This window comes from Corvus kubaryi, unplaced genomic scaffold (assembly GCF_017639235.1).
Source record: "Corvus kubaryi isolate FWS band 111438036 unplaced genomic scaffold, C.kubaryi_AGA036_p1.0 split1-65, whole genome shotgun sequence".
NCBI classification, from domain to species: Eukaryota; Metazoa; Chordata; class Aves; order Passeriformes; family Corvidae; genus Corvus; species Corvus kubaryi.
Window position 1 is genome coordinate 975,624 of NW_024582080.1, and position 124,527 is coordinate 1,100,150.

The window sequence follows — 124,527 nt, forward strand, 5'->3', positions numbered from 1 at the left end:
CCTCAACAGAGGGGCATAGCTGCTCAAATAGGACAGGTAACTTCCTCTCTACTCAACTAGGTCAAAAAGTCCTAAGCACAATCACTCCCTCCTATACTCTGCCAGATACAGCTCTTCACCAAAAGAAAGAAATCCACATTTGACTCTCAGTAGTCCATCAGATGAAAGCTAGCATTTATCCCAAGAGCAAATCTCCTGGAAAAACCTAGACCTGGGTAAGAAATTCCTGAATATCCAAGAAGGAAAAAGGTCCTAAATAAATGTGGTTCAGTAACCTACCCACTTAAATTCTGCACCTGAATTTTCTAAGTCTTTCTGTTTCCATACAATGGAGCTTTTAATGTCTAACTTTTCACCATAGTTTGAAAAGGAAGGCTACAAAATTATTTCCAACCATCAGCAAGCAGAAGCACAAACTCAAAGTATGCTTCTGGTAAACAATTTGATTACAACCAGGGCTGGCTGATTATTCAGCTTTATCTATCACAAGCCAACTGTTAGCTAGGAGACCACTAAAGACAGTTCAGAAATACCTCTGTTCACAAAGCCAAAACAAACATCAGTGTTTTCTAAAAGTGATGAGGACAATAAATATTGCTTTGTTGGTGTCTACAACCACTGTTATAAATGTCACTTCAAGGCAAAAAATAATATGAAAACATAGCTTTAATTCATGATGGGAAAATCACAGTTCAACTAAGTGGCTGATTTCAACAAATAAAGATTTGCAACGTATAAAATGATCAGTTGCAAGAATACTAAGGTAAATGTAACTGTAAGGCATTTTTCACTGCTTGCATTTTAGTTTTTTGATTTGAGCTTGACAAGTAATATTTTAACAAGTTTGTACCTTATATTTTTTTCCATTTTAATAAAGTAAAATAAATTAATTTGAGTTCTAAACCCTGTATTCCATCTTTGTGTGTATGTATTTTGCTTTTCCTGCTGGCAAATGAACATATCAGACAAACAAATGCCATACAATTAGGTTGCTCTGTCATATATGCTCCAGTGAATGTTTTTGAAGTCTAAATCATGGCACTAAAATTAAAAATTTTTGACCCATTAATTTTTCTTAAAGAGTTTGGTTTGGTTTAGTACTTGAACATCTTAAGTGTACATTTCCATACCTGTTCTTGTTATTCAACACCAGTTCTAAAAGTAATCCCATTGAAATCAAGGGAATTTCTTCCAGAAATGAAATTAATCAGTAGAAGGGAAATGGCAGATTCCAACTAACCTCTGAATTTAAGAAACTGCAATTTTCCTCAAATTCCTGATTCTGTGTTGGAGTCACTTCTGTAATGCAGAGTTGAATGGTTGAATTTTGTTGCCTCTGATGGAATTAGTATTTTTATCCGTTTAATCCTCCCTTTCTTTTTGGTACCATCATTCTAAAGTTTCAGTTGGTTCAATCCTATCATAAAAATATTTACTTCATCATCCATGTCCTGAAAAGCAGGTAAAGAAGACAGTGAGCTGTGGATTTGTGTCCATCAGCATTTTGAGAAAAGCATGGTAAAATATATCATACTACACTTATTCTATAACAAGTGTCAAAAAACAATTCTAGACATGATAAACATTTTATTATATGCCATTGCTGAATGTGTTTTGAGTTCTACTAATTCACCAAATTATGTAAAACCACAGCTGATCATATCAATTACATCTCAGATTCCCTTTTCCCCACAAACACATATTTTACCATTGAAGTTAATCATGCCTAGCATTAAACTGCTGTCAGCAAACCATTATTTTGATAAAACATTCTGATAATAAAGTTGGATTTTTACAGTTCAAAACCTTTCACACAAATCAGAAACCAGGAAAAGGTTTATATTGATTGGCAGCCTCTTTGAAAGCAATCTGGACAAATAAAAGACTGTTATGCAGCTCAGGTGAAGACACAGTATGCCTGATGACGCAGAGGAATCAGTAACTCAATTTTGTGATAATAAAATTTTCTGCAATTTTTTTGCCAACATATCAAAATTAAACCTCATTCACCTTGCTATCATCTATAGCAAGTTTACTTTAAGGGAGTTATATTCATACATTAGTTATTTGTTTTAGAAAATAAGCACCGGCTGTATTTCTTTAATTGTTGTGTATTACACTGATGCTGCTTGTCTGGTAGAAGGCAGCCATGCTACTGAACTCATGGCTTTTGTAGTCCACAGTCCATCCAAACTGCTGTCCTTGTGGCTTGTGAGACTATGGAAAACACCACTAGTGTTTTCAAGTGAAGTTTAGATGACAAACCTTTTTGTAAAGAAACTGTAAAGTTTAACTGCGGGTCTGCTGATCTACATTTGGCAACCACTGCCCTTACAGGCTGAGGAAGCTGTGACAGCAACGGAGCTGCCACTACTGAGAGAGGTCACCATTCTCCCTCCTGGCAGAGGTGTTACAGGTGATTACAAAATCAGCTGAAGTGTGAAAATGGGACATTCACTACGGAGGAACATGTTGTGTCTGAGAAACTTGCTGAACTCTCCAACTTAAGCCACATTATTTTAACTTTAGAACTTGAGGTTTTCCCCATTTAACTATTGAATGCTTCACAGAATAGTTTGGTTTTGAAGGGATCTTTAAAGTTCTAGTCCACTCTCCTGCAATGAGCGGGGACATCTTCAACTATATCAGGCCTATTAGAGCTGCATCCAACCTAGCCTTAAATGTTTCCAGGGATGGGGCATCTTGCAAGGATGGAGAGAATTGGAGGATTGGATCAAGTGATGTAGGTTTTAAAACTAGCATGAGTTGCTCACTTCTGGTCCCAGCACCAGATTGCTACATGTTTTGCTGGATAAATACAACTCATTGCAAACCTGAAATAATGACTGTTGTAACACCAATTCTTCACAGTTGTCTGGAGACAGTAACTTGGTTTGACTGAAAAAATGAGAGCCAAAGAAGGGGGGTACTGCTATACAGTCATGACTGTATCTTAAGGGGGTACTCTGCAATACATTTTTGTATTTGTCTCCTCACCTCTCCTCGGTGGGATTTAGCTACAATATCAATTTCATTAATGTTCATCATTAGCACTTGGATGTGTATCTGGTATATTACTGTAAAGAAATTCTGTCCTGAATGAGTCCTTCTGAGAAGCTCTGCAGTGGATGAAAGCAAGAGCATTTGGTCAATCATCTAGAAGTACCTGAGAATCATATAGGCAACTTAGATTTGTAAATAATTCCAATCTAGTTTAGTTTTGGTTTAGAAAAATCTGTTTACTCACAAGCCCCTAAAGAGAGACACAGAGGTCCCCAAAGCCTTCTGCCCACTTTTAATATTATTCATAATGATTTCTAGGTGACTTTAACTGGGTTTCCAGCAGAAAATGGAATTTCATATACACTTATTTATACACTTATGAGCTAAAAAGGAAGGAAGCAGGTGAAGGACTGTGTCATGCAGTGAAAACTTACACACACAAGGACCAGCGTTTGGATGGGGAGAAGAGCCCTAAACACTCTCATCTATCCTCTGTCCCAGCTCTATATCTGCACCCATGCACCCAAAACACTGCACAGATTTCTTGATTTCACCAGTAAGGGAAGTGCAGGGGAAGCACGCCTGGGAAGCCAGGAGGAGGAATGAAGGACAATCTCTCCCAGGACTCTCAGGAGTGGGGCATGTACAATCAGCACTGCATCATCAGTTCAAAACCCTACAGTCTGACACAAAGCCAGGATCTGTGGCTGCTTACAGTGGTGCCCATGGCCACTGCTGCCACTGCTGTTCTTGGCCCCACTGCCACCAGTGAGTGGTGCCTGACAAAAGGAACTGTGGAAACGCTTTGCTGTATTCCACCGCAACTGCTGGCCAGTTCCGGAAAGCCGTACTGAAACTGAAATGAGGTAGGAAAATCACTGATCTCCCAACAGCTGCAACTGGCAAAAATCTCCAGTTTATGCCCCTGAATGGTACGACCCAGTAATGTTGTGCAGTGGCATTTGCTCAGCCCTGACTCATAGACAGAAGAATGCCACTGAATGAATCACCAGCAGCATTTTCCGCAGTATCTAACGAGGTAGCTCATCCAAATATTGATCAGTCCCAAGTCTCTCTAGTTTTTGAGATCTGAGATACCATAGTCTATCATGCTATTCACCAGTAAAATTCTGCATTTGGGAAAGGGGGCCTAGAGTGAGAAACCAGGAGATGACCAAACATGGGTTGGTGCATCCTTGGTTGATAGGAGATACCTTCTGCCCACTGTGAAGCTGTAAAAGCTATATGAGCACTGCTGAAATGCAAGAGAAATAGGAACTTAGTAAGTAACTAACAGAGAGCTTTAAGGCAAATTAACAAAACCACTTTATAAAACATCTCATTCTGTTTGGTCCACTGCTGCAGAAGGTCATGAAGCCAAACACTGTGGTAAAATAATTTTGATCCATAATGGCTGAAAGGACAAACATTAAGCAAAGGATAATCACAAATTAGCATTCAGAACACCAGCTGAACATTGCAGGTGCTGAGGGAAGATAGTTGCTCCCTGCATAAGTTCCTAGAAAAGCACGTTTCTCCCCTTTCCTCTCAGATGTTGGACACTACGTACTTCAGCAGCAGGCAGTGCCCACAGTTCTGTTCTGCTCAGCCTCAGTCCTTTGACTTTCACTGTGGTAATGGCTGTATAGGAAAGAGGCAGCCCTTCCTACCTGTCACTCTACCCAGCAAGAGCCCAGTCTGGGCAAGCAGGCTGATTTGATTTGAGTTGCATGTTACAGGAATTACTACTGCAGTAACCACCCAAAACAGTGGAGGAGAAGCCTTACAAGAAGCAGTGCAAATGCATCAGTGAGGTGGCTTTGGTGCCCAGTATCTCCACACAACACACCTCTCCTGTCCCAAGTGACTACTGTAACTGATGGAACCCAAAGTCATGGACTACATGAACTCAAAGGACATGTTATGGACATTTTGTAAGGGTGATCCATTGACTAATGGAATAACATCTGTGTGTTACATCAAATAATGGGAAGAAGAGTGGTGGTTAGTGCAGTTGTATTGAATAACGCGGGGCCTGGGCATAGTGTAAATGGTAGGGAACAAGGAGTGCAACATATGCGGCGTGTGGCTGGGGTAAATTTCTTCACAGTGGCTATGCGAAGGGCTGTGTTTTGGGTTTGCGCTGAAAACAGAGCTGATAATGTAGGGATGGTTTTGTTATTTCTAAGCAGGGCTTACACAACCAAGCCCTGACCCCAGACCCCAGCAGAAAGCTAAGGTCAAGGCCCCGGTCCGGCCGAAGCCCGACCCCACTGACCCCACTGACCCCACTGACCCCACTGACCGCTTCCCGCTCTCCCGCACGCCCCGCCCCCTCCGACCCGACCACGCCCCCGAAGGCCCCGCCCCACGGAAGCCACGCCCACCTGCCATGACCACGCCCCTCCCTCCGGCCGGCGCCCCCGCCCGCCCGCACGGGAGGACTTCGCGCAGGCGCACTGCGCGCTGGTGCCAACTGCCCCCTCGCGGCCCCCCTAGCCCTCCCCAAAGATGGCGGCCGCGCGCCGCTGGGCGAGGCAGTGGTCAGCGCTGAGGCGGTGGGGCGGGGGCGGCGGCGGGAGCGGGGGGCAGTGACAGGTGCGGGGAGGGCAGAGAGGCGGCGGAGCGGCGGCAGCAGGAGCGCAGGTACCTCGAGTGGGCGGGCAAAGGGGTGGGGGAAGCGCCGCCCCTGCCCGAGCTGCGCCATCGGGAACTCCCCCCCGGCGCTCCCCGCCCCGGCGCCGCTGCCCGCTGGCGGCGGAGCGCGGACTGTTAGCCGGGAGAGCCGCGGGGCCATGGCGGTGAGTAGGCGCTGATGGTGAACCGCCGCCTTCCCCTCCGCGGGGCGGCGAGAGGGGTGCGAGGGAACCGGGGCAGCGCCGCTACCTGCCCCCGGTGCCTGAGGAGCGGCGCTCCCCGCCGGGAAGAACCGGGAGCCGGCGCCTCCGACGGAGCCCCGCGAAAGAAACTTTGTGTCTCCCTCCCCTCCGTCGCTCGGAGGTGCCTCTGCCGGCCGGGGCGCGGGGATCCGCCCGCTGTCAGCGCCGGGCTGCGGCGCGGCGGCCGCGGGAGGAGGCGGTGGTTGAGCCGGAGAAAGAAGCAGATGCGGAGCGCGACCAGAACAGCTGAGCCGGCTGTGACAGGCGGGGAGGAGAAGGCAGTGGTGGTGTTCGACACCTCTTTCTCGTTGTTGTTGTTGTTATTGTTGTTGCTCTCCGCCTAAGCCGTAAAGGTTCCCTCGTAACGCCCAGCTAAAGGGATTGAGCTTCTCTATGTAGGTAAAATAATCTTCCCGAAAACACGGTAATCATCTTGCCGACTGCTAGCAGAGGTATTATTCTTTCAGCCAGATTTACTCCCGATTCCCCCCTCCCAGAGTATCGCCCAACCTAAACAGAAACTTTTCGTTGCTTACAGGCAACTTACAAAGTGAAACCAACTAAAAGCAAAAATGAAACTTTTCAGCTGATTTTTATTGTGCGAAGTAAAGAAAATAAGCAGTAGAAACAAGGGAAAATACATTTGGTAGGAGCAAATGTTATAAATGGCACCTCAAGATGTGTTAGTCATTTGTTTAACCCTATCAAAGGCAATTTATTAGCCACCTTGGATGTCAAGTGTTACTCTAGAACATTTCGTGTTATGAAGTAATTTCTGAGAAATGTTATTTGTTTTTAGAATTTAAGTCTGCATTTGATCAAATACATACCTGTTTAGAAATGCCTTAAATTTTCAAGGAGACTTAAAATCTCTAAATTTTTGCTGCTGAGTACTTGGCAGCTTCTGTCTCAGAAGCTGTAGGACCCAGTCCTGCTAAGCTTTCTGCTTAAAAGAAGCTATTTTGTTGTTATGGCAATGGGAAACTTTATGCTTTACACAGCATAGAAATTTAACTGATGTGAATCTGCATCCATAATGTGTTTATTTTCTGTGTTGTGAAATAGCATGAGTCACAGCAAATCAGTGGTCCTTAAAATTCAGAGGATGATCGGTTACATTTTTTCTGCCTCTTTTTCATTTCTTAAGGAAATGGTCTCAAAGAATTACGAAATTTAATCACATGATGAATGGGGAAGTAGCAGGCTGCCAGGTAGGGAGAAAGCTGTACACACATGTGAAAGTCAGGAATATCTGAGGATCTCTAGCACTCAGTGTTGGCAAATTGGATAGAGTTCTTGACAGCCAGTGTCTCTACTAAGCATGAGGGAGCAGGAAGGGTGCTGGTCAAGTTTGAAAACACAGCATCTAGTCTAGATTCACTCTCTGTACATAAGTCATCTTGACACACATGTGTTGAATCTGGGAGTTGTTTTGGCAAACTACACCAGAATGATTTTTCTGGTGACTTTGAGGGGAAAAATTGATGTGCTGTATCAATTCCATTGGGGCGCTGGACACTGATTTTTGGCAGATGAAGCACTGGTTAAGAGAGACACAGATCCTTGTCGTCAGAAAGGCCAGGACTCAGTGATCTGTTGCTTAGGTCACTTGGTCAGGAGGTGAGCAATCTCCTTTGAGCAGAGTCACAGGCTGATTACTGTAGATGATGATAATATTAAAGCAGAATTAGATGAGTGTCTCAGGGGTTTTTTTCAGGGCAAATGGAGCTCTTCTGAGGTTTTTTGCTGTATGACAAGCTCTAGATGTATGAGTTATATGAGGCTCAGGTCATTACACCCAGCACTAAAGTTACCTGATTTCAGTCCATTAAGGACATTTCTGCCTTTTTCAAGTTGGAGTTTCTACTAGTTTGTGAACTTAAAACTCAAAAGCTTTAGATTTTTATAGGCAATGATGTAATGGAGCTGCAGAAACTTGAATTATGATTTGGACTAATAACTCATTTGCTTTGGGCTGTGAGTCCTGTGGATCTTGGGATGCTTTTCTTTGTTATTCTTTGCCTTGTGGCCATTTAATTTTACTTGAATTTGGACCTCCATCGGCTAATTCAGTGTTAAGCTGATCATTTTGGCTCAAGATCTCAAAGAGATCTTTTATAATTATTCTTGCTGCTTTAACTGTTTAACTGAACATGTTTCTGCAGTGTTCTGTCTTAGGACTTAAGGAAAACTCTTAAAGCCTGACTTTAGGAGAGGTTCAATTTTTCATCCTTGTCAGTACTTTCTCATAAATAGCTTTAACATCTAAATGCTTTTAGACGATGCCACAATTTACCCTGCTGGCAGGTCATTTCTGAAATAGCGTATGCTGTTGTACACATGTTGGTCCCTAGAAATATTGAATGCTGGGAAGGTGTTAAGTGCTGGTGTTCTGATTGTCTGTTCATGCCTCTGTCAGTGACAAATCCCGTAACCCAGCCCTGGCCCCCTTTTTGGGTGGATCTGGCAAATATTTAGTCTTGTTCATTCCCAGACAGACAGATACTAGAGGAGACAGTTTTTGTGAGGATGCAGGCCTACTTCCTAGATAGTGTTGTCTGCATCCATCGATGTTCCTTGTCAGTGCCTTCTGAAACCTCAGGAATTCTTATCTTCCTGTAGCAACTTTGTATCTTTTTTTGACCTCCAGCATCTAATTGTCGTGGGGTTTTCTAGTTCAGTCTCTGCCAAAATGTCTACAGATAATGTCATGTTCCATCAGTGCGTTTCAGTTATCTAGAATATGAATTGGATTCTCTCTGTCATAGGTGTCAATAACACTTCTATATTTTATCATGGATTTCTTTGAGACTGTTGGCTTGGGGAAATTCCCAGGCAATTTGTAGTAAAATTCAACTTCACTGCAATTTAGAGTGCATGAGTTGAATTGAGAGCCATTGTTTTTCCTGTAGGACCAAATCTCAGTAGAAATGGATTTGCCTTAGATGGTCAAGTCTTTAGCTTAACTAAGAGATACTGTCTGTATCTCAGGAAAGCGATAATAGTTTGGAATGAGTACACTGCTGCTTTTTCTGTTCAGCAAACATGAACAATGTTTATTTTGCTCATGGGGCCTATGTTTCCTGAGCTACAGAAATGACTGGCTTTTTGCTTGTTCTTTGCCATATACAGTAAACCTTGAGCTTCCTTAATGCTGATGTTCACTTGATGTCAATAGAAAAACACTAGCAGCCTTTTTCTTAATCTTGGCTATTCATGAAGTTTAATGGTTGTGTTTATGTCTAGTAGTATTTTGGATTGTCATCCTGAGGTCCGTATTTTGTAGGGCTGATGAGGCAGCAGGATGTTTAGGAAATGTCTGTAACACTTAATACTATTACATGTTTCTTTCAGGTTGTCATCTTTAATTGTTCCCATTAATTTACATTCGGTTTCAGATAGAACAAATATTTTCGAAGTCATTTTGTTTGCCCCCCAGAAATCTGGTCCCATTCCAGCTGCTGTCACACTCTTGAGCCTGTAACCACTGAAAATCTGCAGACTTTTTGTTAACCTGTCAGAGATGACTTTAATGAAATGTAAATTAAGATAGAATTTGTTATGCTCTTTTGTCAATAATTAAATAGAAATTTTCTATTTAAAGCTGTTCCTTTCATGGTGGACTCTTGATGTACTCTCTTGTTAGGTTATGCACCTTTTCTTGGTTGTGTTGATGATCTGTTTTGGTTACAACACATGCTGCAGAAACTGTTGCTCTTCACTTTGATGGCTCAGTTGTGTAGAGGACTGTGTTATTGCTCTTCTTGGATGTATTGATTTAGAAGGCTTTTGTAGTCAGAATTGCAGTACCTCAGGAACAGAGTATCCTTTTATTTTCTAAATTCTGTATTAAAACTTTAGCACCATGCTCATTAGTGATGATTTCACAGCACATTTCAAAGTGAGTTAGACTGGACATGCTTAGCGCTCTTTGTTCATGGCTCCAAGTAAACTTTCACTGTTTATATCTAGGCAAGCACATTTGTTGGCTTCAATCTCACTAGACCTACCAATGTATCTATCAGTTTGCTTAACAGAATTTATATTTTTGTCTCCCTTTAAGTTTTTACTTTTTCAGGATATGTGGACCTTCTGCTCACGCTGCTCTGCAGTCAAAACATCACTTATGTTAACATTGGTACCCTCTCTTTCAGTTTAGTACCTTGGGTGTCAAACACCATCCCAACAGCAGTTTGCAGAACAGGAGCACTGAATATGCCTATACTGTACCTCCTCCCAACTTTGCTGCCAGAGTTGTTCCAAAGCATTTAGGACAGATGAAAAGATATGCTGCAAAATTCTGCTTTTAAAGACAGTGGAAAAATATTGTACCTTATTATATATTTAATTACTTGGGGCATAGCAAGTTGTCAAAGATGAAATTATCTGCAAGTTTGCAATCCCAGTTTGACCAGAAGAGGTAGTTTTTATTAGCCATTAATAAGAGGAGCACAGCACTTTCTAAGATGTAATAAATGTCTTTAACAAGGTCCAAAAGTATTTGTACTTTGACAGGTATGGATAGATAGTAACTTTATTCTGTAACTGGGAGTGAAAAGGAATACGCAGGGCACGAATGTTAACTTTACCTTCTGCATAACAGTTCTTTTTGAATTTGCTTTGGGTTTTTTGTACCTTGGTTGAATTTAAATCTGTGAAGCTCAGCTCTTATTTGCTTTTGATTTTGAATAGCTTGAAGTGAAAATGCACTTAGCAAACCTAGAGCTTTACTGTTACCGGCAGTAAAAAGTAAAAAAACTCTGTAGTTTACAAGTGTAAATACTCCCTTGTAAATGGGATAGAGTTTCCCCAGTGTATAGACCCAGTGTCTGTGGTATACAGGATCCTACAAGTATGGGCTGCTGCCCAGCTGTTGTCTCATTTGCCCTTGCTAACATAGTATACTCTATACCATATTTTACTCCTTTGATTATAAAATAAATCCTTCTTTTCTAACTTCCAGTTTTTAAACTGCAGGGTTTTGTTTTTCATAGTTTGTTGTCCTTTTAACTGGAAGAACTGTATCTACTAGATGACTTCACAGAAGGAAATTGAGACAACAGAATGGCAAGTGGACTAATTTTACTCTGTGGTAGAGGAACACATTTTAGGTAGAGATAGCAAATCAGGTAGTAATGAGCTGAAAAAAGTGTGCATGGAGCTGGAAACTTATTTGTAAGCAAAAGGATAAGAAGGTTCAGCACAAACTTTGGTGACCTGCAATGCCTTGGCAATGAGAGGGGGCCATGACTATAACTATGCATTAATATTTCAAAATACATATTGGTAGGCTGTTAGGGGACTTTCTACAGTAAGAATAAATGTCATAAAACACAAGAGTTACCACACCTCTGAAAATCTTGTAGAGTCTATTAAATGTAAATGGGGAAGATGACACTGTAAGACAAGTGTTTACCCGTTTAGTCTAGTATGAAAGTGGATTGAAGATGTTGAAATGGAGTACTAAGAAGTTAGGACTAAAAGAAGCTGTGGAAGTGAGTAGTGACTGTTGGCAATGTTAAGTCTTAGATGCAGCTGAAATTTATATTGTTTTAATTTGTTCAGGTTTGCTAATAACTTGTCTGCCCCCATTTAAGAATATTAGTATATATGCACATTCCACTCAGTGGTGGCATTTCAATGGTGAGGATAAGTTACCATAAATCAAGCAATAGATCTTGAAAGTACCCCAGTACATTTAAGTATGTACATCATGGCAATACAGCTCAAAAAAAATCAGTTTCTGACTTTGTGACTGTATTGTTGTTATAACAAATAGATAGCTTTTCAGTGTTGCAACTTCATACGGAAAACAGGAAGCTGAGAGCAGCTTTGTCCTCTTGACTTGATTGGGCAATCAAACTAGTTGGTCCCACAGTGCTTTGATTAACTAAAATTTTTCTAGGAGGGTGGTGTAGAACTTGGGAGAAGGGAGAATATCATTTGAGAAACCCACTCTCGTTTTGCTGGTCTTCACCTTCAGTAGCTGCAGACACTCCTCCACTGGAGAGCTCTTGCATGAGGAGCTCGTTCAGACTTCACGAGTTGCATTCAGGTTGAGATGCTGATTGACTGTTCTGCTTTTTTTTATTTTTTCTATGGGGTACAAGTAACTGCTTCAGTACCATTGTGGCTGAGTTCTAATGCACTATTAGGAAAGTGAAGCACCTAGCAGGGTGCCTCTTGACCTTTCTTACTATCATAGTCTGTAACTTCATGAATGTGGTGCATTGAGACTGGCAGAAGCAGTTCCTCTTGAAGCACTTCCTCTCTGTTTATTCCTACACGTGGCATCCGTTTGTTTATTTGCAAAAATGAAATTGACCAGGAAACTTCTGTGTTAAAACTGACAAATTCTTATATGACTAATTTTAAATTGCATCTGTTTGTTGACCACTTGCTGGCAGTGGTGGAAGTGGGATCTGCTAGAATGATTTAGCAGAACTGATTTAGAGCAGTTTAAATTCTTGATAATAGAATTCGCGTCAAATGTGTTTGTTAGGCCTCAAAAGACCTTCTTTTTTGGTGAATTTTTACTCTTGGGAAGTAGTTTTCATATGTCTGTCTTGATTTGTCATGTTCTGTTCTGTTGTCCTGTTCCTTATGGAAGCAGAGATCTGCAGCTTTTCCAAAAGAATCAGTGGAGAGAAATTTTAAAGTCTTAGATTTGTAGCCTCATTGATCCTACGTCACCTTACATTTGGATAGCGCAGTTTTCATTTTTCAGAATGGGCAGGAAAAAGCTGTTTCATACGAGTTTTTTAGGAGCTGCTCATTCTGCTTGAGTCATGCACTCTTTGTAGCTCCAATACCAGCAGCTGTCTCTGCAATAAATTTATCTCACTGACCAGGTGCAGGCATTAATAAAAATATATCCATGTTTTTAGTTTGCGCTAAAGGTATCATGTGAAAAATTGTTTTGGAAATTTGTACTTGCTACTCATAACCTCTGAGAAAAGGGAGTCAATAACAAATGAGGAAGTAGCTTGATTCTTGGCATTGAATTTGCTTGTTTTCTCAAAAACTAAGCATGTTATTAAACAGAAATGAAGGCAAGAGTAATAGTTAAGTGGGAAAGGCCAAGTTGGTTTTGAAGCCATGTGATTTTCAGAAAACAAACTGAAGGAAATCCAGTCCTGGCAGAAGCTTAGAAGAATCTAGTTTGGCTGGTATAAAAGTAAAACTAGGAGGGTTTAAGGAAATTCTTGAGAGTTACAAAAGTGTAAAACAAAACGTAGTTTAGATCAACGTAGCATAAATAAAGAATTGTGTTGTAGATCTTTTACAAGTGGTGCAAAAAATACACTATGCAGTTCATTCTCCTCATTTCTTCTTGAGGATGATTCCTGTGAGTATCTAAATGGAAGTTGTTCTCCAAGACAAAGCAGGTCACAGTATTGCAGCCTGTGTGTGTCAGTGCATTGGATTAAGGTACCTGCTAAAGACTTGGCATAGGTTTGCACCCGACTGTTGACAGTTTGCTCATTGATTGTAAAATGCACACTATCAAATTAGTTCCAAATAAAATTAACAGATTAATTCCAATTTGTGTTAGGTTTGCACTTACCACTTACTAAAAGCTACAGAACCAGTTTAGACTTCTTTGAAGGTATAAGAGGGAGGGGTAAATAGGTGGGAAGTACTGAATTCTTCATAGGCAACAGCTTCAAGTTATATGTACTTCATCCAGATAAGGTTTGTGGATGTTTTTTTATAATACAATAATAACAACAACATTTAAAACCAGAATGTGGTGTTTTGAAGTAGTCTTGGTTGCACTGGTCTTGCTGTGTACAGTCAAGCGTTCAGCACTTGTACTGGGCAAGCTGAGGTACTAAATGTCCATGAACATATTGTGCCTTTATGGATGACTGGTTTATCACTGTCTAGTTTTTCCTCTATGCAGTCTTCACCTTCAAAAGTTTAGTTTCCTGCATCAGCTACTATTAAAAACTTAGCCTCTTTGGCTCAGATTCAAAAACTGCTGGCTCATAAATACAAATGCATTAAACTTGAACAGCTGGGGTATTTCCAATTATCTACTATGCATTCTCATATAGGTTATAGTACCCATGGCATGAATGCATGAACTGCATTTGAAACTGCTCCTAAATCATTGTGCTTTAGAGTCTGGAGTATGAAGGTAACCTGAAATAAGTATTAATTTACTGTAGCGCACTAAACTCCTGCAGTGCTAAGGCTTGCTGTTGTAGGGCTTGGCCATTCTCGCTCTGAGTAGAGCGGGTGGTGATGATTGGGCATGAGTTAGATCTGGTAACTGTTTGGCTGTTGACATGCAACTTGAATTTGCTCAGCAGTCAGTATTTACTTCATAAGAGTACTGCATTAATTTTACACTTTTTAGTGTTCACCTTCTGGTGGTAACATAGTTTGAACAGAGTTGTGTATTGTGTTTCTCAGACTTTGAGAATTACGTTGAGTGAGTGTCTGTGACAACGCTTGAAGTATTTCCATAGTCATGGTAGATGTTGTAGATTCTTCTTTTTTGATAGGAACTTCCAGTGCTTATTAAAACCTTTTGCGTATCTTCACTCTTAAGTGACTGTCAGACTTTGTTGATTTAGTTCATGAAACGATACTATTTTTATAATTTTCCTGTATTGCCTATCTGTGACTTTAGTATTATGACCAGCACTGAAGGGAATAGTCATTTCATTTTCAACGTACTTAAAAGGAGATTGACAAATTAGTGAAGGAGAAATGTTCCACAGAACACCTTTCTTCTAACAAAAAATAACCCTTCTCTGTTCCGTTGAAAAATATTTTATCAAGTGTCCCAGGAAAATATTTCTAAAACAGGAAAAATACTTTATCAGGAGCAAAGTGTATATTTTAAATAAATTGCATATTAATTGAAATAATTAGTTCAGAACTGAAAAAGAAAAGCTGATTTACTGTAATTGCCACATCTGAAACTCTTTGACTGGAAAATGTGGTAAATGTACAGGGAGGGGGAGAAATTAAAATCCTTCTGCTCAGTTCTGATTCTTAAAAACAAACACAAAACTCTTCAGCATGCTTCATGACTTTAATAGCTCAGCTACAACCTTATGGATCTCTGGGTAATTATATTCTAATACATTTCTACACCAGCTGCATCACTCTATCTGAGCTTTTTCCAGTAGTGCATTAAGTGATATTACTAACATCTGTTGTATATTGTTCTTTCAACTTCACCCTTGGGCTGCGTTGGAATACTAAAGAATTTTCCTCATTTTAGCATATTTGTACATCTTGGGCACTTCTATTTGTCCACTCTTGTCTCGTAAGTTCTGAACTGGATGGCTGATTTGACAGATTGGAAGGAATTAGTAATTTTTACAAGTATCTCCTGCCTGACAACTTCAGACATTTTAAGGACTGTAGAATATAATAAAGAATAAATTTATCTCACAGTAGGCACCAAAGAATGGACATGGTGTGTGTTTACTTATAAATGTCTCAATCACAGGAAAAGTTTAAATAGTAGCTTGCATCTTCTTGAAAAGAAGAGTCAGATGTGAGGCTCCAATCTATATAAAATAGGGCTTTTTTGCTTCAGCCATTTGAAAGATGTTTGTTTTTCAAGTGCATCTGCTGTCTTCATGTTGGAGAAGGCAGAATCAAAGCATTTCATGCATTAGGATTGGGTGATGCAAAACCTAAGAAGTGTTGTCCCCTGTTCAGAGAAGCTTTCCTTTCTTACTGGAAGTTATCTGGACTGGAGGATGGGGCTTGCCTGTGGTTCCTGGGGGAACATAGCTGCATGAAGACCCAGGTGAATAAGGAATGCATACCTGCTCTGCTGTGCTGAACCCACTGGGAAAACACAGCTTACGGCAACCTTGAATTGGCAGCTGTAATATGATACTGGTTGAAGCATGTATGAAACTGCAGTACTGACAAAGAAATCATAGAAAAGCCCTGGTTTTTTTTACTTCTTGTGTAAGAGCAATATGCAGTTTGGAAACATTTAATATTGATTTCATTAAGCCCGTTTCTTACATTGCACCCTTCTATGTCAAATGCTTTTGTTTTGTCCCTGCTTAAACTTCTGTCCTTGTGTTGTATAGAATCAAGGCTCTTGTGAACAGCTGTCTGGAGTAATAAAAGTTTGTGTCTGTTGTTCACTAGATTTGACAGAATAAGGATGTGAAAGAGTATTAAGTTGCTGTAAGCATTGTGATGATAAGTAGGTAGGTAGAGAAGCAGTACTCTGTAAATTATAAACCCAAAGAGAAAAATAATGCAAGTTTCTCCTTCAGTAGGCACCAGCAGTACCACTGTGGAGTGTGGCCTTGTAAATCCTCTACTTGTGGGAAAATCAATTAATTATATTTTGTATCAAACTCAGTAACCAGAAGCAGTGAATCTCTAGGAAAGGAGTGGTCCATATGTTTTTCTTGTACACAGCACTGTTATTAGCTATCACTACATTTGTCGTAGTAGTGCCTACATCCCAGCTGAACTGGAAAGCCTGTTTGTGTAGGATGTTTAATGCAGAAATGTAACTTTTTAATTTGTAAGTATCCTCTAATGCAGCCTTCCTCTTCTTCTTAGGAGAAAGGCCAGATTATAAAGCAGTTCTGTTGTGGAGAGAATTATGGGTATGTCTTCCAAAGTTTGAGTCTTAAGTGTCCAAGTTTGAGTTTTGATTACCATTGTCATTGCTGCTTTGAAGTTTTAATTGAGAATCTGACAGCTTTTAAGAGCTTGGAGGCAAACTATGGTCCCCTCTCTGGGTTCTGATCTACTGTAAACCATTTAACTTCGGCATTATGTGTTGTATTTTGTTTGACAGATATTCTGAAATTCATAAGAGAATTCTGCTTGACAGGGCCTTTGGAGATTGCCTTCTTCAGCCCTTTGTTAGGACCTTGCCATGGTCAGGTTTTGATTTTCTAGAGCACTGGTCTCCAAATGTTTTGATCATGCACTCCGTAAGTAAAGATGTTTGACTGTGCACCTCCAATGTATGTAATCTTTTTAATTATATGCATATGCTACTCTCTTAATTTATGTATACTCTAAAGCATACTCAAAAATTTAAAAAAAGGATAAGATAGAGATGAAAACCACTATTTAAAAGGGGGCTTTTTTCAGTAACAAAAAATATTTTCTTCTCACATGCCAAGAGTTTGACTTGTGCTGGGGTGTGTTTACCCCTCTTTGGAGACTACTGATCTACAGGATTAAGAATTTTGCAGCCTCTCAGGGCAATGTATGCCAGTGCTACATCACTCTCATTGTCAAGATACCATTTTTTTATCTTTATGAACAGACAGAATTTCCAGTGGTGCAGTGCATGCCCATCACAGAATCATAGAATATGCTGAGTTGGAAGGCACCTGTCATGATCATGGAGTCCAACTCTTGGCGCTGCCCAGGACACCCCAGGAGTCATGCCTTGTGTCTGGGAGCGTTGTCCAAACACTTGTACTTTTGCAACACACAACAGGAAGAGTTTGCTTTAAGGCTCTCAACAAGCATCCTTCAGGTAGTGGTATCCAGCTAGCAGGTGACCCCTGGCTACTCTAGTGCTCTTAGCTTCTCCTTGTCTTTCATGGGCCTAAGCCCAGGAACAATCTTTGCAGCATCTCTCTTATACTGGGAGGAGGAGGTGGCTGAGAAGAGAAAAATGAACGCGGTATTCCAGATTCCACCTTATTACCACTGAGTAGCAGGGAATAATTGCCTCCCTCAGCCCATTGGCTGTACTTCTCTGCTAATACGGCCCCATATGCCTTCCTTGCTACGGGACACATGCTGCTGACTCATGTTGTTTTACCTTGGAGATCCAGCTGATATAATGCTGATGTGTTTTTCAGAGACTATCCTTAAGATCAGCTGCTAGTCTCTTGGAGAGGGAAGTGCTGATCCTTTGCATGTGCAGAGGAAATGTACTGAATGCACTGCCCAATGATCTCAGCCTTACAACACTCCTTAACCCTTAGTGAACAACTGACTTGAGTAAAAAGCAGCGTTCTGTTGTGCTTTACAGCCTGAGGGTAATGCCACAGAAACATTAAAGGATCAAATCTGAAGGCATTTAAGGATTGACTCAGTTAAATTGTCATTACAGTTCAGGAAGACAAACTTGCTTACTGGAGTGTGGGTTGGAACACAGTTCTTGAGCTTTAACATCATTTAGCCTTTTGCCTTGTTAGTGTAATTCATTCCTTAAAGGTTCCTCAGGCATAAGCCCTGGAGTCTGAACAAATCACATCCAGTAAGTTTAGATACCCTCACTTTGTTTCAGCTTTAAAAGGCTTCAGAAAACTCTTTCAAGGTACTTTCAAATTCCTATGATAATAGGGAAAATTAATAGCAGTTCAGGTGGGGGTAGTGGGCAATAGGTTGTTTATAGTGTAAGTCTTGTACAAAGCTTTAACCTACACAATTTGGTTGTAATCTCAAGAGACCCTATACTTTCTTTGCATTGTAGAACAAACTCAGTGGAGATGCAGTGTAGACTGAGTTTGCAGTCTTGAATTCACTCTGAATGTCTGCTGCTAGTTCAGTATATGCAGTAGCAAGACAAGAAATTAAATAGCTGTTCATGCACAGTTGCTGCTGTGCATGAAGCAGTATAGATTTCTAAATAACCATGCATTTAACGCTCCACCAGTAGCAAATTACTTCTCGGCTGCTTCTGTGCTTAGCAACTGAGAATTACCTATCTAGTCAACTAATGTGTCCTCTTCCTTATCTGGTCCCTTCTAATATGTCCACAAGAATGGTGCAGTGAGTAGGCCTTAAATAAATCCTTTGGTTGATCCCATATGTTATTTTACCCCTTCTGAAGGCTGCTGCATCAAAGTTTTCAATGGTGCAGGAAATCTGACAATAGGCTAGTGAATTGTTTGTAGTGGTTCTGCAGTCTGAACCTTTACCTGTTGTCCAGATGCAAGTTGTTTTTCTTGTGCCCTTTTCATTACCTCACTAAGTCCTGAGTATATCCAGAAGCTAGATGGAGTTGGAGGACAGTTACATCATCTGAAGCAGTTTTATGAGGATTAAGACTGAAATTACTGTGTGCACATACTTTGCTTTCAGTATTTTCAGTATAAAACAATATGTTCAAGAAGTTGTTGCTCACACTTGGAACAGTTAGCAGCAATTTTTAGTCAGAAAACTGGAGACAAAGCTTGTGAAGTTACTCCAGTAGAGATGGTAGGTATTTCCAGCCAGAGGCAAGACAAACATCTTCCTCTCCATGTTGCTAAGAGAGGTAGACCTGTTGATATAACTGGTAAAACCTTTTGGCAAGCTTGTGTTTGACTGTCCACTTTTATTATTCTGTCCTTGTCAGAATCAACCCTTCACAGGATTGAGTTCATTCTCTTTAGTTTTAGAAGGAGTAGCTTTACCTTTATGCATTAATACTTATTGCTATGCCTAACTTTTTTAGCTATTCATGCTATTTTAGTTTAGTGAAATGACTCAGTCTCTTATCACTCTCATGACTTGTCATTTCCAGACTTCCTTTTGACTTCATTTTTTTATTTTTCCTGAGAGCCAAGTTAAATAATGTTCTGTAATGAGAAGTCAAGAACTGAGACCTTCCCTTCCTATTGGAAACTCACATGGCTCAACAACTCTGTATTTACTGTTAATATTTAAGTACTTTCCATCCAGTATTAATCCATGTAATATCTGTTCTGTTTTTCTATTGAAGAGAAATGCTCTCTAATGCCAAATAAGATTTTAAGATTGTTTTTCCAGTCCACTTATTAGTACCTTTTCCAGCAATATCCATCACCAGAAGGTTTATATGAAGTTAATTGGACAAGGTTTTTTCAATCAATCTTAATTGTATTTTAGTTCTTTACAAATAACATCCAGTGTTGACCATTTTTATTTGGCCTCAGATTGTTGTTTGCTAACAGGACTAGATTGTCCCTTTTACAACACAGTATTTAATGCCAAACTTCTAGTTTTCTTCCAGACCTCTGAGACTTTCCTAGGACTCAAGTTATTTGCAAGTCTTTTTCAAAGGTCTAGGTAGATATCTTCAAGAGGTCTTGAATGCAAGCTACTGGGATCTGTTGATCTAAAGGTTCTGGCTGCACAGGAGGTCCTTGCATTGACTATGATATAGTTTATTTCCAAGATATGTTTATTGAGCACTTCTGCTTATCTTGATGCCAACCTTTTGTCCATTTTAGCTGACTTCTCCTCCTGCCGTACATTCTCTCTTTTCAAATTGGTATCTTCCTTTGTCCTCATAGCAAAAAAAAAAAGGCACCTGCAATGGCTGAACATACCACATCTTACTGTGTGACCATATTATGTGCACTGACTTTTACGGATTGCTGCCCCTCGACTACTGATGGGGAAAAGGCTTTTGATGAACGTGTAGTATAGACCCACATTGGTGTGAAGTTTAAACCTTTAGTCTTCGAGACTAGTTCAGTGACATTGCAGAGAAATCTAATATTGTGTTGTCAAGAAAACTTTTTTTTTTCCCTAGATTGATTACACAGTCTGACAGGTAGCACTTTTATTATTGTTGTAGAGGGTGTCAGGAACATTCTACATAGTACCTCCTGTCAGGTTTATTGACAAGCAGAATAAATTGTCTCCAGAATAAATCAAATGCTTGAATCCAGACATGGAACTTAGCTGTGTCCCAGTTAAGGCACTAGAGGCTGGGTGCCAAAGGTGGACTACCAACCTAAGCACTTTGGTGTCTGTGGGCACCTAATTTTTGTACAAATCAAATCATTAAACACCCGTGCAAGAGAATGGAAAGCTGCCTGGTGGAGGAGAACCTGGGAGTGCTGGTCAACAGTAGCTGAACATGAGCCAGTGTATGCCCAGGTGTCCAAGAAGGCTGACGGCATCCTGGCCTGTATCAGCAATAGTGTGGTCAGCAGGACCGGGGCAAGGATTGTCCCTCTTTACTTGGCACTGGTGAGGCCACACCTCAAACCTGTGTCCAGTTCTCGGTCCCTCGCTACATGGACATTGATGTGCTGGAGCGTGTCCAGAGAAGGGCAACAGAGCTGGGGAAGGGTCTGGAGCACAAGTCTGGTGAGGGGCATCTGAGGGAGCTGGGAGTGTTTAGCCTGGAGGAAAGGAGGCTCGGGGGTGCCCTACTGCTCTCTACAACTGCCTGAAAGGAGGGTGCAGCCAGGTGGGAGTCAATCTCTTCTCCCAGGTAACAAGTGATAGGACAAGAGGAAATGTTCTCAAGTTGCCCCAGGAGAAGTTTAGATTGGATGGTAGGAAAAAATTCTTCACCAAAAGGGTTGTTAAGCACTGGCACAAGCTGTCCAGGGAAGTGGTAGAGTCACCGTCCCTGGAGATATTTAAGAGATACGTAGACGTGGTGCTTAGAGACATGCTTTAGTGCTGGGTTAATGGTTGGACTTGATAATCTTAAAGGTCTTTTTCAACCTAAATGATTCTAGGAATGAATGAACCTGAGACCAGGTGTTAGACATGTTCAGAGCTACCTCTGTCTTGGAAGACCTGAACAGGTCTGACATTTGTATTTGGGTCAGTTTAGGTTATGTTTAATTCTCACTGCTGTTCAATTTGATAGACGTGTTTTGATTTATGCCTAATAAATAGTGATCACACTGAGTGCATCATAAGTTATGAATTCAGTCAAAAGTGTGTGATAAAGGTGATTAGTGCTTTCTGATACAAGAGGCTAGTCATTAGCATGGTGGCTTGGAAATAATGAGCTGCACTCACCTTAAACCTGGGGAAGTTCAAGCCAGCTTAGTTCAGGAGTATGTTGCATTATTGCTTGGAGTATTGAAATTACCTTTCTCTCTGTGACACTTAGATAATAGCACAGAACATTTGGAGCTGTAAGACCAAGAAATGGCACAACTTCAAGCCTGGTTGTAGCTGTTGTGGGAGGAGGGATGCCTTGGTTCTAACCTCTGCTTTCAGGCTGTGCATTCATTTTGCATTAAACAGTCATTGGGAAATATCCTGGGGAGCTTACCATCAAACTTGCTGGCTTGAGAGATGATCTAAGTAACTTTCGTTAGCCCTCTGCCCACCTACAGAAGTGGTGGAAACTGACTGTAGCCTGGAGAATTTGTTTCATGATGAGGAAAGCTTTTAAAGTAAGGCAGGAATAAAAAACCCTGTCCTTATTGCTTTAGAGACCAACTAGTCTGGCTAAGCAGGTATAAATGACTTGGCATAGGCAGTGATGAATTCTTAAGTAATCACAGATAGGTTTGAGTGTTTTAACCTAGAGAGATTTTTCTATTTCCCCAACTTAAACCTTTGCAGTTTATACCATGAAAGGAAATGAATCATCTAAAATAATGTTAGAATGCTTTTTTTTTTTTTTAAGTTCTCAGTTTTACAGTAGGACAACCAGCAGTATGGGAACAGTTAAGCTGTCCTGTATATGTGTAGCTATACAAGAGGCCTGTAGTACTTTGTTAATGCGTGAGTCCTGTTGTACTGAGAGCCCTGAACTACAGATTTCAACCTCCAGCAGAGCTACAGCATCTGCCTTAGAGGGACAAGTGAGTAAAACCAGTCCATTGGGTGGGGTGAAGTTTTAGAGGATGCCTCTGAGTAGTAAGCTGTACCAGTTAACTAAGTATCTCTAGAGCTTGGTACTGAAGTCATTGTCATGAAGCTGACTTTATCATCCTTCCATTTTATCGGGTATTTTTTCATTTAAAGTTAATGCTGTAACTAGTAAATACCTCTGTTTATGAGCAGACAGTATATCTGAACCAGAAGTTTGGAAGTCCTTGTAGGGAGTTTCATTAGCCAGATGATATGAAGGCAAAACTTGTAAAAGCCTGTAACACTACTGTCTATCAGACTGTATAACTCCAAAATGGTATTTACTTTTTTTCACCAGGCTACTCTAAGTACTGGCTAAGAGAGGCAGGTCTGCTTTAGAAATACTGTACAAGCTTCTTCTCAGCCTGATCTTTATGTCTATGTTTGATGTAAAGCACTGTTTTCAGATACAAAATGTGATTAACTTGTGGGAATTCTGAATGTGCCATTCACCCTTAGTGAATTCTTTCCATCTTTCTGTTCCTCTGAAGTTCAGCCGCTAGGGGGGGTGTAAACCGCCCTCTGTATATAGTTAAGGCTTGTACTATCTGGCGAAATACGTCTTCAGGCTTGTGTGATTGCTAGGTTGTTGTGGAAATGTACTTTCTTAGGGTGTCTAATTTCATAATCTTCTTTTGTTGTTGCTATTTCTAAAGTGAGGCAGGTTTTAAGGATAATTATTCTGAAATATTTATATAGTTTAACCATCTGAGTAACTTTTCTTTGCAGGTGATCTTGTGAATTAGTGTACCATCAATGATGGCAGAACATCCACCGTTACTGGATACCACTTCAATTATAAGTAGTGAAATCCCTCTTCTGACTTCCCCTATTGTTAGTGGGGATGGAGCACAACAGGTAAGGAAACTTCAGTATATATTTTTTTTTCCTTCCAACAGCATCACTGACATGTTGACAGTGTAAAAGATAGTAATCCTTCATCTGGAATATATTTGTGCAGCTTTGGGCATACACATATATTAGAGATTGAGGTGAAGGCAGAACTGGTGCAGAGATGAGATTTGTAAGAAATATGAAGCAGGAGACCTGTGTTGTGAAAGAACTTTGTGGGAGAATGGGACCAAACAGCTGCCGAGTTGTCAAGCCATGATTGTGTCTTAGTTTGGAAGTTATATATTTATATTACTGGATGATCTTATTAAGGTGAATAAACCTTTCCCTATGGTAGAATATAGTAGCTCAGGCACAACATGTGCTAATAACTGTGATCTCCAGACTGATAGTTGCTTACAACTGGGTAGCTTGAATGGTGGGACTTGCTTGTGTATGGTAGTGTCTGCCTGGACACTTCTAGAATTTGTATTTCTCAAAGGCCGTGCAACCATCTAGTGCATCAGCTGCTCCACTCAGATTTGTGTCACTTGTTCATGATGCACTTTGTCCCATCATCCAGGTCTTTAAAGAAGATTGTAGTCCTTGTCTGCCCCAGTGTCAGCCACTGCAGTAGGTGACCAGAGGATGGCCTCCTGCTAGGAGGAGTGCTCCTTTGCACTGCTGATCACAGCACTTCAAGACTGGCACTTGGTCCAGTTTTCAGTCTACCTTGGTGCCTATGCTCTGTGCTTCATCAGTTTCTGTGTTATTCAAAGGAGTGTCAAAAGCCTTGCTAAAGTCATGATAAACATTAGCTATGCTCTCCCCTCATTCACCAAGCTAGTAATTTCACTGTAGAATACCATCCAGGTTTGTCTGGCATGATTTACCCTTTGTGAATCCATACTGACGACCCCAAATCACCTTTTTGTCTTTAATGCATTTGAAAATGCCTTATAGGAAGCTTTGTTCACTCATCTTCCCAGATCTGAAGGTGATCTTGACCAGCTTCTAGCTCCCTGGATCCTCCTTCTTGCCCTTTTTTGAAGACTGCACTGACATTTGCTTTCTTCTAGTCCTTGGGAACTTCCCCTTTTTACCATGACCTTTCAAACATAGTTGAAACCGAGTTACTTGTTCTGCCCTCCATAAAAATAAGACTGCCAGGCTGTACTGTCAAGCTTACACTGTAATCATGCAAGATTTTGAGTCAGGTATGAGTTTAAATGCTCTTTTAGATATACGTTTTCTTAAAACTTTGTCTCTTTCTCCTGCCAAATAAGATTAAAACTGGAAAACAAGCAAAGTATTTCTTCAAAGAAATGAATCTGGGGGGGGGGTTGTGTTAATCTTCATATGGAAAAACAACATATATGCTGTTACTATCCTTTTTTATTAAAAACAAAAGGCAGCTCATTACAACTACTGTCTAAAGTGGAACTGGTAGTAATCACATGTATTTTTAAAAAGAGAATTTTCATTGGTCATCAATAAGGCAAGTAATTTTCTTTCCCCATTTCATGATAACTGGTGGTTATATACCACAGTGTTGTCTCCTGTTCCGTGTTTCACAATGTCGAGTGAAAGTTGCAACTTTAATTCTCTGTCCTTCCTTCACATCTGGTACAAGATTCATGAAGAGTCAGCGAGTGAATTTGTTCAGTGGCAGGAAACTTTAATGGAAACCCTTTTTGCATCTGGTGATTTAAAAGCCATCAGTAGGTAGAAAATACTTTGTGTGTCTGAAATATGGGAAGTGCAGAATTGCAGGGACTGTGTTCTCTGTCAAGGTTGCCCAGTTAAGACTTGGGCCTCAAAAAGGTCAGGCAGTTGCTTATTTATTTATGACAGTCTTAAAATCATTTATGTTTGTTTTATTTGGTACTCATGAAAGAGGTAGATACTGCACTTGAAAATATGATGTATTCAAGTACAAAACACTGTAGCGTTGCACCTTTTTCATATTTTTTTGAAAAATATTTTAAACTTGAATATTAGTTCATTGTATTCCTTTATTTTCCCTTGTAACTTAGAAACTATAAAAAGGGAGAAGACTTCTATCTTTGTGATGGAGTTACTAATTTTTCCGTAATTAGTATAGAGTAGTACTGTAGACTGTAGCTTTTTACTTAGCTACAGTACACACATTTTGTAGGGATTACTTCCTTGATATATGAAAAGTACTTCTCCAGTTCCTTTCGTAACAGAATTGGTGTTGGATTGCATAAACTTTAACTTAACCTGTAGAGCTGACAAAATTTGTGTTCCTGCAATCAAAATTCAGAGCGGTTTTGTACACGTAAAGAAATGGATATTTTCTTCTATATTCATGGTGTGTAAGTTGATCTGTAGCTGAACTAATTAGTTTTAGTCAGTCCTGACTGAAAAGTTATTGAAAACCAGTAGAAAATTCATTATTTAACTATTTTGCTTCTATGTTGGTATTTTTTAGACTAGCTAACTGTATACTAAACTTGCAAGTTTTTGTTCAGATGTAAAACATCTGAGAATTTTAAAAAGCAATTTACCCCTTCTTGCATTTTACCAGAATTAACTCTTGTATTTATGGTGACTTAGATTGTTTATACTGCATAACTGAGTTACCAGATGGATACAGACTATTCAATACTTTTCTGGAACAGTTCATATCTTCAAGATAATCTGTTTCAAATACTTGAAGTTCTGCTAGCAGTGTAAATGTGAAATAGCAGTACAAATATTTGAACATGTTAAGAGGAAAGGTCATATGCTTCAAATAGCGGAAGTGTCTGATCAGGTTAAAGCTGTAACTTTCCACCATGTTTTAAAACAAAACAATCCACAAAGTTAGAGGAATGTGTGAGTGTTCAGTCAGAAAACATGGGGAACTTAAACTGTGTGGATATTTTTATGTCACTCAGGGCTGTTGTGGAAGATTGCCTAGTTCTGTGTCCCACAGAAAAAGGGATTAGTTTCATAGGTGAAACCAGTGAAGAGAAAAAGCAAAGACCAAGCCTGCTGGCTGCTCCTCTGTTAAGCACAGAAGTATTGCTTTTACACCTTCCTGTCACTGTGCTCAGCATGAGGGTATAATGTACTTCTTATGTCTTGATGGTAAAGTTGTAGATTGAGAATGGAGTAGGTCTATAGTAGTTGATAGAAACCAAGTGAAACTGGGAACGCATGGTATAAGGACAGAAGTGCTTGAGGGCTTTTCACATAAGGTTAACTAGTGCAGTGATGCTTTAGTGATTATTGCTGAGGCTGGACAGGAAGGATGTGCTTGATAATGTGAGTCCTGATTTGGTGGAAGGAGAGGAAAAGAGGAGGCAAGAGTTCAAAGTACTTTAACGCACTGATGTTAAATTGTTTTGGGAAGTTGCTACAGCACCCAGTGCTTTTCCAAAACAAATTAGTATATTGCTGACACAAGTATGGAGCAGCCCTGGAGTTCTAGACCCTCACAGCACCTTCCCACTAAAGGTAGCAGTTGCAAAGTGAGACATTCCTAGATCACCTATGTGTCCTTTATTACCAGAAAACATAAGTAGCCCAGTACCCGTCAACCATTTCCTTTTCTCTGGGGAATGGGACATAGTGTTTGACCTTTAGCTGACTTTATTTCTTGGCAAGGTATAGGGTTAAAGTAACACTTCTAGCTTGGGAGGATGGTTGGTTATCCTCCAAATTTCATTGAGAAGTTTAGATGCTTGGTGGGTTTTCCAGAAATCCCACTCTGTGTGTATATATGTGTAGTGTGTGTGTATATTGTATGTGGGTTTAAATAGATATTTAACATCAAATCTACAAATTAATATTCCTAAAACCAATTTCTTCTTTAAATATTTAAACCTGTGATATAAAAGCTGTTATTATTAACCTGTTGTCATAGGAGGGTATCTTCAGTCAGCAGAGTAATAGATGGCTATAAAACAAATGAAGTAATCCCCTTTTACGGCTTTCAGATTGTTTACATATGTGGCTTACAGCAGAAATACAATGGTGAATATGGTGTTGGAAAATAAAAATCTAGACTGGATTGCTAAATTAGTTTCCTCAGTTTTTGTTCTGGCACTTCTGCTTCTGAAAACCATATGGTACATTATCAAGTTCCAGCTTGCTTTGGTTTTGCCTTGCTGCTGAAAATCAAGCTTAGAACTGCAATATGTTTCATGATCTTTTCCTCTACAAGAAAAAAAAAATCTGTGTTAGAAGTTGTTTAACAACATACAGTGTTATAACTGTTCTCACTTTCCATATTGTGCTGTTTTCCTTTCTTTTATCTGTGCTTTGATTTCACAGAACACAGAGTATGTGCATGGCTGCTTCTGTCCTTTTTGGCTGATTTTTTTTTTGCCTTTTTTTTTTTTTTTTTTTTTTTTGTATATTTCCCCTTTGGCTCTATTGAATTAGCAGATACATCTAACTTCTCATTTTGGAGGTTCATTGAAGTTTGTTTTAGTTGACAATTATTCTTCCATTCTTCAGTGACTTCATAGCATTGAAGCACAGCACAAGTGTGTTCACTGGAACCATTGGAACTCTCAGGCATGCAATGCTTCAGTGCCAGCTTATGGAAGCTCATTACCAAGCTGTATTTTTCCCCAGGATTGATTAGCACTTTTGTGTTGCAACCATCACTGGAAAATACATAATCAAATTTATATGAGACAGTCCGTATACAAAAACATCTTTTCCGTGGAAGTTTTAAACTGGTTGTTGGCTATGATTTTTTTAAAAAATAGCATCAGAAAGAAAAGCTAAAAATATGTGAGTTTTGCTGACTCAGGGTTGGTAGATCCTTCCTCTATCTCATTTAATAATATTTTTTTCTTAGGAAGGGTGAAGTTTTTTCTTAGTTAAGCGTAAATTGGGGTTTTTTTGCTTTAGAGGTCAGAATTTTTTCTAATTTATTTAAACTGTGTCCTTGATAGCAGATGCATTGAAAACTTGCTTTAAATTTCATAGAAGAAGCCATCATCCTCAGCAGAAAGTGAGGATTCAAAATTCTTTGATGTATAGTAATGTATGAATACTATGCTGCTTTTAGTGAGCAGAAAGCAGCTCCAGATTTATTTCACAATTTATACTACCATTCAGATATGTTTATTTTAATATTTTCTGTTTGAAAATAAATGTAGGAACAAGAGTGAAGGCTGTGTAGTTCATAGCCTTTTCTACTTCTATTTGGTATGAAAATTCATGGAGTGAAGCATCCTCATAAAACTTTTCAGTAATCCTCCTTTCTCTCTAAAATATCTGTTTTCATGTGCATGATATGAATCCTAGATTAATTTGGTCTCTGATACAGTAGATTCCTCCCAAGATACTTGAGGCGTTCAACCCCTGTTGAATTAATCTGTTCAGAAACTGACATTTGGGAGAATTTGATGACACATGAAAACTGAATTTCAAGTCAGTTAGTCACTGTAGGTTGCTAATACAGTCAATGGGGAGAAATAAGCATGTCCAGAAGATGATCCCTTTCATGGTGTACGAAGGTGACTAAAGATCTGTACTTTTTTTCTCTCTCTCTTTTTTTATAAGGTGAGTAGCTGCAAATTGCCTGGACCTATAAGTATTGAGGTAGCTCAGTTCTCCTGTGTAGTCTGTTGCAAATGGGTCTGGTTCCTGAGTCTGTGTGCTCATCTATTAATAACGTTTGGAAGGGTATAGTTATGCCTAAGCAGTGTCCTGGACTCAGGCATGTCCCCATCTCTCTCCCCTTCTCTGTGCCAGGGGATGCTTAATGCTGAGTAAGCCATGACCTGAATGCCAGACTCCCAAGACCTACAAAGTGCTTAGCTGTGTTTCCTCAAAAGACAGTTATTGTAGTCTCTCTGTAAGTTGTGACAAAAATGTAACTACTTTGCAAAGTCATATTTTTAGTTACAGAAACTCCTCTCTTAAAATACGTGAGAATTATACACTTGGCAAATAAGTTATCTGAGGTACATACTCTGCTAGCTGAAAACTGTTTTTCCCTGGGAAGCGTTTCTTTACTGAGAGGGTGGTCAAATGCTGGAACAGGATTTCTGGAGTTGTGGCCAAAGTCCCAAACCTGTCAGCATTTTAAGAGGCATTTGGACAATGCCCTTAACAACAACTTGGTCAGCCCTCAATTAGTCAGGCAGTTGGACTAGATGATCATCATAGGTCCCTTCCAACTAAAATAGTCTGTCATATTCTATTCCCTGCAGACTGAGACTTTGCCATACTTGAGTAAAGTCCATTAACCCTTTGCATGTTAATTATAGAATTATACACTTTATAGAGCAGGCAGAATGACATTCTCCACAAACAGATAGACTATAGTTTACACACTATAGTAAAAAATAGCCCTTGGCTTTATTTTTTCTCCCATTCTCTTTAAGTAGAGGAGAAAATACATAGGAAAGGATTGGGATTGTAGAGATTTCTTCCACCAAGCCCCTGGTCCATTACTGATTAAGTCTTTCCAATCTGATCTAGTTGAGATGTATCTTTTAATTTCTCTTCGGGCTCAAGTTTGTGTTGTCACAGTGTTTTGATATACAATGATGCCCAGATTTACACAAAACTGGTACTTTTTCAGGGTAAAAAAGGCTACTTTAGAAGTGATGCTGAAATTTTTAACATTTGATTTTTTTTTTTAATTAAATGCTCTTTTGAGTAACTAGAAAACACTGTTCTTCCTTTGGCATTTCCTTTTATGCACTATTTAGGGTAAAAAGGTTAAACACATCTATCAGTCTTAAATATTATGGGCTTTTAACTTGCTATATCAGCAAACAGGAATCTGAGCTGTCAGAAGCAACGTTGGGAAATATAAAATTCTCTTCTAGGCCATAATACATTTGGACTGTTGCAAACTGGGAGATTGATCAGGGAGGATGCCTGCTGAGGGGACTAGCCCCTGTGAAGTACTAGCTGGAACCTTAGCTAGCCCTTGCTACCCGTTTGCTGTGCAGTGTGAGCTGTTTCTCATCCACTTTTGCTTAGCAAAACTGGATGAGAAACTGAATTTCTGCAGACTTCAAACAACAAATCATGAAATGAGAGTGATCTGATTGAAGTCTTCCAGTTTTTTTTTTAGAGGTTGATATGTCTAACCACTGGCCATGACCAGATGCCTCAGAAAGTTCCAGAGTTCAGTGACTGCCCCTAGCACTGCTTCCTTCTAATTCCATGTAAACATGGATTAGCTTTAAACTTTGAAGCCCAAATGTTTGTCTGTTGCATTATCCAGATTCCTTGAAACACTGCTGTTATCATTATGTTTATACTTTAGCTGATTTAAAGATACAGTAGTGGTATTATTTTAAGTAGCAAATTTTCTGTGCACTATCTGCCAGCCACAGACTGTGTCAATGCTAATGAAGCAGATTGGGTTTGCTGTAAATTAAGCAAATAAAACTTTACTTAGGCAAGCTGTGAGAACTGAGAATGCAAAAGAGAGGAGACAAACGAAGAAGCAGGTAGATCAAGATTGTAAGTATTTCTTAATACTAAAGAATGAGACAGACTTGTGGAATGTACACTGATGGGCACTGTTATCTGCGGACTCTAACAAGCCTTGAACATTTATCAGTGACATTCAATGCAGATTTCAACATTTAACTTTTACTGGTTCTTCTCAGAAAGCTTTGTATTTTTACAAAACAAGGCTAGAAATCATCTTCGCCTGCACTTTTTCTCAGTGGTCAGCTGTTTCAGCTGATCATCTTCCTCATGAAGAGAAGGGGGAGAAACACAAGTACAGTAAAAATTTTTAAAACTTTTCATAAATAAATTTGTTTTCTAGGGAAAAAATCACCAGTTCTTGGATCTTCCCAAGCTGCCTTTCTACAAAAAGCAATGAAAGTTTATTGAGATCTATGGTTTTTGAATGCCAGTGCCGATGAACAATCTCATCATCTTTCCAATCTCCTTGTTTCCAGTTGCTTCTAGGGATATTCTGTCGTCTTAGCACAATCAGTGATGCTGACTTGTAGCAATGGTTAAAAGAGGAAATGTTTGCTGATTTTATTATCTGTCAGCTGTCTTTTAGAAAAATGATGCAGAGTTGCTTGGTCTGTCCTCTGAAAATACAGGCCTTAGGAGCATGTCACTGAAAAGAAGGCTTCTTTTGCTCACTTTTTCCAAACATTCAGCTACTGTCCATGTAAGCTGAAATAGTTTGTATTATATTTGTTTTTTTCAAAATCCCAAGTATGTAAATTGCTATTGCAACATATTATGTAACAATTAATTCTGTATGGATTTCCTTTCTGGTCCTGAAACACAAGATTTGTTAATGACCTTTACTACCCATATCTTAACTATTCTTCATGAAGAAAGTTTTGAACTCCATATCTAGAGCAGTTAGATCCTCATAGTCAGTACTAGCAGATGCTAGAGTAGGGAATTCTGTAGTCATTGGAAACCTGTAAACTGGAATTTGCTCAAATAAATGTGGTGGAAAATAGAAGATGTAGAACTTTGGTGTTTAAGAGTGTTGCATCATGTTATTTGGACAAAGATCGAAGTCTATAGGATGCTTCTATAAATAATGATGAGAAGCCTGTTTTTGTCTATCGTTGATACTAAAACCAGAAGATAATTTGAGGAAAAAAAGAAAATTCTAACATTTCTTTTCTTATATAGATAACAGAAATGTTGTGTGCTGAGTCTGCTATGAATTGGTGCAGTACGAAGCTTAACATAAAGTTTTCAAAACTCTTTATTGGTTAGTAGCCAATGTGCATGTGAAAAGAGGAAGCTTTTCTTAAGTTTAAAAGATGATGGGAGACAGAAAGATCTTTTGAAAGATGATTTTAAGAAAGAAGTACTTGGAAGTAGCACTTCATGACCATGAAATTCATAAGCCGTTGGCAATTTAAAACAATTTAAGGTACTGTTTTAATTTAGCCTTTAGTACCGATGTCAGGTGTTCCTATTTAATAATCATATACTCTCTGTAATACCTGTTACATAGATCTTTTGTATTTTTCCATTTAAAATGTTTTTTTAAGTTATAGTGGACTTGATTATGGAAAAGAGTAGTTCATAGCCTCATTAGCCTTGTTATGATATAAGCAGCAGATTTTGAACACACCATCAATGGAAAAACAATTTGTGCTGTGTTCGTAACTGACATCACCTTAGCTCAACCACAGATGTGATTCCATCTGGCAGTTTCTGTGCTGCTAATGAGTAACAACACTCAAGTCTTGCTGTATTCTTTGATCAGAAGCATGTAGGAACTTAAAAATACTGTTGGACTAGTCCTACAAATGGGAACTCTGGAATAGGTGAGGTGACAAATCCACAAATCACAGTAAGTCCATGTGGGAGCCACGGTAGTGTTAGTATCTTGAGTCTGCATCTAGTTTTCCTTGTTCACTGGACCACACTCTGTGGAGCCAACATAGATGTAATGATTTTCCTTGTAACAAAAAAATCTTGTAACAAAAGATGGGTGGGAAACCATCTGCTTTGAAACCAAAAGTAGGTGTTTTTAATAATAAAATTATACTGGATATGAATAACTGATTCTTTTTGCCTAGAAAGTTTTTACTTGGTAAATAATTTCATGCTGATCAAATGTTACAAATATGACTTGAAGTTAAAAGAGTGGAAAGTTACTTTTTTTTGTTGTAAGTAGGCTGTAGCTTTGAGTCCTTTTACATAAAAGTGTGTGTGTGTTTGTACACTTAGTTATTACCTTTGAAGACATTAGATGTTAGTAATGTCAGAATTTTTTATTATCTTAGACAACATTTCATCTGTAATCTCATGTTGTTGCATTCTGAATACCTAAACAATTTCAAAGCAGTTTCCTGTGTCTTGTCTGCGTATGGATTAGAACTTAAACCAGTGATGCATAAGTGGTATTTGAAGAGGGATGTGTGTTTTGCCCTGTGTAACTGTCTTTCTTCAGATGAGGGTGTGCCAGTGGTCCCCAGCTGTTGTTGGGATTAAAAACCACAGATGTGAGATTGCCAGAAAACAATACTGGATGTTTTCAGGTGAGCTCTGGAGACTGTAACAGAGGGAAGCCATCTTTGTCATCTATCTGAAATGTCTTTAATATTAATATTTAATGAAAGGTATTTCTGTCTACAGTATTATTTAGGGCAGACATATGTAAATTATAAAGTGAAGTTCAGAAACATACTTCTTTCTTTTCATGTGTCTTAGTAAATGCATGATATAAAGTAGCACCGTATTTGAGAGAGTGCATTAGAATCCAGCTGATTGTTTCTTTGCTGTTTCTTTTTATTCTTTTCCAAAGTATTTTTTCCCCTCCCTTCTTTCTGTCTTACTTGCAAAATGAAGGCATAAATTGGATCCCAGATTATAAAGTCAGAAGTTGGTTCACTCTGAGTTAGTATATGCTATCTGGGAGTCAGGAGGCTAAATTAAAAATGCAGTTATAAAACGGCATATATTTGGAAGCTTTGTTCTCTTAAACCCGAACCTTCTGTTGACTGACGTTAGATGATCCAGAAGCAGATGCTGCAGCAGCTATTTGTTGATTTAGTTGCTATGGTGACATGATACATTCATGTACAGCAGGAAGCTCACTGTACGTTGGCTAATTTGATAGGAAGGAAGGCTTGAGGTAGGTATTGCTGACTATATTGTTAATTGATCCTACCTTTCACATCCTGCCTCCACATGCTTGGTGGATGCACAGCTATAGAGGAAGGTAAAGGGAGATCTTCCTGCGTGGCGTTCAGGTTAAGGTGCCTTGTTAACCGGGGGGGGGGGGGGGGGGGGCGCAGTGTTCAACACATCACCGAAGATTGCCTCAGTATTAAGTGAATGGAACAGATTGGAGCTGCCGGAGTGGTGACTGTTGAATCTTCCTTCATCCTTTGTCACTGTGGTAGCACCAGTTGAATGAGAGAAATAAAAGGATGCGAGCAACAGTAAGTCAAAGCGCTAAGGCTTTTGAAATGGGTTATGAGATAAAGCATGTCACTAATTAACATCTTGATTGGAGCTATTAGTGGAGAAAAATGTAATTGTTCTGAGTACGTGCCCTAATGACAGAGCATAAATGTGGCTCTGCCTGGAAGTTGTGTGGTATTATATTCGCCCTTTTCTAGAAATACACCCTTTTATAATCTTGTTGCAGACAGACTGTTAAAGATACAGTGTACATCTTTCAAAGAGCTTGGCTGTACCACCTTCTTAACAGGTTCAGTGTTCTAAAATTTTCTGAAGTCAGAATGGCCAAGATTATTAGCTACGATGTTTTCCTAAATTTGAAAAATACTCAAAAATTAATCTACCTTTGTCCTTTTGGGTAAAAATCTTCTCACGAGTACTGCTGAGCTAATTTCAGTTGCAGTATTTTTTGACAAACCACTGCTGTCTTTTTCTTTTTTTTCATGTTGATGTGTATTAGTAGTGCATTTAGAAATACGATATTGGTGAAGTCTTTCCATTATTTGTGATTGTTGACAATCTTTTGCTACTGACTCAGCACCTATAACTATATAATGCTAAATATAGATGTTTTAAGACTAATAATAAACAAAACCAAAAAAAAATCCCAAGCCTGAAACTCTTCTCTTCCCTAGTAAAACATCTCAGAAAATAGTATTGTTTCTGCTAGTGTAGAAATGGTTTGTGATTTGATTGTCTTCAAATTACAGTTTTAAAGATCCAAGCAAATATTTTGGAACACTTTACCCTCTTGCTTTTTAGGAAGTTTGTTTGTAGGAAAAAAACCCAAAACTCCCCATAACCCCAAAAAACACACACATCCCCCAAAACCATTCCAGAATGAGGGGAAAACAGAACTCTGCTTCTAGTAATATTGTTTTGCTCCAACTTGTAATCTTCCTTGTTGTACAGGAACAGTCTCTTACTATATAGTTACATTTAAGTGTGCTTTAACCACAGTTGTAATGTAACATACTCTTATTTCTTCATGCTAAATATTTAATATTAGCAATGACTAAAATTAATGTAGCATGTTCTAGCTTCCTTCCCCCCTACACTTTCTCCTTCACGTCTTACTTCCCCACATTTTTTGGTGTTTTAATATGTATGCCAGGCTAGGAATCAGCTTTGTTGCTGAAGGATTGCTTTTTTGTTTGTTTGTTATGATATGTTTAGTGGTAGATCTATTAGCATTCTGGTTATATATGTATTCAGAGGCTTTTAACTTGGTTGGAAAATTTGTCCCAGATTTCACGCATTCTGGAAAAATTTGTAAATTTACAAAGCATAACTATCTTCTTTTAGAGGAAGAAACCAAGTAACCCATTCAGTTCCTTTCCCCTTCAGAGTGAGCTGGTGGGTGGCTGGGGAGAGAAAATGATTCAAAATCCCCATTTACACTGAAATTCAGTCTGGTTCCTTTGGTTTTCTTGCCTTTATGGCTGTGGACAGTGCTAACCTATGGAGAGAACAGAGTGCCAGTTCTCATGTGGGCTTATCCCACAACTTCACACATGACACAAATGTTTAATGTAGTTTGGTTTCTTAGCCTCAGTCCAGATTTAAAAACTTAACCTTTTTTCTTTTCCCCTTCAGGAGACTGATAGTCCTGGGTACTGAAGGATGGCTTTGAGAGCCGAGATATTTTGGAGACAGAACCAGCTTGATGATTTATTTTTCTTTATTGCAAATACAAAAATCTTTCTCCCATATCTGAGTAACTCTAAAATTATAGTTTCAGTCTTTCAGCTAGCACTTAGCTGTTTTGGAATAAACCTGTAAATATTAGGAAAGTTAAAATTTTTATATTTATATACTGGTTTATATTTAGTAGCTAACAACTTCTACAGACAGAGAAGCTTTTGGGTATGAAAACATTTATTTGGACAACACAGTTTGTTACGTGCTAGAAGAGATTTTAAAATGTGGCTGTGAATACCAAACTTGTAAACAAAGTTTTGTTGTATCTGACTTGGTTCTCTTGATGTTTGTGCTGGCTTAGAAGAATCAGAAAGTGTTTCAGTCAGTCCTGTCCTGTTAGAAATACAGATGTTATTTAGCTGTAAAATGTGTGATACTTAAGATCATCATGATGTGGTAAGGGTAAGTTAAACTCTCTTCCATAAACCTTGTTCAAATCTGATCTGCAAAATATTCCCCAAATTAGGAAGATCCTCATAACTTTATAGAGCAGTGTGAAGGAGAAGGTAAACAAATGTCTTAATTCTGGATTTGTTTTCTTTTGTGTCTGTGTGAAAGAATATCTAGTATACTTCTAAACACAGTCGTTTGTTGTTTGGGTGTTGGGTTGTTTTGTTGTGGGGGGTTTTTTTTGGTTTTGGTGGTTTGGGTTTTTTTTACTTTGAACTGAATTTAAATTTTTAGAACCTAAACAATAAATTAAAAGTATTAGTAGTGTTTTGAATGTGTAGGGTTTTTATCAAATAAAATCTCTTTTGCCTCTTTGGTCCACTTCATGTATGTAATTGATAGAAATGGCAAAATAATTTTGAGGTATTAGTTTTTGACTGGCTGTATTGTGCGTGCTTATCTGGGGAGGAAGCTTTGCTCTTTAGCCTTCTAAATCTTATTTGAGACCTCCTTTTGCACATGTATAGTGGTGAGCAAAAGAAAAATGTGTCAAACTTGCTGTGAGATCTTTTGGAGTTAGCTTTTAGGGCTCTTTGTTTTATTTTATTATTTACTTAGCAGATGGGCTATTTTTTTCCCTCCATGGGGACAGAAATAGTTTCGACTTCTAATTGTATTTATAGTTTCTGCTGTGGAAAGATGTTGCCTTAAAACAGTGAAGATATTAACTCTTAGGGATTAGTCCCAATCTCTTTTTGTTTTCCTTCTCTGCAAGTCTCACTTCATCTAGGGTCCTTTTCAGGATGAATCCAATTTTGATATTAGTATTTTACAATTATGTCCATAGGTATATGTTTCCATCTTTCTTACTAACCACCTGACAGAGATCAGTTATTAATTGTGCAAGGCTATTTATAGTTTGTCACATTTTTTTCCACTGAAAGTACCAGGGAAGCTTTTTTCCTTCATGTTGCAATGTAAATACACATTCGTGATGGTGCCACAAGTCTAATGCTGCCTTTCTTTTCTGTCAGGTAGCTGAAATTATTTTGAAACCTGTCAATCTCCTGGTACATCACTACTTCTGTTAGGAGGATGGACGTTCAAGTAGAGAAGCTTGTAGAAGTGCGTATCTTAAAGAATGAAGGGTTGGTTTTAATTGTTATTTCAGTGGAGTTAATGGGATTTTTGGCCTTAAAGAGTGTGCAAACAAACATATCCAAAACAAGATTAGCTAACTCTGTGTTTTAAATTCCATTCTGCCCTCACTGTGCTCCGATGAAGAAATAGGTTAACTGTGTATTCATCTGGCACAAGCAAAATCTTAGGTTGCTTATGAAAGTATTCTGTATACCTAAAGACAAAGACTAGTAAGATACAAATCAGCTATATCTTGTATTGTTGCTGTCTTGCTTTTGAAAGACACTGCCGTGACCATATTGGCAGAGTGAAATACCTCTAAGGATCTTATTTTGACTTCTGCAGCGTCTGCTTCTTGCTGATAAAAATTACTTCTAGACCTTTATGGAGATAAGTGTTAACGTTTGGTCTTAAGTTTTTCCTTTCTTTGGAGCAGCCTGCTGCGTCAATGTGGCTGCAGCTCTGCCTTGCACAGCTCTCCCTTCCACCTTTTGTTGCTTGCATTCTTAGTCTTACAGGGTTTTTTTATGACTCCAGCCATTTTTATCTAATTCACTTTCTTCGTGTTAGAAATAAGCTGAAGACTTGGAAAAAACATTAAACTCCATTCCTGGTTCAGTCTGCAGAAACATCCTCTATTCTCTCTTGCAGATAGTGGAGAGTTTTACTGAATAAAAATAGGTAACATTGAGCATTCTCCTCTTTGAACATTTGTACTTCCATTGATTCTTTATATGCAAGGTCGAAATACTTTCCATCCTACTCACACTGAAGTAGTAATAAATCCTATATGAGATCTTAAGATACAATAATTAAAAAATAATTGTATCTGTTAATGGTAGTATGTCCAAGTCAGTGTTGCATGTCTCTGTAGGATGTGATTATGCTACTTGAGTTGCAATAAAATTATATTTAATTTTCAATTCTTTAGGGAGAGAAATATTACAGAATAGTTTTATATAAGAATTGTATTCTAAAAAATGTATTTGCCACATCTGACCAGCTCTAATTGTGATTTAAGGTGAAGAATAGATTTTCAAAACCACTCAAGAGTGTGTCCCTTATTTAGTCCTTCAAGAAGGCAAAATATTATAGTGCTTCCTCAGGATACTGTTAGTAATTGTTTATATATTAGTAATTTAAATGTGCTCCAAGTGTTAGTGGAAGCTGAGGCTAAGTGTCATGAAACGAGTCAGTTTTAGTAAAATTTTTTTGCAAACTGCCTGGTAAGAGTGATCTCAGGAACAGTTTTCAGTTCTGTATGGACCTATGTTATGCTCAGGACTACTACAGTATATTCATTATTGCAGGTGACTGTTCCAGCACCTGGGAATGTTCCTGAGTACTGCTCACTTCGCTAATATAGATGTTGCCTTAGGTATCACTGATGTGGTCAAGGCAATGGAGCAGTTCTCGCAGGATTGATCAGAAATATTGAGACCCTTCAGTTTGCAGACTGGGTACAAGGAGATGGGAATTGTCAAGACTTAAAAAATATTGAAGGAGGTGGATGAAATTTATTCAGAACTGTTTTTCAGCAAATCCCATAGCAGAGAAGCTAGGCAACATGTAACAAGTAGGAGATGGTTTTAAAATGTCTAAAAAGAAAATTTCAGGAACTTACTGCCATAGGAGGTTGTGGAGGCAGTTCAAATTGTAAGTGAACTCAAAGAGTTTAGGCAAATTTATGGACAATAAGAGAGGTGGACTGCAGGAAGTGGCCTGGCTCTCATACTCTCCTTAAGCAGCATCTCAATTGATACATTAGAGTCAAAGTGCTTGGCTAGATGGACTGCTGACCCAGACCATCAGGACATTTCCTATGTTCTTACTTGGCTTCAGCTACTGCCTGGGTTCAAACAGCCGTTTCAGGAAATACATACTGAGCTTTCTAATATATGGCATTATTAGTTTTGTTAGGAGGCTTTTTGTTAGGAGGTCTTTGCCAATCTGGGCAATTAAATTAAACTACTACAAAGCTTAGTATGTTGCTCATTTGGTTTGGATTTATTTTCTGAAATAGCCTATATAGAACAAATTAAGTACCATTGAAAAGTGTGAATTTTTGCTTTTGAACCAGGCAGTCTGACAACTGATGTTTCAGGTATTTCAAACTTCAGCCATTCAGTGGCCACTTTGTTTTGTTTATGCAAGAGCTGCTTTTAGCATAAGTCTGTGTCTGCACTCTTATATTGTCAACTTGTATGCTAATCTCTGGAAAGAGATTTTGTATTGTTTTTCATCAAGAACTGTATTGAGGTCATGTGGATCATCATTAAACAACTGTTTAAAGGAAACAATTTATAGTCACTGTGGAAATGACATAGAACTAGTTCACCTAATACTCCTATTTCTTAATGTCAATGCCTTAACATGTTTTGAGACAAAAATACATTGAGTCAAAATTCCGTTAGCATTCAGAAATTACACTTCTAGATTTTATTAGGTTCCATTATAGTTGGTTGTGCTTTAAAAGTGTTTGTATAATTCTAGAACTTGTACCTAGGTTTCAGTATCCTAAATTCACGTCACTTTGTTAAGATTGTGAAGTCCTCAATTAGTGTTTTGTTGACTTAGTAAGAGAAATAGCCTTTGAAAAGTGCCCATGTTAAAGGTGCCTCCCACTCAGACTGACACATCACAAATGAGGGGTTTTTTCAGTATCATACTTACCTTGGAGCAGGCAAAGGAAATCTGGATAGAATCCATGTCAGCCTTTGGGTAGCAGAACTTTAGGTGCTGTGAGTAAAGCAACAGAATTTGTCACAAAAAGATTGAGGCACAGGAAGAGAGGCTGAACCATCAGATTTTTCCAAAGCTTTTCTTTTGATTAAAATAGTTAATTTGAACTAAATTCAAATTAGTTCAAGCCAATTTGAAGCTTTGCCCAGAAGAAGAAGGAGGTCAAGATCTAGAATATTCAGTGTGAAAGACTCAAAGACTCAGGCCCTGGTTTTCAGAAGTACTAATGTCAAGGTGCATGAAGTAACATGTTGGGTGATGGGGTGTGCAAGCCTGCACAAAGGTACCTCGAATAAGATGAAAGAGCTATAAATACTGAGCAACCCGCAGATATATTTTTCGTTGTTTTTTTTTTACCTAAAACATGATGCTGTGTAAAATCCATGTTACATTTTCCTTTAGAGAAATTTTCTTGCATCCTTGCTTATGTGCTGCAGACTTTCATTAGCTAAGGGGGAATTCCTGTGAGAGACTGTCAGTCTTTTGTACTATCTCTTCTGACCAGAAAGGTACTGATCTCTCTCTGTACATAGCTTTAATTTTTCTTATTTCAAATCATATCTACTGAGGTGCAAAGTGTCCGAAATGCTCTTTTCAAAGCTGTGAACACGCCATGGGATTCAACTGTGATAAGGTTGGTCCAGAAACCACTGTTGGTCATACACTGCCCCAACACAAAGACTGTTGAAACCAGCAGTTCTTGAAACTTCTGAAATTTCTTCAGCCCTGATTCAGAATCCCTTTTGGCACACTTGGCGACATACACAGCCTACCTTGTAATAGCTGTAAAATACAAATGTGAATGCATAACATAAAAGCAAGGCTGAAAGTGGAAGTCAGTGAAATACAGTCAGGCATCAGGTTGGCTAATTGTCCATTGTCAAAAGACACTCTATTTCCTGTTTCTGGGAACTGAGATCTAATTAAACTGCATTAAGTTGGTGAGTCTCCCTGCCCTTTGGATTGGCACTCAGATGTCATCAGAGATGTGAAAATCTGATGGCATCCTGAGTGTCAGAATGGTGCTGGACTCCATCAGTTGGCCTGTTGCTGCTGCTGAACAGTTCCCATCTCACTGTGTTGCACCATGGCTGCCATGCTGAGCCTTTACTTTCTCAGAGCAGTTGTGAAGTGAGCAACAAAGGTGCTCACACCAGGACAAGCTGCTGTAACACAAAACCAGGAGGCACAGGGCCCACATGCTGCAGCTGGGCAGGTGCATGTATTCCCATGCTCAAATCCTCTCTGCCAGCTGGAGCCTCAGGTTTGGGTGGCCTGCAGCAAGAGGCCTGGGGGAGGAAAGCCAGCACATTCCAAAGACAACATCATTACCCGGATTACCAACCTCAGGCACTCACACAGAATAAATAGGAACAACTGGGAATACCAGTCAACTTACATTCCCTGTCACTTAAAAGCAGGAATCAAGGGCCAGCCAGCACCCAAAAGCTTTTCTGCTTTTCACAATTTGTGTGATGGAGACCAAGAATATTGAGCTGAAAATGGTACAGATTGCCATGTCAGCTGTAGCCAGAATGGCTCCTCCCAGGAGTTTGGGCATCTAAATCAACCGAAAGAGATGGGCAAATGTAGCTATCCAGCCCACACATAACAGATGGAGAGACATTCTCATGTTACCATGAAGCTTTTAGGTACTTTTATTCCAGTCTAAATTTCGAGCTAAAACTTTCAGTTGTAACAGAGGAAAGAGTACATCAATGAAATATGTCTTCAAAAAGTTATGCCTGCTTGGGGAGTCTGGAAAAGAAATTGTAAGAACTCATCTATTCTTATTTCTCTCCTTCATCACATTCTGAAGGTGATGATAGCCAGTTGTTAAAATGCGACCTTCAAACACTTCAATATAAACTCTGGCAATACAATATTTTCTGAAGACCTTTAAGTCTTCTTTGAAGTTCATTAATAAAATAATCTTGTTTAGATAATATTATGAATGCTAACTCTTAGTGAATTTTACTTTGAGCCACACCTCAGAAGATCTGGAAAATTTATTAGCTTGATAAAATGCAAATAGTGATACAGTTCATTGTTTTTTCTCAAACAGCCTAAAGCTTCTAGAAAAACCACATGAAACAAGATACAGTATTTTTAAAGTGCTTGCTCAAACCTGAGCCACTCAGTGTTGAATCACACAGCCCGAGCTTGAAAATGCAAATGCCTATCGTATCTCATCAGTATGTTAGTGTAGAACTTGCTGTCTTTTCATTAATTTGTGAAGCTGCTCCACCAGAAAGGGAGGAATTCATATGATTTCTGCCGTTTCCTTATCCTTTCCTTTCTGTCTGGTATTGCTAGAATGAGGAACAATCAAGTTTCCTGTTCTGGGGCTTTTGGTTGGTTGGTTGTGTTTTTGTAAACATGAAAGATTTTATTTTCTTTTAGCAATTTAACAAAGTAAGTTTTTGGCCATAATGCTGAAAAGTTGTGTTCATAAAGATTTCTTGCCCTCTGATTTTTAGAGGGAGGAGGACATAGGCTCTACGTAGATGTGTGCAAGCAAGACTGAAAAAAGTTGTGTCCAGAAAGGAAATTAAAAAATACACCTGCTCTTTTTTGGGTTTTTTTTTCTCCTTTGTTCTTAATTTTAGCCAGGTTTTTCATGTTTACAAACTTTTTTCCCTCACAGAAGGGCAGGTTTCTAATAAGAACACAGAAATCTAAAATGGTAACAGGCTTCTGCTTTGGTACAGACTTTGTCTGTTTATTTTGGCTGATGTGTGCTTTGCTATCATTTCTGCCTCGCTTGGGTTTACAGAATTAGGATAACCAGCTTTCCACAAATAAAATTATACATACTGTTTCGCGCTGGGCATCTGGTGCACTTACTTTGTCATGACTTGAATAATTTTTTATCATTAATGAATAATAACAAATATGCTTGGGTCATGTAAAGAGGGACATGACACAATATTTCCCGTATGTTGAAAACTGTTTGTCAAGTGGTTGATGTCAAACACTGGGAATTCTAGGCTTCCTTCTGAAAGTTTAGGTAATGGTTTGATTAATGTTGAAGTTAATGCAATTTGTTGAAATAATTTAAGCTGTACAAATAGCTTTTTAATTATACCAAGCAGTTGAGAAAATAAAATTTGTACAGGTACTGTTTTACTTAGTTGTTATTCTCTCCTTAATTCTTTGAAAAATGTTTGTTTAAAAATATCTGTGCTTGTTCTTGCTCTTATCCCTTTCTCTGTGGGATGAAGACAGCAAAAAGTGTGAAGTGAAAAATAATGTATTTACTAACCAGAAAAAAAAATTGGCTTTTCCCAGTAAAACTTTTTTTTTTTTTTTTTTTTTTTTGCACATACCAGACTTCTGTAACATATTCCTGTGTAATGGTTGTAAACACTCTTTTATTTTTAAGGTTATTCTTGTGCAAGTTAATCCAGGCGAAGCATTTACAATAAGAAGAGAAGATGGACAGTTTCAGTGCATTACAGGTAAAGTTGATACATTTATTTTAATATTTTCTGAGTCTGAATCAGGATTAACAAAAGGCAATTTGTGATGAAAGTAAAAGAATGACAGAACTTATTTTAAATACAAGAGCTGTTTTAAAGACCTAAAAGATTATGTACTAAGGATCATTGGGATTTAGATTTCGCTACCATAAACAAGTACCTTTTCTTACATTGTATTAGATGAAATTAAATTTCTTGGGGAGGAGAAGGGGGGGAACATTTTCAGATTGCATGGGAAACACAGAAAGGCTGTTGTAGCAACTTTTGACTAACCTCATTTATTTCACAGACCTCAGATTAAAAGCTACAACTGTTAATATGGCTTGAGTTTAGTTTTTTTAATTATCTTCTGTCGTGGACATTGCTTCCCTGTTGGTTATCCCACCTGGTTTCTCATTATCTCTTGGGGCCAAATTGCATTATTTCTGAGTTCTAGCAAGAGCAGCTTCAAAATACAAATGCTTCCTCTAAGCATAGCATCCCCTTACGCAATGGTCAGTTTGAACATTGTTTTCCATTCCAAATGACCATAGCTACCAGTTAAGCATATCTAGAAGATACTGCAAGAAATGAGCAATTAACTGTTGCTGCTGCTTAGAATACCATTTTACTGTGCTCTAAGAGAGTATCCACAGATTTAGCTATGGGGTCACATTTTTGCTTGTCATCATCTGGGCCAGTTAATCCTACCTTCTTTTTTTTTCCTGGGTGTTGGCCCAGCTCCAACAGATACTGTTCTGGGAATTTGAAGCGAGTATTTTCCAGCTCCTTTCCCTCTTCTCTCCAGTCTGAGAAGAGCTGAAAGATGTGGTTTCCAGTGTCATGGGCAGGTCCTTTGTCTGCAAAACAACTGATTCAAAGGAGGGCTTAGATGGTAATTAAGTTTCTATTGACAGTTCTTAAAGTTTACATGTCTGTTAGCACCGTATTTCAAAACTTTATGCTGATTGCGTGGTGTTCTTGCATCCTTTGAGCCACAAATGGATCAGTGTTGCAGCTCACCATCCTATACAATTTATTTGAAACATGATATGTAATAATTACTTGACAGTACCTGAGGGGAACGTAATGATTTTTGTCTTGCAATTCAGGAACAGATAAGATATATTTTGCTTCTGTTGCACAAAATACTGAGGGGAGAGGCATGCGTTGCATGTTTGGTTCGAGTTTTTGATTTACCAAGTGGTCTTACTGGTGGAGAATGAATTGGCACTTTCTTTTCATGACTGTCTTGAGAGCAGGAAGTGTTTAATGAACTGCAAAAATATTAAGATCATCTCTTTATAGATATGGTTCTAACCTTCCATGGTACAGATTTTATCCTTGCCTGGTCCTGCTTGCTTTTGGAGTAGGCAGCTCGCTATCGTGATTTGATTCAGCTGTGGATTTCTTCATCCTTTAAATATGAAAGCGAGCATGAGCAAGTTATTAGACAATTGTTTCTGGGATTCACTAAGTGTAAGCTGAGGTACAGTCTTTACAACTTCCCTGAAAAATGGCACTAGCAATCTGGAAACTACAGCCCAAATCAGTTCCATAGCTTTTTCAAACCTCCTGTCATATAGACATTCCTCTTATCCTTATCCTTCCCCCTTCCTGGAGATGAAATTGTGGATTACAGTTGGTAGTAAAATAGAGGGCATAAAGATTTTTTCATATCTGTGCATTCACTAATCTTAGTACAGAACCTGAGTTGCACACGATCTTTCGAATGTTGCTTTTCTGGTCTGTTCTTGCCACTTCTGAGACATTTCTGTGCTTTTGAGTGCTGTGCCAATGGATCTGCCTAAAAGAAGAAATTCCCTTAGTAATTGATGCTGTTCCTTTTTCATGGTATGTATTGCAACTCATGAGGAGTGTCTACTGTTTCGTTTTCTGTGTAGAGATTTGTATAAAATAAACAATTTGGGGTGGTGTAAACTGTAGAGAGTAATTTGGCATTGGTCCTTTTTGTTCTGCCACAACTTCTCAAACATAGTTTGCCCTTGACTTGTCTACAAAATGACCAGTCTGCAAAATGGGTTACAGCTGCAGGAGTCTGTTGCATTGTCTTGAAAGTAAGAAAGCAGGCAAGCTCACATCAGTTCCTTGGTTTTTTCTTCACTGTATGCACTCAGTTGTTAGGTAAAATCATAGTTAAAGATGTGGAAATATATAATGAGAATGGTTTGAATAAATGTACAGAGATGTTTATTTTTAGAAAGGCATGAAGAAGGACAAGATGGCTGAAATTTAGTGGAAATGCAATCAGTGGGAAGTTAATTTAGTCATTATAATGTTTCTTAATAATTTTTTTTTCAATCTTAGTTTCTCCTGTAAATATTTACCCATTTTTGTACTCTTTTCTGACTTAAAAGTCTCTGCAAAGAACACACATGCAGTTTTTTCAGTGATATATAAAAAATTGAAATTATGTAAATATAGTACTAACATGAAAGAGTGGAAGTTGAGAAGTAGCAAACTGCTTATGGATCCCAGATAGCAGTGCAGATAGCCAGATACATTAGTTTGAATGATTTGGTAAGTCACGCTTCCTTGGAAAATTCTAAATCTCTCTTGTGCTTTATTGCTGGTCAATTCACCTTGAGATTGTGCTGTCTGCTGAAGTCAATGGGGATTGTTAATAAATCCAACCATAATGTTAACTGTGTTTTCTTGCATCAAATATTTGCCTGTTGGAAACATTGAGGTGCTCTGTCAATCTCTGTACTGCTCGTCATCCGTTCTGTTTTTAAAGAGAACTCTCCTTACTTTGGCAACGCTGTACATAGGGTAAGATTTGTCAACCTGAAAATGATGAGAGTTAGTGTGTCTCCAGGAGAAAGGAGAGGTGTGAATAAAGAGACTGTTTAGAGCTGTCCTTGAGTCAATGAAGTAGTGAAAACTTAAAGCACTCATTAATGGAGAAGCACACGATGCATTTTCTGCGAATTACGCTTCTGAAGAAAATGCTGATTTTACATGCAGTTCTTTGTACTGACTTACCATGTGTTTGCTCTCACTGGTGATCTGTAAAGCTTTGACTGGTTTTGTACTTCATTAAGTGAGAAGCAGCTTTTTAATGTGGGCCTCTTCCATGGTAATTAATATTGAGGGATAATTCCTGGTTTGAAGTCTCCTAAGGATGGCAAAAGAGCAGTGTTGGTTGAGGGACCCTTTATCCTTGGTGAATTCCATTCCTTTATTTTGGTGGCCTTTTAATGAATTAAAATAGCATGTATTTCATTCTTTATTTCTGTAGAATAGGAAGCATGGTTACTTTACATTTCTGTAGTTAGTAGTCTTGGATCATAGTTGGATTTCTGTTGTCTGTATTTTGACCTAAATACAGCTTTGAATGAGCACTTCTGTGTGCCAATGGCCATATTTTTTGGATACTGTAAAATATTTTCTTTGCCTACCTAGTGATTGTCTGATAGTGACAAGTCGTGCTCCCCCTTGACGCAGCTTCAATTTAAACCATTTGTCAATCTCTAACTTTGCAAAAACACCATGCTTTTCTTGCTAGATAGATAGGAACTATCTGTCTGTGTATCCATGTGTTAGACCAAAATGTTTATTTTCAAAAGAGGTCTTTTAAATCTATGAAAGTTTTTGCATATACTAGCAATACACAGATTTCTGTGGAAACTTTCCTTAAGCCAAAATTTTCTTCTGTTAATACAAAATAATCAGCTACATTACAGTGATTCAGAGAACCAGGTTTGAAATGTATGAATGGGTTCTCTTTGCAGAAGTGAATTACTGCAGATCACTCATTCATGAATTCTTCCTATTGCAGAATAAATGAATGAAGATGACTCATCTTGAGGACATTTTGTAACAGTCCCAAGTTACAGCTAAAGGCTATTAAATGTTACTTGACAGAATAAGAGAGACCATGTTCTATATGTCTCTGCAAAGGAAAATTGCCATTTTCATAATAGAATAAGAAGACTTATGTAAATTAGAATGAGTCATAAATGCTTCATGCTTTGAAATTAAATCAGTATTAAGGTTAGGCTCTGGGATAAAGTTAAGCAAGCTTAACCTAATTTTTTCTCTTTGAAATAAGAAATAAAATACTTCTGAAAAGTGTTTTCAAGGAAGTGGAAGAGAAAAGAAGAGACTGCAGTGGTGAAACACAAACTTTAGTTCATTCTAAGGTCAGCTTGAGCTTTGCAAAACCAAACCTGCCCATTACCCAGAATATTTTGTGAATAAAACTGTTACAGAATCACAGAATGGTTTGGGGTGGGGAGGGACCTTCAAAGGTCATCTCTTTCCAACCCCTCTGCCATGGGCAGGGACACCTCCCACTAGATCAGGTTGCTCAGAGCCCCATCCAGCCTGGCCTGGAACACTTCCAGGGATGGGGCATCCCCAGCTTCTTTGAACAACCTGTGACAGTGCCTCACCACCCTCATGTAAATTTATTTCTTGTATCCAATCTAAACCTACTCTGTTTCAATTTAAAATGTTGCCTCTTGGCCTGTAACAGTAGGCCCTGGTAAAAAGTCTTTCTCCATCTATTTTATATACCTCTTTATATAATCAGAGGCTGCACTAAGGTATCCGAAACACTTTCTCTTCTTTAGACTGAACAACCCCAACTCTCTCAGCCTGTCTTCACAGGAGAAATGCTCCATTTCTGACCCTTTTTTGGCCCTCCTCTGGACCTTCTTCATGTCCATGTCTGTTTTGTGCTGAGGGACCCAGGACTCCAGGTGGGAGGCAGAATCACCTCCCTCACCCTGCTGGACATGCTGCTTTTGATGCAGCCCAAGATACAGTTGGCTGTCTGGGCTGCAAGTACACCTTGCCAGCTTGTATCTAGTTTTTCATCCACCACTATCCCCAAGTTTTCTGCAGGGCAGCTTTTAATCTGTTTTCTAGTCTTTTCTGCTGTCAGGCTTTGCATAGTTTCGGTTGTTTACAGATACTGTTAGAGCAGCCAAACTGAGCATCTCAAAATCTGAAAGTAACTGCTATTTAAGTACATTTGAAGTAAAAAAACCCTAGAGTTATCTTGTTCAAACATCATCTTGTGCTTTGGTGTTGAGTCTTATTTTAAAACAATTTATTAATGTTGGAATGGGTTAAAGACCCATCAGAAATTCTGTACAAGTTGCCACAGACCCTGAGAAGGGACATTGTTAGTTGTTAATGGTCATTGGGAGTTGCTTCTCTTGCAAGACCACCATAGCTTATTATCAAATCCTAAACCATTGTGTTAAGTGGAGGAAGTGTGCGCTGTCATTCTATGGTGCTTTTAGAATGTACAAGGATACCTGTCAATGCAGTAGTGATCGCATTTATAGACTTAAAGGGTGACATCACCTCTAGAAATACCATATTTTGTTTGTTGAATTACTTGGTATCCACATTAGCACTGGGCAAAGTTTAGGAATAAAAGAGTGTTTATTTAAATACACAGCTCTAGTAATGGAACAAAGTAGCAAAGGCAATAAAACACTATTAACAAGAGTTCTCTCCTAGAGCATATCCAGTCTTCTAGGTAGCTTAGTAGCCTGAGTAATGGAGCCCTTACAAGTAAACCAAGATGTGTATTACAAAGGTCTAGTGCTTTGGTTTTCCTGCTTCTGTTAAGAACAGCTTGCTGAAGCCAGCCAGAGAAGCTCCTCTGGGTGATCTTTTTCTTTCTGTAGCCTGAGAAGAAACTAATTCTTCATCCTTGTTTCCATTTTCCTGTTTCTCATTCCTAAATACTGAAATGCTGCATGATGACATGTGTAAGTTTATTAGCTTTCCTTTTCATCTTCAATGATTCTTCACAGTATACTTCTGAAAACACAGAAATAAAGTTTTATATATCAGTTCATTAAAAAAAAATTCTAAAAAACCCCTCAAAACAACCCCGCCCTAAATGATAAATGTTTTCAGTTGTCATCTCCATTCCTTCTGTGTAGAAGACTAAACATATTATGTGCATCTGAAACTGGATATAGATACTTAGATTAACATCCTTTTCTACATATTAATTTAAAGATCTCCTTAGGAAGTATTTAGAGGGCCTTCATAAAAGGCACTGAGGGAAGCTAAGACAAATCAACTGAAAGTATGGGGTCAGAGCAAGCTACAATGATTTGCAGCTCACTAACTCTTGGTTAAGGATGTCCAGGTAGAGGGTCAGAGCTGAGTCTATAGGAGTAGCTTAACTCTTAAGCACCTCTGTTTGGGAATGGCCTTCAATATACACAATTTTTTTTTTAAATTAAAGGGTTTTTTATTTCTAGGTATCTTCACTCAAACTAAAAATAATATTAGTATTGGCCAGCTATGTGGGAGTATGACTGCAGAGGAGACAAAATTCCATTTTGTATTGAAACAAGATGATGAGGGAAAGTGGTCACAAAGCGTGGTTGTAGCAGCTTGATTTGGAGGTGTTTCATTCCAAAATAATTTTTAGTAGGAGCTGCTCTTTTTATAGCATAGATTGATAAACAGGTTGCATGAATGCCCTTGCAAGTATTGTTGAAGACTTAATCCTTCTACCTTTTACCGGTAGGTTATCCTAAACATTGGATTGAGATATGGCAAGTACCCTTCCAGTAAGGTAAAGAAATAATGATTTAAGCCCTCATTGCAGTGCATGTAGAATGCTCATGTGTTGGCTTTGACACATAGCACAAGTCCAGTTTGTAAGTCAAGTACTATTGGCAGGTAAAACTTGCCTGTAAGCCCTGCTGCTGCAGCTCTTCTAGTACAACTGCTGAATTAAAGCTGGATTCAGACACATCTCCTTGATTCTGTAGTCCCTTTTGCAGTAGGGCAGAGGCAGTCTTCACTCTTGTCATGACCCTCTTTCAAATTTCTTGTGCTAACTCAATAAAAATTGCAAAGTAGTGCAAAACAAGGTCATTTTCCTGACAAGAATAAAACATAGCAATCCAGAATTCTGTTCTTTAGATTGGCCTCTCTCTGCTCTGAGAGTAACCATGAGAATTAACCTCCTAACGGAGCTCCCTCCGCCTTCTCTGGGAACTGTCTGACCTTGTCCTCCATTAATTCTGATGACTGACCAGGTCTTTGTGGTCCCAGTCTCATCAAGCCATTAAAGAAGCAGTCACAGATGACACAAGAAGCTGTTATTGGAAAAACTTACTTTATCATGCTGCTTTTCTGCCAGAGCAGCTTGTGTTACTGTTGTGCCTACTTTGTTAGTGTTACAAGTACTAGACTTCTAAAACATTATATTCCCAGAACAAATTGAATTTGGTAAAAGTTTGATTAAAAAGCAAGAAGCTAGATTTGTTTTATTCTCTTCTGCAGTAGCAAATTAAAGAAAAAAAAAGGAATGCATTAATTCATATTTCTCATGATGTGGATTGTAGTGTGTCTTAGGAAAAATGTCATTTTGTGCCATTGATTTCTGTTTAACATGTGTTAAATAGAGTCAATATCTTTATATGAACAAAACATGTCTGTAACATTTTTTGCCTTGGTTATTTTCTCATTTTTCTAATAGATACTTTTTTAACTCTTGTTCTATCTTATTTCATGCATTCTGAGATGTGATTTCATAAGGTACTATATTCTCTGTAAGGTGTTCAGTCAGGTTCTCCTTTTCCTGTTTGATTTTCCTGTATATTCAGATCAGTTAATCTTCCCTTGTACCTTCTTTAATCTTCTCCTTTAGTCCCTCTTTTCACCACATTGCAATCTCCACACTGCAGACTGAGCCTGACTGTAGGAAGGGTCTGGAGACATTTGTTTGAAATATCAGTGCTTCAGCTGCATACTGAAGACATCTAATTTTAGGTGTCTAAATGTGTGTTTCTATATGTGGCCTTGGATTTAAGCTCCCATTGAAATTAGTGAAGATTTAGTCACTAGCTATAGTACACTCAGTGCTTTTCAGCTGACATCAGTTTGCACTCAGTAGCTCTCCAGGCTCCACTGTCTGTACCAACTAGGTCTCCACTTGCTATAATGGGAGTGTAAAGTCCTAACTTGCATGCAGACATACAAATTTAGATACCTAAATGAGATGGCTCCATTTTGGAACTAAAGCCTGACTATTGTAAGCTGAAATAAATAAGGCTACATCCTGAAAGTGCCTCATTTAGGTGTGCTGACTCAGAGTTGTACCCTCAGTGAATGTCTTTGTCCTCAAGCACCTGAACTCTTTGAGCTCATCCATGTCCATGAGCATCTAACATCACATTTTACAAAGATGGTACTGGTTCTTGGAGGTGCATGTTAGGAATTAAGTTACAGCCCTAAACTGCAGCTAGAGAATGCCCCTAAAACTTAGTTTCCATTACTCTAGTCAGACATGTATAGCCCCCAAAACTGTGAAGTATTAACTCAAGCTACTGAGATTCAGGTGCTATTACTGCCCGAGTCTGAAATCAGTTGGATGAGCCTTGTATGAAGCATGCTAAGCTTGACAGGTTTGTGTCTGGCAGTATTACAATATTCCCACGGCATTGCAATCACTTAATCTGATTTCTTCTCTGACTATGCTGTTGATGGGAAAGAAATAGTCCTATATTACCTGCTTTATGGGGGGAAGAGAAGGGAAAATAATTGGTAGGATCTCTTCTTGGTTTCTAGTGTAAGAAGAAAGTTTGTGTAATGTAACCAGTAAGCAGTTTGAATTAAATAAAAAAATTAGAGCTGTGGGCATTTTACTTAGTATTTTGACTTAGTGTACAAACATTTTGCATAACTTAAACTGATAGCATTTTCTTTATCTTAATTGGATGCAATCTGATTAACTGAAATAATAAAGATTCATGAAGATTGCTAACATTAAAGAGTGGAAGAAGTTCCTTAATTTCATTATCTGATTATTTAAAAACAAATGGTGCTTTTATTTTGTAGAAACTCAAACAGTGTTTTTAAATGGACTTTGTACTGGGTTTCATGAGAATGGAAAGGCTAGAACTTTGTGCTTAAAGGACTTTTTCTGGATCCTCTTTCACAATTATGTACAGTACGAACAGGCTGGTGTGTCATCTGTTGGAAAAAGCTGCATGTTGTTAGATGAGACCTCAGGAGAGTTCCTTACAGTTCTACCCTGTGCAATTCAAGTTGTATTGCTGCATTCTTGATGTATAGTTGTAGCTGTCAAACTATTCAGACATCTATCACAGAATTACTGTTAATAAGAAATAGCTTTGAATTAATTTTGGTTTACTCTTGTCCTATTTGTACTTCAAAAAGTAGTCATGGCTGCCTTATCTTGTGCCACTGCCACTGTCAGGCCCATGGTAGTTGCGAAGGATTGCAGACACACTGGGAAGGAAAACAGTCTTCATGGTTGTGGAGCAGCTCTTGTGGCCATTGTTTTTCCAGAATTCCTCAAAACAGAGCCAGTTCGTCATGCATGCCCAGGCTGTCACAACCATGCCAGCAAGCTTACAGGGCCTGATATTGCTCTGTCTCTGTGCCTTCTCTGATGCCAAATGTTGTTGAGTACCCAGGAGGTTAGTCTCCCTTTCCTTCATTTTCATCTGTGCAAGGCTAATGTGCTGTCCGTTCTTGCAAGAATGTAATATCTAACTAAATGCTGCAACTTTGAATCCAGGAATTTTTAATTCTGTGCTTAGTTTTGCTTTTTTTTGTAGTAGTAGTAATAGATGAATCAGCAGCACATGGCTTGATAGATGTGGCTGTGCATGTGTTATTAATAGTAAATTAATAGCTGTCTTTTTTTTGACTGTCTGTGAAATGACTGAGATTTTATCAGCTTGCATGACTTACATGATCATGTCACTCTTCAACTTTATTTAAAATCATGGTAATATAACTTCCCCTTCTTCCTTTTGCAGACATGTAGCAATCTATTTTACATCTAAAGCAGTTTATTATCCAAATGAGGGAAAGGAAGAAGAGACAGAAGATAACAAGATCATTACATATAGGCTAGCTGTGCACAAATATAAACAGCTCCTGTGTAATGTGAGTTAAAGACCAGTTACAAGCATGTAAGTTCAGCCACTTAAAGCCATTAAGAAACAGTGTAATCATAAGGAGTTTCAAAGTTGGAAGGGCCAAATTCACTGGAAGTGGATACAGGTATCCACACTGCTGTTCTTGTTTCCTTAGGCCAAAGAGAAGCTCTTTCTCACACTGCAAAGGGCTTTCCAGTTGTCTGAGAAAACTCAATTGTCTAGAGCAGGTGCTCTAGGACACCATCCAAAGAGCCTCAGATTTTTTCAAGTGACTGTATAGCATCTAGCAATTTGTAGATGGGTCTCAGGTTAATGGTACTGGAGCTACTGGAGAAGCTGATGACACCTTCCTTTCCTTTTGATTAATCAGCTATTCAGTGAGGGTGTGGTTTATCTCCTTTGCTTGTTCTCGATTTGTTTTTCCAGTGACCCATTCCTCAAAAGTTTCAGTTATCCTTTTGCTTTGATGCTCTATATATGGACCATTTTCATAAATACTGTGTATAATGTGTTTCCCTTGGATGATCTTCACAGTTCAAAGATTGAATGGATGTGCCTTTCAAGGCAGCTGAAGAAGGAGCTCCAGTAAGGGCTATAAATGCCAAACTAGTAGTATATATTATTGCTCATTAATAATTCATGAAAGGAGTTAATATGAAATTGTGGTTTCAATAAAATGTGAGTAAATTACTATGAAAAGGAGAGTGGGTATTCCTCATGATGACCTCTTCCTAATGAAGTCTGGCAATAGTCCTAGGAAAATCTTATGAAATATGGGGAGATCATTTAACGTAGATGGACTGTGCTAAACGAAGACCAGAAAGGACTGTAGGCTGAGAAAAAAGCCCCAAAGCAGGGAAAGCTCTACTCATAAAACATAGCTTTAGCAAGCTGGTTCCCAAAACAAACCAAAGAATCAAAGCTAAGACAATCAAATTCCTGGGAAGAGGCAGGCAAAGAAGTGTTAGGTCCAGGAGCTGTAAGTTGATGATACTGCAGCCTTCTCTTCTAAGAAAGAAGAATGAGTCAGAATGGAAGTTGAAGATGACAGATAGAAGGAGAAAAATGTGTCTACAGAGAGTGGTCAGCCTTTCTCTTCTCTGTTTTTCCAACAAGTTGTCTTTAAGGTAGTCTCTTGAAAGATAGCATTTAAGTGAAGTGCTACTATGTTGCATCCTCAGCTGCTTTAGACTTGAGAAGTTTGTATTTTGAAAGGCACCACTCAGTGGTCAGAGTTAACTCTTTTGGTTTATGCAGCCAAGAGACATCTCAGTAAAGCTCTTAAGCAGCAGCTAGGTTTGGAAAATTATATGAAACATACTTAAGTTTGCATTTATTCTTGTTGTTATGCTTTCCATATACTTTGTATTTTGCTTCTTGTTTTGTGATCAGGTAGATTTTGGATCAGATTCTGTTAAATGTACCAAAAAAAAAAGGTACATTGACTCTTACCTTGATTTAAAATCCAGTTAAATCTGAAATCTTATCTGACCTTTTACTCTGATTTTTCAAATGATAGCACATACAAATAAAGCTACCTTGCAGGCAGATCCTTGGAGTGCCTAAAGCCCAAGGTGAGTTTGGGAATTTGAGAAGCTAAACTGTGTTTTTTCTGAAAGAGAATTTTTTTGTGAATTGGGGTAAAAAGCAGATTGACTATCTCCCATTAGAGTGTGACACTGCTGGCAGTGCAGTTTTGGGGAGCATCTGGTGACTATGCAATGCATTAATGAATGAAAATATTTAATACATTCCAAGGGCAGTCTAAACAACTGGAACCAGTTAAAGTTCTTCCAACATGAATGAGTTTTAAAAGTCACCTGCTAAGAGAGCTGAAAAATAAGAGTGAATATCAATAAATATTGATCAGAAGTGCAGAGGACTGGCGAGTGTGAGTCTAACTTCCATTCATTTCCTTGATTTGTAATACAGATGGATACAAGAGGACTGTCAAGCATGAAGTTTTTGAGATTGATTATTGATGGTTTGACCACTTTTTCACTTCTGGCCCATATGTGTTAGAACAGTGCATTTCTACACAGGTTGTAAATGTGACATGATATCTATGTAGCATTTTCAATAAAACATTTGTAAAAGCTATAGTTTTATGCTTACTACACCCTTCTAATACTTATGCAAAGGAAAATTGCATGAACAGGAGGAAAAGGTACCTTGGAAATACCAATCTTTTCTTTTAATTGCAGCTATATATACACATCAAAGTTTCCTTGCATCACTTTCCAGCAAAGATATGACACATAGTAGATTATTAATATGCCCACACAGCTTTTTCTGTTCAACCTCTGCCAGGTCTTTCAAATGCCATACAGAGCACAAATTTCTTCACAATAGCTTTCCAATTGTACATTATGTTTATAGAATTTCAGTGTGTAGTCATTTTTTTTAGTTACTGTGCCTTGTTCTCTCAACTGAAAAACAGATCCATTATTTTTGAAGGGAAAGAATCTAGTCTCATGTTGGTGACAGTAGTTAAACAGAAGGGTAGTGCCTTTGGAGTTCTTTTCAGAAGCACATAAATGTATGTTGCTGCATCATCTTCTTGTATGGTGCTACTGTGCTGCTGGGTCTGGGCAAGTAGTACAGTAGACATTTCTGTGCAGCTTCAGAGAGCTGGAAAGAAAGTCTGAAGTGCCTGGGAACATTGCACAGAGAAAAAGAGGCTTAATGTTGGGTAAGGTTACATCTATTTAGGATATAGTTTTGGTGCATATGAAGGCCAGTGGGAAGCAGACAGGAGTAGAAAATGCAGGTGTAAAGAATTGCAGCTGTGCAGTGGAGTCTTGAGGCCAGGTACCTGCATGTTGCTTGTCTCCTTGAAAGCATAGCACAGAACATTTTTGATCACTGTTTCCAAAGAACTTCAGCAGAGTCAATATAACCTTTTTTTTTTTTTAAATGTTCTAAATTGAGCATGAAATAGGAAAGGATTGAATGCTAAAGCATGATGGCACAGCTAGCTTAGGATGTAAATATATTCCTCCTTAATCACTCAGTAATCAATGCACTCGGGTATCTTTCAGCTAATGAGACATGCTAGAAATACTTGGTATTTCAGCAAAGTTGATCATCCAGACAACTCTAATGGCATAGGAAATCCATATTCCAGAAGTGGTGAAAGATCGACAGGAACATGCATTAGTTGTCTAAAGCAGTGTTGTTTGAATGGTACCATTGAACTGGGTGAAATGCAGTTATATACAATGCAAGGTTGTGCATAAGATTAATAAGTTGTAGATGGGGATCTCCTCACTTGAAACTTGATGAGGAGGAGGAAGAAGCAGGCAAGCTGTTTGACTCACAAGATAATATTTATCTCCAGTATAATGTTATCTGTCAAGCTTACTGTGATCATAAAATGCATCAGGACAGTTGTTGTTAGTATAGCTTGGGATGTTTAGTAGCATTTTACAGGATTCTGCTGAGATTTCAACTGTAATTTGATAACCCATGTTTACAAAAGATGAAATTAGGCTGATTCCAGGTGTTGTGAAAAAGAACTGCTAGGATATTCAGGAGAAAATATAAAAACAAAGTAGAAGAGCTTGATTTGCTTGGCTGAAAATGACTTTCGGTAGAAAAAAACAGGGATTTAAAAAAAAAAAAAAAATTAATGCCAGAGCTAGTCTAGAGCCCAGTTGGCTATCAAAAGGCTGTGAAATACTTTTATACAATTATGAGAAAACTTCTGGCTACATAGGAGAGTGGTGCCCTAGAACAGCAGTCCAGTGGGGAGACATAGGGGTAAAAGAACTGCTTTGGAACTGGTCTTCATGCTTCTACATAGAATCCATTTATGGTGGATCTTCATGTATGATAATGGGGAGAAGAATGAAATTGCAGTTGCAGGTAAATAGACTTGATTCCTGAGGTATTTTTCAGGCCTTGAGCCCTCATGGTCCAACAACAGAAAATTTACATCTCCTGTATCCAGACAGTAATGAAGCAATAAAAAGGTTTCTGCACAAAGAGCACATTTAATTTACAGCTATTAAGCAATTTTCTTGTCTCAGCTCCTTCATGGAGGGATATGTTGATCCATACATAATGTATGGTAAAGAATTCCACCATATGCATGTGTCTTTTTTCCTTTCTTCTGGTTTGGAATGACAACTGTTACATGTCTGAGCCAAGTTAATTGTTTCATCCCTGGCCTCTTGTTTGGCACAGGTAAGTAGATTCCTTACATAGTTCTTTCTGGCTCCAGGTTCATTTTGGATGCCAAAGCAGTGGGTGTGTTACTTTCTAAAATGTATTTGGTTACAAAGCAAATGGAGTTTGAAGAGAACACTGCAGTGGTATAGGCTTATCTTTGTTTCTGGTCCCAGCTTACTGCTTTCCCAGATACTTCCTTTCTGATAATACATGTTTAACATTGCTGAAAGCTTTTTATCAAGAGAAGCCTTTGTCATAGATGCTCTTAGTATTTGAGCTTACATACTTCCCCTGTGTGGTAACTTGCTTGAGATTTGTAGAAAATAATTCCTCGTTGAAGTGATCTGTATAGAGTTTGTTGTGGAGAATCAAGGAGTCTTAGTCACATAAAACACCAAAAAGACCAAATTTTAAACTTCAAATTCCAAAACAAGTTTAAAACATACAGATTTAAAAGTCTTTATTAGTTATTAGTTAGATTGCAGATCCTGAAAACCACTTTCATATAACTTTCAGCAAAGAAATGTGAGGTTTGCAGTGCAAATTGGCTGATAGTGTTAAGTGATTTGTGTGATAGTAGAAACATTTCACTGCAGAAGATGCTGCAGATATTTGTAGCAAGCATGGCACCTTTCTGTGTTGCTAAGTCTGACTGATAATATCAGCAGGTTTTTTATGTGTATCCTGATTTGGGGTTAATTAATTTGGGATCAAATTTCTGCAAAGCTTTTTGAGTATGAAAATTCTTATTAAGGTGTGTGGACCTTAAGTCATTAGCAGAACCAGAAGTCTTAATATAAGTGTTTAAGTATTTATCATGTCCGTTGCAAGGTCAAGAATGTTCAAGATCAATAGTTTTTCAGTCAAACTTTTATTTCCACTGTCTTCAGAGCATCCCCTATTGTAGCTGCATTCATATCATAGGCTTGTTATTAGTGAAAAGACAGAGAAAAGTATGTCTGTGGGAAGAATTGTGATTGCAAGGGGTCATGTTTAAGATGCTTGGATTCCGCCTTGGTTGTAACTTAGATTTAGCTGCAGAAATCTCAGATGCAGCCCAGGCCACCTACTAAATAATGACCTAATCCTAGCAAGCATGCTGAATCTATTGCTTCTCCTGTTTTGACCATGGAATTCCCTACTTGCCTCTAATTTTACAAACCATGAGGCTGCAGAGGACAGTCAGAAGCCAGACATCAAAGACAGAGACAGCACAGAGACGGTATATAAATGTTGCCTCTCTGTCTCTCCAAAAAGAAAGGCAGCTTGTTTACTTGGGCTATATTAAGTTTATCCTGAAATGCAAACAGTATCATCAGCAGGAAATTGTTTAAAACACTTGCCCACAACCAAAAAAATCTGAGCTCTGCAAGTACCACAGAATCAAAGTCTGTACCTCCCCAATTCCAGCAGTGTCCCTTAGCCGAGAGGTTCTGGGATATTCCGAGTTGGCCTTTTCTTTTGTTGTCTTTTGGAGATGGGCATCTTCACCTCAAGAAAAGATTCTAGAGGGAAAATACCTAGGAAAGCAAGCTGCCTTTTTCTGTTGATTTAATGGGGATTCCTCTATAATTTAGGTGACATCCTGGGTTCTGCTTCCTGTTTTAAAGGCTGGCTCTGAATTTTCCACTTAGAAGCTCTTGGATTAAAGGAGTTAAGCATGTTCCATTCCAGTTTCTAGTGGTCCATCTCCAACAGAAGTGGCCCAGGTTATTTCTTAGTTTGGTGTTCATAGGACTCACCTAAATAGGAGCAAGCTGTGGTAAATGTGCAGAAGCAGAGACTTGTTTGTCCTCTGGAGGCAGCCAGTGAATCATGCTGCTGAAGCCAAGTGTTTGGTTTAGATGCTGCAAAGTGTAAGGTACATGACATCAGATGTTTTCAATTTGGTCTTAGGTCTCTGTTTCTGTATAATTTGCCTGGGTCTTGTTCCCAACAGTTTGTGTCACGACAGAAGGATTTCTCATCACAAATGTCATCTTTTGAATTGTCAGCTTCAGGGATTGTTTTTTCCACTCATGATTTGAAACAAAACTGTGTGATGAAGTGTTACTTCAAATTTTATTTAATGGTTAAGAAACCTACATCTGAACATTTGTTTGTGGAACTGCAGTGTTGCCAGAAACTGTTGGTGGACTCAAGTGAACACCTCACATGGAGACATGAAAATAATTGTATGCGGTGAGTGTGAAGAGAAGTAGGCCTGTAGGACCAAACTCTTTCCATTGCTTAGGATTGTTACAAATAATCTTTTTATCAGATCAGAACAGCAGACCCACCTAATAGAAAAATAGCATCTAAGAGAGTAAAATTTCAGTGAGACAGAGCTGTTGGGTGGGAGGGTTTTTAAAAATCAGCAGTTGACATTAACTTTTTACCTTATACAGAGAAAAAGATTTAGCCCTGTTTTTGCACCCTAGAACTCTAGTGGTGGAGCCAATGTCTTTCTAGATTTACCTATTTTTCCTTCTTCTGCTAAATCATGTAGAATCCTGAATTATGGCTTTTCTGGAAAGCTGAAACACCCTATATCCTGCTAACTTAGTTCTGTATCTTCTAGTTAGGAATGATCATTCCCAGACTGGTTCCTTTAAAGAAAGATGTGTTTTGTATTTATTTTACATACTGGAAGGATTTCAGCTGTTTATAATCATAATGATTTTTGTTTTGCTGTGGTTTTATTTTAAATGGGCAATCTGAATCTGCACTGTATTCATTTATATAATTAGATTGAAACCTAGACAACTCGAAGGTTTTTCAAATAAAAGCACTTGTTATTAGTAGTTTCCAGAGACTCAGAGTAGTACATCTTTAGAGATGCCTGCCTTGGATAGAAATAAAAATTTGAGTTGGGCACTGAATTTTCTCATGGCAACCTTTTCTGATATGATTTTTTCACTGTAGATGTTGTATTAATCCCAGTTTGTTCAAACATTTTTTTTTTAGTGTATCCATGGAGTCTTCTCTCTTGTCCATAATTTTAAAATACCTTTCCCTAGAATCTGGTAAAATTGTTCCAGCATTTATATGAATGCTATTGATTTTCTTAATTAATACATTAGATTTGTATAAATAATATTCAGTAAGTGATATTCAAGACATTTCTATGTGTATATATATGTGTGTGTGTATATATATATATATATATGTGCATAGATACTTGTGTATGCATAATAATTTGGGGAGTGGTAATGTTAAGAAATTTCCACAAAGGAAAGGAGGCTTCTTTGAGTGCCAGCAGAATGTGCCGGAAAATTCTGCATTCTAGTTTCAAGCCAGTGTAGCCAGGTAAGTAAAAAAAAATAACTCATTAATATAATAAGTTGAATATCAGGATGATGAAAAGGCTTTTACAAGTAATTATACTATGTAATACTATTCTTAGCACAATCAGGCAGGCAGGGGGAGGAAGTTGAAGTTAATGCTTGTTCCTTCCAAGATCTGTCTTCTCTGGATCAACACAGTCTTTTGTAGAAGACACTGTCTACACACCAAGAACTGCCAACTGTTGAGACTCACTTGTGCTTTTCACTCTTAATCACAAGCAGCTGTCAGTAGCAGTGCTTAACTTTTTAACTTCTTGGTCTGCAGTGCTATATGGGGAAAAAATCCAAACCTGATCAGAAAAACACCAGTTCTAGTGGTAACAACTGTTAGATGATCAACTTGTAGATTATTCTGAATGTTGTGAATCAAGTGCAACATGATTAAGCAGCATGCACAAATATTAAATTTTAGTCTGAAAAGCTTGCAGATCTCTACTGCTCAGCATCAGTGCTAGGAAATTAAGCTCTCCTTGAAGAAAAAGCTAAGCAAATATGCAGTGCAGTTAAATTAGAATGAGTGCAGATTATTTTTCCTGTTAAGAATAATAACATTTTTATCAAAGCCTCTCTGTATGTTATATCACATTTGACTCCCTTTGAAATTCAGTGATTTATGGTTTACCCAATATTTAAATTGGAACTCTGTGAGGGAGTGAACAATTTTTTGACTTAACTGTTACACATAGTTAATAAATCATTGCCGTAAGCTAGCAAACTAAACAGAGTAATTTAACAGTCTGGATTGCACAGTACAAAGTGTGTGTTGTATTTCCACATTATCATCTTTGTGGAGTGTTTGTTACTTGTTTGTTCCAGTAATGTGGAATCCTTGTTACTTTTTTTTTACTGAAGTAGAATTCATCAGTGTGCCACACAGTTGCTTCAGAAAGCAGGTATAAAAAGTCTTACTATTGGAGTATCTCAAGTGACTACAATCATTCTTCTGCAAATTCCCAAGTGTAACTTTGTGTTATGGATTTTGTGCCATTCAGAGGCATGGACTTGCAGTCTTTTTTTAATCACAAAATTGCACTGTGATCATTGTTTAGAAACAGGTGAAATAAAAGTACATTTAACATTTGAACATAGAAACCATTGTCACCTTTTTCCTTTGAAAGTATATCAGGCCATTATAGAAGAAAACTGATAGCTGCAGTTGTGATAAAGTGCTATAGGAACCTGTCATCTCTGCACTTTGCCTGAGAAGGGATTTTCTTGTGAATATTTATGTGTGGTTTCATGGGAAAGATCAGGATCTCATTAGGATGTAATCTTTAGAAATACTCTAGTTAGGGTTCATAGCTTTCTGCTCTTTTATCCATTATTCCAAAGTCTCTGTAGATGAAACTGATGCTTCCCCTCTCTCCTCCCCCCCACTTTTGAAAGGAACTATGATAATGTTTTACCTTCAGTTTTTCCTTTTGTTTGCCAGCCTGCTGTCTACTGATAGATTCCCCTTTTTTTCCCTAGTCAGTTAATACATTTCAATTGATGTTGTGGCTTTGTCAGCTGCTGTTCTTCAGCCTTGATGGCAAAAGTAGACAGATGGATGGGGGAAGGGAAGGGATTGTTTTGTCAGGATGAATTTAGAGCATAAGGGATACGTTAAATTGACAGCACTGCGAGCTGAAGTCTTCTGATCACCTGTCCTTGCAGCAATCCCAGTTCCTTCTTGTGCTTCTTCTCCAGCTTAGTTGCAGTTACTTCTGTGCTTGCTTTCCTTTTTTTCTTATTACCTGCTTTTATTATGTGTAAAGTTGTTGAGGTTAACTTAAAGTATTAATTTGGACATGTTTTCCAGGCATGGCTTACAAGACAAATGTAGACCAATTGGTGGTTGTTGTTGTAACTGGATTTTCTAATTAGTTGAAGCTGTTGGGAACCCAAAATAAAACTTTGAAGTCTTAGCGCTTATGTAAAAGACAGAGTGGTGCAATTGTTTGTGGCGTCTGGGATTATTGATTTACTGCAGCCCATCAGTGTTAGAGGGGTGTGCTGCTACGTCAGCTGGCGCTCTATTGTTTCAGCTGCTGTGGCCTTTGTGTTTGATCCTGTCAGTGCTTGCGTCAGTGATGCATATCATCGCCTGTGTGATGTCAAAGTGTGGGTGTTCGGTTATAGAGCCATAGTTAACCTAATGTGCTGCAGTAAATACTGAATGCTATTTCCTCCTGGGGATAGCAGTGATTCATCACCGTTCACATTAGACTAATGCTAAGTATAGCAGTGTTCATGAGCCGCAGTATCCACATAGATTAGTATCAAAGTCATTGCAGCTCTCCAAACGCTGGGCCGGAAAGTGTTTGTTTGCAGGCAGATCTGTTTGTGCACCCCCTTTCTTAGGTGTAAACTGATTAGCAGGTCAGCTCTAAGGAAAATCCTCTGGAAGGACTGGGCCTAAGCAATTCTTTAGCACTTAATTATGCTAATTAACGTAAAAGCATTCAGCTAAATGACTCGGATCACACCAGGCAATGACAGTCGGTAGATGACAGTACAAAGGGGAGAGGGGAGGCCCGCGGGCTGGCAGAGGATGTCGCTCTCTGCGGGAACACTGCCCCTGGAAGCGGCGGCGCGGGCAGGGCGGGGCGCAGGGCGCGGAGAGGCCGCGGGGCGGAGCGGAGCGGGTCCAGCCGCGCACCTGAGGGAGCCGCCCCGCCCCTCCCCGCCCCGCCGCCGCGGCGCGCCGGGAGCAGCCGCCCTCCCGCCCGGCCCGGCCCGGCCCGGCCCGAAATGAGCGGTAAGGACTCCCGCCTGCCCGGTTCGGCCGCCGCGGTGAAAACGACACCTGCGGGCCGGCGGCCTCCGCGGTTGTGCGGCAGTGGCTGATAGGGGAGAGCTGCAATGGCTGGGAGAAAAAAAAAAAAATCTATGGGGCAGGAGTCGGAGCGCTGCCAGGCCCCTCTGTCGGTGGTGCGCTCTCGGAGCGGGGTGGCGGCGGTCCCGGGAGCCGCGGTGGCCCCGGAGCCGTGAGGGGAGCAGGACGCCCTGCACTGGGAGGCCGTAGGAGCCCGGGTGCTGAAGCGCAGGGCCGGGCACTGAGTTCCCCGGAAGAGCATTCCCTGCCCTGGCGCTGGGAATCCGGTGTGTGCACCTTTGCAGGGGCTTTTATGAGCCGCTTATAATGGAGCGATGCTTCACGGTTGAAATAAAAAAAAAAAATGGTGTATCTGCTAGGCGAGGAGTGGCGGTATCTCAGGTTTTCGGTGTTACTATGTTTAGATCTGCTTGTCACGATCCTAGCGATGATGCAGCGCTGGTAATTTTGCTACACGTTTATGGTGGCTGTAATGAGCATAATGTGGCTTTTATAGTCTGCTCAAATAGACACGTTGGAGAAGTTGACCAGCTATTGCTAGGGGAAGGAGGTATTCCTCCTGTTGATGGGATTTTAGGACGATAATTAATTGAAAATGTGATGAAACATCTGTTTCTTGGGTTCAGTTCCATTAAATCAACCCTTAGTGAGTTTGATGAGACATTTTTCAATAATAAGTAGCACAGTTATTTGCTACAATGTTTCTTTCCCCCTTACTCTGTAAGAGGACTTGTATACCTGAAAATGTATGAAAGATTTGAGACCTCCCCTTGCCAGCAATCAAGTCATCAACATTCATTAGACAGTGATTTGAATGAAATCAATTCTATTTATGTGCAATATGGAAAATTAGATGTTTCCTTAACATGAATTCCTGATGCTGTTGTTTGCTGATACTTTATAATAACTCTCACCTCGTGGTAAAACACACTGGTTTTGCCATGCAGCAGTCCAGCCAATACCTAAAAACATGAGAATTCCTCTTGCAGTGTATTTCACTAAAGGAGATCTGAGATCTTCACATTAGCAAAGAAAAAATACACGTTTTTATAGCATATTAGCATTTTATCTTCAGATAAAATTTTTCAGGTTGTAATATGCTTCCTGTCAAGAAATCAGTAATCTTGCTGTAAAACACAATGTTTATTAAAAATACCTGTGAAGTGTGCCAACTTTTTGTCCCATGCTTACTATTTCCTTGGATGTCCCTCTAGAAATTTCTTTTCACAGCCACTTGGAAATCTAATCAGACATAAATTAGAGTTCTTGAATATTCAAAATATGTTTTCATTAATTCTGGTACTTTAAAGTGTGAAAGGTGGGATGCAAGTTTTGAAGCTACTGATTTGACTCTGTTCTAGCACTGCAATATTTTTTCAGGTTCATACATTCAGTTTATGCCTTTATTTTTGTGACTGCTAGATTATGGTATGCTGAAAATGGCTTTGTGGATCAACCTTTGTACTGGATTGGAGATAACTGCTCTGTGTTTGTTAGAGAGATTAAAGTGCTAAATAAGTGAGCTTTAAAAAGGTTGTTAAACAATATTCTCTAGATGCTTAAAACAAAACAGCCAAACACAGATAATCACCAGTGCTCAAAGAAACCACTTGCTCATGTGAGTTTCGTCGTCCCCCAAGGACATTGTGTTCCTTAAGAAGTTCAAGTAAACGTGGTCTTAATTTTCCATTTACTTGAAACTTATGTAGTTTAAAATTGTGAGTTTAATGGAAGTGTCAGCGTTTTGTACTCATTATAGAAAAAGTGAAGGTAAGCAATGCAAGATACAAGTTGTATACTATCCACCTTCTTATGTAAGAATTTAAACCATTCTTTGCTTCAGTGGCAGCTTACAATAAATGTGCTTCCATTATTTTTTACCTTTTTGAATTTATTGTAATAATGTAATGCACTATTTGAAGTTTCTCTTGCAGCTTTTCACTTTCATTTCTTTTTAGCACTTCATACTCAGGAGAGACTTTTGCTGAAACATTTTTGAGTTTCAGATGAGCAAAAACAAATGAGATTGTTCAGTTATATCTTACTGTAGTCCTTATATTCTTAGCTGTTGCACAGATCAGTGAATCATTCATTAAAGACCTTGTTCTTAAAAAGTCTCTTCACCCCCTCCCCCTGTTGTGGGTTAGCATTTGGTTGATAATAAAGCTGTGATTCTTTTTAGGTAACATGTTCACAAACTTCTGTGTCTTATTCTAAAGAAGTTCCTGTAATATGTGTAATCAAGTTGGATTGCATGCTACTTTTCTAAGGAGTGCTTTTCATTCCTTTTCCCTGCTCTTGGCATTCGGACAGAGGTACCTTTATTTTTCTGTCAAGTCCATACTTATCAGAATGAGGTATGCTAATCTTATGTACTGTACTTAGCATTTACTTAGTACTTTCTGTTTGCAGATCCTAACAGAGTTTAAGGTGGAACTATGAATGCCCTTTCTGAAGTATTACTGAAACTGCACTAAGTTGGATTGACACTTTTGGTAGCTTCAATATACTGAATTGGAAATCTGGAGAATGCAGCCTACAGTATCTAAATCCCAACCTTATGTCTTGTCACAAAACTTGTTCAAATTATATTGTGTTTCAGTATTTCTTTCATTATTAAACTTCAGTGTTTGTTCCCTTGTGTATTTAAAACACAGTAATGTAAAGATGTCCCTCTTGAACCTGTACCAATGTGCTTGCTCTGATAGAGGCCAGTGTCAAGTACTAAAGGGGACAGCATAAGGATAGGACAGGCACACAGAAGAAACTTCCTTGTTCCTGAAACAAAAGTAATACTTACTTTTTTACAGCTCTTAATAGATTACCTCTCCCAATCTGAACCTAATCTTTAGTTTCTCCAGTGTTCCTAAAGCAAGGAGTTACACAATTTAGCTGTGCATTTTATGAGAAATGCCCTTATCTGTTTTACAACTTATCTGGTGAATTAGTTTACTATCTCTGATTCTTGCAAATGAGAAGCTGTAGATTATCTATCTTTCCATTTTTAGGTGTTTTTTAAATAGGTCTTTTACTGTTTCTCCGCTGCCAGCCATTTTAACCATCTTCTGGTGGAAGAATCCTGGTCTCTGTAATATTTCCTGATAAACAGGTGGAAAGCCACTGTAAACGTTCTTTTTTGTCCTTTTCTAATCCTGTGTGTTCTTTTTGAAAGGTGGAATCAAACACATTGCTCAAGGATTTGAGGTACAGCGTGAATTCATACCACAGCATAATGATGTTTTCTGCTTGTTCCCTGTTCTGTTAGTAATGATTTTTTAATGTTCTCTTTCTTTCTGCGAATGCCACTAAACAGCACTTGGCCGGTATTTCTTTAGAAATCCATGTGATAGCTGCTTATTCCATCTGATTTATGGCTTATCATTGTAAATAAACACTTCTGGTTTTGTCCAGGTGCATCATTTTGCACTTACCAACACTATTCCTTCTAGGATTTTGTCATCTGGTCCTTGAGCACTTTGATATCCTTTACAGCTCTCTGAGAACATAGCAACAATTTATCACCTTGCTGTTCATTTTCTTTTCTGGAAGCTTTGTTTAGTACACTGAACAGGTTATTTGGGTGCCTGTGGGACTCTTTTTTTGGTCACTTGAAGGACTTCAAAAGCTGGTCATTTACTTCTCTTTGTTTCCTGTTCTCCAATCAGTTATTCCTGGAAAGACCTTTTCCCTTTTTAACCAAAGGCAGCTTTACTTCTTTAAGAGTCTTTGGGAGACATTGACAAAAAGCTTTTTGAAAATCCAACTATGTGACTGCATCCCTAGGCTCTTTGAAGGTACCTGATTTTCCAGGCAATACTTTATCTACAAATGCCACCTTAACACATTCCCATTGTGTCATATTTATCTAAGTGTGTGTAAACTCCTTTCTTTTTGGTTTGTATGGTACAAGGATCACCATGCTGTCATGACTTTTCCCATTACTGGAGCACACTTATTAGTTGGTAATACACTGGCTTTTCCCTGGGACCTTAAGTTAGTGTCTTGTTTGCCACCCCCCACTGCTGTGGTACTGAGACTACTTTAGTTTATAAGACCATAGTAAAAAACAGCAATATTGTAAGTCATTTTCTTTATAACTCTTAACTGAATACTGTCTGGTTTCAGCAGTTTGTTTCAAATATTTTTGTTTGTTTGCTTCTTGTTTATAGTCTCTTTATTGTCTTTTCATCTTGGGACACTTCTTTTGATTTGTCATCTGTTGAGTTTTGACATGAGCTCTTCTGTGAGCTTATTGACGGAGATGGGAAAAATACCTGCTGGGGACTTGGTTTTAGCTTGTTTCTGGTTTTGTTCAACTGGTTTTTAGATTTCAAAGGGTGCCCTTTGCTATAATTTTATCTGTACAGTTCATTGCTTTTGTTTATCCATGTTATCTTGTATATTTTTCACAGAGATTTTGCAGTTCAGTATGTTCTTTCAGCTTTCTCACATTATTAAATGGTGCTGTACTCAATATTTCTGTAACCCACTTAGGTCCTGCTCAGGTTCCAATGATGTCCCCAAATGGTTCAGTGCCTACTATTTATGTGCCTCCTGGATATGCCCCACAGGTATGTCATTTCACTTCTTATTTTATTTCTTTTCATGCAAATTTTGGAATTGGAACCATAATCACTAATTCAGTAAAATAATTTCTTCGGTTTCAGTCACTGTCATCAAGGAAGTAAGAGGAGATGTCCCCCAGTATCTCTGAGATGGGAGACTTCTCATGCAGTGTATGTGCCTGTTCAGTTATATATTAACTATGTACGTGACTGTAACAAGCACAGTTCCTTGCTGAGTTCAGAATCCTAATGTACTAGATGCCTTCTGAATATAAAATGCAATCATGACCCAAATAGCTGCTTGTGCAGGACCTGTACTGATTCCTGTGTTAGTGGATGTTTTCTCTTGGCAGCGATATAATTTATACATGTACATAGCTCATGTCTGGGCAGTTCCCTGCAGATAAGGAGCAAAACAGGTCAGTTGAAAAAGTACAGCAAACAGCATGGAAAAAATGTCAGCTGTCTGCTGGGACTAAGTTATCATATAATAGGTGTTTCTACCCCTTATCTTAAAATGGGGCTTTCATTTTTTCACTGCTGTGTGATTCCTAATTTAGATGCCTGAAAATTAAATGTGAGATAGGTAACCTGGACATCCTTCAAAGTAGATTAAAAGGATGATTTCTCTTGGATATTTCTGACATGTGTATTATAATGAGATGTGTGGCCTTTTAGATGGTGCCTCTTTCTTTCCCTCACCTGTAGAACAAGTCTAGGGCTTAGTAGGTCAGATCTGGAAATAAGAGCAGATGAATACCACTCCCCATGATGTAAGTCTCTCTCAAGACCTTCTGTTCTTGTGACCAGTCTACCTCTGACTTAGTGGGTATCCAGTGGTGTACACCAAGAAGGGACTACAACACATAAAATATAACAATAAAGCCCACAGTGTCAACAGATGTTTGACAAATTATCTGAACAACATTTAAAAAAATTGTCCTCTAGCAAAAGAAAAGGCTGTTAGGGCAGGCAGACTACTACTCTGATTTTATCTTTTGTCTCTTGGAAGTTGGCTGATAAGTTGATTCTACGCATCCTTTGTAGTTGAGTTCCCAGACAGTCAGAAGAAAAATTACTTATAAATAATCACCAAAGTCCATATATCTTCAGGTCATAGTAAAAAAGTCCTGATTCCTATTAGAATTCATTTTTAAAGAAGTGAAAGAAGTTTAGAGCTAAATGAAAATTGGAATTTCACTGTATTTCTTACCTGTTTTCAGTTGATGAAGTACATATTTTAAAAGTTGTGTAACATGTCCCAGTCTGAAAAATATTTTTTTAATTAATTTATCCTTTCTTTGGGGACAATTTAAATCGAGGATGCTGAAGGGCTGGGCCTTGCTGAGGCCCACTTGTTAGCCTTTCACTGGAGTTTGTTAGTCCAAGCAGGTGGTGTTTTAGCACAGCGCTCTGACCTTTGAACTGAAGGTGCCTCACATCCGTCCAGCTCAGAGTACAGGTGGGATGAGCTCATCTGCTGTTTTCATCTGAGTGAAGTACCATAGTCCAGGAAAATCCGTAGTTTATAAGCCTTCTGAAGTGTTAATTACTGACAAAACATAGCAGACTTTGAGGTCTATGATGGGAGTTCCTCTTACAAGCCAGAAGATTTGATAGTAGTCTGCAAACAGGAAAGTCTGACATTATCAAGCTAAGAATTTTCCCAGACTTACTTCAGTCCTAGCAAACTTCCATGATTCCTTCAAGCATACTATATTTTTAAATGTCAGCAGCTGCAGCTATATTTTGAGTTGAATAGGAAACCAGCTAAATGTCCTAAGCTGTCAGCCTGGAAGAGCTTCAACATAACCATCTTTTGTCTCTCCATTTTCATTTAGTTCTATTATGTCTCTGCTTGCTTCAGTTCCTGTTTGGAACTGACAGTACAGTGTACTGTCCTCTGTTAGAAGTTGGGGATAACCACTGAATAAAAGATTCACTTTTCTTATATCACATAACTAAAAAGCAATTCATGAGCTGATTTCCTTTTCCCTTCCTCTTCTTTTGGAACTGTAGTTGTAAAACTAGACAGCACATCTTTATTCATCCTCTCTTAAGCCATCTACATTCACTGTCTGCAGTGAGTTTTACAGTGACATTTACACTCAACCAAACAGGCCTATGCCAGAACCACGTTGTATTAGCCCAGTTGGGATAATAGAGAGCTTGTTTACTTTTTAAACTTATAATTATAGACTTAGCATGGTGCTCTGACTGCGTTTTGGAACTTTTTTTTTTTTTTGTGTAGTTGTCTGCTAGAGACCTACCATTGCGCAGATGTTAGATCTGGAAACACAGTTACAGACTTGTTAAACATAAGGTCCCTGCTGTTATGAATTGTTATTTCCAAGTTACTTAGGCTATTAGCAGACCCAAGGAAACAAGTTATAAACTAAGTAGTTTGTTTGTTTTTTAATGGAAGCTGCTTCCTACATAATCTGAGCCTACTCATAAAATCATAGTAAGTTGCAGTATTTAGGGGGATTTTGTAACCAAAAGGGACTTAAATAATTAAAACTACATTTCAGTGTTTAGAGAATTTCATTGGGCAGCAGAAGTTCTAGTTGTATTTACTGCTAATGTATTCTGCCTTTAGGATACTACACAGCTATGGTTACAGATTTAAATAGTATTGTCTTTAATTACTCTTTCCCAATAAAGGACAATTTCTGTGTACTGAAAATAACCCATTTTTTAAAGTCATATGGTATGCATGTTTTTTAAAGCTGTATTCACTTAAGTAACATATTAATTTCCAACTGTTTATTTATGTAAGTTAAGTGGGATCAGCTCCATTGCGTACACACTTCTATGTCTTCTGAAAGTTGTTGCATATCCATGTTCTACTGTACCAGAAGCAGGCAGCTCTAGCTACAGTACTGTATCTCTCAGCACAGTGGTGATGTTTTGGAACAATTTCCTGTACCAATCTCACCTTGCATTGGTTCAGCTAGCAGGATAATTTGGGGATGTACAAATTAGATTGCTGGCAGAGAAAACAAAAGCAGAAGCTCTGTTCCAGATGTACCAGATGCACACCAACCCCTAACAGAGACATGATAAAACCAATGAGCTTTCCATCGTGGACTTGATGGAAGCATTCACTCTAGGGCGCAGGGCTAAATCTAGCCAAGCATGATTCCATTAACCTTAAACAGTGGAGCTGAAAGCAGCTTGGTACCAAGAGTTTTGATCTATTGATCTGTTCCTGTTGCACCAGGATGTTTATTGGTGTATGTGTACATGTCCCCATCTCATTTCAAATGTCAGTGAAAACTTATGTCATAGGGTTGCTTTGTCCCCTGCTGTTGAATGTAGTCATGATATTCCATTCTTCTTCTCCCCTTTTCTGGATAAATGTTTCATCTAAAACCTTACATTGCAGTTTCTGCTGTGACTTTATTCTACAGCATTTTACTAGGAAATGAAGAACAATTTATTCATTGGCATCCCGTACACTAAAGTTACTGACACTACGATACACACAAGTCAAATTATGCCAAGATCATCTGTCACCAACAGTCATGTATTTATGTGAATTTACAAACATTTAGAGAGGGTAATGATGTGAGGTGCATCAGGGGCAGACCCTTGTTTCTGGTCTAGTTGATGACCCACCCTTGTTTACTGAGAAGCATTTTCTGCTTCAGTACTTTGTATGGTTTGTTCCCTTGTGCCTGCTCTCCGCCAGAGTCCCACATGCTGCCCAGCCCAGATGTGCTACAAGTACCATGCTCAGCACTCCTTAGCTCCATGCATCTTGCAGATTCTCACCGTGGGATTGCATATGCTACTGCCATTGCTTGGCACTTCTGGCAGCATTGCTAAGGGCCACGCTCAGATACCTCACACAAAGGCTGTCCTGTCACATCTCCCATTGCTAATTTTTCACAAGCCCCTGCACTACAGAGTCTGCCAGAGACTGCCACAAAGGCCTCCATTTTCTCAGTAGCATGTGGCTTCCTTCAGGCTTCAAGACCTCTTAACAGGTAGAGGGATAGGGGGAGGAGAAGGAAAAAAAATTTTAGAACTTGACTTGTGAAGGAGTTTTGAGAGGGCTGACTGCCATCCTGGTAGTTTGTTTGTGAACAGCTTGATGCAGATGATGGCTGCTGCAGGGCCAATATGACAAGTGTCTCCTGGGTTAGTGTTGGTGGGCTGAGTTGAGGACAGAGCAAAAACCAGACACTTCTTGCCTTTTCTCTCACTATTGATGCAGAGTGAGGTCTGTCAGTTCACCAGTTCATTTCTAGGGAGCAATCTAGTTGTTATGCTGTAGAGCAAATCCTACAGCAGTGAGACATACAAGCAGTGTGAATGAGGGTGGAAACAGGACCCTTAGGAGAAGCTAGGCTCGTGCCATAAATATACCAGGTTGTTTGTTAGATACTCTCAGATATTTTTTAACAGTTTTCTTCCCCACCACATTGAGAACTTGCTGCATTGCTGCAGTTAATACACTTAAAATAGGTAGCCCTTTATTGTCCCTTTCTTTTTTCTTGCTATTTCCTGTTTTCCTTTCATCAGATTTAAGGGGCTTACTATTCCTGATTTTGTTTAAGGATCTATAGAAATGTATTTTTCAGACTGTCATTTCTCTTTTGGTGTGTGGTCTCTCTCACTGTACAGGTCATTGAGGATAACGGTGTTCGAAGGGTTGTGGTGGTTCCCCAGGCTCCAGAATTCCATCCTGGTGGTCATACAGTGATACACAGGCCTCCACATCCCCCATTGCCCGGCTTCCTTCCTCTTCCAGCCATGATACCCCCTCCACCCCGTCACATATACTCACCTGTGACTGGAGCCGGTGACATGGCAACGCAGTACATTCCACAGTATCACGCTTCACAAGTCTATGGGGATGTGGGTAAGTAGCTCATCAGATATTGCAAGTTTTGTCAAAGGGGATAATGTTCTGCTCATTTCCAGCATCTGTTACATTGTTGTGTGGGCTTTGTCAAGCAAGACTTATAGCTTGAATGGGAGTCATACACAAAAAATTTTATGTGGATACCAGCCTTGATTTGGCTGAAGTTTTTTATACCAGAAGTTCTTTTAATTTATTTCGTTGTCTGTTCAGTGATCCACTAAACATAGAGATTACTTCTTACATGTATCAGATTGTCCCAGGAAAGCAATGCAGAAAGTGTGTGTGGTGATTCAGCATTTAATTCCATGCCTGAGCACTGTTCTGAGATCTCATGTCTTGCAAACATCCTGTTTGAACCATGACATAGGAATTCTTAGTATTGATTAAGGAAAAAAGTAGTCCATTTTTCATAAAACTGTATGCATTTAATTGACTGTCCCTTTGAAGTCCAATTGGAGTAATGAAGTGCCACTAACCTAAACTTAATAAAGTAGTTTAAGCTGTCTTCGGTAGTGCTATTGACATCTGCCTTTACTATGGTTTGGTGGCAGTGTGTTTGTGTTCTAGCTCAGGGCTGGATTGTTAGATTAATATTTACATGTCTGGTAGACTTGCTTTTCTTTAGATAAGGCAGGTGCCAACCTTGAAAGACTTTCAGAGAGCAATTCTAGGTTGCTGTTTTTAGAAGAAGCTAGAAGCTGTGGAGAAGAAGGCTGAACACAACTTCTCAACATTCTGTGATACCATTAAAATAATCTAAAAATGGCCTTCATCTAATTTGTGAGCTTAAATAGTCAGGATGTATGAAGCGGTCAGATAAGAATATACCAATGTCTTGATCTTCCTGGAATTCTTAGTGTTTCTATATTCTTGTGTTGTACTTTATTTCTTCTTGCACTACTTTGATAACAGTACATTACTAGATGCTCTTTGGGTGCTTATTTGTAGTTTTATTAATTTCCTGATTTCTTGTAGATGGCAGTTGTTTGCTTTTAGTTTGCTAAATTAAGAAATTGGAGTATGATAATTAAATGCATCAAAGATAAATGATGCTTCTTAATAGAATAATATTTTTTTAGATTTCTGCTGCCAGGTTATTTCACTTTATGAATTCAGTGATAATTTGCAAAACTGCTAATGTAAAATATATTGATAAAGTGGGATTTTTTATGCTTCCTTTATTTTTAATATATATGTAAAATGCCCTTGGGTTTAGGAAATTAAAGGATTAATACTGTAATTTGTTATTTATTTGCTACATATCTGGTATTTAATTCTGGATATCTGACTTTGGCTATAGCTTTCAAAAGTCAAAACCCACGGTTAGGCTCCTATTTCAGGAATCTAAATTTAAGGAAAAACAAACAAACAAAAAGCCCCCACCAAAAAGCCCCAAAAAAACCCAGGTGCTCATAGAGTACAGTAGTTCCCTGACAGGAGCACTGAACTCTCTAAAGGTAGTGAAAATCGCATTTCTAAATAGATATAGCTTATCTAGAAGTTGTCTGTCAAACTTTCTGGGAATTAAGCTGACTTAAAAAAAAAAAAAAAAAACAGAAATTGAGAAGTTCTCTAGTTTGTTTTTATTTTTATCCTTGCAAGGAAGTTCTTATTTGATCTTATTTTCAGTACTTCCTGTCTCATAAGGAATAACAAATAATGTATTCTTCTGACTGGCTGATCCAACTTAACTGAAAATGAGCAAATTCTGTGGATTTTGAAAGATGTATTTTGTTTTAAAGCTTTCAGCATTTATCATAAGCAGGGTTACACTGAGGAAAGACTTGGTATATTAAATCTTGAGTCATTAAATTGTTTCTAAGCATAAAGGTGAAATGAATACAAATGTTAGAACTGGACAGAAGAGTCCACCAGTTTGCAGTTTAATGCTATCAGTACTCTGGTACTGACTTTTTTCCAAAGCCAGTTCTGACTTACGGATGAGAGTTTGGTGCTGCTGCAGCAATGCCTCGGGTTGCTGTGTGCAGGTATAGTGCACTTACAAGGCCTAGCAGTACTGCCTTCAGTGTTTTAGTGTCTCTCCATTGCCCCATAGATCATAGGTTCTATGTTTCTATGCTTTTATGGGTGTTTTCCCTGTTGATTCCTGCTGAAGCATCATTAAAGTATTAGAGTTCTAGTTGCATTCCAAAAGTTAAAATAATGGATTTTTAAATTTAACATTAGCTCAAGCCCCCTCCAGTGTAATAATGTAGCACATTTTTTCTGTATAGACTTTACCCTGTACCTTACAGCTCAATAAAGATTATAGAAACACTTCAAGAATAATTTTTAAGTGGAGAAAAGATGGGAGAAGGAAAGATTACACTTTCTTCCCTAACATATTGTTAATGTCCATTTAGTGTGTATCAGTTTACCTGCTGGACAATTCAGTTTTCAAATAGGCGTAGAGATACAGTTTTACACACAGGTGCTCATTTAACTCACATAGCATTTTTAGGTAGATTTTTAATTAGATTCTGTTCTTAATGATTTTTTTGGTCCTTCCTTCATTTAGATACACTGCCTGCTCATGGAAGATCCAACTTTAGAGATGAAAGGTCTAGTAAAACATATGAAAGGTTACAAAAAAAGTTAAAAGATCGACATGGAACTCAGAAGGATAAGTTAAACAGTCCTCCATCATCTCCTCAGAAAAGTCCTTCTCCTACAAGTGAACCTAATGGACTTACAAAAGGACAAAATGTAGCTGGTATAAGCACAGGTTCTGCCAAATGCAAGTCTTTGGGTAAAGGAAAAAGCAATTCTCAGACAGACTCAGAAGTAGAAGGTAAGTGTTACCAAAAATACTGCATACACACGCATATTAATATATGATGTAAGTCCAGTGTCTGGCTGAGCATAACATTTGTAAATAGAACACTACACTTTGACAGTCTTGCAGTGGAGTAGCAGCCTGTAACTGCCCTGACTTATGTAGAATGGAATTAAGGGTGATCAACCTGCTCGTCACATGGGAATGTGGGCCTAAGAGAACAAAAACTGCTGGTATGGAGGTCGCCATGTACCTTTGAGAAAATATTATGAGTCATACTTCGTAACACTCAACAAAAATCTCTGTTTTGTTCGGAGTGCTCGGGTTTTAAGAAATCCCTGAATATTGATGGCCTGCTTGATATTATAGAAAACATGGAAAGAATCAAGTGTCTGAATCAGGTAACATACATTCAACTTGATAAAGAATATTTTGTAAAAGAGACACTGCCATTATATAAAACTGGCCTATCCCTACCCACTCATTGTTGAAAAGCCCTTGTAGAAAAAGGCTGGTCCTCACGTTAGTCCCTGTGAGTTCATGTGTTCTAAGACACTACTGTAGGGGGTGTGCTTATTAATAATATTTTTATTTCACTGGAAAGCTTGTGATCTCATAGATGGACTGAACTCACTCAGTAATACAGTCATTGTCAAATCTGATGATGTGTCACTATGCAAATTTGAGGTCTCTGGCATAGACCCTCAGATTCTGAACATATCATAGACTTGTCATCAGCTAAGAGCAGTGTTTTCAGAATAAGGAACTGTAACTGGTGATGCTAAGGGAAATAAACCATTGTTTTTCTCAATTCTCTGAAGTTTGCTTTGAGATAATAATTTTGTGCTAATAGATTGCTGTAAACCAAAAAAATTGTGAAGAAAGTACATCTAATCAAAACCAGGAAATCTCAACCTATGAGAGCTGTTTAAAAATTTTTGTAGATGATGCCCTGTGAAAGGGTCACATTTGAGATACAGCCAAAAGTCAGAAGCTGGAAACTATGGCTCCAAACTTGAATACTTGTCATTGTAGTTCCAGAGTGGCATCTTGTCTTGGCTTCAATTTACTTTCTGTTGGTTGGTGTTTATCTGTGAGCTAACTTTAACAAGGCACAAGTGATAAAATGTACTGTTGTTTACACATTACAAAAGTTATGGTGATGTTTCCTTAGAAGTATTTTTTATGAAAAATGGGAAAGTCCACTTTTCAAAATTATTTCAGGAGACATTGGGGAAAATTATGTACTGAGACTTTGACTTGTCAAACAGAAGTCAGTGACTTAGAGTTGTCATACAAGTCAGAAAAGCATTGGATTTGTTTCAACAGCATAAACCATCTTAGAAACAAAGTTGTAAATAGATTTGATTTGGTTTTTCTTAAGAATTTTGTTAGGCTTTGTTTTTCTTTTATGTTTCTTTTAAGGCAGGTTAAATGAATTAAAAATGCCTGTCCACAGATTGAAAACTGAGTAGCCTGTTCACTCACACTATTGAGGTAATAAAATTTAAATTTTGTGTGAGAAAAGCAGGTAAAGCGCTTTCTGTAAAATCTAAATCCTTTATAAAGCTCAGCTATACCTTCAGCTGACACAAAACACTGTAGATTGTTTCCCTTGCAATTGAGGGAGGCCAGTAGTGTTACCAGTAGGCTTACAGCTGATGTGCAGTAACACATTTAAACTACTGTAACTTGACTGCATCTACATCCAAAGAGAAATCTGTGGAAAATATCCAGGATCTTAAGTTCTTCAGAGCAGCAGTTGGTTTAAAGTTATACGTTAATAAATGATAACCAGGCTTTCTGTATTCCATAAAGCATGGAAGGGCTTTAGAAATAGTTTTATATTAGCAACTTCTTCAGAAGCTTTTTTGCGTTTATGTTGCCCTAGATGAATGCAAGTTAGCAAGATGTTCTACTTCATAAATGCTTTCTACTGTGTGCAATTGTTGAATTTTAAAAGCTATTTCACTGTAAAGTTACTGCACAATATTCATGGGTACTTTCTCTTTTGCTTTGATTTACTTTTTAAGAAAAGGATGAAGAAACAAAAGCACTGGAAGCGCTGCTTTCTAATATAGCCAAGCCAGTGGTAAGTAACAAAAGCTTTCCATAAAATCAGAATATATCTGTTGCTATTTTACACAGTTACACCTCCTTTTCTCTCTCCCAAGTTTAAAGGGTCTTTAACTTTCCATACTAAAGCAAATTCACTTAACTTCCTGTTACTGTAAACAACTGAAGTAATTTTTAGTGTATTAACATTCATGAAATTAAAACTGTCTTAATACTTGCTGTGCAGAATTCTTCCTGGCTACTCTGTGAATCTCAGTATTAACAGAATTATTTAAAACACGTAGAGAGATATGTAATATTGCCAGTAGCATAATGCTGCTGCTTAATGGAATATGATGCTTAACATAATATTTTACTGCAGAATCTGTTCTCAATTTCCTGTAACTTTGTTTAGTCTTAACTGTTCAGGAAACAGTTTTACACACCACATATCTCTAGGCATGAGAGATACCTGACAGGGTTTTGGAAATATCACCAAAAATGAGGGTTTGTAAAACCTTATTTGCAAAGTAGAGAAAAAAAAAGACCTATTTCTCTTTAAGAGTTTTTTGCACCTCCAGGGAAGAGAGACGTAAAATTCACCAAGGAAGGTGACTGTCAGCAGTGGACTTCTGAGCTACCTGCTTGAAAATCTACCAATTTCTTTTCTGTTTGTAAAGCTAATGCATATTTTTGTGTAGATACTCTTTAAAGCATTGTTGCCAAATTCAGGAGTTTCTTGCATTTTAGAGCAGGCCTGTCTTCTTCTTTCATCGTCTGGACCTTCCCTGGTCCCAACTTTTCTGTGAAGATTTCCACATCTTTTCCAAAAATCTTCACCACAATCCTGAGTCCACCATCTTTCCTGAGTAAAAACAGACTGTATTCCCCATTGTAGCATGGTCCGTACAACTGAAACTTCCAAACATGGAGGAGCTTGCCATGAGTTTGTCCGTTCAGTCAGCTACTTCCTCCATTCATCAGCTATGTATCTTCTTCCCTTCACTTGCAAGGTAACCTCACCCCAGTTTAGTGTCCTAGTCTTGATTCTTCTTTCATATGTTTCTTTACAGCCTGATGAGGAGAGGCCAAGAGAGCTGGGGCTGTTTAGCCTGGAGAAGTGAAGGCTCAGAGGGGATCTTATCAATGTATATAGATATCTGCAAGGCAAGTGCACAGAGGATGGAGCCAGGCTCTTTTCAGTGTGCCCAGCGTCAGAACCAGAGGCAATGGGCCTAAACTGAAACACAGGAGGTTCCCTCTGAACATCAGGAAACACTTTTTCACTGTGAGGATGACAGCTCTGGCACGACTTGCCCAGAGAGTTTGTGGATACTCCCTCTTTGGAGATACTGAAAAGCTGTCTGGACATAGTTCCAGGTAGCTGGCTTTACATGGCCCTGCTTAAACACGGGAGTTGGACCAGATGACCTCCAGGGGTCCCCTCCAACTTCAACCATTCTGTGATTCTGTGGTTCTCCAAGCGCTGAGCAGGGATTGTATAGAGGAAGTCCTAAACAGTTGGTGTCCTGCGGTGTCCAAGCATCAGAATGGGTTGACATGTCTTCAGTGCCCCTGTGTCTTTGGTGGCTAAGCAGCATGGAGGTGGGAGCTGTCTGAAATTGGGGTCTTATCAATGGCTGCATTGCCAAGGGGAGTTCTGAACTCTCTCTGAATGAGACTGAGAAGAATGGATCAACAGGTGGGGTCCTGTGCTGTGTTGCTAATGACATAGGGAAAAACAATGTAGTGCCAGTGCTATCGTGTTTTGTTTCACTTCCTTCTGCCCTCAACATTGAACCATCCGTGCCTTTTAGGCAAGCGCACTATTTCCCCTCCCTGCCGTGTCCTTGCTTGAACATCATTGCATGGAGCTGTGTGCAACAAGCGATCTCTGCAGGCCTCAGAAGACATCACAGGCACAGGCAGTGGTAGTCTGCTACAGATACATAGTGTGCACAAGGCAAAAAGCCAGACTTCAAGCGCTTGGAGAGGCTTACGCTTTAGGAAGGCAAGGGACTGTCAGGGCTGTGAGGGGGTGGAAGACTAGCTGATGTTGCAGCTTGGGGGAGTGTGGTGTGATGTGAAAGGAGTCTGTGTTACCTACTTGGGCCTTGCAGGATCACAGGCAACCCTCCCACAGTTTCATCAAGGAAATGTTTTCCTTACTTTCCCACAAGTGAACCAGGACACTGTTCTGTCCTTCAGGAACCTTCTCTTTGTGGTTCTTATCAGAAATATACCTGCAGGTTTTGAATTAATGTTTTGGTTGAAGGAATTACTATGAGGACTGTGGTTTCTGATGGATCATCAGTATTCTGTTCTCTCGGTGAACAGTGCTGGCACAGGCAGTGCTGGCTGTAGTGGTGGCCGTACAATCAGATGATCATACAGGGTGCTGTACTGTGCAGTGTCCATTGCACCATATTCTGCTCCAGAAAGCCTGGAGGAATGCTGAAGGCTGTGACCTGTCCTGGGCTGTCCCATGTCTCAATGCTTGGGTTCAGGGCATGCACATCTAAATCAGGTGGTGGTCTCCATCATGTTCTTTCATTCAAAAATACCTTTCAGTTCTATGCAGTATGGGATGCATCAATTTTGCTGCCTCCAAACTCCTGTTGGATTTTGATTTCCTTGAACTTTTCCCCATATGAATCCCTCATCCTTTCACACAAGGCAGTGTTAAGTCAAGTTGATAACGTGATACTGACACCAGATGACCCTTCTACTTAGGGAGGTCTTGAACTATTTATACCCAGATGTAAATTGGAGTGGTTCTGCAGATTGCACCTCAGTGTTTGAGCAAAGTCTTCGCCAACTGTCATGTATGTTAACCAAATAAAGCAAGCAGAAGAGAAGACCTGAAAAGACAAAACCAAAATGAAGAATGATGCAGAAGGCTGAGTATTTAATAAGAAGAGGCAGTAAGAGCTCAGAATTTGAGGGTTGGTTATGTAGCATGTAAATCCCTTTGGAGAACATGATACTTTCTGGTTCTGTGTATGTTTGCGGACTTCTGGCATGTGATGCACCTTACTCACAGTTAAGTATCTTGGGTTACTGTGAATGCAATCCAGATTGCACATGCTAAAACTGCTCTTTTGTTTGACCCAAATGTCACGTGTAACATACTTAATGAGGAGATTCACTTTGGCAAGCTGGATTGCTAATGAAGACATGCTCACCTCTTGTTTCCACAGTGCTAGAGCCTGACCCAAGTATTATACTCTGCTTTGCAGAAGTACATTGTGCTCAGATTTGCAATCAGAATCAGCTGTTTGCATAAGCATACAAAGTAATAAGTAATGCCAAGTTTTTTGAAAAAGCCACTCCCAAGTGTCTCAGAGCCATAATAGTAGTGGATTCTTCTGATGTTAAATCTTGGTTCTTCAAAAATACTTTTTTCTTTCCTTTTGTCACAGAGGTTTTTTTGAAAATATCCTGTGTATGAAGGAAATGTAATCTGTCAGGTGTCATTAGCAAAGTGTTAGATGGGGTGTTCTGTGCAGTTCTGGGCAAAGCACTAAAGAAAATCAGTAGGAGATAAGGAGAACAGTGGGAATGATCAGATTTGATAGGTGAGAGGAAACTCAAATGCTAACAGTCTTCAAATGCGTAAGAAACAACTGCAAAAGGAAGGGAAGATCTAATGTTCAACTCCATGATGGCTAGGCCTAGTAGGCATAGCTGGTAGTAAGAGAGACACTGCCTGGACACTAGGGAAAAAAATTCAACTGTTAAAGCACCTAAACCTAGGAACAGATCATCTTAAAATGCATCTACTAGTCCTGAAGTACAGTAGATCCTTGAGGAACCTACATTTCTTTCCCTCAGGATCTCCTGCCGCTTGCTGCGGTTCAGGAGGATGGGGTAAAGATTGTCCAGGAGGGAACTTTGATCAGATGCTTCCCACAACTCCAAAGACTAACAGAAATGCTAGAATTTTACTTGGTGGTGGTTATAGATAGTGTTAGTCTAGTTTGTGATTGCATCAAGATAGTAGTGGGTTTTTTCTTACCAGATTTTAAAGATAAAGTTCAGTGTGTAGTCCTACCAGCATTTGATCTCTTTTAGGATATGATGTACAGTCCTGTTAGTGCATAACAGTTTGGTGACATTGTTTCCAAGACATTGAAGCTCACATAGTGTGATTTTTCTTCCTGTTTGCTGTCAGTAAGTCATGTCTTCTCTACTTCATTCTTGAAGCTGACCTATTCAGTTTTTTAGTTCAGTAGATTATAGCAATTTGAGAGCACCAGTTGTGAAGATAGCTTTTTGATTCTGATACTCAAGTAATAGATTTTCAAAAGCAATTATTCCCAAAATAGACATATATTATGGTCATATTGTAAAACTAGTCATTTCATATAATGAAACGTGTTTTGAGTTCTCTTATAAAAGATTGGAAACAGTAGGTGGGTGCAACATACAAACCACGATAGCAGATGTGCAATACTTAAGAACAGCCACAAATTTCTAGGCATTCTTCTATAACAGATCCTTAAAATGTGTAATCACCTGCATGCACCTGTGCACTCACCTACAAAAACATGAGCATCCTCAGCCCCTTGCAGCACCCACTCTTTTGGGAGTGTGGGCGCCCCTAGTCACGCATCTCCTTTGGAAGACGTGGCTGCTTCAGTAGCTTTGTGTGTAACTGCATTATTCCCTAGAATCTGTTGTTCCCTACAATCTGCTAATCCAAAGGCCATTGAGAAAACTCTCCACCAGGTCACATGCACTCACCTGAGCTGTGAGTCCGTGCCTGCTGCACCCCAAACTGCTGTTGCACCAGCTAGGGTGCAGCTACTCACAGCGTCCATCAGGCCTGGATGGAGGCAGCAGTGGCTGGCAGGGCAATTTCTCACACTGTCAGGCCAGGTTTTGATCATTGCTCTGTTCTACTCCAGCATCTCTTACCCCTCAACCCCATTACAAATTTTCCTGCTACCTCTACACTTTGAAGCTGATGACCTCTGTGTTTCAGGAGTCTCCTTGTGATTCTCCATTTCCATTTAAGCCACCCAAGGGTTACTGCCTTTAGTATGATTAGTCTGCTGGGGCCAGCACTAGTTGGATAGCTGGAGATGTTGCATTCACACACAATGGTTATACTCTTATTTCTGTCACACCAACTGTCCGTATCCAGGCTTTCTGCAATGACTGGGGTGTGCAGGCAAACAACACCACAGAAATTCTTCAGGATATTGTCTCTATGTGTATGTACATGGACCTTGTGAGCATGCCTTCATCTCTATATATTTCATAAGAAACAAGAAGGTATTAAAAAGTCATAGTCCCTGTGGCTTCAGAGAAAAAGGTCCCAGAAGCATGATTTAATGAAGTGCCCGATGTCCCAGGATGTGCTTTGCCATCTCCTGTGCCTTGCCTAAGCTCTGGTCCATGTTTCAGCAGCCCACTGGGTGGCGTTTGATACCGACAGCTGTCTCTGCCCTCAGCCCCCAGCCTGGCATTGCATTTCTCTCATGGCATTCCTTGCATTTCCAGCCTGATTTCATCTGTAAAAACTAGTTAGTAGCTAGTGTATCAGTATAAATACTCTGATTTGGTAGTGGTATATGACTTTCTTTTCTCTTCTTGATCCTTTGTGGCAAAGTAACATTTATATACAATAGCATTTAAATGGTGGAGATCTCAAAACTTTGTGTTTCTACAGGTATCGGATATTCAGGCAAGAACAGCACTGCTGATGTGGTCCCCTCCATGCAGTGATCCCGGAGAAGACACAGACAAGAATGACATACCAGAGGTTTATACTTATGAAGTGATGATTTCAAGTACTGGAAAAGATGGAAAGTACAGAACTGTGTATATGTAGGTGTTGGCTATTTTTATTTAATCACTGCTGCACTGAAATATGTGGCTTAAAACCTCATTAAAAATCTGCTTGTTGTCCAGGAAGTTAAACAATTAGCAGTTTTGGGTAACTTCTATTTTGAAATTAGCTACCTTTTTTCAGTAGAATTTGTTTCATTTTATTACTGAAGTCTCTGCCATCAACCGGATGTTCTTACATGTTGGAGGCATATTTTAGTACCACTTTTGCTGTGTTTCAACCAGCTCCACTAGACACCATGGATTCTCAAATAGTGAGACATGCAAGTACTGAGAAAAATTAATTTTATTTATTATTTTTTATGTCAGCACATGCTCCTGCTCCCAGTAAGGCTATCCCTCCCTTCCCTAAAATTGCTCTTTGTAAGAGACAGTCTTATTATATAAAAAAAAAAAGGAAATTCACACAGAACACAACTCATAGCAGTAGCAAAGCAAACAAAACTCTCCAATTGTTTCATTCCTAACACAATGGTTTTCAGTCAGTTTTTTGCAATTTGGAGAGATATGACATTAAAATTTAGAGTTAAGGGTATAGAGCTCTCTAATAGCTATAAACCTTTGTATATAGCTAGTTTATCTTAGTTACCTTCCATGAATTTCATGTAATTACAAGTTGAGTATCCCTATCCAAGAAACTAGAGGAAGAGAAATGACCTTTGCTAAGATAAGCTGATGTCAGCAAGCGCAGACTAATTGGTGTTATTTTGGTGCCTTTTCTGTTTCCTAGGCTCTAACAAGTAGGTATATGCAGTCAGGTACAGTTTTAGATAATTGTTTTTGCAAGACTGGACTGAGCTTCTGTGGGCTCCAATACTTAAATGGGTTTTTTTGAGTAATAACATACATGGATTCACATGCAGCTTGTCCTACTAAGTAAAGAAGAAAATAATTGCTACTTTTTAGAAAGCACCAAACAAAAAACTGCCCCAAAACCACCAGGGCAAAAGAACAGGAATAACACAAGAAGCCTCTAAAATTCAAAGGTAAATGCATTTACGTGTTGCTATATTTAGCAAAAGACAAACTGTTAGCAAATATATTTCATAGAAGGTGTATTGACTGAGTTAGATGATACATGTCTTTTTTTATAAATGTATGGAATTCTGAAGTAGACTTTAACACAAACTTGTATCTCTTTCCAGTGGAGAAGAAAATAAAGTCACTGTAAATGATCTCAGGCCAGCAACTGATTACCATGCAAAGTGAGTATCTCACTTTCTCTTCATTAAATTCAGTGGAAATGTTCTAAAAGTTTCATTGTGTATTTGCCTAAGTCTTCAGAGATGGTCTTTACCACTTCTCACCCTCTTTAGAGTCACAAATCAACGTTTTTGGCGTAGCTGTCCATTCAGTCCATTTTGGACAACATAAGATTGGTGCATCTCCATCCTACATCCATGCTCTTTCCTTTATGCCAGCACAGTGGCCTTTTTCTGTCCTTGGAGCCAGGCACAGATGCTACTTTTCAATTTTCCACAAGCAGCACTGTAAAGTACCTTGCCCTGGAAGATGCTCCCTGCCTGGCCACCCGAAGGTCACATTATACTGCTTTTGCTTTGCTCCGGTAGATCAGTGACCCTGACCTCGTATGCACAACAAAGTATGCCCCCAGCTCAGTGTAGTTCTACCCTTCTAGCAGAATTGACTACTTCAGTAGGTCAGAAGAAATAGCATAGGGTTGGGAAGATGGGGTTAGGTGTTGTTCTTCCCTCTTTTTTTAAAATATTGGAGGGTCATCTGGAGCTGAACTTGGCAAGGGATGCAAAGAGTAAGGGCTTCTAAAGCTTTGTCACCCAGAAACAAAGGTCAGAGAAAGCGTATCCTCCCGAACAAAAACAACTGGCAAACTGGTAGCTATGGATGAGGAGGAGGCTGAGGTACTCGACAACCTTTTTGCCTCAGTCTTCACTGGCAGCCTCTCTTCTCACACCTCTCCAGTGGATGGACAGCAGGATGGGGACTGGGGGAAGAAAGTCCCTCCCACAGTAAGAGAAGAACAGGTTTGAGGAACCTGTAGGTAAGTGTATGGGACCTGTATGTAAGTGTATGGGACCTGATGAGATGCATCCCAGAGTCCTGAGGGACTTAGGTAATGTAGTTGCCAAATTACTCTCCATCATATTTGAAAAGTCATGGCAACCAGGTGAAGTCCTGTGTGGCTGGAAAAAGGAAAACACTGCACCTATTTTTTTAAAGGGTAGGAAGGAAGACTGTGGGAACTACCAACCTGTCAGCCTCACTTCTGTGCCTGGGAAGATCATGGAACAGATCCTTCTAAAAGCCATGCTAAGGCACATGAAGGACAGGGAGGTGATTCAGGACAGCCAGCACAGCTTCACCAAGGACAAGTCCTGCCTGAAGAACCAAGTGGCCTATGATCAAGTGACTTGTATCAGTGGACAAGGGGACTGCAGATGTTACCTATCTGGACTTCTGTAAGACCTTTGAGATAGTCCCCCGCAGTATCCTTCTTGGAAAATGAGGAATTGGTTGGATGGTCACATTCACAGAACAGTGATCAATGGCTCAATGTCCAGATGGAGATCAGTGACAAGTTGTGTCCTGCAGGGGCCTGTGTTGGACCGTTCCTGTCAAATGTCTTCAGCAGTGACATAGACAGTGGGTCGAGTGAGCTTCCAGCAGAAAACACCAAGCAGCTTGCAGTGTCAACCACCAAGTGGTGCAGTTGACACACCTGAAGATCGGATGCCATCCAGAGAGGCCTGGACAAGCTTGAGCAGTGAGACCATGGAAATCTCATAAGGTTCAACAAGGCCAAGTGCAAGGTGCTGCCCTTGGGTCAGGGCAACCCCAGTATCAACACAAGCTGCAGGATGAAGGGATTGAGAGCAGCCCTGCCAAGAAAAGTGTGGTGGTTGTGGTGGATGGAGAGCTGGGCATAACCTGGCAATGTGCACTTGCAGCCCAAAATGCCAACTGTGTTCTGGGCAGCATCAAAAGCAGTGTGGCCAGCAGGGTGAGGGGGAGGTGGTTCTGCCCTTCTGCTCCACTCTGGTGAGACCCCACCTGGAGTGCTGCATCCAGCTCTGGGGTCCCCATCATGAGAAGAACGGTGACCTTTTAGAGTGGCTCTAGAGGAGGGCCACAAAAGTTGTTCAGCCTGTAGAAGACTCAGTACTTAAAGGAGGCTTATAAGAAAGATGTTCTTTTTAGTAGGGACTGTTGTGACAGGACAAGAGATAATGGTTTCTAACTAAAAGAAGGTAGATTTAGACTAGATATATGGAAGAGGGTGGTGAAACACTGGAACAGGTTGCCCAAAGAGATGGTGGATGCCCCATCCCTGGAAACCATTCAAGGAGAGGCTGGGCAGGGCTCTAAGCAGCCTGATCTAGTTGAAGATGTCTCTGCTTATTGCAGGAGAGTTTGGACAAGTTGGCCTTTAAAGGTCTCTTCCAATCCAAACTGTTCTGTGATTCTTGGTTTAAAAAAAAAATTGTGTGAATACAGCAGTTTACAAATAAAAGACCATTGTGAAGGTAGAAATGAAGGCCTCCTTAGAAGAACTGCCTTTTCAGGAGATAATGGCATGTGGAGAGTACCTTCTTAGACATGACTGAATGTCCAGCATGTGAAGGATTTACCTCTCTTGACTGTGTGGAGAACCTGAAGATCCCTGTGTACTGACCAAGGGAAGCAATTTAAAGGCAGTTGGTAAGAAGCACAGGGAACAGAAGTGTGTCATAGTAGGGGTCTAAGTTAACAATGTTCTGCCTCCTTTCACATCAGGTTTAGGATAGGATTTGCCTTGTACAGTAGCCTTTTTGACATTTACTCAAGTGGGAGAGCTAGGTTCTGAGTCCTTGGTGTGAAGGGGTCTACACCTCCCAGAGCTGTTTTCCAGAGTGTTGTCCTGGTTGCCAAACTGAAAGCAAAAGAGGGTTGGTCTGTTCTTATCACAGCCCTCATTTAATTTGAGCCTCTGTATTGCCTGGAGCACAAGTTCAGGAGAAGGATGAATGGTAAATTGGCTCAAAGCTCTTTCACGTGGAAGTATTTCCCTGTGATTTTGTTCCTTTTTTAGTGGCATTTATATATCTTATCCAACAAGGTTGAAGTTGAAAATTCATGGAGTATAAGGGTCAGTGCCTAGAAATTTTTTTTCTGTTTAGTTCTCTTCTATCGGGCTACATTCAGATTTTTTCTTGCTTAATTCTGATTGTTGTAGGCAATACATGGGAATCAGTGGCTTGGCCATCCAAGCTCTTCCTAAACAGTATTCTGCCAGTATGAACACTGGATAAAATCAACAAAGACTGGAACGACTCAACCACAAAGATAACTGACATATTACATATTTGCAACTGTATATAGATTTCACAGACAACTTTGTGTTCTACTTTTGTCACTGTTGGAATGTCTCCTCGCTGTCTGTGAAATCTATAAAGCCAAATTTCCTGTGATTTGCTGTTGATGCATCAAAAATATATCAGGATTTTTGTATCTTCTTAAGCTGGCAACCCAGATCTTATATTGGTGATCAGAGGAAAGAGTTTTTTGGAGAGTTTTGGTGTTGGGGTTCTTTTCAAAGGAACAGATGAATCAGAAGAAAGTAATGTGCCATTGACCCAAAAAAGAGGCAAGGCATAGCTGCACAGCTTAGGGGGCAGAGGGAAGCCAGATGATAATCATGTATTTCCTTTTGGAGACAAGCTTTTTGAAAAACAAGCCATTTCTCTTTGAGACAGAAGCAGGGATTCACTCTTTTGAAGTATGTGGAGAGTTAATTCACAGCCTTACTAAAGGAAAGGACAAGGTGAACACACTCAGCAGGACACTTAAATGAGTGCAGAGGATACTCTGAAAATATATCAACAGCTTTGTTGTGCTCCTCTGATGAAAGCACTTGCAGAAGAATTATTCATAATATCAGTTAATATCTCTACAACAGATAATGTGCCTGCAAAATGCTACCATTATTTTCCAGCCAAAGTACAGCTAATAACAGACATATTTCAAATATAATTGTGAGACTAAAGTCGACTGATGGTAATGATGTACATCCGAAGTAAAGGACTCTTTTCTTTCTTATTGCTTCTATTGACCAAGATATTTCCCCCAGTTATTTATTTATAACAGTGATATTTTACTAATGAATCAGCAAGGCAGTAACTTAATTCCAAATGCTCGGTTTTCATTGGAAAACAGATTTTGAAGCAAAATGTTATTGACTCTTCCACTTTAGAGTCCAAGTAGAATGCAACTGTGTAAAGGGGAGCCCATCTGAAGCAGAGAGTTTTACCACAGCGAGTTGTGAACCTGATACTCCAAATCTTCCCAGGATAACTAATCGGACCAAAAATTCTCTTACTCTTCAGTGGAAGGTAAGAATTGCTTCACAGCCTTTAAAATAAATATTTTAAACTATTCAGAATTGTTGGGGATTTACCAATAAAATATCAGTTCATTGAAACTGACAATTTTTGTCAAACCTCATTTCAGTCACAGTTCCCTGACTGGAAATAGATTTACTGTGTTAAATATGGGCTTGAGTAAAAAGAGAAGGATTCACAAAAAAGCAAGGAGTCTTTTAAGATAAAGTTACTGAGTTCAGTCCCCAGTGCCTTTCAAGATCCAAGTTAGGAAAAAAAACCATAAACATGAAACAAGCATTCATTGAATGGAGACTGAACTGGGACTGTCTTGGCAAGTGAAACAATCATATAATGGGAGCCTCATTTGCCTTCCACTGTTCTTGTCATGGTTTGGCCCATACATGCATTTTTTAAGCGGTCTTAAGTTAGAGTTCTAATTTTCTTGTTTTCCTGTTACAGGCATCTTGTGATAATGGTTCCAAAATCCACAGTTACCTTTTAGAATGGGATGAAGTAAGCAAGTTATTCTTCTATTTTTAGTCTTGTAGTTTTTTCAAGTAGTTGTCTGTGTCTGTGCATGTCAAGTTGTGTGAAAATTAAGACTTCTGTTTAGAGGCGTGTGACAAATACGTAATTCCTGAAGCAATTATTAAAATACAGTTACTGCTCAATTTTTTTTCTCAGGGGATATAAGATAAAAGGATCTTAATTGCGTGGTTCTGCCACTCTTAATAGTGGCTTTTTCACTTGTAGTCTAGTACTGTGTTCAAGAGCTGACACAGAAGGATCATTTTTCTATAACAGTCTTTCTTTTTTAGTAAGTGAATGGATCAGCTATGGCTCTGCAAACATTTGCAGTCTCTACCTGGACGGCTATCCTGAAATGGCAGAGCTGCAAAATCTTCATGGCCTTTAGTCTTTCAGCCCTAAGGAACTGGGAAATGAAAGGAAGGAAAAAAGCCTCTAATTTAATACAAATACAAAGTTTCATATGCTACTGCCTCACTATATGGAGATTCTTGAGTTATCTTTCATTTCAAAAAATTATTTTACTTCATGCTTGTGTGTACTTTAATTGATGCATGCATATGTAATTAGGTGAATAATATGATTAACTTATTCCTTTTTAGGGAAAAGGAAATGGAGAGTTTTGCCAGTGTTATTATGGTCAACAGAAGCAGTATAGGATCACTAAACTATCACCAGCAATGGGGTACACCTTTAGGCTAGCAGCCAAAAATGACATGGGAATGAGGTAAATACTATTACATACATAAATATGGAATGAATATGCATGCATGTGTGTGTTTCTTTAGGGAAAACATACGGTGGCATTTAAAGAAAAATGTCTTTTGTCCAAATGGTCCAAAATGGAATATAGAATATATATTTCAGTTAGAAGGTACCTACAGTAATCTAGTCCAACTGCTTAGTTAACTCACAGTGTGTGATTGGGTTATTCTTTCTGCAGATAGCCTGTGTGCTGGGGTACTGTCCCTTCATCTAAGGTGTCTGTTAGTCTCCTGTTACCCTTGGAAATAGACAGAATATGACATTACTGTATCAATGAATTCTTTTGAAGTTCTAAAGCTTACTATAAGTGCTAAAGATATGTGGTTCATGCTTTTAATTACTACTTTTCAGAAGTTATAGAGCACCAAACTTTGTTTTGAATTTTTGACTGAATGACATCTAACTTCAGTGGAGAATATAAGTAAGAACTTGGGGAAAAAAAATGTTTTCTCAAGTTATGCTTGCACTACTGGGTACCTTAGTTCTTGAATGTGCTTCTTGGTCATCAGGCAAAGCAGATGCACCTGGCTAACAATCACACCACCAGAGCTCATCTGCTCTAGAGCAGACTCCTGGTGTCCACACTGCCTAGTAGTACTTGGACCCTGAGGTCCTGTGGGGCATAAAAATAGGGTTTCCCTCACAGTCAGCCTAAAATTGCTATTTTGTGTTTGTTTTTTAATTCAAATATTATGAACACTGTGCTGCAGCTCAGTAGAGTGGTGATCTTACAGCATGAAATAGAGGATGTGTGTTGTGTGTCCTTCAACTGGCAGAAGAAGGTGCAGCTGTGGAAGAAGAAACAACAGTGGCTGCTTGTGTTGAAGAGCAGTGTAAAGAGTAGGGAGCCAGACCCAGGGTCATAATTCATGCTGGGCAGAAGGAACTTTATGCAGACTATTAAGTATGTGAAAAATACAGCTGGCTCAGGAGATCTGAGGCATGTGTTGGGAGTCTTTGGAGAGTACTCAGGGAATGCATTGCATAAAGTGCCTGTTCCTTTGTTTTTCCTTAACCACCTGCTTTGTGCTACTGTCAGTGGACACTATAGTGGACTAGAATGACTTTTGGTGTGTTCCAATAGTCTTTATTACATTACTGCCTTCTGGATGATGTTCCTGGAATTAATTATTCTCTTGAGCTGCTCCTGGACTTTGTCTTGATGAGATTTAGTTGGAACTGTTAAAAGTAAAGACAGGGAGGGAGCTGGCAGTTAAGCAGGGTCCAGTGCTTGGGCTCTCTTCCTGTTCCCTTTTTACATCTGAGTATAAATGTACCCTCTAGGAATAGCTACACATATTACAGATTCCTCCAGCGTAAGCTTTGAAGACACTAATCAGTTAAGTACCCTTCTTAAACTAATCACACTGAATAGATTTTTAAATCAATATTTCATAGCCTTGTGAAGATGTGCTTTATTGTCTTCATGGTATTATTTAATTAAGAAGTCTCTTGAAATAGTATTTATTAGTGTAGAGTGCCTGTTTATCCCTTATGAAGAACGTTGAGAACATTAGGCATCCGGAGACAGAATTTTGTCTAAATAATTTTACCAAAAAGAACAGATATTTTATCTCTGAGTTACTCATTTTTAAATTTAATTCTAACCTACATGAAACAGTGGTTAAAGAAAACTGGAAAAATAAAATTTATTTTCAAAAATAGATAGTATTGTACTTCTGAGGGAATTGTTTAATAGTCATTCAAATATGGCTATGGCTGGAACTCTTTTAGTTTATTTCAGTGTATTTTGGAGTGGTTCAATCAAGTTTAGAGATTAAATATTTTTATGTGGGGTTTTTTACCTTATATCTACTTTTAAGGTAACTCCTTTAATAGTTTGTTTTGAATACAGCTAGACATACTACTTGTATCTAGCCTGTGTTCATGCTTTCTCCATGCTACCTATAAAATGCTAATCTTTTTTTAGTAAATATATTGTAGATATCACATAATGTCCATTCCAGTAATTTTCCTGCTTGTGACTTCTGTCAGGAAAAAAATTACTATTCTCACAAATTTAAGAGTTCTCTCTTGTTTTGTACTTTTTCCCATCTTGCTTCACATCTCTGTCCTCACAGACAGTATGTCTGTTTCTGTGCTATCAACACTCTTGATAACATGTTGTCTGTAAGATTTTTTCCTTTAAATGCCAAAAACACCTCAGTGCAGACCAAAATTTATAACATATGCATCACTATAATACAGGTTGAGTAAGAGAGAAAGTGAAATTATCTTTTTATTGAGATTTTTAAGGCAAGTCGGGTTCAAAATTACATCTTTGTCATTAGTTTCATGTAGTTAAAAAAACTAGACTAGCTTTAGGCTTGTAAGTGATTCTTCAGATTTGATGTAGAAGCAGCAAAGCCAGCTGAGATCAGGTGGGGCTTTTTAGTCTAGCTGCATGTGTGTCAGACCATCTGTGCAAGCATAGTACCTGTTTACTGACTTTTACATTGTTTCACAGTAGGCCTTTTTATGTAGTTTATTTGTATTTTCACCACAATGTGTATCTAATCTAAATCAGATAAGGATAACAGTTTTGTTAGGAGATTCACTGGAATACACTCTACTTCTTTTTCTGCAATAAGACTTTCATTTTATCAGCTCTTAAAGTAGCTCACCATTGAATTAGACTATTACTCTATTATTTTCTCAATCACTAGAGAAAATGTACTTCAAAGTAAGCTGGGAACACATAAGCGAAGTTTGTTTTGAGGTCTTGCTAATGTTTTTATGCCTTCATGTGTTCACTTTGAAAAGGAAGGACACTGTGTTATTAGTATATTATTGCATTTAGAGCTTTAGTGTTTTAGAATACTGAGTTAATACGAAAAAGCAAAACATTTTGGTTAGCAAAACATTGTAATTATATCATACAAAGGAGTCTTTCAATTATGAACATGTTAACCTTGTTCAGATGTTTTGTTACTGACAGACTCATGGGCAAGTTAAGTTGTTTGCTTGTAACAGCTTGCAATTTCCCATTGTGCATATGTCCAAGAAACTGTCATAGCCGTGTTTAGTAAGAATTTTGGTTTTTAGATATTAATTATTGTGTCTAGTTAGTTTACATACTGTCTGTTTTAAACAGTGATTTTAGTGAAGAAGTCCTGTATCATACCTCAGGCACTGCCCCAACCACACCAGCAAGTCCTTTGCTGATTAATGCTGGAGTTACTTGGTTATCCCTTCAGTGGACAAAACCCTCAGGAACACCATCAGATGAAGGAATCTCATATATATTAGAGATGGAGGATGAGAACTCAGTAAGTTTAGAATACTTATTCTCAGTATGTTTGATACATTATTGTTTTAAGTGTAGCAATGATTATTTTTGCTAGAATATTCTACAAGGAACTGTCTTTTCTGAAAATAAGCTAATGACTTGTCACTGCTGTGACCAGTCCACCTAGATTTCTTCTTTTAATTGTGTTTAGTGTTGTTAAGCCCCATTCCTGCAAAGACTTTTAAATGGCTTATAACTTTGTGAACTTCTGTGTGAAAGCTAAGCTTTATAAGAGCTGGATCAAAGCAATTGCATCATGAAGTGTGGTCCCTCTAGATGTTCAGATTTCAGACTAACATTTGTTTTAAAATCAGTACTGCTCTATCATTGAAAGTGTTAGGTAAAATTTCCAGTGACACTGTATATGTCTTTCTTACTGTTCTTCTCTCCTGATTGGAAAACGGTTAATGAATTCACACCTCTTCATAAAAAATTTTTGTGTTTACACAATGAAGGTGCACTTATTACTTTGTCAGAGAAGCATAACAATTACAGTTTGAAATAGTAATTTATTTGTATGAAATATGTTAGATCCTCTGGTCTGCAAAGATAATGTTTCAAATAATCCTATTTAATTCTGCAGGGATATGGTTTCAAGCCAAAATATGATGGTGACGATCTTACCTACACGGTGAAGAATTTGAGGCGTAGTACAAAATATAAATTTAGGGTAAGATTTTTTTTATATGTTTGGGTACCAGACTAGCTTGAGATTGACTCAGAAGTGGGGAGAGCCTTTTTTTAAGGAAGACTGAATTTGATGCCAGTTTCTTAAAATTTCAATTTCTTAAAACTGTTGGCTGAATACCTGCGTTATTGTTTCTGCAGAAGGATTAAGAACCTCTGCAAGCGCGTAACATAGCTGCAAATATCTTGAAATTCCAAGTCATAAGTACGTGTTCTTAACAGCTGGGGTTTTTTATTTGGCTGGTTTGTTTCATATACGTGGGTGATATTACTTAGTGTAGCTATGGGTTCTTTGATAGTAAACACAATAAAGGTGTTGGGGTAAAGGAGCAGCCTTGATAAAAAAAAAATTGTTAGTAAGTCATCCATATTACTATGGTGCTGAGCTCATTCTAATATGTCTTGAGGGCTGAACTTTTAGTTCAGGAAGAACTCTGCCCTACCTATGAGCTTTTGGGTGTGGTTAAAAGCTAAACAGAAGCATACTGGCCATGGGAAGGTGATCAAATAGCCATCAAGGTCTACAAGAACTTTGCCAGGACAGGCAGAGTTAAAGTCAGGAAGGCTAGGATCAGCTAGAACTGAAATTGGCCAAAGATAACAAGAATGACATAAAAGGCCTCTTCAGATATGTGAGAAGTAGAAGCACAGGGAAGACATACAGAGGCCATTCTTAAACAGGGCAAAGAAGCAAGTTACTAAATAATGCCAATAAAGCAGAGGTTCTAAACACCTTCTTTGCCTCTGCCTTTACCAGCATAACTGGACCCCAGATTACAGGATAAGGTAGCTGTGACAAGGCTGGGGTTTGGTCTCTTAGAAGGGCTCAGTTCACTTCTGGATGTTGAGAGGAGTGGCTGACATTGCTGCAGGACCCCTATCTATAGCATTTGAAAAGTGATGCAGGTCAGGGGATATCCCTGATGTCTGGAAGAAGTGAATGTAATACCCCCCATCTACAAGAAGGACCCAGGGAACTATGGGCCTATTAATCTTACTTCAGTTCCTGGAAAAGAAATGGAAAGTCTTCCTAGGAAATGTGACATGCCACACAAAGCAGGCAATTGGGAAAAGCCTACACCAAAAGTAAATTATGCCTGACTAGCCTGATCATGTCCTACACCAAGGTAACTCTTCCAGTTGGCCCAAGGAGATCAGTGGATGTTCTTTACCTGAACTTCAGCAAGCATTCAACAGTTTCTCACAGCCTTCTCCCTGGCCAAACTGGCAAGGCACGAACTGGATAGGTAGTATGCTAACAGGCCCCACTCAGAGGGTGGTGATCAATGGTTTCTAATCAGGCTGGCAGCCTGTCTGAATTAGGAACTCCTGAGGATAGGAGGTCCCATGATGTTCATTTGCACAACTGATCTTGACAATGGGATTAAAAGCACGCTCACCAAGTTTTCTGGTCACACTGCACTGAGTGGCCAGATGAACACATCAGAAGGCAAAATGATCTTACAGAAACACCTGGACAGGCTAGAAGAGTGAGGTAGCAAAAACAGTATGAAGTTTAAGAGAGACAAGTGCAGAGTTCTGCACCTGTCTGGAATAACCAAGGAGCCCACTATAGGCTAGGAGCAGCATTGCTGAAAGGGACCTTCAGGCAAACTGGATCCTGGGCTGATTCTGCAGTGGCATCGCTAGCAGAGATAAAGAGATCTTCCCTGTATTCAGCTTGTGCCAGGTTACACCTGGAGAACTGTGTCCAGTTCTGATCCACACAATTCACAAAAGACAGGCAGACTGGGAGATGGTCCAAAGGAGGGTAACAAAAATTATTAAAGGGCTGGAAAACCTGCCCTGTAATGAAAGTTTAAAGGAATTACATATTTTCTCCTTGGAGAAGGCTCAGAGGGACAATCATCACAGTTCGCCAGTACTTAAAGCCTGACTACAGAGAGGAGGGAGGTTCTCCCTTCACAAGGAGCCATCTAGAGATGACAAGGGGCAAGAGTTGCAAGTTGCACTGGATGGGGTTTCATCTTGGTGTAGGAAAGAAATATTCCACAGTGAGATCAAGTAATCACTGGAACAACCTCCCTAGAAATGTGGTGGGGTCCCCATCACTGGATGATTTCAAGATATGACTGGAAAGGGTGTTAGATAATCTCGTCTAGGCTCACTTTTCCCTGAAGGGTTGGACCAGATGATCTTTCAGGTCCCTTCCAACCTGGGCTTTTCTATGTTTTAAGTCACTCCTGAATAGTTGCTCAGGTTTTGGAATAAAGCTAAAGATATGTCCCACAGTATGGATCACAGTATCATTTAGGTTGGAAAAGACCTATAAGATCAAGTCCAACTGTTAACCCAGCACTGAACCATGTCCCTAAGCAACCCATCTGCGCATCTTTGAAATACCTCCAGGCATGGTGACTCAACCACTTCCCCGGGCAACTTTGCCAATGCTTGACTGCTCTTTCTGTGAAGGATTTTTTCCTAATATTCAATTTAAACTTCCCCTGGTGCAACTTGAGGCACAGTCAGAAGTGACCTCATCTGTCTGCAAGTGAAAAATGTTGATAGCTGTTGTCACGCATACACCTAAAATACTATTTCTCAAGGAACAATTGGGAACTGTTGAAGAACAGCTTCTCTTTGCAATATGAAAGGTAATAGTTCAAGGGTTGGTTGATTTGTTTTGAGTTAACACTAAAGCATGTAAGTACTTCTTTTTGGATGTTATTTTGCACTTCTGAATATGATTTTGTTGGGGTTTTTGCATAACTTAGTATTTAAATAATTTAAAATATACAGTATGTTTCTAGCACTATTATGGCTACACATGAACTGAAGAATAGCTAATTGCCTTGAAACTAGCTTCTGCAAGACTTGATCATAGTCTTCCTTTGAAAGTAATATTACAGATTAATCATCGTCATTAACTAGTAAGTGTATAGTTACTTAAACATCCTAAGTTTCTCATTAAAATAAAAAACCCCAATGTTTATACCCTGTTTTTATTAGCAAAACAATAAACAGAAGTCTCTGTTTGCTCATTCATGGGGCGTAAAGGAGAAACAAATGTTATGTTAATCAGGTCTTTAATTTTTATTATACAGGGGAAAGACTTAATTAGTAGTAATATTCCTTAAGGCTTTTGAAAGAAGCTTTATAACCATTCGAAACCTTATTATAATACGTAAATGCTAACTGCCTGTTTAACTTCATTTGTAAGGGCACAAAGACAACCAGATGATTACTAATCTTGTAAACTGGATCGGGAGACTTAATGTCTGAGAGACATGTTAGCTTGCATTTCCTCTTCTCAGTCTGTACTAACTGCTGTCATTTCGATTCTGCTCATTTTTAAAATAGATCTAAAAGCCAAAAAAAACCTCTTTCTTTTTTCTTTTTTTTTTTTTTTAAGCTAGGTAGTTTAGCGTTTTGCTAAACTAAACTAAAAAGTGAAATGTCAAGATTAGCAGGAATTTTTTTTCCTAGACTCGCAGAAAAGTCTAGCTTGGAAGGGCTTTTTAGTGACCATCTGGGTCAAATTTGTGTAGAAAGCAGGGCCTTAGCTTAGGCAACTCAACCCTGTCCCAGCCCTGTTGAGCTGAGATTTCAGTATTTCCAACAAGGCCGAGTCAACCACTTCTTTGGGAAGTTTGTTCTAATGGTAATTAATATCTTTTCTTATATCCAGCTAGAATTCCCCTAACACACTGGCTCTTGTCCTGTCATCATAGATCCTTTGGAAGGCATTGTCTTCATCTCTTCTGCAGCTCTCTCTTAGGTATTGGAAGGCTGTGATTAGATCCTTCCCAATGAAACAACTTCTTACTCAGGCAGAATAAAACAAAACTTTTTTTCCTGTGTCAGGTTCTTTAATCCTCTGATCATTGTGCTGGCCCACTTCTGAACTCTTTCCAGTCTCCCAGTGTCCCTTGAACTGGAAGGACCAAAACTGGATACAGTATTCCAAGCATAGTTTTAAAAGTGCTGAGTAAAGTGATGTAATTAAATCCTTTGTTCTGCTGGGTAAATTCTTGCTGATGCAGCCCATGAACCAGTTTGGTTTTGCTTCTGCCAAGATGCTTTGCTGATTCATTTGGCTTCCTCCTACTAGAATCCCAATGTCTTCTCAGCAGAGCTGAAAAAAGAAAAGCTGGCTAGAGTTAGACCCCAGACTGCACTGGTGCTGGGATTATTCCATCCGAGGTGCAAGACTGTATCTTTGTCCAAAGCTCATACAGTTCTTGTTCGTGCAATATTTCAGCCTATCAAAGTCTGTATGGTGGCTCTTCCCTCCAGCATATGTCTATCTTCTCCTAGTTTGGTGCTGTATGCAAATCTGGGAGCATCACTCACTCCTGTCATCCAGATCACTTCTAAAGATATTCAGTAGAATCTGACATTGGATTGGCTGCTGAGGAGATCCATTCATGAGCAGCTGCTAATTTGCCTTCGAACCATTAGCCAACATCCTTTGAGCCTGGCGTTTTGTCAGGTTTTCTTGTGGTCCATCTGTTCTGTCCCTATCTTAACCAGCTTGTGTAAATAGGTGTTGTGGAGGTCAAACTAAAATTAGGGTAGATGATGTCCACAGCTCTCCCCCATTTGTTGAGCAGGTTGTTTCATCATGAAAGGCACTCAGGTTGGTTAAACACTATTTACCCTTGACCTTCACGTGACTTTCATGACAACTTTTGCCATAATTATTCTTGGGATTGAAGAGTTGATATCCCCTTTGCTGTTTTTAATACAACTTTCCCATATAAATGCTTTTTTTGTCTCTGAATGTATTTCTGTAAAAGAGGGTACTATGCTATGATGAGAGGGATTTTTTTAAGGAATTGGTTTTTTCTGGCAATTTGCATGCATTTCTATTTTCAGTATAGTGATTGTCTTAACTATGGGACTAACGAAAATGTAAAATTAATGGGTATAATAATTTTAGTTCTTGTGGTAATTTATTATGTATTTATCCATCTAAATATACACATAAATTAATTTGTCCTTACCATAAAGTGAATAACATACTACTATCCAATGCATTGATAGTATTTTATATATATTTGCAGGTCATTGCCTATAACTCAGAAGGGAAAAGCAGTCCAAGTGAGACAGTGGAATACATTACTTGTCCAGACAAACCTGGAGTACCTTCAAAACCTACAGTGAAAGGAAAAATTCATGCACAGAGTTTTAAAATAATCTGGGGTAAGAATGTTGTCCAGCTCTATTTAGAGTATGTCTTCTGTATTTTATATGTGTGTATATATATATATATATATATATATATACACACACACACACATATATATATGATATTTTTTATACAGAAGGTCGGGTTTTACTTCATTAACACTTCAGTCAACTGAGCCATTATGATCTATTTTTGTGGAAAAATACCGATTCAAAGTACTTAGTGTGCCAGTGTAACTAATTATGTGGGAAGAATAATATGCTAATTGTCATAGGGACTGTTATTGCTACATAGGGACTGTTAGGGACTACAACACTTTAAAAAGTGTGGTTAATTGATGTACTAAGAAGTTCAGTTTCTCTGGGACAAAACGTAGGTGCCATGACATTCTGGGTTCTTATCGAAAGAAAAGATTGAAGTTCAACCTGTATCTTCAAAGTATTTGATTTTGGTAGATAAATTTTTATTCGCTAAGGATCTTGAGAAACTCTTCCTTAAGCTCAGGAATTTTTAGCCTTATGCTGTAAAATAGGAGAAGGTTAAACAGTACTGTGCGATGCAGTTTTTTAGCAGAAAATCAAACAGTTAAAAATTACACTTATTGTCACTCCTTACCTATTTCCATTTAATAGTGTGTTTAATTCTTTAGCATCAATAATAAGAAATTTACTTGTAGAGTATAAAGAGTACTCAGCAGGTCCAGTCTTGCATCTTCCCAGAGTGCTTTGCTACATCAGGACCTGATACTTGATCTTTTATGTGTGACGCATAATATATGAAGTTATTAAAAATGCCTGATTTGTATATCAAAAGCTACCTAAAATACCTACTTATATATAAAACTTTTAATGGTCTTTATTTGGAACAGGGATACTCTTTCTATGTGATAATTAATGTGACAATTTTATTTTTCATTTGGAGTAATTTCCTTCCAACCAAAGAAGTGCTATCTGCCATATAAGTCTCATTTTACTTAGCTTGAGTTTTATGATACGTAACCCTTGCCTAAGAGCCAACATCATTTCATCCAGCACATCCATAATGTGATGTTCAGGCAGGAGTACCCTTCTGTGCTGAAGTATGATGCTGTCTTTATATTTGTTCAAAATGTTGTTTCACATTATTTTCATTTTGATATTTTCTAAATCATCTTTGAGAAGCAGGATTATATGTCAAAGAAAGGTCTGTAGATTTGTATCTTGTACATGAATACTGTACCGGGGAGGATAGTGCACTCAATTTCTAGTGATATGTTAGAAGTTAAGAGAGAATTTTTCAGTGTAGAGCTCCTGACTTCTATTCTGTCCCAAAATATTTAGGTTTTTGAAATTCTTTCCTGAAATAATTTTGAAACATCCTTATATACAAATCCGTATGATACTTTTTCCTCTCTGCTGTCCAAATTACAGGACCATTAGAGTCTGTGTCCCTGAATCCATAATCAAGCAGCCTTCCACAGCACTTGAGACTGAAATGTTTGCTCTGGCATCTCCCAGGGGCGATTCCCTTGTCCATTTTCCTATGTAAAGTGTACAGAAGAGTTGAGAGCTGGCTTTCACATAGCAGGACTTGGAGTGATTTGCTGCTGCCCTGGACTAGGATGCTCTTTGTCTAAATAAGCACCCATCTCCAGCTTTCTGTTGATTTTGCCTTTGGGAAATCCTCCCCAAAAGCTATAAAGCCATTTAACTTCCCTTGCTTAGTTGGAATATTGCTGTTTTTTTATAGATCCACCAAAAGACAATGGGGGAGCAGCAATAAATACATATGTTGTGGAAATGTCTGAAGGCTTAAGTGGTAAGTATTAGAATTGTACATTGGCATTTAGTTGTGTGGGGTTTTTTTCCTGCCTCTGTGTGCATGTGGGAAGAATAAAATGTGTATTATGACAGGGAAAGTTAGCCAGAGACTGACATCAAAAAGAAAATAGAGGCACATTTATGCTTGTATACAAGAAGTTCTTTTTCTCTGATTTAGAAAAGAAAGATGGCACAAAATTCTGTGACACAAGAGATGCTTTTTGTTTAACTTACTAATTAGGTGTATTCAGGTTTGGAAATGAAATGACACATTTCAGACATTTTAGGGCAAGAAGACAGGGACATGTAGCTTTGGTGTTTGCATGGCAGATGAAAGAAAAACTCCATTTATCACTATTAAAAGAGAACAATGATGCAGCTGGGATAACTTTCTGTTATTTCCTTTTCTGTTCTTTCATACAGAAAGGAAACTGACAGTATTTCTAAATTGGACATAAACCTATCTTGCTAAATTATTTAAAAATCTAGACCTCTTAAGTAGCCTTATTGAGTTCAGAAACACAGTCACATTCAGAATGAAAGTTTAAACTTCTCCAGTGCTGTGTCAGATTAGGACAGAGCACTGTCCCCAGATATGATGGGAGCCCCCTCAGGGCTCTCAGCTGTGGTTCTTTAGATACGTAGCTTGTCGCTTTCCTCTCTCTGTCACGTGTCCACATTAAGTCACTTTTGGAATGGGGCACCCAAGCCTTTCTTGCAAATTAAGTGAGCTGTGCATTACATTTCATACCCATCCCTCTAAACTCTGTAGTGTATTGAGTTGTTGGAGATTTAATTAAAATTCCCCAGGTTCCCTGCTTAATCTCTTAAAAAGAGAGAGAGAATGCTAAAGAGTTTCTGATTTAAGAGTAGCAAATAACGGAATCAGTATTTCAGATGCTGCTGGGCTATTCAGGAATGCAGGAACAAACTTCATCAATTGTAAAGTGTAGTTACAGCCTGAAAAATGATAGTGTAATTTGAAGTTTCTGTGAAAAATTTTACTTTTGTATCTTTCCTGTTTATTTGCTTATGAGTTGAATGTGCTTGCTGACCCAGTAAGTTCTCTTCTAGTTAAGGTAAATACCAAATAAAGAAGCTATTTCACTTCAGCAGATCTACACCTAGGAAACTGCCTTTATGAAATTATAGGATCTTCCAGGAAATTCAAAACAGTCTCAATTTCTGTTTTTTTTAATAAACATCAGGCACACTTACTTAGTGAAGTTAGGATACCTGCTGTGGCTGGTACTGAAGTGTGGAAATTTGCACTTTGGTTCAGTGCACACTTATTCCTTACCTTTCAGGAAACAAGTGGGATACAATATACAGCGGAGCCGCTAGGGAACATGTGTGTGACCGACTAAATCCGGGCTCTTCCTATCGGTTACGTGTATATTGCGTTGGGGAAGGAGGACAAAGCACGGTAATATCAGCTAATATTTTCATTAAATACAATGTCAGAAAATCTGGTCTCGTAGCTATTTAAGCAAATATTATGCAGAAGTGCCTAACAAAATAGCCATAAATAGAACCTCAGGGAAGTTCCAGTATTGATGCACAGTGGATCAAGTTTCCATTCATTTGTTAAAGAAATATATCTGAATATTATTTTCTGATATTATATTTTTTTTAACATGATTGTCTTGTTTACAGAAACATACTTTTCCTATGTGATACATTGATACAATGTCATTTATTGAGGCCTAACCCAATGCAGCAGTTTAAGCAGGGTACTTGAACAGGCTCCCCATGGAAGTGGTCACAGCACCAAGCACAACAGAGTTCAGGACGCATTTGGACAACAGTCTCTCACACAGTGTGATTCTTGGGGCTGTCTTGAAGTGAGGAGTTGGACTTTGACGATCCTTGTGGATCCTTTCCAACTCAGAAGATTCTGTGATTCTATGAATTTATTGTATTTCCTGTAGTCAATGGAGTACCTTGTCTGAGTAGCCAAGTCAACTCAGCAAGCAGGGGAGGAAGAGTCTTCACTCCGGCTTTACAGGGTTATGTTATGCTCTGTAGTGTCTTCCCATGTTGTCTCAAGCACAATTAAAATGTTTACGTTGCCCTACTTTCCAGTATTCCCAAACAATTTGCTGTGCCATACTAAGCTCCTTTATACATGCACATTACATACACACACGTTCGCTGTCAATTCTGTGGTGTAGTTCAGCTGCCAGTGCCAAAATGTCATGCTGTATTTCCTCACGCTTCTCAGCAACGACTGTAACAAAGCCAGCCCTGGCTCTCTGCAGACTTCCAGCAAGGCGTCACTGTCAAGCTGCTCTCACAAAAATCTTAAAGCCTTGCATTCTTGGTGTTTGCCATTTCTACCCCGTCCCACCTTACAACATGAAGTGTTTGTGCTCTTCCTGCACATAGAAGTCTCCTCCAAAGATAACCTTGACTACAGCCACCTTGTTTTAAGAATAAATCTGGACTCCGTCAATGCTGGCTCAGCTGCACTGCTTTCCCAGTCACCAAACCACAAGTCTTTGGAGACTTTTACTCTCCAACCTACTTCCCCACAGCCCCATGATTTTAGAATAAACATTGAGTACCAAAGAGAAAATAACTTCTAGAAAGTCCTGATACTTTCTGAAGGTGTCAGAAATCAACAGAAGAACTGTAAAGAAAGATGCAATTAACTCTACTGCAGCTTCTCATGAACATCTGCGTCCTGAGAAACTTTCTGCTTTTTAAGTAGCAGCATTTGATCAGTGCAACAATATACTCAAAGGAAAACTGAAGAGCAGCAGATTGTCCAGTCCACTCTTTCTTGAACATACTTAGAAACCTGTTGTGAAATGAGACTCTGAGATTCATTTCTTCCGTAAACCTAAAGGCTTTCCAACTTCCTATTTTTTCTGTATCACACTGAAGCTAATAACCCCTCATTGTCTCTGTTCACTTCTGTCTGAACAGTCAATGCCGTCTGCTGCTTGTTGTTAGGTTCTTAGGCTATTTTTGCCCCAACTTCAAATCTGAGGTGGAAACTTGTTGCACATTAAGTATTGCTAAGCAATGAAAAAGTTGAAATCTCTTTTTTTTTTAATCTCTTCTGATTGACACTTCTGCCCACTTTTGCTTTCTGAAAGGTTCTTCCACAGAAAGTATACAACCCTTAGAGTAAGGGTTCAGAACTCATTAAACTGCAATTTGATGCGAAAGAGAATGAGTTTACGTTGAATAAGTCATATTTCAAGCATCTGTACTAGGTTTGTACTGATAATTAACCACTGTTTTTAATTCTACTCCTTGCATATATACCAAAATACAAAAGCAAATTTTGCATATTGCATGATTATTTTGGCATGGTTTATATTATGAGAAATACATACCAGATCACTTCAGCATCTTCACATATTTGAAGATGTCATTAAAAAAGGGGAAGGTCTTGTTTCTGGCTCAGGTATTTGCCTTTACTTGTGGCATAACTGATAGTTCTTGTTTTGGCCTGGATAATTTCATTAATCTTTCTTTCTTTTGTAGGTATCTGATTCCCTACTGGTGCAGACACCAGCAGTGGTTCCTGGTCCATGCCAGCCACCAAGGCTACAGGGTAGACCAAGAGCAAGGGAAATTCAGCTGCGTTGGGGTAATTCTATTACAAGTGTTAGAGATTGTAAGGGATCCAAATGTGGTATGTGTTAAATTAAATAAGCTTTTCTTTCTTTCTTATTTTTAGGACCACCTCAGGTAGATGGTGGTTCACCCATTACCTGTTATGGTCTGGAAATGTTTCAGGCAGAAACTGATGAACACAGAGAGGTTTACCAGGGTTCTGATGTTGAGTGCACAGTGGGCAGCCTTCTTCCAGGGAGGATGTACAGCTTCAGACTGAGAGCAGCTAACAAGGCTGGGGTAAGGAGGAAGTCTGAAATGAAATTCATTCCAGAGACTGCAGTCACTATTAAGGATTTTTTATTTCAAAATAAGCATTTAATGGTAATTTTAAAATGAGGGTTTCCTAATGTAGAGTCATTTCACTCACACAGCTTATTGTTGTGTGGGAACAGACTGTTAAACATCAGTTTATAATGAAAGGGATTTTTAGATGAAGAGAAAATAGCTAATTATGTATTTTGTCTGAATAGTAGGATTAGGAAATCATTAGGAAATGCTAAGTACTTTATTAAAGCACTGTTACAACTTCAATATTCTCATGTGAAGTAAGGTAGCAAATTGTTTTCTGTATACAGCTTTGTAATTAATTGACCTTTATTTGTACAGCTGTTGGTGTTCAGAACATAATAATTAATGTTTCCTGACTCTCCATTTTTATATTTAGTTTAACTTCTGAGTACATGTTCTATCAGATACAAGACTATCTTCCCTCTGAGTATTAAATGTGTTTAAATCAATCGTTGCTGTATAACAACCTTTATTTAGTTATGTACCCAAACTCCTGATTTGTTCAATAACGTACATTTCATAAAAAACTGTCAGGATGAGTTGACACTGTTTGTGGAGAGGTCTGCAGCTTAAGGCTTTAAAGCACTATCCTAAATTTTATCTTCTGTCCACCCTGCAAAGAATGGTTCATAGCTCAGCAGTTTATGAATCCTTTGTTTCTTTTAGATAGGTATAAATAGGCAGTACAAATTGGTTTATGTTTCAGTGCAGCCATCGTGTAACTTCAAAATTAGGCTTTGGGTAGTACTTCCCTGGTTTTCCCAAGAGTTTGAACTGTCAAATTTATTCACATTGCATTTGCTGGAGTGAAGAAAAATTCACAGCTCTTCTGGAGAATAGTCAGATACTGGAAATAAATCCTGAATCTACAGTCCACAGAAATTTATTTTATAAAGAAGTAATACAGAGTTTCAGGTTGCTGTTACGTGTCCCTACTATGGTAAACTGTTACTTAAAAAGTAGTAATTTTATTTTTACAATTCAGTTGTATCAACTCCCTTTTTAATAGTTTGGACCTTACTCGGAAAAATGTGAAATCACTACAGCCCCTGGACCCCCAGATCAGTGCAAGCCCCCTCAAGTGGCGTGCAGATCTGCTGCGTGTGCTCAGGTGTCATGGGAGGTAAGAATGCCATGGTAACACCTGTCTTAATAGGATGGTCTTATGCATTTTTGAGCTCAGCTTGAAAAGCCTAATACTGTATTTTAATCACTTTATTTGTAAGCATACTTACCCGATTATCCAATAGGTGAAACCTTAGTTGTTCATCATGCCATTATAAGGCAGCTGTAAGTTGGCAGGCTGCAGGTACTGGATCTTACTGTGTTCTTTTGTTTAAAAGTTTTGACACAGCTGCTGCTCTGCATTTCTGAGTGATGCAGTCTCATCTTAAAATTTTTCTTTAACGTAGTTATAGTTCCTCAGAGACGATGTATCCACATAATACAATAGATTATTGTGTATTTCTTGGTTTTATAATCTGATTTAATTTTATATAATTACATCAGTAATAATGTAGCAAAAGCCTCACAGACTTCCTATAAACCCATAGTATTTAGATACCTGATTAAAAAAATGCAGTAGATAAAAATTAAACTTGTAAAAAGAAAGATTCTCTCTGGGAATACTGTTTAAACACTGCTTTTTAGTGGCTTAGAGATGGGGTGAAGTATCTGAGTTACAGAACTGTACAGAAAAAAAAGTTAAACTGTTTTACCTGGAAAATAGTGTTCATACTTCCTACTGGAGGAATGTCAGAGGAGCACTTCTTAAATATCTATAAGGCAAAGCCTTTTTAAAAAAATCTCTTAAAACGTTCAAGTAGAGTTAATTTGAGTGATGTTAGATGTCTGTTTTACAGAGTCACACAGTAATTAAGGCACAAGTAGACCTCTAGATGTCATTTAGTTCAGCCTTCTATTCAAATAGGTTAGGTTTCTCAGGGCCTTTCCCAGTGAAATTTTATTTATCTCCAAGAATGAACATGTTGCAGCCTAGTAAAACTCTCTGGGTAAACTCTCATTCTGTAGGATTTTTATTGTTTATGTCTAGTCAAAATACCCTTTAATGCAAGTCATGACTCTTGTCTTGGCCTGTGCCATCTTCAAGAAGAATTTTGTCATAATCTTTGTACCCTGCCAGTAAGTAATTTAATTTAAGGCAGCAGTAAGATCTCCCCTTAGCTGTATCACCTTGCTATCAAGTAAGCTATACCTTCTTGTTGTGCGTTGCACTCCTGCCTCATGACCCTTCGCTGGACTTACTCCATTATGTCAATGTCCATCTCCTTTTGGGGATCCCAGGACAGGACATGGTACTGGAGATGCAGCCTCACCAGTGCTGAGTAGAGGGCAATCATTATTCCTTTTACCCTTCTTGCTGCTCGTTTGCTAATACAACCAATATATAGTTCACCTTCATCAGACACATACTCCTGATTCTTATTCAGCTTTTTCACCAGGACACACAGGGGGTTTTTTGGTAAGGTTGCTCCTCAGTCTGTACTTTTTTGTCCCAGTCCAGGACTTTGTGTTTGCCATTGTCTTAATTGAACTTCCTGAAGTTTGTATCAGATTCTGCTTGTTATTTGTATTGTACTAAATTAAAAATCAGCAAAGAAATGGGAGGGTAAGACTCCTCTGGAACAAAAAAAAATATAGATGTGGTGAGTGTGGTTGACTTTTTTTTTTCTTAAGTCAATGAATTTAACTTTTAATTTATGATATCCATTTTAAAGGTACCAGTAAGTAATGGAGCTGATGTCACGGAGTATCGACTGGAGTGGGGCGGTGTGGAAGGATGCATGCAGATCTCCTATTGTGGGCCTGGGCTCAGCTGTGAAGTGAAAGGGCTTTTGCCTGCCACTATATACTATTGCAGGGTTCAGGTAAAGATGTAAAACTATTGTTATTGCAATCTGGAAACAGGAATTGACGCTGCCATAAAAACATGGTCTACTTTGGATTTGCAGGCAGTGAATGTTGCAGGTGCAGGCCCTTTCAGTGAAGTAGTGGCATGTATGACTCCAGCCTCTGTACCTGCAGTTGTGACGTGTCTTCGCGGACTAACCGAAGATGAAGTTGAAAGTCCACACTATTCTCCTTCCACATGCCTTGCTATAAGCTGGGAAGAACCTTGTGACCATGGATCTGAAATCCTTGGCTACAGCATAGACTTTGGAGATAAGCAGCCAATAACTGTTGGGAAGGATCTGACCTATTTTATAGACGGCTTACAGCCAGATACTACCTACAGGTATGTGTTGCACAGCTACTTGACAGCCTACTGTTTCCTCCACAAGAGCAGATGCTTTGTTTCCTTGTATTTTTTAATGTCTACATTATTATTCTCAGAGACACATTAGTGCACAGCCATGGAGTAAAAAGAAGCTTCGTAATGATGATCATCATAAATAGATGAGCCATGCTATTTTTATTTTCTTTCAAGTATAATTTATGTTAGTTTATTGTAGTATTGTTGTATCTGTCTGGTTAATGTGTCAATTTAACTGAATTCACATTACATATTCAGATTCATACTTGGGTTTGGACTGGTTGCTTCACTGTTTGAAAAAGTAAAATCCATTCAAGGAAAAGACTATGTCCAGCAATCTAGTGACAGCTCATTGCAACTTGCAAGGCCTTATCTGCAGAAAAAGTGGAAGTCAGCATAAAGAGTATCAATTTAAAAAATCAGTCAACTATGCATCTCTTTTGAAGAATTTTAGTTGCTGAAATCATCCTTTATGTTTGGTCTAAGTGTTACTGAAAAATACAAACATAAAAATCAGTACTTTTGCATGAAGGCATTCTACGTCCGATATAAAAACATGTCCTCAGTGTTAAAGGAGAATGGCAGTTCCACTGAAGTCAGACTTATAGCCCACTCTGATTTCAGTATGATTAGGATATCATCTAGCTACGCAGTTTTCTGAATCCTTAATTACTGTTTTATGGCTTTATGTCAGAATACAGTGTTTCTGTGTGACTTACAATTATTTAACAATAATGGTGGCAATCTGAAGATCTGTTGCTCTCTGTGTCAATAGACTGAAAAAAAGAGAAGCTTCTATTGCAGAGATAGGTCTATACTTCTACCCACATAAGTTTTTTTATAGAATACACTGTCAACTCCTTGTGCAAATAAAAAATTGCATATATAAACCTTAGTTCTGGGCTGTAATAAATTAGCATAATGTTAAATATTACTGTAGTGAAGGAGAAATATTTATTCTTTAGCCTGCATACACATTTGCATTTCCACATTTTGCAGTTGTGTGGTTGACTGTTTCATAATTTGATTACTGTGATTACTTCTTTCCAGTTACCTAGATACTATTTTGGACAAGCAAATGTTAAGTCTGCAAAATGAAATTAGACACACTTTGCTCCCTGTGGCTACCTGTGAGATATGTAAAGAGCCTCTGTTTTCTGCTTTTTCCTTTTCAGAAATAATTTCTGAGCTAAGTCTTTTAATTCTTACTTACAAATCTGATGCCAGCATTGTCTTCCTTGGCGTATCAAAGAAGAAAAACAAAACCCTACCTTCTCCCTGAGTATCAAGTTCTACAGCTTCCTCAGCTTTTTGTCATTTGGCAGCTTCTGGTTTCCCCCTCTCATTTTGCAGGCAGACCCAAGAGGGCCTGTGTTTGCAGGCACCCAGAGATGTGTTACTGGTGGAAACAGCAAGAGAGGTGGCTGGGCACTATCGCTTTATTTCCACATGAATAGGATCTGTTCAAAAAAGTCTGTAGAAATGTCTGTTAGTCATCCTTGAATTCACCTGATAAAACAGTCTCAGATACGGTTTCCCTTCTTTGGGGTGGGTTTTTTTACCTTCCTCATCACTCAAATGTGGCTATCAAAAATTTCGGTACAAGGCCTGCACAGTCAGAAAGATGGACCACTCTTGAAGTTACTCACAAAGCTTTTGCATCTTTTCACTAATGTGAATTTATTTTGAATATTTTTATTTTTAATCAAGCCAGCTCTTTAAAATGTGGTAAGGAAAGCAACGCATCTGCATATTCTTGACAGTCTATCAAAGCATAATATTGATAAAAGTCTTCATTGTAGATAGTACCATTATTCTCTCTTTAATGAGAATAGTGAATATGACCAGTTATTTTTAGGACCTAATTTCAAATTAATTTATTCTTTCTTTTTCCAAATGCTAGAGTACGAATTCAAGCCCTAAACAGTCTCGGAGCAGGTCCTTTCAGCCACACCATAAAACTGAAAACAAAGCCTCTCCCCCCGGATCCACCTCGCCTGGAATGTGCTGCATACAGTTCTCAGACTCTCAAGCTGAAGTGGGGAGAGGGAACTGCAAAAGCATTGACTGACTCCATCCAGTACCACCTTCAAATGGAGGATAAGAATGGAAGGTTGGTTTTAGCATCACTTTAATCTGCCCAGTGTCGCTGAGCTCTGATGCTTGGGAGATGGCAGCAAAGGGCAAAATTCCATACGCTTTGCTGAATTTACAACAAATGTAGGAGGTTGCCTCATCTGGCAAGGCAAGAAGGGCTCTAGTGTTCTGTGCTGAGAAGTACAAGATTAAAAATTTCATTGCTTTTTACTTACAGTTCAACATGAAGAATTTAATGCAGTGTTTCATACTAGCACACTTTTCTCTCTCACTTTTGATTAAATATTTTCTAAGTAACAAGTCCAGTCAGTGTAGTGAATTTTTATACTTAATATTGGAAGGGATGGATGCTTTACTCACTGTTGCCTTACATGCAATTATTTTAGTGGAAAATAATACAAATTATTATTTTAACGGATCCCTTGTCTCATGTTAAATCAGAATGTCAGCTGAGATGGTACAGCAAGAACCCTTGCCTAAATATTAAAATGAGCCGTACTACTACAGAATGTTCTATGTCTGATGAGTAGCTTTAGCCTGGCAAAAAGATAAGAGATCTATTATGTGAAATTGCTGTGTTGTAAGGAGGAAAATAAATTAGACTCTTTAACTGGAAAGAAATTCATTGCCATTACCAAAAACTAGGTCATGTGCAGGTACCATCTCTCTTAATTTTAAAAGAAAAGAAAAAGCCAAAGTAGATGACAACCCCTGTCAGAAGAGAGAAATTTGTGCTGTGTCCTGAGGCCACCAAAACTGACAATCAAACAAGAGCTGCCATGATCAGTTTGTGCAAGAATTGCAGCATGAAGGAGAGTGGCCAGTATACAAAACTCTCAGAAAGAGATTTGGTGCGCACTACAAGAGTTACTCTGCCCTCCTGCATAAGCTTATTTCTAACAATGGTGTACAAAAGCAATTGGATCCATGACACTTTTTTTAAGTGTAGTAAAGGGAGAGTTGTAAAGGGGCAAAAAGCTAAAATCTAGTTACCTAATTTTGAAAAGCTAAAGATGATGGAGGAGTACATGGCCAAGGAAAAAAAATGCAGCTCACTGAGAGACACAACTGCTGTCCTTTCCCATTGTTTCAAATGCAATATAGTTTCTTAAGATGTTTAGGACCATTTTTGGTAAGAGTTAATCTGTAGTGTTCTTTGTGCAAGAGATTTTTATTTCAAAGACATGAGAAATAAAAATTTGGCATAAAATAGGAATAGAAATAAAAATGAGCTTATTGTTTTATAGTAGCCAGAACACTGTTTAGCTCTGAAATAAGTGTTTCTGGGCTTTTCATTAGATTCTGGGAAATTATGGAACAGATTTCAAGACTGTAGTGTAGCTGCTTCAGAAGTCCTTTTCTGTGTTCAAAATCAACTACTCATTCCATTTTCAGGTTTATATCCTTATACAGAGGACCGTGTCATACCTACAAAGTTCAGAGACTCAGTGAGTCAACATCATACAAATTTTGTATTCAGGCATGTAATGAAGCTGGTGAAGGTCCCCTTTCTCAAGAATACATTTTCACTACTCCCAAATCTGTTCCAGCTGCATTGAAAGGTAAGGGTGCTTCTTTTTTCATTTGGGGGGTCGGAGGGTAGCAGGTTGGGTTTGGTATTATGTTGTATTTGGGATATTGAGAATACTAAGCCCTTTTTAAGTGCAGGTAGGGATAGTGGGAAAATGGTCCTTTCATGTAATTGCCTAAAATATTCACTCCAAAAATGAAAGACTTGGGTTTATGCATTCTTTGACGTAAGAAGTTTGTACTTAGAATTCCTGCTTGCCAGGACAGGGGCAAGTTAAGGTGAAAATGCTTCCTAGGATGTTTAGAATAATTTTAAGCATTGCAGTTCGGCGTTTTTTTGGTATATGATGCTCTCTTACAGTCACCAAATTTTACTTGCTTTTTCTTGGGTACCTAAACTAGCAAGAGAGGCCTATATGAATTGTCAGTTGTTGCTCCAGAAAACACTGCAGGAAGAACAAAATTGAATCTGAATATTTTGTTTCTCTGAGACAAAAGAGGAGGCAGAATGTAGAATTTTACAGGTCATTAGAATATGACAGTATGTGATGGGGAAAGCAGAGCTAGCTGTCACTTTTATGCTTCCTTCCTTCAGCACCAAGGATAGAGAGAATAAATGATCACACTTGCGAAATCACATGGGAGGTTCTGCAGCCCATGAAGGGTGATCCCGTTATCTACTGTCTTCAGGTCATGGTTGGAAAAGACTCAGAATTCAAACAGGTATGATATGTTGAAGTTATTGTAGTTTTCTTCAATTATTATTTGTGATAGCTAGTAAAATTGGTTGAGATTAGTTTAGATTTAGTAAAGCTTATTGTGTTCCAGTATGTTTTCGTCACCATGTTAACTTTTTATTACTAAATAATATAAAGTAGTGTCGCCTAAACTCATCCTCACATAGAAAGGAGATGCTGTACTAAATTTTGCTGCCTCTCTGGGTTACACTGATACTCACTAAATACAGCTTGACACCTCAAGTGGTGAGGAAATCATCGACTAATGGAACAACTGACAAAAAGAAACCTTTTACCTATGGTACAGAATTGAGACTGGGGAGAAAAGGGGCAAAGGATTCTCTTTGAGAACCTAAGATCAAAGAAGCAGTTCAAAATGCTAAGGTACAAATTATCCTGCATTAGTGCTAATTTTGCTTCCCTATAAACTGCCTGATATTTGACATTAAATTAGACTTGAAAACTGTTTCATACTATTAAGCCAATGAACTTTCCTTCCAGAACAGAGACAGTTAATTCTAGTATATTATAATTTTATTATAGTTCAATATTAAATTTTTTTCCTATGCTTTGGTAGATTATAGGCCTTCATAGTTTCATAACTTTTAGTGTAGCACTGTGTTTGTTATGCCCATGTGTTAAATTTTTCAGTAAAAGATGAACCATAATCCGAGGTGTTTGTTATCTTGCCATGTGAATATTCTTTTTTGTAACTTCAACATTGTAAATGCAACATTAGGTATGTAAGGCGTGGTCTGTGTTGCTTTTAGACATGGAGTCAAATCACACTTTGATGATCAGTGTGTACTGCCAAATGAGCTGGGCAAGAAAATAAAGTTTGCTCTTTGAGTACGGCAATAACAAAGTAGACTGAGGTGTGTGATTGCTTTTGCCTCTGCAGAACAGTCTAGCATAGTAAATCAGAGTAAAATTAAAAGACTAATTTGCAAAAATTAAAATTGGAACAATCAAGAAGTAAACACTATGAAAACAGCCTTTAAGACACTTAGACATGATGGTGGCAATTTTATTTGACGTGAACAAAAAATAAACTGCCTGGAAGTCTGCACTAAGCTGTTTCTGCTATTTCACTGCCAAAACTTCACTCTCCTCTCCTCCTCCTTCCTGATCCATCATCCAAATTGCTCATGTCATTGCTCCCTCCATGCTACAAACAAAAGAAGTTAATAATGTGTTGTTTGAGCTGTATACATCAGTCAAAGATCTTAAAGGGGTTAGGAAGCAACCATATAAATACCCCAGGAAACACATTTGAGGCGAAGGCAACTTCTGGCAAGGCACTGGGAGCAAGCAGCTGAGGATGGTAACCCCTGCCAGCTAGTGTAGCTGGAGCTGCAGTAGGATGTGTGTCAGTGGCCTGTTTGCTCACTCCCAAATGCAAGATCCAAATTAGCAGAATTTTGAGGAAGCTGCACTTCTGATGACCTGCCCTGCCTCAGAAAGAAAAGTCTCTAGGTTATAGATTCCAGTAAAGCTCAGCTGTCTGTCAGAGAACTCTGAGTCTATGACTAGCCTCAGGCACAGCAAGAGGTCTTCAAACAGCAGAATCAGAAGGGATTTCCTGTTTCTTTACATTTCTGGTTTGCATTTTCAGAATACTGTCTAAGAATATGGTAACTGTAGGGAAAGCTCCTGATGATGTGATATTTCTGTATCATGCTGCCAGTTAAATAAAGCAAATCCAGATATTTGGAGGTGAGAAGGTGAAGGGTTTTGAAGAGAGAAATCAAATTGCACTGTGCTACCCACCTAATACCTCAGTACCTATTGATGTACCTGTAAGTGCACCCTTGTGAGGTTTTGTTGGCTTTCACAGAACCTTCACGTAGCTGCAAATTTTACTAATTTGGGAAACCAGAATTTAGAGTTCACTGAATTAGGCACTCCATGCTGAAATGTTGTGAACTCATGTTAACCAGCCAACTGAGAGACCTTTGGAGAACACCCTCATAAGTCATCGCTGTCTTGGGAATATGATAAAATTAAGAATCACAAAGAGGACTTTTTGTGGCTTCCCTGATACAGTGTTTATTGGGATAAATCATATTATTTTAAATACAGATAACTACAACAAAATACATTGGATTGGATTAGACTTAATGAATTAGTTTGATACAGAGTCAACTGCCTAAAATCCCACGATAGGAAATTTTATATTGCATCCAATTGTAAGTGGTCACTAAAACACCTGAACGCTGGGGCTTGTGACAGAGTTTATTTGGTGTGTACTCATCATTCCACACAAGCAAGCATAGTTTTTGTGTTTCACCAAAAGGACTGGAGACTTTATCTGGTATTTAAATTGCGTGTTTGAGCTTTTTGTCCATTTTTCTTTGCATGGGTGAGAACACTGGTGAGTTGCCGTCCTTTTTACAGTTACCTTCACCGTAAACACAACCATACTGAGATATGTGTGTATATATAGGACTCTTTTACTTGATGTATCCCTTTTTTTCCCCCTTATTGCCAGATTTACAAGGGCCCAGACTGGTCATTCCGATACACAGGCCTCCAGCTGAACTGTGAATACCGATTCCGCGCATGTGCCATTCGCCAGTGCCAAGAGGCCACGGGTCACCAGGACCTGGTGGGCCCCTACAGCACCCCAGTGCTATTCATCTCTCAGAGGACTGAACCACCGGCAAGCACCAACAAGGACACTGTGCAAACCACAAGGACACAATGGTCACAGAGTGACCAAGTGTGTGCTGCTGTCATCCTTGCACTTTTTGCTATCTTTTCCATTCTGATTGCTGTTATCATTCAGTACTTCGTCATAAAGTGAAGAAAAGAGATCTATTTTATAATGCTGCCCATTACATTTTACTTTCTCATAATCTAAAAGTAATTCTGTTCTCTTGCTTTTACAAAACCAGGCATTTAGCACCGGCATTGGGACTGATGCAAACTTTCTCAGCCACTTTAAAATGCTTACTCGTAGGTATAGGCTGATTCATGTTACTAAAATGCAAGCCACAGAAATATAATCTTTTCTTTATATGCCTTCTTGCAGTACAAACTCGATATGGGGCAGGCACGCAGTGTTTAACAAAAAGGGTTTGACCTGTAAACACAAGTGTAAAGATGATTTCCTAGCCCACACTTTTAAGGGTTGCTAACATAACAGGGAAGAATGTGTAGATTGCATTTAAAACTTACACTAACAAACTTGTGCTGTACACAATATTAATCTGATGCTGTGAAAGCAATTTAGCGCTGTATTTCTACCTCCTCATTTGTCTTAATTATTTGGGAAGCAGGATTTATGCTGAAAAACAGAAGGGGCTTTTCTCAGGCAGCAAATAATAAACGGGATGGAAGAGTATGCATGAAGGAAGCTTAATATCTGATAAATGTGGAGTTCTTCACTGCAAGTAGATGTTTTCGAAAGACTACAAGGAGATGGCACAAGTGGTTTATCTTACCCCCAGGATTTGATGTTTACTTACAAAAATGCCTCTTTTACTTCTTCTGAATATAGAAGGGAGAGTGTGAAAGAACTTCTTAGATTTATTATTTAAATTGAAAAACACATTTCCAAAGTTGACCTTTGATTGGATGCAGTTTATACAGATGTCTGTGCCCTCTGATTTTGGCTAGTCAATAGAATTTTGAGATAAAATTCATTATTGAATTTTTGCTGTTTCCCCAACATTCACTTGCCATATCCACCAGAAATAAGCACTGCCTTTGTTTGTTTGTTTTATTTCTATCTTTCTTTCCTTTTTTTTCCTTCCTTTCTTTCTTTCCTTCTTTCTTTCTTTGGGGCACCAAATCAGAAGACGAAGTGTAGTAATTTGCACCAGAAAACTTAAAGCTGCTTTTTTCTTGAGATCCTAATGTTTAATGTAATGTCTCTTTGGATACTGTACCAAATTGTTGATTGCATGTAGTTAATGTTGCATTAGAGCACTTTGCAATTGCATAACTCATCAATGTTTTGTGAGCTTGCATTTGTGAGTTCTTGAATGACCAGACTGAATTTTAACAAGTATCCCATTGAACATCTTGCTAGATGTCAATGATTGCCAGTGACACAAAGCTTGTAGTGAAACTATCTTTAAAAAAAAAACCACCTTGTCTCATCACACTTATGTTATTTGTTATACACTTTGTAATTAGCTACTTTTAATTTATTTGAGTTACAAGATAGTGGATCATTAATGACTTCTAGTTGTGTTCAGTTTAGCATTTTTAATAGTATTAAACACTTCTGTCAGTCTTAATAATAATAAAAAAAGGAACCTCTGTCTTGTGCTTTGAAGATCTCTGAAGAATTTCTCTATGTTAGAACGGGCATGTATTGTAATTGTTTATACGTCCAATGATCTGTGCTGTAGAATAATGTTGCTGAGTTTCGTTTTTTTAAAAGAAAAAAAAAAGAAATGGCGAAGAACTTGGCCTCCACGTGGTGAGAACGATCTGTCTTTAAAATGTACTGTATGTTTACATTTTATTTCGAATTTGTCGTTTGTACATATAGGCTGATACCTTCCCACAGGATACCGCGATAACTGATGTTTTCTAGAACCTTCTTAAAAGTGCCATGTTTGGCAGTGCAAATGAGGTTGCGTGTCACAGCCCAGAGATTTCTTACGGTTGAATGTCTAAAACGGTAAGATTTGTTACTGCAGGTAACCTGCAGTGACTTACGTTTTTCATAGTAAAATTCAAATGAGCTCCTATTTTTGATAGTCATTTAATAGTGTATTTGCCATTTGAGCCTCAGTGCATATTACTGCATTGAAGACAGTTTTTAATGTAATATTAATTTTACCTCATATACTGTACATTCCAAAAATAAATAAATAAAAGAAAAAGAGAAACTCTAAAGTTTTTAAAACGCTATAGATACACTACCAAACATATCACTTTACGGTTGTACAACGTCGGGCTCCATGAAGACGAACCTGTATAGTCTGATAGAAAATACAAAAAACGATGTAGCAAAGTACCTTTAAGAGTCTGTGGACAATAAAAGTACCTTCTTTTTCGCTGCTGGTGGTCAGTCCTGTGTGCGCACCGCCGCCGCCCCTCTCCCCTCCCTCCTTCCCTGCCTCCCCCTCTGCCGGCCGGGCCCGCGGGGCGGGGCGGGGGTGCGGTACCTGCGCGGGCGGTGGGGCCGCGGGCGGGGCGGGGCCGCGGCCGGAGGAAGGAGCGGCGCTGCCCCGGGCACGGCGCGTCCCCCGGCGGGATGAGGCGCGGCGGCGGGAACGGCAGCGAGGGAGAGCCGGAGTGGCCGTGGCCGTGGCCGCCCTGCGACGAGCGGCTGTGCCTGGCGCTGCCCATGTGGGTGCTCGTTCCCATCACGGCCGTCTGCCTGGGGCTCTTCGTGGTCGGCGTGGCGGGCAATGTCCTCACGGTGCTGGTCATCCGCAGCTACCGCGACATGAAGACCACCACCAACCTCTACCTGGGCAGCATGGCCGTCTCGGACCTGCTCATCCTCATGGGGCTGCCCTTCGACCTCTACCGTCTCTGGCGCTCCCGGCCCTGGATCTTCGGGCAGCTGCTGTGCCGCCTCTCGCACTACCTCAGTGAGGGCTGCACCTACTGCACCATCCTCCACATCACCGCCCTCACCGTGGAGCGCTACCTCGCCATCTGCTTCCCCCTCAAAGCCAAGGTGGTCGTCACCAAGCGCCGGGTGAAAGCCATCATCGGCGTCCTCTGGGCCTTTGCTTTCGTCTCTGCCAGCCCCTTCTTCTTCCTGGTCGGCGTGGAGCAGCCCGACAACCACACTGACTTCAGCCGCGAGTGCAAGCCCACCCCACAGGCCCTGCAGTCCGGCCTGCTGGCCACCATGTTCTGGGTCACCACCTGCTACTTCGTCCTGCCCGTCACCTGCCTCAGCGTCCTCTACGGCTTCATTGGCCGCGAGCTGTGGCGGAGCAACACCCGCCTGCGGGGCCCCAGCTCGCTCCTCCGGGAGAAGGGGCACCGCCAGACCATCAGGATCTTGGGTGAGTCCCGCTACCATCCCCCCCGGGCTATGGCTGGGGCAAGGACCGGGGCTGGGGGGCCATGGCAGGGCTGAGGCACCCGCAGCTCCCGTACAGGATAGGGAGTAGCACAGGGGGACATCCCCGCCACGCTGCCGAGCCCATCAGTACTCCCGGGAACTGCCACGGCAGGGATTTTACTCCCTCACAGCTGAGGCTTCACCCGCGTGGCACTGCACATCCAGCAGCACGACTGCCTTCCGTAGAAATACCCTTTTCCTGAATTTTACCAGGCAGAACCAAGTACAAGGTAGCCTGCAACTTCAGAAAAACTGTGGTAACATCAGCAGTCTCTTCCAGTGGGCAGCAACACCTCTGCGTAGAAAATTTCTGCTTCTGAAAAGTAAGCTCTTAGCGGTCATTTGTAGCTCTCCTAGGAATAAATCCACTGGTTGCCCAAGGAGGCTGAGAAATGGCAACTTAACCCCTACGAGCTGTTTGGAGACAAATCCCATAATACCAAAGCACTTCCTACAGATGTAGGATGCTGATCATTTTTAGTTCATTTTATTAGTCATACATTCACTAACCCAGCATCAGACTCTGGAAAGTTAAGAGATCTTAGTCTGCTCTGGGGCTTCAATGTTTGTAAGTAGTGACCAATCTAAAGGGAAAGAAAAAAGAAATCCAACCATTGATTAAGGAACATAAAATTCCCAAATTTTTTTTTTTTCCTACCTTTAGTGTAGTTTTTACATGTCACATGAGAGACTTCTTTTACTGAGAGTGTAACCAGCTGGATGGAAATAGCATAGCACAAAGGAAAGAAACTAATAAGCCTGAGAGAATTTTGCCAACTTATTTGAGGAAGGTACTTACACTGAAGCAGGCACAAGGTTTTCTGACAGAAACACCTATGCCTATGATCTCAGAACCCATTGAATGAGACCAGTGCCCCCTTATCTCAAAGATCCAGCAGCACTATGCCTGTGGTGTATTTCAGATGTAAACTTTCTTTGGCTGCATCCCTTTTATTTAAGCTCTGAGAAACACAGAGGATGCTCCACAAATGATTGTTTTACTTACATGCATTAATAAACAAAAATAATTAAAAGTATGGATACAGTAATACACTTATTTAATTGTTCCTCATCTGCTCCTGCTGTGTTGCCGTTGCAAGAGGGTCTGTATTGGTTTGCATTGTGCTAAAATGCAACACAGAACCAGGCGAACAGCTGAAGTGACTCAGGCTAGAGATCCATCTAGGCAAATAGCTGTCTCCAGCAGTAATTGTCTGGGGATGCATGCAAAAGCTTTAGTGGAAAAAAATCGATAACCCAACTATACTGTAAAGTCTTTACATTAGCTACCATCCTGTCACAATAGAGCAAATTCTGTGGGAGCTTGGGTGACTGAGGTGCAGCCCAGGTCTTTTTCAGTGATGTAGACATGTTAAACAACAACTCTGCAGCGAATGGAGCTGCTGTGGAGCTTCCACAAAAACTCCTTATTCTGACTTTTGTTTCCCTATCTCCTATGTGGCATTGCAGACATTGCCAAGGGGGGGTTCTGTAGTGCCTGATGTTATTATACACGTTATGCTACTGTTGTTAACATTTTTCTCAGCAAATCTCACCTCACAGTTTAGCTTAAAATTTTACCAGTTAACTTTTACTTCAAAGATTTGATGCTATTCCCATTTTTGTGGTTTTCCAACAATTTAATGCTATTATCTCTATATATCATTTGTATCAGTTAGAAGAACCTGCAAAACCAGCCACATAAACTTTAGTTTACTGGATGGTTGAAGAGTTAACTCACTCCTTAACTGTCGCATGTGTTATTTTGTCTTATAGCTGTGGTGGTTCTGGCCTTTGTAATTTGCTGGTTGCCTTTCCACATTGGCAGGATCATATTTATAAACACCCGGGACATGGGGACAATGCTGTTCTCCCAGTACTTTAATATATTCGCTCTGCAGCTTTTCTACCTGAGCGCATCCATCAACCCTGTCCTCTACAACCTCGTTTCGAAGAAGTACAGGGCAGCAGCCTGCAAGCTGCTGCTGCCACGCCGAGCTGCAGAAAGGGCTTTCACGGTAACAAAAGACGCTGGGGGCTACACAGAGACCAGTGCCAGCACAAGGAACGAGTACACCACCGGCTTCTGAGACTGCACCTTTGCACTTCTTCAGGCATTCTTACCTAAAGAAGGGAACTACCTTTTCACAGGAGAGTTGCAAAAGGATGGACACTTGTTGGGGCATGTGGTATTTCATAACTGTCTGTATTTTGGGATACCTGTATTTTTGTTAACAGAGCAAGCAGGCACCATAAAGTAGGGACAATGATGTGCAACTCGTGAAAGATGATAAGTCAATAGTAAAAGCTGGAGTAAATTGCCAGTAAAACTACGGGTTTACTTTATTACGTATTGTTCATTGCATGTGTTCTGTGCCATTTCTAGTATTTTCTAAAAATCGTAACACCAAGGTCTGCAAAGGAGCACTTCTTGGGTGCAGTAATGGGTACAACTCCCAGACAGCCTTTGCCATTTTAAAACAGTTTTCTTTTAAACAAAGATTTTTAAACAAGTCTAAACAAGTTTAAACAAGATTTTTAAACAAGTCTCTCAAGGAGATGGACACAAAATCACCCACCAACCTGAACAGCCTTGGAAAAAGAGGTGTTTGTTTTTAGTGCCTGGTCTTGTAATCATGAAGGGGACTTTCCTGAACAGTTTCACTAATTTCTCTTAGGAAAGCATGTGCTGCATGCAGTAGTCTCTGGGCTTAACCCTTTTGGCCTGACCCACACGATCAAATAAGGTCTCTTATTTACATGTTAGCAACCAGTCTCTGTATCTGTAAAACTTCAGATACCCCCGATCACTTCCTTGGGATAGATGTGCCGTGTTTGGTAAATGGTAGTGGTGTGTCTCCACAGCATCACATTGTGTACTGAGTGTGCAAACTCCAAGTTAACCCACCTTGCCACAAACAAGACCCATCAGTGAATGTGCTGGACTATGCCCAGGACTTCATGCTGCATAACGCTGCACTGCAAGTCAAAAACCAATTCACTAATTCTACTCCAAAAGATTTAAAATGCAGACTTCAACTGTACAATTTAGGAAGGAGGCTAGTTGTGAGGAAAAGCTAGAAGAAGCTGCAGCATCATTTTCTCTGGAGGATCATTGCATCTGTTACTTTATTGGCTCTAGTGGTGTAAATCTGGACCAAAATCAATGATGTGGGACTGCGCTTACAGGAGCATCACGGGTGGTATGTCCACACTTGCCCTTGGTTTTCTGTTAATTCCTTCTCTTTTCAGGCAGTTGTAGAGAGTGATACTGTGCCCTCTAAGCCTGCTTTTCTATGGGCTAAACACCCCCATCTCCCTCAGCCGCTCCTGGCTTGTGCTACAAACCCTTCACCAGCTCCACTGTCCTTCTCTGGACTCGCTCCAGCACCTCAATCTCCTTCTTGTAGTGAGGGGCCCAGAACTGGACACAGGATTTGAGGTGTGGGCTCAGCAGTGCCAAGTACAGGGGCACAATCACGGCCCTGGTCCTGCTGGCCACTCTATTGCTGATACAGGCCAGGATGCCATTGGCCTTCTCGGCCATCTGGGCACACTGCCTCACATTCAGCTGCTGTTGACCAGCACCCCCAGGTCCTCTTCTGCTGGGTCACTTTGCAGCCACTCTTCCCCCAGCCTGTAGCGCTGCAGGGGTTGTTGTGACCCAAGTGCAGGACTCAGCACTTGGTCTTGTTGAGCCTCATACAACTGTCCTCAGCCGATCAATCCAGCCTGTCCAAATCAATTTAACAGAATTCAACAGCCAGCTCAGAGATCTCAGGACAGCAGAGTTGAACCCAAGTCTTCTCTAGGTTTTAAAAATATGACCAGTCCTCCATTAAACAATCTGTAACTCTGAGTCACTGAATAAAATTTTAAAAAATCTAAAGACAGAAAAAAATCTTCTATCTCACTGCATACGCATTAGGTTTTCTTTTTCTATTGGCTTCATACTCTGGTGGAGAGCAGTTGTCTGCAAGGCTTGGGTTAGGTTGCTTTTGCTGGGGGGTGTCATTAAAATGTTTAGTTATCATAAAAGAACAGCTGTTATTTTTTGGGGGTTCGGACAAGTTACTATGAAGAGTAATCTTTGTAAATGTATGTAGACTGAGGGGGAAAAAATCTTTAAAATACTGATATGTGGCCGTGGAGCTGCTTCTGCACGCCTGCAGCCTCCTGATAATGGCTTTTCCTTTATCAATTGTTACTAAATTGCACTGGGAGTAAAACGCCCATCAGAAATTTCCCCAGAAGTAATTGCATGGGTACCAGAAGCACAAGGTGAGCAGGAGAAGGGAAGGAAATGCCCTGGTGGGATGCTGCCCTGAACCCCCGTTTTTTAGGGTGTGCCCTGTGCCACGAACAGCCCTGGCACTGCTCTGCTCTCTGTGGGTGCTGGGTGTCCAGGGTGGGTGCCTCTCAGCTGGGACCCCAGCTCACTGTTCCCAAGCCGGTCATGGAGTGATTGTTTCTGCAGGGAGCTCCAGGCTTGGGCTGCTCCTGCCCAGCCTCAGACGCTGCAGCAGCAGGCTTCTGCTCCTGGTGGCAGACTCCATAGAAATGGTCTGGTTTTCTGGGAAAGTCATTTGTACCCCTGTTATCAGCTATCCCTCTTGCATGCTTAGTAGGAGCAAATCACACCTGTGAGCTTGCAATGCCTTGTTGTTAATGCTCTCTCCCCACCAGAACAAATGCTTAGGAAATAGATGAAGTTTGGCATGTTTACTCAGAATTAACCAGGCCTGGCACTGCTGTCTCTGGCATTCAGTACTGGATTGTGTAAACAGGGATGTTGTAAATAAAATAGCAGTTCCCAGGAACTCTATGTTCAGGTGCTGCCAGGCTATCTCTTAAGTATTTCAGAAGTAGTTCCATACCCTGAAGGCTATAAAATACAAGAGAAAATGGACTAGAGAGAAAAATGGGGCAGGGCTGTAAAAGAAAAGCACAGAGACCAGATGACAAAAAGGGAAGTGTGGTGAGATAGTCTCCTTTTTAAAACACACATGTAGTTATGTTGAAAATCACAGGAAAGAAAATTAGTGATTTGACATAGCCCTGAGACTTGCTAGAGTTGTGGTTGTACTGAGGAAGAGCTGAACCCAAAGCTAGCCACCTGAAGCTTGAAAGGAACCTAAAACCGTTCATTCTTAAACCCATAAACAGGTTTTTCTTAACAGAGAGGAAAGAAATTCTTCCCATGAACTATAGTCGAAAGGCACAGCTTCGCCCCCAGCACGAGGGTGTCATTGGGGTATGCCCACCTGGAAGGAAGGAAGATAAAATGAGAGAAAGAGAGAGAGGGAAAGAAGGAAAGAAAGAAAGAAGAAAAAAGGAAAAGGGAAGGGGAGGGAGGGGAGGAGAAAGGAAAGGAAAGGAAAGGAAAGGAAAGGAAAGGAAAGGA

At 39.2% G+C, this 124,527-nt stretch overlaps 2 protein-coding genes and 1 long non-coding RNA gene across 11 annotated transcripts; all 3 read left to right on the forward strand.

The window, feature by feature from the left end:
• Positions 1-5,570: 5,570 nt before the first annotated feature.
• FNDC3A (fibronectin type III domain containing 3A) lies at positions 5,571-118,095 on the forward strand. 9 transcript variants are annotated; one of them, XM_042014070.1, is made up of 26 exons: positions 5,571-5,649; positions 23,163-23,291; positions 43,522-43,597; positions 68,332-68,408; positions 73,035-73,272; positions 75,794-76,066; positions 78,085-78,143; positions 83,784-83,941; positions 85,108-85,167; positions 89,172-89,310; positions 89,761-89,814; positions 90,432-90,556; positions 93,689-93,863; positions 94,467-94,553; positions 99,598-99,736; positions 101,451-101,519; positions 102,829-102,947; positions 105,020-105,125; positions 105,216-105,391; positions 106,452-106,565; positions 108,181-108,330; positions 108,415-108,698; positions 110,620-110,829; positions 112,209-112,375; positions 112,939-113,066; positions 115,572-118,095. In XM_042014070.1, exons 2-26 carry the CDS (start codon positions 23,190-23,192, stop codon positions 115,884-115,886), a joined length of 3,600 nt encoding a protein of 1,199 aa, XP_041870004.1. In that variant the 5' UTR covers positions 5,571-5,649; positions 23,163-23,189; the 3' UTR covers positions 115,887-118,095. The 9 variants fall into 9 exon arrangements, with proteins under 9 accessions (XP_041870004.1, XP_041870003.1, XP_041870005.1 ...); XM_042014069.1 differs by lacking the exon at positions 5,571-5,649 and adding an exon at positions 5,710-5,804; XM_042014071.1 differs by lacking the exon at positions 5,571-5,649 and adding an exon at positions 6,314-6,334.
• Positions 50,774-54,441, forward strand: LOC121657886. Its single transcript, XR_006013781.1, has 2 exons — positions 50,774-53,052; positions 53,398-54,441. It is a non-coding gene; the product is annotated as an uncharacterized LOC121657886 (long non-coding RNA).
• Positions 118,096-118,265: 170 nt separating the features above from the next.
• Positions 118,266-121,314, forward strand: MLNR (motilin receptor). The gene is made up of 2 exons (XM_042014317.1): positions 118,266-119,064; positions 120,900-121,314. The coding sequence occupies exons 1-2, from the start codon at positions 118,296-118,298 to the stop codon at positions 121,211-121,213; spliced, it is 1,083 nt and encodes a 360-aa protein (XP_041870251.1). The 5' UTR covers positions 118,266-118,295; the 3' UTR covers positions 121,214-121,314.
• The last annotated feature ends 3,213 nt before the right edge of the window (positions 121,315-124,527 follow it).

Coding starts and splice junctions, on each gene's coding strand:
- FNDC3A (XM_042014070.1), top strand. CDS start 23,190: ATGATGGCAGAACATCCACCGTTACTGGATACCACTTCAATTATAAGT. Junction 101,520..102,828: donor AATGTCTGAAGGCTTAAGTG/GTAAGTATTAGA, acceptor CTTACCTTTCAG/GAAACAAGTGGGATACAATA. Junction 102,948..105,019: donor GGGAAGGAGGACAAAGCACG/GTAATATCAGCT, acceptor TTTCTTTTGTAG/GTATCTGATTCCCTACTGGT.
- MLNR (XM_042014317.1), top strand. CDS start 118,296: ATGAGGCGCGGCGGCGGGAACGGCAGCGAGGGAGAGCCGGAGTGGCCG. Junction 119,065..120,899: donor CCAGACCATCAGGATCTTGG/GTGAGTCCCGCT, acceptor TTTGTCTTATAG/CTGTGGTGGTTCTGGCCTTT.